Source organism: Bos indicus x Bos taurus, chromosome 19 (assembly GCF_003369695.1).
Source record: "Bos indicus x Bos taurus breed Angus x Brahman F1 hybrid chromosome 19, Bos_hybrid_MaternalHap_v2.0, whole genome shotgun sequence".
In the NCBI taxonomy this organism is placed as follows: Eukaryota; Metazoa; Chordata; class Mammalia; order Artiodactyla; family Bovidae; genus Bos; species Bos indicus x Bos taurus.
In genome coordinates this window covers 49,614,761-49,721,070 of record NC_040094.1, presented here as the reverse complement: position 1 = coordinate 49,721,070, position 106,310 = coordinate 49,614,761, and the positions used below count along the sequence as shown (strand labels likewise).

The following is a 106,310-nucleotide window of genomic DNA, read 5'->3' as shown; positions in this document are numbered from 1 at the left end:
TTCAATTTTTTGCATCATAACTTCTGAGCCCCATCTATTCACAGCACAACTTCTGAGTCCTGTTCATGTTTTCTGTTCGAATAATCAAATTGGTTTTCATTCCAGAAATAGAAATCATTTGCTTTATTTTGTACTGCCTTTTGTGCAGTGTAAAAAGACATTCTGGGCTGTTCTGATCTGAGCAGAAGATGTTCTGGACTGCAGCTCACTATTTCTGATTTGTTCCCATAGATTCTGTACTTGATTGAATGGTGTCCCCTAGACTTCATACCCGCCCAGCATCTTAGAATGTGAGCTTACCTGAAAATCAGATATTTGCAGATTTAATCGATTAAGATGGCCATGCATGTGCATATGCCAAGTCGCCTCAGTCGTATCCTACTTTTTGGGACCCCATGGACTGTAGCCAGGCTCCTCTGTCCATGGAATTCTCCAGGCAAGAATACTGGAGTGGGTTGCCATGCCCTCCTCAGGAATCTCCCCAACCCAGGGATCAAACCCGTGTCTCCTGCAGCTCCTGCATTACAGGTGGATTCTTTAGCGCTGAGACACTGGGGAAGCCAAGATGACGTTGTACCAGGGTCCTTATAAGAAGGCAGCTTTGTGATTCTTTGAAGGGGTTGGAGCTGACAGGGACTTCGATAATTTCCTCTTCTTCTCCAGTTCTCCTGTATCATGATGGCTGGGCTGCTGCTGAGAGGGTTGTCTGTTCCTGGACCCTGGAGTGATGACAAGTGATCTCCCCTCTCCCCTCTCAGAGAAAGGGGTGCTGAGGATTCTGGGAATCCGGACAGTTCACAGGGCAGTTGTCAGTCTCACCCTCCTTGTCGCTATTCTTCCTGAGACTTGCTCCACCTGCCCACAGCTGGGAATAGTCAACTTTGGTGTTCATGCAGGCCACCAGCCAGTTGTGGGGGTCACCACTCAGGAACAACACAACGTAAATGGATTCACCAGGGTCTTTTCTACTTGGGTTTGCTGTGCTCTCATCTAGAGTGGTTCAAAAGGAACCACACAGGAAGGATCTAGCCAGGAACATCTAGCCAAGGGTCAGCCCATCAGATGCGGGCCAGTTCACCCCATCCTCGTAGTAACCCTGTGAGCTGTTCTGTTTCACAGATGGAAAAACTGTTCAGGAACAGAACGAGGTCTCCAGCTGACAGAGGCAGATCTGGGATATTAACCAAAGTGCTTAGGCACACCGAGCTACGCAGGTTGTTGTTGGAGGACGAAACACATCGCCCTTCTCCCTTGCATGATTGGGCTTCCCTTGTGGCTCAGCTAGTAAAGAATCCGCCTGCAATGCAGGAGACCTGGGTTCCATTCCTGGGTTGGGAAGATCCCCTGGAGAAGGGAAAGTCTACCCTTAATCTAGTATTATGGCCTGGAGAATTCCATGGACTGTATAGTCCATGGGGTTGCGAAGAGTTGGACATGACTGAGCCACTTTCACTTCACTTGCATGATCAGTGAAGGAAACACAGATCCACCCTCAACAGAAAATTCACTTTAGTGTATGTTCTAACCTTTATATTCTTGGAAGAAATTTGAAGTGGCTTCTACAACACCAGCTAACACCAGAATTCCTGCATTCACATCCAGACCTATATGTGCAGTCCTAGAAGCTTACCTGAAGCTACAAGTGTCCAGGGGCATCCATGCAGTTTTTCTTGTAATCATGAAAAACTGCAAACACCTAAATGCCTATCAGTTGGGAACAGGTTGTTTAAATTATAGGATTTTTTTTGACATTCTGTTATTTTGTTAAACAGCTTTTTTTGTGTGTGTGATGTAATTCACATACCATAAAATTTAAAGTTGTTCAGTGGTTTTTTTTTAGTATAGTCACAAAGAGTTGCAAACATCACTACATTCTATTAGAACATTTTTATTTTAAAAAATCAATTAATTAATTAATTTTAATTGGAGGCTAATTACTTTGCAATATTGTGGTGGTTTTTGCCATACATTGACATGACTCAGCCATGGATGTGCATGTGTTCCCCATCCTGAACCTCCCTCTCACCTCCCTACCCATTACATCCCTCAGGGTCATCCCAGTGCACCAGCCCTGAGCACCCTGCCACATGCATTGAACCTGGACTGGCAATCTATTTCACACATGATAATATACATGTTTCAACACTATTTTCTCAAATCATCCCACCCTCGCCTTCTCCCACAGAGTCCAACAGATTGTTCTTTACATCTGTGTCTCTTTTGCTGTCTCACATATAGGGTTATCGTTACCATCTTTCTAAATTCCATATATATGCATTAATATATATGTGTATATATATACCTATATATATGTGTTGATGTTTTTCTTTCTGACTTTCTTTGCTCTGTATAATAGGCTCCAGTTTCATCCATCTCATTAGAACTGATACAAATGCATTCTTTTTAATAGTTGAGTAATATTCCATTGTGTTTGTGTACCACAGCTTTCTTATCCATTCGTCTGCCGATGGGCATCTAGTTTGCTTCCATGTCCTGACTATTGTAAACAGTGCTGCGATGAACATTGGGGTACAAGTGTCTCTTTCAATTCTGGCTTCCTTGGTGTGTATGCCCAGCGGTGGGATTGCTGGGTTATATGGCAGTTCTATTTCCAGTTTTTTAAGGAATCTCCACACTGTTCTCCCTAGTGGCTGTACTAGTTTGCATTCCCACCAACAGTGTAAGAGTGTTCTTTTTTCTCCATACCCTCTCCAGCATTTATCATTTATAGACTTTTTGATAGCAGCCATTCTGACCAGAGTGAGATGGTATCTCATTGTGGTTTTGATTTGCATTTCTATTAGAACGTTACCCTGAAAAGGAATCTCGTACAAGATATTTTGGAGCCATTAAAAAAAAAAACCAAGTTCTATGTATTTAAATGAAAATATATTTGTAATGGGCAAAAGGTTCAAAAAAGCACATTGCAGAAAATAAGTGCTATTCCATCTATTTATAATATCTATATCTACACATGTTTATATGGTTGTTCACTCATTCATTTATTTATGTATGCACAGTCCTCTGGAGAAAGAAATGGGAAAGTTTTATTTTCAATCACTTTTACGTACCATTTTTATGCTATGTATTTTATATAATATTTTTATATCAATGCTCTGTTTCCACTGGAAATATTATAATAACCAAAGGGCAAAATAAGCAATGGGGGTGTCCCAAGCTGATAAAGAAGTGTTAGAAGTGGTTGGTACAAATGTAAAGGTAAAAAACATGGTTTTTTGTGTGTCTAATCTGATATTCCATTGTGTGTTAGATGCTCAGTCATGTCTGACTCTTTGCGATCCCATGGACTGTAGCTCTCCAGGCTCCTCTGTCAATGGGATTCTCCAGGCAAGAATACTGGAGTGGGTTGCCATTCCCTTCTCCAGGGGATCTTCCCAACCCAGGATCAAACCCAGGTTTCCCGCATTGCAGGCAGAGTCTTTACCATCTGAGCCCCCAGGAAGCCCCTTCCATTAGATGGCGCCATTGTAAAAGTTTTACATTAGATATTCCTTTAGATAAAATTTTACGTTAGATATTGTAAAAATTTTACATTAGGTATTCCATTAGGTGGCGCCATTGTAAAATTTTCTGTAGCTTCAAATCAGTCATGGAAGGAACAGACACACTCATTAACTATTTGTCTGTGAAGACTTATTATTATTTTTCCTTGCTTTTCTTTTGTCACTTGAAAAAGAAAAAGAAAAGTTTAAAGCACTCTTCAGTAATACCCTATTATTTCAAGTCAATGGGAGTAAATGAAATGAGATACTTTTTAAAGAAATTTAGTCATTAGATGAAAACTACTGCCAAATGCATTTAAAATAGGCACATAGGGACAAGTTGCTTTCTCTCAGTCCTGAAAAAGTTCACCACTGATATCCTGATTACCAGAAATGCAAAATGCTATCTGTTACTTTGAAATTTCCAGACTTCTGAGCAGGCTGAGATTCCTATCTTTTCTCCACCACCAACTCCTCTATTATTTCTTAACTAAATCTCATTATTGGAAAGATTTTACCCATACGGTAATAGCATTTACTAAGTAGCTAAAGGTTTTTCTATTTTCTGTTTCTGTATGTATGTATTTGATCAGTTGAAGTTCTTGATAGACAAAGGGACAAGCTTGCTGGGTTGATATAATTCCAGCCAGAAGCTGGAGGAACTCGAACTGGGCGGTAAGAGCATGGACCCTGGCTGGGGCCGGCCCCGACCAGCCTGGCACTGCGGACAAGTTATGGTGGGATTGGGTCACACGCATGTAAATCACATGTCGCCCTGCAATAAACGCCAGTTACTATCATCAACATCTTATTCAGTGTGTGCGGCCGTATCTTCAGGCAGGTACTGATCATGCCGGTTGAGCCCTGTTGGTCTGAGTTCACCTGTGGGCTGATGAATAGATTTGAGGAAGGCTGGGGTATGGGTGGGGAGTTGTTTTTGTGGTTTTGTTTTCCTCCAAAAAGGTTTATTGTTTCCATTTGGTCTAGGGATTGCTATAAAGTTCCAGGGCAATTAAAAAGCTGGCTGCAGAAAGGCTTCAGCTGTTATAAGATTTAGTTTAAACTCTTTAAGTATTTTGGAGAAGGAAATGGCAGCCCACTCGGGTATTCTTGCCTGGAAAATCCAATGGACAGAGGAGTCTGGTGGGCTACAGTCCACAGGGTTGCAAGGGTTAGACACATCTTAGCGACTAAACCACTTAAGTATTTGCGTGAAGAGTTTGGTTTCATTTTTTCTGAATGTGAAACCACAGAGAGACCGGCCACCCCATATGCGGTTTGGATTGCATTGTCCCACCACACACTTCACAGTCACGGTGTGGTGAGTTCTGTGGACCCAGAAAGCCGGCCTCTGGGCTGCAGTTACATGGATTATTTCAGTCTCTCTCAGTGTTTGCAGACTGCCAGGGCAGCCCGGCTTTGGTGAAGGCCAAGAGCCGCCTGGCCTGGCCCTGAGAGGGGAGCCTTTCCCAGCCCAACCAGGGCAGGCGGGCAAGGAGGATGGGAGGGGTTCTCAGGCGATCTGAGGGGCCGATCAAGGACCCCACACGCCTCACAGGGTGAATGCTGATGCCTGGCTTCCTGGGCCCAATCTTGGAGTGACTCCACTAAGTGAGATAGTGTGTGTCAAGCTCATACACTCGCACTGTGCCTGGTGTGGACACGGCAGCTGAAAGCAGGCTTCTGTGAATTCAGAGTTCTTCTGACACATACTGCTGAACACCCCACTGAGGGCTCCATCTGAGGGTTTGCAACAGAGAAGGTCCCGCGTTAAGACAGCTGATCCTTTAGCAGCCTGTGCTTACTGAGCACGAAAATGCTGTATGCCAGCGTTTTCTAAGTGCTCTGTATGTGTTAACGTCTAATCCTCACCAGTGCTAGAAGGCAGTTACTGTAAGTCCTTGCCATACGGACCTTCAACTTGCGAACTTTCAAACACTCGAACGTGTGTTTGCACGTCCAATCACGTGACTTAGTTCGTGTGTCTGGAGTACACTGTCACGTGCGTGCATCCTCTACAAGTACTTGTGCTTTTGGGTACTTTACGGTAGCGTGTAGAGTCTAGTAGTACAGTGTCTTTATTTTAAGCCCAGGATGTCCGGAAGCAAGCATAACAGCAGTGGTGATGTAGCTGGTACTACTGTATTTTTCAAGGTACTGTACTGTAAGGTTAGAAATGTTTCCTTTATTTTTTGTGGTTTTTTATATGTATTATTTGTGTGAAAAGCATGATACACCTATGACAGTACAGTATTATACAGCCAATTGTGTTATTTAGGTACCTAGACTAACTTCATTGGATTTACGAACAATCGGACTAAAGGCATCCACTCTCAGAACAGAACTCGTTTGTACGCAGGGGACTTGCTGTGCTATCGTTCTCTGCATCCTGCCTGTGAGGAAGTGGAAGCTCAGAGAGATCAAGTCCCCTGAGGTCGCACAGCTCGTCTGGCCCTAGAAGAGCATTTTCTTACTCTACTCTGTGCTGACTCACATAGTGTTGGGGTAAATTCTGAGGGAGCCCAGAAAGCGAGGTGTCTGAACCATGGGGAAACCTTCCCAGGCATCTTGCATGAGGGGTTAGCAGACCAGAGAGTGACGGAACAGCATTCCAAGCAGAGGGAATGGCATATGCAAAGGTAAGAGGCGAGAGAATAAACAAGGCTCAAAGAAGAGTAACCAGCAAGGCTCAGGACAAACATTTCAGAGCGTTTCCAAAAAACTAGAATTTTCCTTGGGAAATATAGTCTAACTTAAGCAAGGGAAAGAGTCAGGTGAGAGCCCTGAAGACTTTCAGGAGCAACTTGCAGCAAGTGTCTTAACTTGGTGAGTTGTCTCTGGCCCATCTCCCTCCCTCACCAGGCCTGTTCTTCTGTTGCAAAAGGCCAGTACTACCCGTATGTGTGCGGCTCACATAATAGAACCCAGGATCACGCAGGGCTTAATGTAGGATAGGTGCTTGTGCTAAGTTGTATCTGACTCTTTGTGACCCCACGGACTGTAGCCCATCAGGCTTCTCTGTCCATGGGATTTCCCAGGCAAGAATACGAGAGTGGGTTGCCATTTCCTTCTCCAGGGGATCTTCCCGACCCAGGGATCAAACCTGCATCTCCTGCTTTGGCAGGCAGATCCTTTACCACTCAAGCCACCTGGGAAGCCTGTGAACTGGAATAATGTGGGTGGCATACATGGGGGAGCTTAACAGTTGGCACGTGGCCACTCAGGTGTAAAGTCCTACTGGGCCCGATGTTCACCTTTAAGAGGAGCCCAAGCCCCTTCCCTTCAGCTCTCAGCAGTGGAGGGTTTTCCATGTCGATTTCCATCTAGCTGTGACCCCTCCCTCTTCGTCTACCTGTGGTTCTGGAGTCCCAGCCTGGAGAGGCGCCAGGCTGCTACCAGACTCTGGAGCTGGGACAGTGTTTGCAGGGGAACCAGAGGAAAGGAAAAATCCTGTTGCCGACTCTCCCCCTTCGGCTTCCCAGTGATTTATCACTATGGACACTGAGCTCTTTTCCTCTTTGCTGCTGGCTGGCTGGAGGGGGGCACACATTGTTAGTGCCCTGGCTACGCAGATCAGCAGTTCCTTCCTCTTTCCTGTTGCAGAAACGCCACAGTCACCACCGTCGTCCAGGAACAGCAGCTCACACCTGAAGAGCTCGGTCTTGGGGAAAAACAATCCCATTTGATTCCCCAGGGGTTGTGGGGGGAAACAATGCTCGTGTGAGAACAATGCAGCCTCGAGGGCTGAACTGGGGCCCTGTCTTTCCCCTTCCTTCAGCTTTCCTTGCTGCACTTTAAAAATGGATTTACAGGCAGATGCAGGTAGTCCGCATTGTGTTAGGTGGCAGTAAACGCAAGGCGCCTTTGTGGGGGCTGAGCCTTCTTTGAGGGCACACGGAAGGCAGATGTGGATACAGGGTGATGCAGATGCAGGCCAGGGGGCATTCAGAGGAGACTTCATACCTGTCATCATCTATCACTTCCACTTTCCCATGAGTTTCAGGTGCCGTCAGCTGGAGGCCTAGTGAGAGCTGGCTTTGCTGGGGTCGGTCCGGGACTCAGGACATTCCTTAAAGGCTGGTGCCTGGGGGATTTCCCTGGCAGTCCAGTGGTTAAGATTCTGCTCTTCCACTGCAGGAAGCAAAGGTTTGACCCCTGCTTGGGGAAATAAGATCCCACATGCCACACAGTATGGCAGCCAAAAAAAAAAGTTGGTACCCTGAGTCTGACATCACACATACTGGGGTAGGTCCTGGTATAAGGACACAGGGCATGTGGTGAATGGGGACCCCAGAGACCATGAAGGAAGCTCCCTGGCCAGGAAGTCCTGAGACAGTGCCTGGTCCACGTGGGCTGCACGGGCCGGTTGTGGCCAGCCTCAGGGACCTTGTTTGTAAGTTCACCTAAGGGATGTCTCTCTTGGCCTCAACCTATGGGGGGAAGAGGAGTCTAAGGACACCTCACATTTATCCATTTCACTGTTCGAGAGGTCCATCAGGAATAACCATCTACATGAAACTGGTCTTGAAATTATCCAAGAAGGAAACACTTCTTTAGGAGAAGCTCGTGCATTTTAGCTAGGACGATGTTCAAAACCCCTTTACCTCCTCGAACATCCGCATCTTTCCTAGGTCTCAAAATATTCCTGTTCTCTTTCCATCTTGAAGGTTCTTTTATCGGGGAGAAGATTTCTAAGTTTCTTCCAGATTCTAAGTAGCAACCTGAACATTCATGTTTTATTTTTGTCAGGGGAGCTGCCTGAACCCCCAGACCCCAGGGGAGCCCAGCCTTTAGGGAAAAGCAGACAGTGACAGAGGTAGCCCTGCCAAATACCTTCAGAGCCATTCAGCTCACCTCTTCCTCTCGGTGTAAGAAAACAAGCGTCTGTAAGGAGGACATTCTACTTCTCTCTGATTCTCCCTGTACATTTGTGGACTGGCAGAAACGGAGGACCCTCGTGCAATGCTCAGCTACCTCCTCACTGCCCTGGACCTCAGGAGAACTGGAGGGGCCGCCCCATGCAGTAAACTCCCCAAGAGCACCTTCGTCAGAGGGCATACAACCAGCACTGGAATCCTTCCGGGACAGGAAACCAGTCCATTTTTTAAAAATAGCAATTAAAAATATATTTATTAATTAATTCATTTTTGGCTGCGCTGGGTCTTTCTTGCTGCATGTGGGCTTTCTCTAGTTGCAGCTAGCAGGGGCTGCTCTCTAGTTGCCGTGTGCGGGCTTCTCATCGCCATGGCTCCTCTTACTGTGGAGCCTGGGCTCTAGGCACGTGGGCTCAGTAGTTGCGGTGCACGGTCTTAGATGCCCCACAGCATGTGGAATCTTCTCAAATCAGCGACTGAACCCGTGTTCCCCACACTGGCAGGCAGACTTTTTTTTTTTTAATTTTTATGTTGTTCTGGGCTGTGCTGGGTCTTCGTTGCTGCACAGGTCATTCTCCAGTTGCAGCGAGCAGGGGCTACTCTTGAGTTGCAGTGCATGGGCTTCTCATCGCCGTGGCTTCTCTTGTTGCAGAGCACGGTCTCTAGAGCACTTGGGCCTCAGGAGTTGCCATGCACGGGCTCTGGAGCACATGCTCAATAGTTGTGATGCATGGGCTTATTTGCTTTGCCGCATGTGGGATCTTCCCGGACCAGGAATTGAACCTGCGTCTCCTGCACTGGCAGGCAGATTCTTTACCACTGAGCCACCAGAGAAGCCTGGCAGGCAGGTTCTTAACCACTGGGCCACCAGGGAAGTCCTTTAATAACGATTTCTATTGAGCTAATATTAGATTCTTGTCCATTTGTAATACATAATACAGACAGCCTGTAAAATATATTTTAACCAGGTTTCCGCAGTGGTAACATCTTAATGTTGCAGTATAATGTTACAGGACCCTGACATTGATACAACCCACCTATAGGATTTACTCTCCCAGTTTTACTGTTACTCATTGTGTTTCAGTGTGTGTAAAGTTCTTAACAGCTTTATCACCATGTAGGTTCAGGGATCCATCACCGCAGGCAGTACTCAGTTCCCAAGCCACAAGCGTCCTCCTGTTGCCCTTCTTTAGGCACACCCATTCCCTCCCCCATCCCCACCCCAACCTCTGGAAACTGCCCATTTGGCCTCCATTCCTAAACTTGTGTTATTTCAAAAATGTTATGCAAATAGGATCATATTTAGGGGACTGGCTCTTTTTCACTCAGCCTATTTATTGTCCTGCAGATTCATCCAAGTTGTTGCCTGTATCAATAGTTTGTTCCTTTTCTTTGCTGAGGAATATTCCATGGTGTGCATGTAACCAACATTTATTCACTGAAGGATATCTGGACGGACCCCAGTTTCTCCAGAAAGCTGAAATGACAAACAGAGCTGCTGTGAACATTCACATGAAAACTTTGTGAGTGTGTGATCCTACATTTAAATTTTCTCTGGGCAGCTTTTCCATTTTTTAAAATATATACAGCTCTAATCAAAGAAGATCCTTGAGGTCTGTGAGGGATCTGCTTGAGACCCGTGTATTCTCACATTCTCAGAGTTGGAAATGTTTATACAGGCTCCTGGCTCGGTCTTAAATCACATGAGCCTCACGTCTGTCCGGGAGCACAGTTTCCTGTGCATAGTCTCATCCTCCAGCTTGGCTGCCTTTTTTATTGGGATGTATCTGTTTTAATTCTGTTTAATCAGGTAATGAAGCTGTAAAGAAACAGGAAGCATTAAGACAGTTGTATATAAAACATGCTGAAGGATGGCATCCTAAAATAACCTGGGTGAATAAATATCTCATATTCCGTGCACTTCAGCTTTTGTAGGCTTTGACCCCTTCGGTCTTTGTTCTAAGCCAAAGATTTCCCTATGGTGGTGCATTTCAAGAAGCCCTGAAATGTTTTTCTTCCAGAGGCATCAGGTGTGGAGTTCAGGGCTTAGGTCTGGAGTCAGGCAGCCGGTGTTCCAATGGACATAAACCGCCTGTGGGATTGTGAGCAAGTGTACCAGCCTCTTCAAGACTCTTGTTTCTCTCCTGTACAGTGAGGATAATTCTGGCGTCTAATCCACAGGATTAAATGAGACAGTCCATGAGGAGTACTGAGTGCTCAGTACATTTTAGTAGAACCTCCCTCTCCCAATCTCTTGAGAACAAAGCTTCAAAAGCCTTCACTGAAGGTTGTCTGAAGGGGGCTGTGAGGGAAAATTACATCTCTCTGCCCAGAGAAAAACTTCCTGCAAGTCTCCTGTACCGAGATTCTCCCTCAGAGCCAAGCCGCCACTGCCCCCACCGAATTAGCCAATTGGCCTCCCTCTGTCACCCTCGCCCCCAGATGGGCCCCTTTCTTCCCCAGGTAGCTGTTGAGATTTCGCTGAGTTTCCTCGGCGACTCTGGTCATTCTGCCACCCCTGGCTGGCACCCCACCCCCCAAGATGAAGACTGAGTGCTTGGGCTGCACTCTGCTTTCCTTCTTGTCTTTTCTGTCTCTTCCTGTCACGTTTGCTGTTTGGTTGGTCAGACGGATCCACTTGGGTTTCCACAGCAGGGACACAGATGACTTCTCACGGCATCTGGCAGGTGATGCCTGAGCTCCGTGAACAACTTCATGGTTCTTCTCAGCATCCAACCGGAGTGGTGATCCCAGCCCCACTTACGAGCAACGGAGGCCACTTAGTGACCTTCAGGATGAGGACAACTGTCTTCTTTCCTTTGTTTTCAACCCTGGCAATCAGCAGGAACACTGCTCTGACTCTGCTCTGACACATGGCGTTGGCTTTGACAAATATTTGGCTCTGAGAAGCTTCGTCAGTAAGATGAAGAAATTCGTAGTAGCCGGTTTTCCCCTGGACAGAACAGGTCTGCCCACCTGGCTGCTGGAGTTGGATGCAGAGGAGACTCCGCAGCCCTCTGGAAATGTCTCCCCCCTTCTCAGCTAACTTTCCCTCACTCGCTGTGTCACAGAGATCTAACTAAAATAGATCTCCCTATAATTTCTACTGAAAGGTCCCATTCCTCTTTTGCATAAAACCAATGCAATTGAGAAATGCAAATCATTTGAGGTGATATCACCTCACACCTGTCAGAATGGCCATCAGCAAAAAATCCACAAACAATAAATCCTGGAGAAGGTGTGGAGAAAGGGGAACCCTCCTACACTGTTGGTGGGAATGTAAATTGGTGCAGCCACTTTGGAGAATAGTATGGAGGTGCCTTAAGAAACTAAAAAGAGTATGATCTAGCAATCCCACTCTGAAGCATATATCAAAGAAAAACATGGTTCAGAAGAATACATTCATCCCCACGTTCATTGCAGCATTGTTTACAATGGCCAAGACATGGAAGCAACCTAAATGTCCATCAACAGAGGAATGGATAAAGAAGATGTGACACACACACACACACACACACACGTATATACAATGGAGTATTACTTGGCCATTAAAAAGAATGAAATAATGCTATTTGCAGCAACTTGGATGGACTTGGAGATTATCATACTAAGTGAAGTAAGTCAGACAGAGAAGGACAAATATCATATGATGGCACTTCTATGTGAATTCTAAAAAATGATACAAATGAACTTACTTACAAAATCGAAACAGACTCATAGACTTAAGAGAATTGAGCTTATGGTTGTGGCAAGGGAAGAGTGAGGGGAAGGATAGATTAGGAGTTTGGTTTGACATGTGCACACTGGTATATTTAAAATAGATAATTAACAAGGACCTACTCTAAGAAATAAGTAAAATTTTAAAATGAATAAATAAATAATTCAATATTTAAAGATAATGATCAGATCTTCCCAAATCTTCCTTCTTGGTCTTAACATTTCCACTTTCTTCAAATGCTCCTCTTTATGATGTGGTTTTTCAAGGTCTTTTGCCTGTGGCATTTTCATCACCCCTCCATATGCTTTGGGGTGTCACCCCCTGAACTGAGCATGTGTGACAAAATATAGTGGGGCAGTTTTCTCCCCTCTCCTGAACTCTTTACTTTCGTTAATGCCGTCAACCAGGATGGCAGCCATGCTCCTTTCAAACTCATCAGTCTTTCCACTACGTATCCTGCTGTTAAGAAACATGTCTGCTGTCGTCATCCTGTATTTGCAAGGCCAGCTTTGAGGGACTTCACCTTTCTATTGTGCATCATCATTTGGCCCATTGCACCCTCCTAGTGACAACTTTTTACTACTGACCCTGTCGTTTGGCCTCTTGCGTATCTCTCTCTCAGTGCTGTGTCATTCAGGGATCCAGTCAGCATGTTCTCAAGGCCTCCTAGAGCCATGTGGCACTCCACTATGGGATGTCTTTTTTTTTTTTTTTTTATGTCATCTTGGATCAGTGATGCAGCACTTCTGTGAACCTTTACTTGCTTAGTTACTTATTTATATTTATTTTTTGGCCATGCCATGTGGCATGTGGGATCCTAGTTCCCTGACCAGGGATGGAACCCTGCACCCTCTGCATTGGAAGCACAGAGTCTTAACCACTGGACTGCCAGGGAGGTTCCTACAGATATCTTTTGAATTGACTTTGATCAAAACTCTTTGGATCTAATTGTCCCATACATGACAGATGCCACAGTCTTCTCCGTGAGGACCCCAGGACACACCTGGTCAGACATCTTGCTGAAATCCACAAGCCCTACACCTGCAGGATTTACTCATTCAACAATCTAGTAACTCTAACTACAGAAGAAACCAGGTTAATGTGTCCTGACCTACTTTTAGAAGATATTTGCTGGGGTTTGGTCATTTCCACTTCCTGCCTGGTAACTGAAACTGCTCTCTGCCAACCTGTAACAGTTCTGCTCTGATCTGTACTATCTATTGGGTGCTTGAACCCCATTTCAGTCGCTTCACTGAGCATTTCTCATCCTGTCCCCTCCTCCTTCATGACTCTGGCCTCATCTAGCCCTTAATACATGACCTAACTCCTCCTGGGTGTGACCCTCACTGGCCAAGCTGTTGGGTCTGGCCTAGACTCCCTATTCTCTACCCTTCCCTAAATTTATTCCAGCCACAGAGGTCTGGGCCCCCTCTGTATATGTATGTGTGTGTGTGTGTGTGTGTTTTCTTTGATGGAGGCTTTATTGATGTTCTGCACACAGTGAGAGCCATAACTTATTAGGAAAGATTTTAGGAAATGCTTAGATACAAAGTAAAGTTTTTATATACCTAATAAATAATCTGCTGGACTTAACTTATTTATGGCCTCACTGGGTCTTCATTGCTGCGTGCAGGCTTTTCTCTAGTTGTGGTGTGCAGGCTTCTCATTGTGATGGCTTCTCTTGTTTCTGAGCATGGGCTATAGATTTCAGGCTTCAGTAGTTGTGGTACATGGGCTCAGTTGCCCTGTGGCACGTGGCATCTTCCCGGACCCAGAATCAAATCCGTGTCCCCTGCACTGGGAGGCAGATTCTCAACCACTGGACCACCAGGGAAGTCCCTGCTGGAGTTTTGTACAGGCCCTTGTGATCTGTGGGTTTAGGATTCCTTACCTCCACCCCGCCTCCTTTATTAAAACTCAGTACATTTTCTGGGTTTTAGGCTAAATAAGAGAGGGGGACAAGTTTTCCCTCCCACACCTCCATCAGCTGGAGGTCCAGCCCAGGAATAGCAGCAACATGCTTGGCCCAAAAGGCTGGGTAGGTGAAGCCTCTTAGGCAAGAACCATTGTTTCCTTTCAAAGCAGGGGATGGAGGGGTCTGCTGAGAACCAAGATGAGAGGGCCCTCACAACTCCTGATCTCTGCTTCCTCTGCGGCTGCCCTAGCCAGATTTCCTGTTAAAATTGAGCTGACACATAGATGATTACGATAAGAAATGGAAATGCACTTCTGCTGACCCCATGAAAGCCAGTTGGGCTGGCTACCCACACACAGGCTAGACTGAGAACCACTCCAGTAGGCAATGTTTTAAGTACTTTAAAGTATTTTTCTTTCTTAAACTCCTAGAGTCGATGTGCAGAGGTGAGCAAGTCATAGAGAGACGATGGGAACAGAAGCCATCAGCCAACATTCCTGTCTCCTGCCTTCTGTGTTCTCTGCTACTTCTCCTCAATCCCTAATATTAATATTAAAATGTTAGGAGAAGGGTGGGGACTTTCCTCGTGGTCCAGTGGTTAAGAATCTGCCTTCTATTGCTGGGGATGAGGGTTCCATTCCTGGTTGGGGAACTAAGAACCCACAAGACATGGACCCATGCACCGCAACTAGAGAGCCCGTGTGATGCAAGAAAAAAGCCTGCGTACTGCAACAAAAGACCCAGCACAGCCAAAAAAATAAATAAGATAAATAAAATGTTAGAAGGATGGATTTCTAAAGCCCAGAGCTTTAAGAGAACAGGTTGGAAAAATGGTGGCCACTTTACTCTGGGCCAGGGCTTTCCTGGTCTCAGATGCCTGCCATGCAGGAGACCTGGGTTTGATCCCGGGTCAGAAAGATCCCCTGGAAAAGGGGATGGCAACCCACTCTAGTATTCTTGACTGGAGGACTGCATGAACAGAGGAGCCTGGGGGCTTCCATCCTTGAGATCACAAAGTCAGACACAACTGAACTGAAGCGACTTAGTATACACACAACGATCCAGTCTAAGGAGGTCACTCCCCGTCCACCACCCCTCTGACTTTCCTCCCTCACTGTGCCAGTTTCTGTTTCTTTATAACAATCAACAGTTTGTGGCTATGAATTCACTTTCTTGGGCACTTGGGTTTCATGCCTCTCCAATCAGACTATAAACTCCACCAAGGCAGAAACTAATGTATATCCAGGGATAGGGCAGCCTCCTTTCCAAACCCCTGGTGTGGAGGGCCAGGCCTTTGTCTTTCCTGGAGCTTGGCCTGGTGCCTGCTTGGACTGAGAGATGCCACCCTTTCTTCTAGGGCATCATCGATACTTCATCCTGATGGGGCCTGGCCTCGAGCAGAGCGTTCCTGAGACTCCCTCTGGTCTGCAGCTGGCTTAGTGCCTTATTTCCTGCTCTGTGTCCCTCTGTGCTCATGATCATTTGTGTCCGACCCTTTGAAATCCATTAGACTGTAGCCCACCAGGCTCCTCTGTCCATGGGATTTCCCAGGCAAGAATACTGCAGTGGGTTGCCATTTCCTTCTCCAAGGGATCTTTCTGGCCCAGGGATCAAACCTTTGTCTCCTGTGTCTCCTGCATTGCAGGCAGATTCCTTACCCATTGAACCATCAAGGAAGCCCTTGTTTTCCCCTGATGTCCATTCAAATACCCGAAAAAGCAAAAATTGGGAATGGATGGCGTTAGCCCCTGGAAGTTCTGGCTTTTCTACTCGTGACTCCAGGTTAGCAGAAGCATTCCTGACATGGACTGCTCCTCAGAAGGGGTCCTGAGTGAGGGCTGTCAGTTAGCATACCAGATGCCCAGTTTCATTTGAGTTTCTAATCAACAATGAATAATGACTGGGAATGTCCAATGCAACATGTGAGACATGCCAAAAAATGAGTTGTTGCTTCTGTGAAATTAAAATGTAACTGGAGGGACTTACCTGATGGCCAGTGGCTAAGACTCCTCACTCCCAATCAAGAGGTCTGGGTTCGATTCCTGGTCAGGGAACTAGATCCCACATCCTACAACTGAGAGCCAGTTCAGTTCAGTCACTCAGTTGTATCTGACTCTTGGTGACCTCATGGACTGTAGCACGCCAGACTTCCCTGTCCATCGCCAACTCCCGGAGCAAGCCCAAACTCATGTCCATCGAGTCGGTGATGCCATCCAACCATCTCATCCCCTGTCGTCCTCTTCTCCTGCCTTCAACCTTTCCCAGCATCAGGGTCTTTCCTAATGAGTCACTTCTTTGCATCCGATGGCCAAAGTATTGGAGCTTCAGCTTCAGCATGAGTCCTTCCAATGAATATTCAGGACTGATTTCCTTTAGGATTGACTGGTTTGATCTCCTTGCAGTCCAAGGGACTGTCAAGAATCTTCTCCAACGCCATGGCTAAAAGCATCTGAGACTCAGTGCAGCCAAATAAATAATTTAAAAAAAAATTTTAATTAAAAAAAATGTAACTGGATATCAGGTATTATTATTTCCTGTCTCTGGCAGCCCCACCCTGAGCTCACCAAAGAAGTGATTACCCAGGGGCCTCCTGGGAGGCCTGGCCCACTTCCAGCCCAAATCACCTGTCACCTGAGGCGAGAACATATGCGTGGGCTGAGGCTGCTGCCTCAGATCAGACCTCTTAAACCACCACACACACATTTCCTCCTTCACTTCTGTGGGCTCCCCAGTATCTTCATGGCTGTGCTGGTCTCAGCTTGCCCTCTCCTTAGGGTTGAATCTTGCCTCCTGGTTCGAGGGAATGACATTGGCCTTCTCTGCCCCTCAGGAGCCTAGCTCAGTGTGGAGGCCGGCCATCTGGGGCTAATTTGACACCATGGCCTGTGCACGGCCACCGTACGTGATGACTGTTTGCATTCAGCTGTGCTCCCAGCTCATTCACTCATTTAGCAGAAATTTATGCAGGGCCCCCTTATATCACAGGCATTGTGTTGACTGCATGGGGACTGGGATGAACAATAGACCCATGCCTGGGGAGATGCTTCTTGTGCATTGAATAGATAAATATGAGGTTACCAACAGTGATAGGTGCCAAGAAAGAGCTCCAGAGTGCATGTGCCACAACTGGAGAGCCCCTGTGCTGCAAGTACTGGAGCCCATACACCACAGCTAGAGAGTCCGTGCCTGGCAACGGTCCCCCATGACACAAGAAAGTCCCCATGTGCCACAGCTAGGACCTGACGCAGCCAAATAAATAAATTAGAAAAAGTTAAATGGTGCAGCATCTAACACGCTGTGACGCACACAAAGTGAAGTCTCTATTTGTTAAAAAAATGCCCATAGCCATGAATCAGGATACAACCCTGTCTCCTATCAGTGGAATGGAGGGGGGCCACCAGCGGGACATGCAACAGCACTGACCCCTTCACAGTGTCCCACCCTGCCTCCCTTTTGCCCAGCCACCCACCTTTGCAAGGGGCCAGACTGGGGGCTATGAGGACAACACCTGGGTGGGCACGGCATTAGGGGCTTAAGCTCACGAAGACAGCTGATTTACCAGAAGGTCAATTCAGATGGGGCAACCTGGGGCCCAAAGCAGACCCTACCACTGTTGTGATCATTACTCGTGTTTGTAATGTTACTACTTTCATATTTGTGCTCCATGGGTTAAATGGGCTTTCAAATGCTAACTTACATTTTCTCTTCATAACCAGCCTGTGAAATAGGTTGAGTGGGCATCAGTTCAGTTGAGTTTAGTCACTCAGTCGTGTTCGACTCTTTGTGACCTCATGAACTGTAGCATGCCAGGCCTCTCTGTCTGTCACCAACTCCCAGAGTTTACTCAAACTCATGTCCATTGAGTCGGTGATGCCATCCAACCATCTCATCCACTGTGGTCCCCTTCTCCTCCTGCCTTCAATCTTTCCCAGCATCAGTGAGTCAGTTCTTCGCATTAGGTGGCTAAAGTACTTGAGTTTCAGCTTCAGCATCAGTCCTTCCAATGAATATTCAGGACTGATTTCCTTTAGGATGGACTGATTTCCTTTAGGATCTAAAATTTCCTTTAGATCCTTTTGGATCTCCTTGAAGTCCAAGGGACTCTCAAGAGTCTTCTCCAGCACCACAGTTCAAAAGCATCAATTCTTTGGTGCTTAGTTTTCTTTATAGTCCAACTCTCACATCCATACATGACTACTGGAAAAACCATAGCTTTGACTAGATGGACCTTTGTTGGCAAAGTAATGTCTCTGCTTTTGAATATGCTATCTAGGTTGGTCATAACTTTTCTTCCAAGGAGCAAGCATCTTTTAATTTCATGGCTGCAGTCACCATCTGCAGTGATTTTTGGAGCCCCCCAAAATAAAGTCTGTCACTGTTTCCACTCTTTCCCCATTTATTTGCCATGAAGTGATGCGACCAGATGCCATGATTAGTTTTCTGAATGTTGAGTTTTAAGCCAACTTTTTCACTCTGCTCTTTCACTTTTATCAAGAGGCTTTTTAGTTCTTTGCTTTCTGCCATAAGGGTGGTGTCATCTGCATGCCTGAGGTTATTGATATTTCTCCTGGCACTCTTGATTCCACCTTGTGCTTCATCCAGCCCAGCGTTTCTCATGATGTACTGTGCATATAAGTTAAATAAGCAGGGTCACAATATACAGCCTTGACGTACTTCTTTCCTGATTTGGAAACAGTCTGTTGTTCCATGTCCAGTTCTAACTGTTGCTTCCTGACCTGCATACAGATTTCTCAGGAGGCAGGTCAGGTGGTCTGGTATTCCCATCTCTTGAAGAATTTTCCAGTTTGTGGTGATCCACACATCCAAAGGCTTTGGCATAGTCAATAAAGCAGAAGTAGATGTTTTTCTGGAACTTTCTTGCTTTTTTTGATGATCCAACAGATGTTGGCAATTTGATCTCTGGTTCCTCTGCCTTTTCTAAATCCAGCTTGAACATCTGGAAGTTCACGGTTCACGTACTGTTGGATCCTGTCTTGGAGAATTTTGAGCATTAAATTACTAGCATGTACTGCTGCTGCTGCAAAGTCGCTTCAGTCGTGTCTGACTCTGTGCAACCCCATAGACGGCAGCCCACCAGGCCCCGCCATCCCTGGGATTCTCCAGGCAAGAACACTGGAGTGGGTTGCCATTTCCTCCTCCAATGCATGAAAGTGAAAAGTGAAAGTGAAGTCACTCAGTCATGTCCGACTCTTAGCGACCCCATGGACTGCAGCCTACCAGGCTCCTCCGTCCATGGGATTTTCCAGGCAAGAGTACTGGAGTGGGGTGCCATTGCCTTCTCCGTACTAGCATGTGAGAAGAGTGCAATTGTGCGGTAGTTTGAACATTCTTTGGCATTGCCTTTCTTTGGGATTGGAATGAAAATTGACCTTTTCCCGTCCTGTGGCCACTGCTGAGTTTTCCAATTTGCTGGTATATTGAGTGCAGCACTTTCACAGCATCATCTTTTAGGATTTAAAATAGCTCAAGTGGAATCCCATCACCTCCACTAGCTTTGTTTGTAGTGATGTTTCCTAAGGCCCACTTGACTTTGCATTCCAGGATGTCTCGCTGTAGGTGAGTGATCACACCATCATGGTTATGTGGGTCATGAAGATCTTTTTTGTATAGTTCTGTGTATTCTTGCCACCTCTTCTTAATGTCTTCTGCTTCTGTTAGGTCTATATCATTTCTGTCCTTTATTGAGCCCATCTTTGCATAAAATGTTCCCTTGGTATCTCTAATTTTCTTGAAGAGATCTCTAGTCTTTCCCATTTTATTGTTTTCCTTTATTTCTTTGCATTGATTGCTGAGGAAGGCTTTCTTATCTCTCCTTGCTATTCTTTGGAACTCTGCATTCAAATGGGTATATCTTTCCTTTTTTCCTTTCACTTCTCTTCTTTTCATAGCTATTTGTAAGGCCTCCTCAGACAGCCATTTTGCTTTTTTGCATTTCTATTTCTTGGGGATGTTCTTGATCTCCATCTCCTGTACAATGTCATGAAACTCTGTTTCCTGTACAATGTCCGTAGTTCTTCAGGCACTCTGTCTATCAGATCTAATCCCTTGAATATATTTCTCACTTCCACTGTATAATGGTAAGGAATTTGATTTAAGTCCTACCTGAATGGTCTAGTGGTTTTTCCTACTTTCTTCAGTTGCAGTCTAAATTTGGCAATAAGGAGTTCATGATCTGAGACACAGTCAGCTTCTGGTCTTGTTTTTGCTGACTGTATAAAGCTTCTTATTTTTGGCTGTGAAGAATATAATCAATCTGATTTTGGTATTGACCATCTGGTGATGTCCATGTGAGGAGTTATCTCTTGTCTTGTTGGAAGAGGGTGTTTGCTATGATGAATGCGTTCTCTTGGCAAAACTTTATTAGCCTTTGCCCTGCTTCACTCTGTATTCCAAGGCCAAATTTGCCTGTTACTCCAGGTGTTTCTTGACTTTCCTACTTTTGCATTCCAGTCCCCTATAATGAAAAGAACATCTTTTTTGGGTGTTAGTTCTAGAAGGTCTTGTAGGTCTTCATAGAACCGTTCAACTTCAGCTTCTTCAGCATTACTGGTTGGGGCATAGACTTGGATTACTGTGATATTGAATGGTTTGCCTTGGAAACAAACAGAGATCATTCTGTCGTTGAGATTGCATCCAAGTACTGCATTTTGGACTCTTTTGTTGACTGTGTGCCTCCAGTGTGAGTGGGCATACTATTCCCATTTTATAGTAAGAGAAAGTGAACCTCAAAACACTAACCCTACTGAGCTACAGAGAAAGGACTGGAAACCCAGGCTTCTGTTCTGTGTATTAGTACATGTCTGTGAGGTAACTTTCAAATCTGGCCAACATGGGCTTAGGCCCACACGTTAACTGGCCAAGGTTAATTAATCAGACCTCCAGTCACAGGCCAGTCACAGGTCACGGCTGGGGCAAATGACTGATATCTTATTTCCTATGACTGTAGTCATGAAACAGATGGGGGCTTGGTTCTCCTGGGTGCCCGTGGCCCTCTGACATCCTTGTTACCTGTCTCTTCCTCCCACCCCCACCCCAGCTTCTCAGAAAAACCACTTCCTGAAGTGTAGCCCACCAGGCAGCTTTTTCAGGCGGCTAGTGAATTGCAGTGATTTGGATCTGTGACGTTCCTGGTGTTTGAAGGCAGCAGCACAGCGTGTAGGCAGCATCCTGTCCTCCTGAGAAGAGGGAGAAGAGAGCCGTGCTGTGGGAGCAACAGGTCCCCGGGTGAGCTCGTCCTGCTTGGTGGGCACTCCTGGGGTCTCCATCCTTGGCAATGTGGGAGTCAGTTTCTTGATTATTTACCAAGGAGTTAAAATAGTTATGTGAAATCTTTTTTTTTTTTTTTTTTTCTGATTAAGGAATCCACTAAGAACCAGAGGAAGGAACAGGAAGATATGTGGGGGCCACACACATATAGAAAGTCAGCTGATTGCCTATTTTTAAAAAGGTGAAATAGAGAAAAATTCCTTTACACCTTTTGATTAATTAATTAGACTGCATTGGGTTTCAGTTGCTGCATTCGGGATCTTCATTTTGGTGCACGGATTCTCTAGTTGTGGCGTGCAGGCTTCAGTAGCTGTGGCACTCAGGCTTAGCAGCTCTGTAGCATGTTGTATGTTATTTCCCTGACCAGGAATGGAACCCTTGTCCTCTGAATTGCAAGGCGGATTCTTGAGCACTGGACCACCAGGGAAGTCCCTCCTTGTATACATTTTTAACTTTGATTAAGACGTTCAAACTTTACAAATGAAAACTAAGGGGCATGACTATCTTTTCAAGGAATGAAATAAATGATGGAGAATATATGCTTCAGTTCTTATCTCACAGCCAAGGCACAAGAGAAAAGGAAGAGATTTCCATGAGAACTAGAAGGAGTGGTTCCCCTGGAAAGAGAGTGAGAGTGAGACAGACAAACCCATGGAGAATGGTGAGGGAGGCTCTCCCATGAGGACCCCCAAGTCCTGTGAAGAACCAGCCCCGTGTCGCCTTGACTCTGGGCCTTAGCCCAGGTCACCCTGCTGTGCTGCCTGGGTCGGGGTAGGGGATGGGTACAGGAGTTGTTTTATTTTGTTATTATTGTTTTAAAAATATTTATTTACTTGACTATACCAGGTCTTAGTTGCAGCATGTGAGATCTTAGATTTTAGTTGCAACATGCAGAATCTTTACTTGTGGGCATACAGGCTGTTAATTGCCTCATGTGGGATCTAGTTCCCTGACCAGGGAACAAACCTGGGCCCCCTGCAATGGAAGCATGAAATCTTAGCCACCGGACCGCTAGGGAAGTCCCTACAACAGCCATTTCAAATGGTTTCCAACACCCTGATACATTCACATGATTTAAAAACTAAAAGGGGCACAGTTTATAATGAAAAATATACTGAAAACTATAAAACTGCTGAGAGAAAGTAAAGAAGACAAATAAATGGAGAGATATGCCATGTTCATGGGCCAGACACTCAGTATTGTTAGGTCATCAGTTCTCCTCAAATTGATTTCCACGAATTTCAATGAAATTCCAATAAAATTTTTGGAAGGCTTCTTTTTGGGTTGAAATTGAGAAGTTGATTTTAAAACTATATGGAAGGATGAAGGGTTTAGAGTAGTCCAAATAACTTTGAAAAGGAAGAGAAATGTTTGAGGAGTAACACTACCTGACTTTAGGATGTATTTTAAAGCTACAGAAATCAAAACTGGATGGTACTGCATAAAGGTAAACCCATAGATCAGTGGAACAGACTCCAGACTCCAGAATATATGTGCTCACTATGGACAACTGCTTTTCAGCAGAAGTTCAAGGAGAATTAGCAGGACAAAAGATAGTCTTTTCAACAAACAATGCCAGAACAATTGGACATCCATATGCAAACAAAAAAAGAGAGAGAGAGAACTGATCCACGTCTTGTATCATGTACAAAAGTTAACTCAAAATAGATAATAGATTGAAATGTAAAAATATAGGGGAAAAATTTTTGAGACTTTGGTAGGCAAAGATATTTTAGACTTGACACCAAAAGGAAATCTGATCCATTTAGACGTCGTACATTAGATGTGATCCATAAAAGGAAAAATGGATAAATTTGGCTTCAGTCCTAAAAACGTAAAGCTTCTGCTTATCGAAAGATACCATTAAGAAGATAAAAGACAGGATGAGATGGTTGAATGGCATCACCGACGCAATGGACATGAGTTTGAGAAAGCTCCGGGAGTTGCTGATGGATAGGGAAGCCTGGCATGCTGCAGTCCATGGGATCAGACACAACTGAGCGACTGAACTGAAGAAGATAAAAAAAACATGCCACAAGCTAGGAGAAAATATTTGCAAATCCCATAATTGATAAAAGACTTGTATCCAGAATATATAAAGAATTCTAAAAGCACAACACTAAGAAAACAAACAACCTAACTAATAATAGAGCAAAAGATTTTAATAGACCCATTAAGTAACAAATAAGTACAAAAAAATATGTTCAATATCGTTAGTCATTAGGAAAATGCAAGTTAAAACCATAATAAGAAAGCACTATGCTCCCCATATGGCTCAGTGGTAAAGAATCCGCCTGCCAGTGCAGGAGACTTGACCCAATCCCTGGGTCAGGAAGATCCCCTGGAAGAGGAAATGTCAACCCACTCCAGTATTCTTCCCTGGAATATTCCATGGACAGAGGAGCCTGGCGGGCTATAGTCCATGGGTTCACAAAGAGTTGGACATGACTGAGAGCATGCACATACACATGCTCCCTATTAGAATGGCTAATTTGGAAAGGTTGACCTGCCACTGTTAGTGAGGATGTGAAGCAAGTAGGACTCTCACACGCTCCTGATGGGAATGTAAAATGGTGTAATCAGCGTGCGAAACAGTTTGGCAGTGTTTACCATAAAGCCTAGGCATTCCGCTTCTAGCTATTTACTCAAGTGAAATGAAAGGATGTGTCCAGATAAAGGCTTGTTTATAGCAGCTCTATCTGTGTGAGGTCAAAACTGGAAACAACCCACATGTCCATAAGTGGGTGAATAAACAAACTGGTATTTTCATGCAATGAAAGGTTACTCGGCAATAAAAAAAAAAAAAAAGTGAAGTATTGATTATGCTGATTGAAAGAAGATAACCCCCCCCCCCAAAAAAAACAATAAAAAAGTACATACTATCTGAGTCCATTTATATACATATTTGAGTTAGCTCTTTGTCTATGATGGGAGTTGCAAATATTTTTTCCAGTTTGTAGTTTTTCTCTTGGCTGAACTCTTTTGGAAGGATGGTGGGCAAAGCAGAACTTTAATTCATAGAGTATAATTTGCCAACATTTCATATTATGACTTCTGGATTTTAAATCATAATTAAACCAGCCTTTGCCCAAGGCATGAGGAATTCTTTTATGTTTTCTTCTAGAACTTGTATGTTTCATTTGTACCTTCAGATTGGTCTATTTGGAATTTATTCTGCTGCGTAGTGTACACTGTAGGATATAGTTTTTCTACTTTTTTAAAAAACAGTAACGCATTTGTTGAAATAAAGCTTTATTTTCTGTTGGTGTGTTCTAAAAGTACTAGCATTGTATATGAAACAATGACTAATTTTTGGACGTTTACTTTGGAACTTAGGGCCGTGGGGTGGGACAATTATCACTCTTGCTTGAATGTCACTTTGAGAGGCAGAAGTTGCTTACTCTACAGTAGGTAAAAGTCACCTTTGACACCAACATTTATTTTATTACTCATGACGTTTCCTTTCTTTTCCTGCCAAATTAAAGTTTGGTAGATGGGTGGGGGTGATTTCCAATAGGTTGCCAAAGAAGACAGTTTATAGCAGGGAGTGGAAAATACAAAACAACAACAACCAAGAAAAAAAAATAGAAAAAAAAAAATCCTTTCTGCATGCATTGCCCTCTGACAGCTGTTATCAAAACATCCAGATTTACATGTGACAGTATTCCAGAGTACCTTTTCAGAAAGTAGCACTGTGACCCCCCAAGGCAATGATACTCTCTTTCCGACCATACAATTAACTTGTCCTCTTTCAGCCAATCAGCCACTTTACTAGTGTTTTTTGATCATTTACTAGGCAACAGGCACTGGGCCTGCCACCATGGAGCCAGCGGTCTGCTTGGGGAGGAGAGAAACAGGGTAAAAGTGTCTGAGAAAGGAAGGCGAGGGGGCCCAGAGGAAGGGCAGCTCAGTGTGGGGAAGACAGGGGAGGATGCTGAAGGATTGATGCCTCGACTGAGTTATGATGAATGGGTAGGAATTCGTCAGAAAAGGAGAGGGGAAAGGGTACCAGAGCATTGGCAAAGTCACAGACATGTGATGTGTTCTGGGAACTATAAATTTCAGCAACCAGAGGGCAGGGCAAGGAAGGAAGAAGTGAGAGACCAGGCTGGAGAGGTAAGCAAGGGCTGGGCCGTGAAGGATGGGAAAACGGACTTTCTCTGGAGGGCAATGGGGGGAGGGCATTACAGGGACTCCCTGACAGACCTGTAATTCAAAAAAAAATTCAGTCCTCTCCACTCCATGCCCGTGTCAGGAAAGGCAGGAGGTCCAGACTTGGGCTGTGTGAGAAGAGACCCCTTGGAGGGGCCAGAGGAAAAGCAGAGAGATATGCTGAGTGTGCGGGGAGAGAAGCCCTTTGTGGGAAGGTTGGAGAAAGGGAGGGAGGAACCTCTCAGGCTGCCATGAGAAGGGGGCCCCCAGACCCAGTGGAGACACAAAGAGGGTCAGGAGTGCTGAGGCAAATGTCACTCATGCCTCCCCCCGACCCCAAACAAACTGAACAAAGCAGCTGCGCTCAGTGGCCCCTCAGGAAGGCCAGTCATTTCCTGAGGAGATATGAGGCCGCCCAGGCATTGTTCCCGGTTTCCAGCATGGCTGCCATTACCTGACCAGCGCCTCGGCCAGTGTGTCCGCAGTGCCTGGAGAGGCTCCCAATCGTGGTCTCTGCTTTTCACAGGGCAGGTCTCTCAACTGCGACTCCAGAGAAGTGTCTTCTGCCCCCCGGGGCATGGCCCCAAAGCAGAAGTAACCGCCAAAGTCTCCGTTCCTCTCAGGATGCAGCTGAGGTGGACCCAGCGGGGCATGATGTGGCTCGGAGCCCTGCTGACCCTTCTGCTCTGTGAGTTCCCACTCTTGCTCAACATCACTTAAGCTTCTTCAGAAGGGAAGCTCATGAAATCAATGTATTTCTCCTGTCTTTTCCAGGTTCAAGCCTCAAAGGTCAAGAAAACTGTAAGTCGTGAGATTCCCATCTAGCTTCATTACCTCTTTCTGTGACTCTTTCTGCTTGTTGGGATTGGTGGGTGAAGAGAGGGGTGATTAGAAAGTGAGTGATTCCACAATTGGTTTTTTGTTGTTGTTGTTCTACCATAAATTTCTTTCTTTTTTTATTTTTAAGATTTATTTGTTATTTATTTCATTTTAGTTTTTGGCTTTGGGGGGTCTTATCGATGCACTCAGGGTTTTCTAGCTATGGCAAGTGGAGATTCCTCTCTAGTTACGGTGCACGGCGGGCTTCTCATTGTGGTGGCTTCTTTTGTAGCCCACAGGCTCAGTTACTCCTCAGCACGTGGGATCTCCCAGATCAGGAATCGCACTGCTGTCCCTCGCATTGCAAGGTGGATTCTTAACCACTGGACCATTAGGGAAGCCCTCTACCATAGCATATCTATTTTTCATATCCCCAATTGTTTTTATTAAAAAATGAGATACAATCAACTTGTTAGATTCATGAAGTCAGAACAGAGTTTAAATTGTCGTTATGACTTCTCTCCTAAATGATCTAAAACAGATTAGATATCATCTCCCATCTATCCATGAGGCTATGATATCTAACATACCTGCAAATTATCTGCAAAATACCTGTAATATTTTGTTCTGGGGCACGAGAAGCGGGTTTTTGCCTGACTTTGAAATCTGGCTTTGAAATCTAGGGCTGATTTGAATCATTAAGATAAGCAGGTTTTGTTGTGCTTCATCTGGGACCGAGTGAAGTAAGGGACTGGGCGGGGTCTGGGAACTGAATAGAGGCAGAGCTCACAGAATGAGATCCCCTTGTCAGAGGTCACTTCAGTTGGCAGAAGCAGGGTGACTGGGTTGCTGCTTGCAGATGCCTTATGTGCGTGGTGCTGTTTGCTGAGCCCCGGCTTGGAGCAGTCACTCGCGTGGGGAGGGCTCAGGAGGCCGATCTGGCAGGTCTCCTGCCATAGCCCAAGTGCTTCGAAGGATGTTTGATCCCCATGGCAACCCACAGAATCAGGATGTCCATTAGCTTCATAATTAGACTAATTGACCGATGAAATCTCTGACCCTCAGAGGAACTTGTCCAAAAAGAGCCGGTTAGAACATCAGCAATAGAACCTCCCGTTCTCGAAACCTGATTGTCTGGAGTCTGGAGCCACAGGCTTGACTCAAATCTTTAAAGCTACTGTTACTCTGTCTCTTGGAGCCTTTTTTTTTTTTTTTTTTTTTTTTGAGGTACCTGTGTACTGTTATTTGTTTGTTTTAAAATTTTGTTCATTTTGGGCTGTGCTGAGTCTTTGTTGCTGTTTGGGGGCTTTGTCTAGTTGGTGAGCAGGGGTTACCCTCCAGTTGCCGTGCCTGGACTTCTCATTGCGGTGGCTTCTTTGTTGCAAGAGCACGGTCTTTAGGAAGTGTGGGTTCTAGAGTGAGCAGGCTTCAGTAGTTGTGGTCATGGGCTTAGTTGCCACAATCCTCCCAGACCAGGGATCAAACCCATGTCCCCTGCCTTGATAGGTGGACTCTCAACCACTGGACTACCAGGGACGTCCCTCTTTGAGCCTTTTTCTCAGTCTGTAAAATGAATGTGATAAGTCAGTATGAGATGAGATTAAAGACGTGACTCACCTGCCCGACATGTAGTGGTTAGTAAAGTAATGGTTTATCATGGTTCTAGCTCAGGGCTTCCCCAGTGGCTCATCAGTAAAAAATCCGTCTGCAATGCAGGAGATTTGGGTTCGACCCCTGGGTCAGAAAGATCCCCTGGAGAAGGAAATGGCAACCCACTCGAGTATTCTTGCCTGGAAAATCCCATGGACAGAGGAGCCTGGTGGACTACAGTTCTTGGGGTCTCAACGACTCAATAACAACAATGATCCTAGTTCACCGTCACCCTCATAGCTTCTCCTCTCTCTGTCCCCTGTAGCCTTGTGCCTCTGCTTTGGTCCAGACCACACCCTGCCTCTGGACTTCTTCAGCTCTCCGTTCTTCATCCCTGTGGAGCCCTATACTAAGGTCACAGGTGTAAGGTCATAGGATAAAAATCTCTGGAATGACCAAGCCCCATACCAAAATGTCATGGTCCATGTGCATTTTGGAAAAGAATTTCCAGACATGAGGCAGAATGAGATGAGAAGAAAGTTTCTTAGAGTGGGAGACGCTGTTAGAACAGCAGGCTGTCTCAAGGGAGAGACATTTCTGAAAATCATTTCTCAGGCTAGTAGCCTGTTTTTATAGCCCCAGGACAGACAATTCCTACTGGAATGGTGGCATTAGGTGATTGGTTAGGATGCTCTTTGTGTGTGTGTGTGTGTATGTGTTAGTAGCTCAGTCGTGTCTGACTCTTTGCGATCCCGTGGACTGCAGCACGCCAGGCCTCCTTGTCCATCACCAACTCCTGGAGTTCACCCAAACTCATGTCCATTGAGTCAGTGAGGCCATCCAACCATCTCATCCTCTGTGGTCCCCTTCTCCTCCTGCTTTCAATCTTTCCCAGCATCAGGGTCTTTTCAAATGAGTCAGCTCTTCACATCAGATAGGGTGGGTATTTTACCTAATACTGGGTCAGGGAACTGACCAGTTTAGATCCAGAGGCTCATGGCAACAGTTGCAGTGGGGCTTGGTCAGTCCCAGAGATGTTTATCCTATGACCTTGGTATAGGACTCTCACAGTCAGGGGGAAGTCAATGACTCCTTGCCTGGGTTTCCCAGAGAAAGGTCTTTGTAACTTTGGGGAAGACCTCAGGCTCTCCGACTGCCTCCTCAGGCCTCCATCCTATTTTACATAAGGTGCCTGTTCAGGGTCACAGCTGGCTGATGGCAGAGCCAGGTGGAGGGCCTGGGACTCAGGTCTACCATTCCTTAGACCACCCAGGACCATGTGCATGACCGGCCAGCCTGGTCCATGATTGAGGTGCTTGGTCAGCCCTGGCCCTTCCTCTCCTTTTACCTCAGGCCCCCACCCAACCCCAGCCAGCCAGTCTCAGGAGATGACCTCAGCTCCCTCTTCACCTAGAATACAAGGCTGTCTGGAGGGAACTCCCTCCACTTCCCGCCCTGCCCCGGCTTCAGGCTTATCTGCCTCCCCACCCGTCCTCCCAGCTTCCCTCCTGGCTTCAGAGGCCATGTCTACCGCGCAGCTGGGTAGGGCCAGCTGGCCCACCTGGGCTCTGAGCCCATCCCTGGCATCACCCCCTCCTCCAGAATCTCACGCTGTCTCTGACTGATCCCCCTGCCCCACTTTTAGTAGCTACCCCTGCCTTTGTGGCTCTCTCAGTCTACAAATGTGATTAGTAACACTTTATTTTAGGAAAAAGAAAAATCATAAATAACCCCCCCCTTTATCTTCTGTCCCCCTATCTATCTACTCCCTTCCTCAGTCAAACTTCTCTGAAGCCTTGTTTCTTTAATTTAATTATTTATTTCTTTATTTTGGGGCTGCTTGGTATTCGGAATCTTAGTTCCCTGACCGGGCACTGAACCCATGCCCTCTGCAGTGGAAGCGTGGAGTGTTAACCACTGGACCATCAGGGAAATCCTCTGAAGCCCGGTTTCTAACCAATTCTCTGCTTCCTCACCTCTCAGTCGACCCTACCAGGTGTAGGTCTGGCTTTGGCCCCTACACCTCCTGAATCCTCACTAAGAGGAGATGCCAAATGCCGTGAACACATCCAGACCTTCGCCTTCAGGACCCCAGTGTTTGCACAAAGCCTCTTTCTTTGGCCTTGTAAACCCTCTTCCCTGGTGTTCTCCCACCTTTCTGATGGGGAGACTTGGACTTTTTCCCCAGGGAGATTTGGACTTTCCCAGAGGCCGATCCTCGCTGAAGCTCATCTCCTCCTCCCTCCCCCAACACACACCTCCACGTGCCCACCCTTCAGTTCCACTCCAGCTCTGGCTGCTTCACTGATGGTCAGGCTTCCTCCGAGGCCATGGCTGACATTTCCTCCTAGTCATCCCTCAGGGTCCCTCAAACCAGCTGCAGCACCAGGACTGTGTCCCGCCCTTATCTCTGTCTGGCCTTGTCTCCTTTAGTCCATTGCGTCTCTATTCTCCCGCCCAGGTACCTGATCCAGGAACCTTATCTTCTACGCTTTACCTCGATCCCCATGGCCAATCAAACCGGTCAAATACACATAACAAATATTATTTTATACTTTTTTGGCTGCACTTCATAGCATGTAGGATCTTAGTTCCCTCACCAGGGATGGAACCCATGTCCTTGCAGTACACTCGTAATGTTGTACAAACATCACCACTGTCCAGCTCCAGAACATTTTCTTCACCCTCAAAAAAGCGAAGTCCTTCTGCATCCAGTAAACACTTCTCGAGCCCATCCCTGCCCCTCAGCCCACTGCGTCTGCCCGAGCTCAGGCCGCATCAGCTTTCACCTGAACCTTCATGCACGTAGTTACAGCCTCCCCTTCCAGCCCACAGTGATCTTTCTAAAGCTCTGTCATCCTGCTACCCCCCACCCCTCCCAAGACCCTGAGGACAGGGCCCAGCGGGTCAGCATGGTGGACAAGGCCCTCTGAGCTGGCGCCTCCTACCTGCCCCCACACTCTGGTTCCTATAAGCACCTGTGCCCGGAATTCATTGATTTCTCCTGCCCCTGTGCTCTGGTACACGCTGTTCTCCTGCCCCGAGTCCCCCACCCATCCCTTCTGTCCTGGCCCAAGGCTCAGTTCCGGGGTCACTTCCTTCAGACTTGCCTTGGCCTCTCCTGGACTCCCCTTCCTCCTGGCCTTACACCACTTACTCCAGCTGTCTGGGTCCCCACCAGCCTGCACAACCCAGGACAACAGGGCTGCTTTCTCATTCACCTTGTGATCCCAGCACCTGGCACCAGGGGCTCAGGAAATGTTTTCCTGAAAGAGACTCGAACTGAACTTGCAGGTACCTGAGATTCAGGGGAGCTGGGTCAGCACACTCCATGCTGAGCATCACGGGTCACCAGGGCCTCCGTGCTTTGTGGCTCCCTGTATTTTCCTGATAGTGGTGGACAGTCCCTCCTCCTCTACCATCCACCCCCAGCCACCCACTTCTTTCTGAGTCATTTCCAGGTGGAGGGCTGAGGAGCTGACTGAGTCAAGATGCCTCATCTTCCCCAGAGCATCAGTATCCGCTGACCACTGGCCTGAGGTGGCAGGAAGCAGGGCCCTTTGTTTTAGGGTGTGGGGCCTTGGCTCTCTGGTCCCCCGGAGTGGGGCTACAGTCCATGGGGTTGCCAAGAGCTGGACACGACTGAGCAACTAACACTTCACTTCTCAACCGTGTCCTTTCATCACAGTTCTGAACCTTTGGTGTCCTCTCTCCAGAAAGACACACACTTGCATATAATTGGAGGTGGTTCATGGGTCCCCTAACACCTCTCTGTGAACCTCGGGGAGGCCTGGGTTATAGCAATCACTCTGTTGTATAAATAATGAGCCCTACACACAGTAATCTAGTTTGGCTGCTCCTGGAAAGTTTATTCACAAAGAGGATATTATTTTCCATATTATCTTAATGATCGCATCCCTGGTGGCTCAGCTATAAAGAATCCGCTTGCCAATGCAGAAGATGCAGGAGATACGGGTTCCATCCCTGGGTCAGGAAGATCCCCTGGAGAGGGAAATGGCAACCCACTCCAGTATTCTTGCTTGGGAAATCCCACAGACAGGGGAGACTGGTGGGCTACCGTCCAAAGTGTTGCAAAGATTTGGACACGACTGAGAGACTGAGCACACATGTGTCTTAAGAATCAGATAGAGATTTTTGAAGGTTGTGTGGTGTATTTGTTACCTATTACTCCTTAACAAATTATCCCAAAACTCAGTGGTTTAAGATAATTTATCATCTCACGCAGTTTCTGAGGGGCAGGAGTCTGGGAATGGCTTAGCTGGGTGGTGCTGACTCAAGGTTTGTCTGGAAGTTGCAGGTAAAATATTGGTCAGGGTTATGGTTTACCTGAGGGCTTGTCTGATGCTGTGGATTCTGCCTTTAAGCCCACGCATGAGGCCATTCCTCACCATGTGGGTCTCTGCAGAGGGAGACTCATGACATGGCAGCTGGCTTTGCGCAGAATTGAGTGATCCCAGAAGAGGAGAGGGTAGTCAAGAGGAAAAATGCAATTACAAACTAATCTCAAAAGTGACCTGCTAGCACTTCTGCAATGTTGTTCCTGAGACCAACCTGGTCCGATGTGGGAGAAGCCCACTGGCGGGTGTGACAGTAGAAGGCAGGGCTCACTGGGGGCCCTCTTGAAGACTGGAAACCGGAAGGGTGTTGGTGGAGGTGGTGGTCATGGTGATATAACTGAGGCTGCTGGTCTGTTGCATCAAGTCAATGAGCTGGGATTTGTATCTTGATACATTTTATAAATGCTTCCCCTTCTTCTGTCCTGCCTTCCCTTCTTATTCCTTGTCTGCTCCCGCTGGCTGGCTGTGAAAGTGTGAGATCCCTACCAGCAAATCAGCTGAGTTAATTTATTAAGCAGATGTGTGTTAGGTTTGCTTAGAAAAACAAGGTGGTGGAAGAGCCTTATGTTAGTGAACATCCTCCTCTCGAAAAACCAACTACCCAATGCTTTAGCCAAGTTTGCTATTAAGTGGTTAGACAATGGTAGAGCACCCTAGGGCTGGAGGAGACTCTGACAGGGCTGGCACTGAGGCTGGAAGACCTGGAGTGGGAACGAGTGGTGAAGCGTAGACCGTGAGCCCCAGGTGGGCAGAAACTGTGCCAGTCCCACCCTTCTCTGAGCCCCCAGCATTGGGTGCATGCCTGGCACAGAGACGGCACCTCCAGTATCTGCTGAATGAGTGATGCTGAGGAAGTGGGAAGGAGATGTCAATCAGGGGCCAGGCACTGGGCAAAGCGGACCTGCCCTTCAGTGCTCTCAGCCACTTGGTTTGGTCATTCATTGTTTGAGATGAAAATACCAGGGAAGGCAAGTATTAGTGTTCCTTCTTTATAGGAGGAGAGGTGGTGTCCTGGAAGGGTTAGATGACTCCCAGTGACACCCAGCTAACAGCTGTGGGACCAGGGGTTGGGACCAGGTGTGTCCGACTCTGCTTTCTTCCTGGTCCCAGTTCTGTGTCCCAGTGTATCAGGCATGGGTGTGCATTTCATTCAGATGACGACAGTAAAGTAGCCCAACACCAGGGGTCTGGAGAAGTTGTTGTAATTCACCTTAGAAATTTAAAAATATATATATATTTTTAATTATTTATTTGGCTGTGCTGGGTCTTCATTGCTGCGAGGGGTTTTCTCTAGTTGTGGTGAATGGGGGCTCCTCTTTAGTTGCGGTAGCTTCTCTCGTTGAAACGCACGGACTCTAGGGCACAGAGGCTCGGGAGTTGCGGCTCCCGGGCTCTAAAGCTCAGGCTCGGTAGTTGTGGCCCATGGGTTTAGTTGCTTCATCACATGTGGGATCTTCCCGGATCCAGATCAGGTATCGAACCTATGTTTCCTGCTTTGTTAGGGGGACTCTTTACCATTGAGCCACGAGGGAAACCCTGTTTTGTTTTTCCCCTGAAAAAAATTTGCTAGAAATGACTTCAAGAAAGAGGTTTAGAGAGCACAAGACTCAACAGCTGGTTTTATTCCTGTGACTGACAGAATCTAGTTATCATTTCAAAAGCACTTTGTGCCAGGAACTGTGCTCCAAGGACTTAAGCTCAGCTTCTCATTTACACTTACTATTATTATGTCCATTGTGACTTCCCTTGGTGGCTCAGTGGTAAAGAATAGGCCTGCCAAGTAGGAAACTCAGGTTCGATCCCTGGGTCGGGAAGATCCCTTGGAGATGGAAACGGCAACCCACTCCAGTATTCTGGTCTGGTAAATCCTATGGACAGAAGAGTCTGTTGGGCTACAGTCCATGGGATCGCAAAAGAATCGGACATGACTTAGCCACTAAACAACAATGTCCATTGTATGGATAAGCAAACTGGGGCTCAGAGAAGCTCAGTAACTTACCTAAAGCCACACAGGTTGTGTTCAGAGATGGGATTTGGTCCAGGAAGTCTGATTCTGCACTCATCCCCTGCTCTCTACTATCTCCTGATAGAATCACTGTACTAAACAGCATCACTTAAAATAAAGAAGGTACTGAAGGAGTAGGGAGATGTACCTGTCCTTACCTTGGCAGGGAATGTATTAGTTGATGGGAAAATAACATGGTTAAAAGAAACTTCTGTTCTGAGCGCTCACCCAATAGGCTTCTCAGACCAGGACCTGAAAGACAAAAGAGGGAGTTCTGAAGATTAATGCTGTAAGAAATGCATCTGAACAATCACCTTGTTTCATCTCATGACTAATTAGATGCCATTTTTTGTTAAGATGCTCAGAAATAAAGGCACAAGGATGGACTGTTCTATTCAGTTAAAACCTGGGACATGTTGAAGTTAAATTCTAAGTTGTTCAAAAAAGATTTGATGTTATGAAAAGAGAGAGAAAGAATGACAATTTTGTTTTTTGCCATATCTCTGGCTAGCTACCTGGTTATACCTTTTGCTGTCTGTAAAATGATTTGGGACCACTTATAAAAATTATGTATATTACTGTTCAATAGGATAAAATAAGGAAATCAGAGTGAGAAGAAAATTAAGGCAGTACAATAAAACTATGACTGTTTAAGCACAGAAAAATGCATCCCAAAGGTTGCTACAGGTAAAATTTGGGGCTTGTACTTCTTAGCAGTCAAAGTGAAAAAGGGAAGCAAGATCCATGAGAAAATGTGGTTTCAAGTTCTCACTCATCTGGTAAGGTTTCTGATTCCATCAGCTAGAAAACATCAGCTGAGACTGTGCTAATTTGGTCAGGCTAGGGTTGGGGGATGGAGGGGTTGGGGGGTGGAGGGGTTGGGGAGGAGGGTGGCGGAGCATTTCTTGCGTGTCGCCATGTGATTTCAGAACAGTGGTAGCCATCACTTATCCCACAATTACTGTGTGCCAGGCACTGCGCTGGATGCTTTCTACTCTTCTGTCTTACAACAACCTACTATGTACGTGTTGTAAGCTCATTTTAGAGATGAGGCAGTTGAATTCAGGGAGGTTAATCACCCAAGGTCACACAGTAAGTGATGACCCAAGACTTGCAAGTTCCTTTGCTCCAATCCTAGGCTCTCTCCAGGGCCACGATGCGGCGGCTCACTGGCCGCACACATCTCGTGGACATGTTTTAGTTGTCACACTCTGAAGCCTGCCACCTTGTCATGGTGGGACTATGAGCCACTTAGTACCAAATGCCCTGTGCTTGACCCACCGCACATAGTCATCACCCGCTTGGGACCTCCGGACGCTCTGTTGTGCAGGAGGTGATGATACCCATCTGATGATGATGGTGATGTTGTTCCTGAGATAACAGATGGGTGGTTCTGCTCTCCTCCCCCTCGGCCCTTAGCCTTCACCATCAACAGCATCCACATGCAGATCCTGCCGCACAGCACGGTGCAAAACGGGGAGAACCTGACACTGCAGTGCCTCGTGGATGTCAGCACCACCTCGAGGGTCAAGCCTCTGCACCAGGTGCTGTTCTACAAGGATGATGTGCTGCTTCACAACGTCTCCTCCAGGAGGAACACAGAGAGTTATTTGATTCCCCACGTCCGGGTCTGTGACTCAGGGAGATACAAATGCACCGTGATCCTGAACAACAAGGAGAAGACGACGCCAGAGTATGAGGTGTGGGTGAAAGGTGAGAGCCTGCAAAAGAACACGGTTTGGGAGGGTGGATCACGAACACGTGCTGTGGCCAGAAGAGTGACTGAATGAGTCACGACACGCTGGACCTCCCTGCCGACCCACCACCCTTCTCACTTGCGTGCTTGACGTTTTCCCAACCTGGACATGCAAGCAGTAGACACGCTCCTGATACACCAGGCTTTTCCTTACCTCCTTGCCTTTGCACGGGCTTTCCTTGTGGCTCAGCTGGTAAAGAATCCGCCTGCAATGCAGGAGACCTGGGTTCAATCCCTGGGTTGGGGAGATCCACTGGAGAAGGGAACGGCTACCCACTCCAGTATTCTGGCCTAGAGAATTCCATGGGCTGCATAGTCCATGGGGTCACAAACAGTGAGCGACTTTCACTTCACTTCACTTACCTTTGCACATGCTATCTGCCCTCCCTAGAACTCCCTCTTCATCTCCTCTCCTCATGAACTATCTCCTTGAACACTCAACTCTTCTCTGACACTTTTCCCAAACAAAATTGATCTCCCCCAGGGTCCTGGTCCTTATAGCTCTTGTCCCTCTCTGCATTCAGTGGTATTTGTATAAAGGTCAGGACGCTGTATGTTGACACTGGATTCTTCAGTTCCTCTGCTTAGTTTTGGTCTGGACAAGTCCCTTACCTTCTCTACACTTTAAAATTCTCATCAGTGAAATGAAGATAATAATACTACCTCAGGGAGTTACTGAGAGGATTAATAGATTCTGTGTTGGTAAAGATAGGGCAGTTTCCAGCACATAATGAGTTTCCAATAAGCTACAATTACTATTTCACTCAATAATGCAACTTTCTCACACATCTGGTTGCTCTCCAGACTGTGAGATCCTGAGGAAAGAGGTGGTGTTTAGTCTTTTTTTCTTAAAATATATCTCAAAAAAATCTGGCTCATAGTAGGCACTCAATAAATGATTGTGGAATAAACCCAGTTGAAAAGAGCAAGTAGAAATAGAGATGGAGAAACAAGAAAAATGTATCATTGGGGGAAATTTGGGTCACACAGTTCCATCCATCCATTCTTTCATTGGTTTACTCTCTCAAGAAGCATGTCCCAAGGTTGCAAGTTGCAAGTCAGGAAAGAAAAAAAAAAAAAAATAGGTGCTAAACATGAAAATGCATCAGGCAAATCCTAGCTCTGGATGCAATTACAGTCCTGGAAGGAAGAGATTTATTTAACAAATCACTGCAGTCCAACAGTCATTTGATCTGACTGCCTTGGGAGCACAGCGGTGAGAAGAAACAATTCAGCCTAGAGGGGTTAGGGACGGCCTCCCAGAAAATGGACACTGGGTTCAGATACAAAAGATCACATAGGAATTATCTTGATGGCCAAATGGTGCCAAGGACAGAGAAAGGGGATATAGCGTAAGAGTGAAGTGCAGAGGCTGAGAAAGAAGTTGCTCTCCCAGCAGAGTGCCCCTGGGTCCACTTCCCTGACCTCTGTAGGCAGGTTTTCATTTTCTGTCTCTAAAGTCGAGATCACTGGGTATCTCTGCATACCCTTGAATGTTGCTTGTTTTGAGGATTAAATGGGGAGCAGAGGAAGTGACCCAGTGTTGGATGAATGAATGGCCCACCATGTACTAGGTGCTTGGCCAGACCATCCTTAGAAAGAAATAATCCTTTCAGCACACAGGAAACAGGAAGAACCAGTGGGAAAGTGTTTGGGGGCATTTTCCTCTCAGACGTGTATGACCTCTGACCACCTTCCCGTCAGGCTTTGAGGCTCACACAGGAGGACATGACTGTGTCACCCTCCAGGCCAGTTCGTCCTCTGGACATCCTGGGTGTCCCGTGGACCATCGCGGCATGACCGGCCGGACATCCCTATGTATCACCAGGGGCCACAGGGAAGCAGAGCAGCACTTCAGCGTCTCCACTGGGGACAGGGGAGGAGCCAACAGGTCCCTGTGTTCACAGGAGTGATGAGGAAAGAGTGGCAGGCCAAGACTTTGGGAAATAGATGTTGAAAAGAAATGTGCCAGAAACTTGGGATGATTTAATGGACACAGTTTGTGAATTCAGCCCTGTTCTTCCTGGACAGCTGCTGCCATAACTGTCATTTCTGCATCTTTGAGCTCACTTCTGTGATCAGAACAGTCATTCATACCATTGTTACTTCCAGTAATAAGAACTACCACTTATTCAGGCCCTCACAAGACAAGATAAACGGTTCTGAGCACGTCACATGCATTTCATTTTACTCCTGCAATGGCACTGAGAGATCAGCCTGGTTCCTCCCGTGTACAGGTGTCCATGTTGGAGCTCAGAGAGGTTGGGTGGTCTGGTGACATTAAACGCAGAGCCAGAGTCAGAACTTAGATCTATCTGACTCCACAGTTGGCCTCTCTAACTCTTTTTTATGATAGGAGGTCTTTGAGGCAGACAAAAGACAATCCATTCATTCAATAACCATTTATCAAGCGCCCATTCTGATGAAGACCCAACAATGAGTACAACATGATCCCATCCCTTGATCCCTTCTCCTGGGGATCTCGTGTGGGGCAGGGGAGCACCTTCACCAGAGGTGGAGCACATGCAGATCTCCTCCCCAAGAGGACAGCTCTCTGTCTCTCCCTTTTTTTAAAAAAAATGTATTTTTATTAATTTTTTTTAAAACACCAAAAGCATTTTGTATTTGGAATATAGCCGATTGACAAGGTTGTGATAGTTTTAGGTGAACAGTGAAGGGATTCAGACATACATATACATGTATCCATTCTCCATCTCTGACCTGGGTGGGTCAAGGAAAAAGATTCATGGGTGACAGGGGCAGGTGGCACATTCAGGAAGAGGCAGGTTTAGGATACCAGCAAGTCTCTCTGACTCCAAGATGGAATTCATGGCCTTTGGACCCCGGGGCCTGGACAGGACAGCTCATCTCAGCCAGACTCTCCCAGCTCCCTCTAATCCGACCCCGGCTCACCACCTGCTGTATTTTCCCCTCCAGCCCTTCCTCTGCTCTAGACGGCCCTCCTGAAAAGCCACTCATATCCCTTGGCACAAGCAGATCCCGAGGCCCTGAAATGCCTGTCTTTGGCCCCCATCTCACTTCATCTGTCCAAGTAACCTCCTTCCTCCAAGAATCCTCTCAGGTCCTATTCCTTTCTAGGATCTTCTCTGACTCCTCAGGCAAAGAGGGACTCCTCCTTTCCCGACTGCTCCCTCGGTCACTGTCTCTGTGAGGCACTCGAATTCCTAGTTATTTTCAGCTTTGCTTTTTAAACTGAGGCCATGCCTGCCTCCTCTCCCTGCACCACCCCCTGCCTCTGGCTGTAAAGTCACACAGACCTGGGAGTGAGTCTCAGTTGCTCTGGGGCTTGAAGGCTGTAAGCTTCTGGGTGAGCCTTGAACCTCTTGGACATAATTTTCTCTTTCCTGCCCTCCCCAGAGATTTACTATAAGAATTACAGAATGGAGTCATGGGTAGAAAGTTAATCCTAGCTTGTCGTTGGCGTTCAGTATATTGCAACAATCACCACAGTAATACTGATGAATACTGGCAGCCTTTGTTTTGTTCTTAACTATGTTGGTTGAGATGACTTGACTTCCCAGTGGAATTATAAACTTTGAAAGCATCAACCACATCTTAGACATAGTCTATATATTTTTCCAAAGTACCTGGTGTGGTGCTCAGCACATACATACTCAATACTTACCTGGTAGGTAGCACCAAGGTTCTGGGAGCAAAAGGACCATCAGATGGGTCAACCCCAGTGACTAGGCTGACGGGTGGCTTGGCCGCTGGAGCAAACACACTAATGACCTTTCTCTTCCCCCGAAGGAGTGTCTGATCCCAGGGTGACGCTGGACAAGAAGGAGGTGATAGAAGGTGGAGTCGTGGTGGTCAACTGTTCTGTCCCAGAGGAAAAGGCTCCTGTACATTTCACAATTGAAAAATTCGAACTAAATATAAGGGGCGCCAAGAAAAAAAGAGAAAAAACCTCTCAGAACCAGAATTTTGTGACGCTGGAATTCACAGTTGAGGAGCAAGACCGTACCATACGTTTCCAATGTCAAGCGAAGATCTTTTCTGGGTCCAACGTGGAGTCCTCCAGACCCATCCAGAGTGACCTGGTCACTGTGCGGGGTTAGAGTCCTACTTCCTTTCTATCATTCTTCCTGGTTTGCTGATTTGGTCTGGGGAGAAAGAGCCCAGAATTGGAAAAGGGCTCAGGCCTTTGCTGCTCAAGACTGTTCTTGGTTTATTATTATTATTTTCTATCGGAGTATAGGTGATTCACAGTGTTGTGATAGTTTCGGGGGAACAGCAAAGGGACTCAGCCATGTGTGTACATGTATCCATTCTCCCCCAAACTCCCCTCCAGTCCACAAAACACTGAGCGGAGTTCCATGTGCTATATGGTAGGTCCTTGTTGGTTATCCATTTTAAATATAGCAGTGTGTACATGTCCATCCCAAACTCCCTAACGATCCCTTCCCCTCATCCTTCCCCACCCTCCTGCAACATTCTCTAAGTCTGTGAGTCTGTTCCTGTTTTATAAGTAAGTTCATTTGTGTTTCTTTTTAGAATCCACATACAGGAGACGTCATACCATATTTCTCCTTCTCTGTCAAGACTATTCTTAATCATTTGATATTTTTCAAACTTTTTGACTCTGACACAATTTAACTATATACGCATATATATTTCCAAACAATTCTTAACCTTCATACATGGTGCATTTTGCTATTTTTCTTTCTATTCTATTTCCATTTCTTAAAGCACTGGCTGAGGCTCACTGAAACAATATCTTGTGTGAGCTGCAGCTTGGGAACTGTGACTTTAAACCATGAGAATCAGACATCAGGAAGTGGGGTCTGGAGGGGATCCAGGGGGAAGTGGGGTTGATCCTCAGCTTTTGCCTCCTGCATTTGACGAGGAATTTCCCCCTTCTACCCATCCTTCCATCACTGAGACGTTGGACAAATAGGAAACAGATGAGGTGGCCTGAGAAGTGCTCTCAGGAGAGAAAGGCTACAGCAGAGGGGAACCAGGGTCTGAGTGTCCAGGACAGAGAGCTCAGGGCTCCAGGTCAGGCACCCAACAGCTCCCAGTGGCCTGAGAGGGGAGCACGTGTGAAGCAGGAAGAAGGCAGGGGAAGGAACAGTTTACCGCAGAAAGCCTCAAGTGTATTCAGGACTGGAGCCCTACAGCTTGTTAAGTGATCGTCAGGGGACTTCCCTGGTGGTCCAGTTTTGGGAATCTGCTCGTCCAATGCGGGGGACACGGGTTCAATCCCTGGTCGGGGAACTAAGATCCTGCAAGCCGTGTGGTGTGGCCAAAAAAATAATAGAACAGCAATTAAGAAAAAAAAAATGGACTTCTGCTTTTGGCGCCCTCGCTTTTGCCCATTGTGTGCACATAATGCTATATTGTATGTGTAAATATTTCCTGTATAGTATTATGTGTGTATATGTATATATATAGTATCATGTATATACAAAAATTTTTTTATTGTAGTTCATGGTGTGGGTTAAAGTTTAAGAAAATGTGGTACTATATAAAGTGACAATTCTTCACAGTAAGTACCAGCACTTAGAGAAAAGTCCCTTGTCTGTTCTTCTAGACTTATTTTACTCATTCATCATGTGCACACACATTTTTGACTTGTTTATCTTTGTTTTTACAAAAAAAAAAGAGAGAGAGACCTGTCAAACATTCTATCTTATAACTTTTTCTTAACAAATACAGTATAGATGTACTTTTGTCCATATCAAGAAATACAGATCTTTATCATTCTAGTGACAACTCAGAACCCTGTTGTAAGGATATGCTCATTTCATTTTAGTTTTTTAAATTCATTTATTTTTTAAAAGTGAGAGGAGGTTTTATTCGGGGAGGGAACACACTCCATAGACAGAGTGTGGGCCATCTCAGAAAGTGACAGTCCCCTGCCTCATCTTATGTTGATGGACATTTAGGCATTTTTTCCCCACTCGTTTGCTCTTAAGACAATCTTGCAGCAAACATTCTTGTAACTTCTGTAGTTTCCTATTTTATTATTTTTTACGTGTCAAATTCTTTTCTATTGAATTATTTATTTCTTTATTTTTGGCTGTGCTGGGTCTTTGTTTCTCTAGTTTCAGGGTGTAGGAACTACTCTGGTTCTGATGGGCAAGCTTCTCGTGGTGGTGGCTTCTCTCGGTGAAGAGCGTGAGCCCTAGGGCACACAGGCTTCGGTAATCGTGACACAAGGGCTTAGTTGCCCTGTGGCACGTGGAATCTTCCTGGACCAGGGATCGAACCCATGTCCCCTGCTTTGGCAGGCAGATTCTTAACCACTGGACCACCAGGGAAGTCCCTGTGTCAAATTCTTGATTCAAATGTTTTGTGCATTTTCGGTATTGAAAAATATCACCAATGCGCTCCTCCAAAAGGAAAAACATTTCCATCGAAAGTGTTCATTTTCCCACATCCTCATCAACACAGTATATTACTGATGTTTTCTCTATTGATGTTTTCTCTTTTATTGACTGCCTTGTGAGCAGCTTGCAGGATCTCAGTCCTCAGTCAGGGATTGAACCTGGGCCACAGTAGTGAAAGCACCGAATGTTAACCACTAGACTGCCAGGGAGCTCCCAATATTTTTGTTATTTTTGACAGTCTATTATAATTGAGGCACAGGGGCATATCACTACTGTGATTTGTATTTTTTGGTCTTTAGTGAGGTTGAGTATGCTTTTTACATTTGTACATGTATGCTTTTACATCCCTTCATGCCTTCCTATTCACGTACACTTTGCCCATATTTGCCTACTGCTTCTGATTGATTTGTTTGAGCCCTTTATAAATTAAAGGAATGAGCTCTTTGTCAGGTGCTGTGCAAAAATTTACCCACTTTTTCACTTGTCTTTATTTTTTACTTCCATGAAAAAACTTTCAATCTTTAGTTAAAATCAAAGTTATGCATCTTTTTTCCTTATGGTATCAATTTATGCATCTTTTTTTTTAACGGTATCCAGTTTTGTGATTCATACCTAAAGTTCCTCCATGCTCCAAGATTATTAAAGCAAAAAATGCACCTCTGTTTTCTTTTACTGTTTCTGTGGTTTAATTTTTTTTTCCTCTTGTGCATTTAGATCTCTGATACATTGAGTTTGGGTGTCAGGAAAAAATCTTTAGTTATTATCAAGCTATCCCAGAGGATATTGTTGAATGTGCTAAAAGATGCCGTCTCTTTTTTTGACTCTTACGAAAACAGACTCCTTTTTTTTTAATGATAGCTTTTTATTGTGAATTTAAATGACTACAGTAAAAAAAAAAAACAAAAAACTAACTAACAAATATTAAAGTAGTAGGTCACTTTAAATTTACTGTTGGCGTTCTTTTAATGTCCTTATCTGTGTTTTACCTGGCTGTAATTGGTGTACATACTCCCTTATGCTCTGCTGGGTGTTTTGGTGGAAGCAAAGGCCTGGCTCTACTTCCCTCACGGTGTCCGATCCCTAATGTCTGACTCATATTTTATTAAAACAGTGTTTTTCAAACTGCATGAGTCATGAAATCAATTTAGTTAGTCACAACCAGCATTTTTTAAAAAGAAATAGAATAGACTAAAAAACATTTTGCAGGGGCATATGGCATTATTTAAAAATTCATTTCCATGAAGCTGAACTTTGGGAAGCAAGGGACTGTCTAGGCTGAAATGCCAGAGGTCTATGAAGTGGTATGAGAGTTACCTAGAAAATCCTTGGTGGGCAGGATAAGGGTCTGCTTCTCACTGCTGTGATTATTTCTGAAGTCATTTAAAAAATGTTCTTCAGATGAGACGTAGGTTTGATCTTTGGGAAGCTCAAAGTTAGAGAAATGAAATTAAGAAGAAGCCTGAAGATGCAAGAGTGAGCAAGAGGGAGGGAGCACCAGAGCAGCCTAGGTGAAAGTTTTTTGAGAGGAAAGGTTGAATTGTTTTTAATTAATAAGGAAAAACTGATTGGCCTCCAAAAGCACAGAAAAGGGGAGGGAAGTGGCCTTTCTCCTCACCTGGATTCTAACCTGAGTCCAACCAGCCTGTCCTCTTCTCGTAGAATCCTTCTCGAATCCCAAGTTCCACATCATCCCTGAGGGAAAGGTCATGGAAGGAGACGACCTTCAGGTCAAGTGCACCGTTCAGGTGACGCACCAGGCCCAGTCATTCCCAGAAATCATCATCCAGAAGGACAGGGAGATCGTTGCACACAACAGCCTCAGCAGTGAGGCCGTGTACTCCGTGATGGCCACGACAGAGCACAACGGCAACTACACCTGCAAAGTGGAAGCCAGCCGCATATCCAAAGTCAGCAGCGTCGTGGTCAACGTCACAGGTAGGGTTGCTGGAGGGCGTCGGCAGGTGGCGGGCTCACGAGGTGTCAGTGCTAGAATCCGGGCTGGGCAGTGAGAGCTGGTTCTTCTGCTCCCACCCGTCTGAATGGATGTGCTCAGGCAGGGCCGTGGTGCTCATGGGGAGAAATTCAGTGCAGAGCAAGTCAGCAGTCCGCTATGGTTGTTTCAGGCTGCAGGCTGGGCCCAGTCAGATCCCAGCCGGGCCACTCAGTACATCTGTGACCTTGAGTGAGTGACTGACCGTCTCCTTACCACAATTCTGCCATTGGAGTGATGATAGCACTGCAGGACTGTTATAAGGACTAAATGCCATCCATCACCTTTCCTACAGAGCTGCATACCGAGTAAGTACTCGGCCAATGTTAGCTGCTGTTTCTATTATTATGTCGCATTTTTCTTGCCTTTGTGCCCAGTACTGTGCTAGATCTCTATATCCCTGTGGAGGTCCTAAGACAGGGTCAGGAGCAAGAAAGCATTCAGTTCAGTTCAGTTCAGTTCAGTCGCTCAGTCATGTCCGACTCTTTGCAACCCCATGAATCTCAGCACACCAGGCCTCCCTGTCCATCACCATCTCCCAGAGTTCACTCAAACTCACGTTCATCGAGTCGGTGATGCCATCCAGCCATCTCATCCTCTGTCGTCCCCTTCTCCTCCTGCCCCCAATCCCTCTCAGCATCAAAGTCTTTTCCAATGAGTCAACTCTTCACATGAGGTGGCCAAAGTACTGGAGTTTCAGCTTTAGCATCATTCCTTCCAAAGAAATCCCAGGGCTGATCTCCTTCAGAATGGACTGGTTGGATCTCCTTGCAGTCCAAGGGACTCTCAAGAGTCTTCTCCAACACCACAGTTCAAAAGCATCAATTCTTTGGTGCTCAGCCTTCTTCACAGTCCAACTCTCTTATCCATATATGACCACAGGAAAAACCATAGTCTTGACTAGACTAGACTCAAAAATAATAGTCAAAGTTCCTCTTTGTTGAATACTCTTTGCCTGGTTTACATACATTTTCATTTCAAGCTCATAATTATGCCATAAGGTAGGTATTATGATGCTGGCTTTATGGATGTAGAAACTGGAGCTGAGAAGTCAGGTCACCTAATGATTACAGGATTGCTGAGTGGCAGAGCAAGAGTTACCCACCGGCCTGTTAGATTTCCAAATCCACGAACTTAGAAAGTTCCCTGGATGCCTTCCTTCTTTACCTGGCTTTACTTTTCATTTACTTATTTAGTTTAATTTGGGGGCTGTACTAAGTCTTCCTCAGAGAAGAAAATGGCAACCCACTCCGGTATTCTGGCCTGGAGAATCTCATGGACAGAGGAGCCTGATGGGCTGTAGTCCATGGGGTCACAAGGAGTTGGACACAACAGAGCACACACAAGCACACAAGTCTTCATTGCTGCGCTCTGGCTTCTCTAGTTGCAGTGCATGGGCTTAGTTGCCCTGCTGCGGGTGAGATCCCTGACCAAGGGTCAAATCCATGCCCCCTGCAGCAGAAGCTCAGGGTCTTTTTTTTTTTTTAGTTTAATTGGAGGCTAATTTCTTTACAATATTGTAGTGGTTTTTGCCATACATTGACATGAATCAGCCATGGGTGTACATGTGTTCCCCATCCTGAACCCCCCTCCCACCTCCCTCCCCATCCTTCAGGGTCATCCCAGTACCAGCCCTGAGCACCCTGTCTCATGCGTCAAACCTGGGCTGGCGATCTGTTTCACATATGATAATATACATGTTTCAATGCTATTCTCTCAGATCACCCCACCCTTGCCTTCTCCCACAGAGTCCAAAAGACTGTTCTATACATTTGTGTCTCTTTTGCTGTCTCGCATATAGGGTCATTGTTACCATCTTTCTAAATTCCACATATATGCGTTAGTATACTGTATTGGTGTTTTTCTTTCTGACTTACTTCACTCTGTATAAGAGGGTCCAGTTTCATCTACCTCATTAGAACTGATTCAAATGTATTCTTTTTAATGGCTGAGTGATATTCCATTATGTAAATGTACTACAGTTTTCTTATCCATTCATCTGCTGATGGACATCTAGGTGGCTTCCATGTCCTGGCTATCATAAACAGTGCTGTGAGAAGCACAGGGTCTTAACCGCTGGATGGCCAGGGAAGTCCCTACCTGACTTTACTTTTCAAAACAGCTTTTACCAGGAAAAAAAGTGTACTCTGCCTCTCCCTGTGTATTGTGTGTCTTTAGGCAGTAGAATGTTAAGGTGGTGAGGGTATTATCTATTTTATCTGGTGCAATATTGCTAACAGCTGAACAGTACCTGGCACGCAGTAGGCTTTCAATACATATTTGTTGGATAAACAGATGAGCATCGGTGACAGTGTTCCAGAGGCAGAGCGAGTCAGCACTTCTTGGTTCCCAAGTGAAAGTGTCCATTCATTCATCATTCATTTGCTCATTTACTGAAAGCCCCCTCTGTGTCAATAGAGACCGTACAGTCACAGCGACAATCCCCAGTATCATAGGTAGGCTGCCAACTACCCAGCTGGGTGACTGGCAGGTGTTGGATTCTGCTGGTCTATACCAGGTTGGCTCCTGCTAGCGATTTAGTTTATTATTGATAATGGCAAATATTTTGATGGCACATATTTTTTAGATAAAATATAATTGTCTTATTAGAGAACAGTACTCAGTTCAACATATATTGAGCACCTTCTGTGTGCTGGGCAACTTTGGGGACCTAGGGAACTGCCCTATGCAGCTTTGAAGAATTTCACAGACATAAATAGACGATGAGAATATGATGCAATGATCAACTCTGTTAAAGAGATGGTTGTATGGTCATGGGAGCAGCAGGGACCACGTGGCAAACATAAGGGCAATTTCAGGGCTTAGAGCAGCACTCCAACCCCTCGGACCAGGCTACTTTAGGGAAGCATGAGGCATCTTTGGACCACAGGATACTATTATTGTAGCTGATCCCACATCAGAAGTTTGAGTCACGCTGAGTATGTGAGTCAATCAGAAGGCGAGGCTCCCTGGCCCAAGAAAGCACAGTGTCAGGCTCGGCCGGCCCTTCCCATCCCCTTAGTTTGATGCTCTGTGCTCCTGTTCCGTGTAGAGCTGCCGGAGCCGTGCCAGGGCTGGCAGGCAACTCCCCCACCTTCAAGTGATGCAAGCCTTCCCACTTCTGCAGCCTATTCTCCACTCCCCTGTTGCTATCAAGCCTCACTATGAGTGGTTCTATAGAGTGATGTTGGAGGCTCACAATAATTTTGTGGACATCAAGATCATTGAATTAGTAATTTGTCTTTGGCTTGAAAGTGGGTTTCCATTACCTCTCACTGTTCACATTTTCAGACCCAGGTGCTGCCAGGACTCCCGACTCTGTCCTGTCATCTCATCTCTACAATCACACCCTCACTCTGGCCCTCACAGCAGGATGTCATAGGGCTTCCCCAAGCATCTCTGCTCCAATTCATCCTTCAACTAACCTGTAGGAGAAGCACCTATTTGACTTCATTATTCCTGGGCTTCATTATTCCTTGGTGGCTCAGTTGGTCAAAAACAACAACAACAAAAAACCCCGCCTGCCAATGCAGGAGATGAAAGAGACCTGGGTTTGATCCCTGGGTCAGGAAGAACCCCCGGAGAAGGGCATGGCAACCCACTCCAGTATTCTTGCCTAGAAAATTCCATGGACAGAGGAGCCTGGCAGACTACAGTCCATGGGCTCACAAAGAGTTGGACATGACTGAGCACACATACATGCACACACACACACACACACACACATACACACCTTCACCCTGACTCCAGCCCCTTCCAAACATCTCACCGGACTCTGCCTGGAATATTCTTTCTGCTTGGTCACTGGAAGACCTCTATTGTCCTTAAAGACCAAGTCCCAAATCTCCCTCTAGGAGCCTCCCAGGAAGAGTCCCATGGCCACACTTCAGTTCCCATCACACTCTTCTGTCTACAGGTCAACAGTCACTGAAAAGATTTAGCATCTGTCTGCATCATCCTGGGTGAGCTCTGGAAGGTCTGTGGCTCAATTCATCTGACAACACTGATACTTAGCACACAGCCTGGCACGTTATAGGAACTCAGTAAATATTTGCTCAGTGAGTGAACAAAAGACTTATCCTTATTAACCCGAGTGATGGTCTAGCATCTCATTCTTAATTCTAAACCATTGTCCACCTACCCCAGCAAGATGTTTTGTATTTTTTGCATTTTTGTTTATTTTTTAATGTGGAATCATTTCTGTGGGATTCTTCCTGAGGTTTTTTTTTTTTTTTTTTTTTACTTTTTTGGTATTTGTCCAATGAAATTGTAAGGCCCTTAAGGAGGTAAATTTCTTTCTTTCTTTTTTTTTTCCTGCTCCTAACCTAGAGCTTTGTTTTATTTCATTTTATTTCATTTGGCTGTGCCTAGTCTTAGTTATGGCATGCTGGATTTTAGTTGCCCCTCTTCGTTGTGGCATGTGGGATCTAGTTCCTTGACCAGGAATTGAACCCAGGCCCCATGTATTGGGAGCATAGAGTCTTAGCCACTGGATCACCAGAGAAGTCCCCTAACCTCGAGCTTTTGATGGTGATCTGAAAAGAGGTAAGTCGATGTTCATTATATGGAAGGAAGGAGGGGTGGAATGTGCCTCAATGAATTAATTATTAGGCGATCACCTGACTTACAGTGTTATTTTATTCCCTATCAAGGAAACTAAGAAAACACCGCGTACTGATTATAATTATGATGGAAATGACTTCCATTTCCATCCATGGAATATCAGTGATGACCACGACAGCGTTGGTTTTTACTTCCAAACCTGTATGCCAGATTAAATCCTAAATTTAGAGCCAAGGTAGAATTTAACCCCTGAGTCCTGATTGCATTCTCAAACCCCTAAGGAGGTTTTCTAAGAGAAATTTCAAGTCTCAGTCTCTTTCTTAATATGAAGATAGTCTCAAGTGCCACCGGCTCCTCCTTCCTTCTGCTTCAAGGGTCATAACCATGGAGTCAGTGCGCATTTGCTTACATGAAGGAGCCAAGTCTCCGCAAAGGTTAAGTAGCTAATTAGTAATTCCTCTGTGGCTGAAAACAAACATTTACCATTATTATAAAATACTGGTATTCTTCAGGGAATATTTGTATTAGGAGATGATGAAACTTCTTGAAAGTCAACCACAGTCTTTAGTACTCTCGACATCCAACCTACATTATGGTGCTAATGACTCCTTCCAGTAGCATAGAATGTTGGAACTTACCAAGTACTTGGGCTTGGGAGGCTTCGGGTGGCATCTTCATGCTCCTCCATGGGAAGTGCTGGAGGAATGGTGGCCAAGCTGCTGCTTCTCCCCAACTCTACAGCATCACTCTGCTTCAAGCCTAGACTACATTCCCTCCTGCTTCCAGTCTGGGCCCCTCCAACTCCATCCATTCTCCTTCCAGAGATCTCCCTACAGAACACATCTGAAGCTATCCCCGTGACCCAGACCGTCCATGGTTCCCATTGTCCCGAGGGTATATTCCACACTTTTTAAAATGTGATTCTCAAGTTCCTTGAAGATCTGCAAGCCTTCTTTTTCTTCTCCCACAGCGGTCCCAGGCTGCCTGAACTTTCAGGTGCTTGAACCTCTTGCCAGACCTTCCATATGTTATTCTCTCTTCCTGCGATACTTTCCATCTTTGCCTGCAGAACTTATCCCAGGAGTTTTCTCCTGATTCTTCAAGCCTGGGTTCCATGTCCCCTCTATAGGCTCTACTGCAGACACTATCTGAAGAATCGCCCATGAGACTTAAGCACTTTATAGAGTCAAGGACTGTTTCTTTTTCACTGCTGCCTCTCCTCTGCCAAGCACAGAGATGGCCTGAGATAAATACTTGTGGGATGAAATGAATGAGTGGATGAATAAACGAGTGAATGCCTGAGTCATTACTTGCCACATTACAAATTGCCAAAGTTTTCTAATCCATGTCTGTAAGATAAATTGGATTAATGAGGGAGGCAAAACTGCCATTGGAATCCCAGGAGAAGAATGAACCCCGGCTTGTGAATTGTGTGATCATCAGGTTCATGAGAAGCAAAGGGAAACTTTGTGCAGGAAGTGGGGAACTGGTTCTCCCAGAAGCACCTGGGCCACAGTCCTCTCCAGGGGACTGGGGAGCTGGTGCCCACAAACATCTCACCCAATTCCCACTCACTGTTTTTTTCAGAGCTATTTTCTAAGCCTAAGCTGGAGTCTTCAGCCACACATCTGGACCAGGGCGAAGATCTGAACCTGTGGTGCTCCATCCCAGGAGCACCCCCGGCCAACTTCACCATCCAGAAGGGAAGCATGACTGTGTCGCAGACTCAAAATTTCACCAAGAGAGTTTCAGAGTGGGACAGCGGGTTATACACCTGTGTCGCGGGCATCGGCAGGGTGTTCAAGAGAAGCAACACAGTCCAGATAACTGTGTGTGGTGAGTATGTCCTCACTGGCCCTGAAAGCCTCTGGACTGAATGGGAGAAAGGGAATTTATCTCCAGCCACCACCTTCTCTAGTCTGAAGATGATTCAGACTGAGGCAGGATAAAAACCCAGGGGATGGGGGAGGGGGATTTGGGGAGAGAGGAGTAAAAACAAGAGGCTGAATAGTAGCAAGTGGGTACTTCTGCTCAGGGTACAGGTCAGATGCATCAAGATCAATGTTGTTGGCAAAAGTCACATTTGTGGCTTTGTTATGGCTGCATGCTGATTAAGTGGCCTCCAAATCCACAGGATTCTGCTGCTTGAACAGGCACTCACCCGAAAGGTCAGGGAGCAAACACTGCTTAGTCAACGCTAAGCTTTAAGATTTTACGTTTTTTTTTTTTTTTTTTTTTGCTATCAGTTCAGTTCAGTTCAGTCGCTCAGTCGTGTCCGACTCTTTGCGACGCCGTGAATCGCAGCACGCCAGGCCTCCCTGTCCATCACCAACTCCCGGAGTTCTCTCAGACTCATGTCCATTGAGTCAGTGATGCCATCCAGCCATCTCATCCTCTGTCATCCCCTTCTCCTCCTGCCCCCAATCCCCCCCAGCATCAGAGTCTTTTCCAATGAGTCAACACTTTGCATGAGGTGGCCAAAGTACTGGAGTTTCAGCTTTAGCATCATTCCTTCCAAAGAAATCCCAGGGCTGATCTCCTTCAGAATGGACTGGTTGGATCTCCTTGCAGTCCAAGGGACTCTCAAGAGTCTTCTCCAACACCACAGTTCAAAAGCATCAATTCTTTGGTGCTCAGCCTTCTTCACAGTCCAACTCTCACATCCACACATGACCACAGGAAAAACCATAGCCTTGACTAGACGAACCTTTGTTGGCAAAGTAATGTCTCTGCTTTTGAATATGCTATCTAGGTTGGTCATAACTTTCCTTCCAAGGAGTAAGCGTCTTTTAATTTCATGGCTGCAGTCACCATCTGCAGTGATTTTGGAGCCCAGAAAAATAAAGTCTGACACTGTTTCCACTGTTTCCACTGTTTCCCCATCTATTTGCCATGAAGTGATGGGACCAGATGCCATGATCTTCGTTTTCTGAATGTTGAGCTTTAAGCCAACTTTTTCACTCTCCACTTTCACTTTCATCAAGAGGCTTTTGAGTTCCTCTTCACTTTCTGCCATAAGGGTGGTGTCATCTGCATATCTGAGGTTATTGATATTTCTCCCGGCAATCTTGATTCCAGCTTGTGCTTCTTCCAGTCCAGCGTTTCTCATGATGTACTCTGCATAGAAGTTAAATAAGCAGGGTGACAGTATACAGCCTTGACGTACTCCTTTTCCTATTTGGAACCAGTCTGTTGTTCCATGTCCAGTTCTAACTGTTGCTTCCTAACCTGCATACAGATTTCTCAAGAGGCAGGTCAGGTGGTCTGGTATGCCCATCTGGTATGCCAAAGTCAAAGGCTTTGGCATAGTCAATAAAGCAGAAATAGATGTTTTTCTGGTAAATGGGATCTTAGTTCCCTAACCAGGGATCGAACCTTTGCCCTCTGCAGTGGAAGCTTGGAGTCTTAACCACTGGACTGCCAGGGAAGTCCCTAAGTTCCAGTTTTTGATGCCTCTCCTGGCTTACCCAAAGGGCTGGGACCCCTACTGGGTAGAAGTAGATATCTGGACCACTTAGAGCCGGGCTTCTCAGACTTGAATGTGCACAAAACACCTGGTTACAGCGCAGTTAGTTTGGGGTCAGGCTTTGTGTCTTTCACCAGCGTCTTGGAGATGCTGGTGCTGCTGGGCCCCGGACCGCACTTTGAGGAGCGGGATGTGAAACACCAGTCAAGCTATCACTGTCGCTGTGCTTCTTCAGTAGTCATGGTCCTTCAGTTGAGCCTTCAGTGTAAATCCAGCCAAGGTTTTAGTCTCAACTGAAGCAGGATTTTAGCGGTCATCTACCGGATAAGGAAATAATATACAAGACAAATGTGAGTCATTCCATTGTAATTCTTTGTGTTGTTGTAGTTCTTGTGAGGAGGTCATTTCGTCCTATTAGCTTTATAAATAAGCTAATTTCTAAATAATGGCCTCGTATAATTCTTGTTTCTGAGGCATGAAACTTACTATCAGGAGAGGCTGAGGCACTGAGAATTTGTTTTAAAATATATTGTTGGATACTTGTTACATAATTTTTTTAACATTTTCCTTCTATCTTTCTCAATACAAAGAAAGAGATATGAATGTGTGTGTATGTGTGCATAAGATATGTGAAAATATAAGCATATATTTAGGGGGTTATAATGTTTTTCCTGAATTTGTGTCATCCTTTTTTGTTTATATTATTCTCTTTCCCTCTCCCTCCTCAAGAATCTAAAAGGAGTCCCCTAAAGATAGATATGGCCACAGGCATTTTATTTTATTATTTTTTTTAAATTAATTTTTATCAGAATATAGTCGATTTGCTACGTTGCATTAGTTTCAGCTATATAGCAAAGTGAATCAGTAATACATAATAGATATCCACTCTTTTTTATATTCTATTCCCATATAGGCCATTACAGAGTATTGAATAGAGTTCCTTGTACTATACCATAGGTCCTTGTTAGTTACCTCTTTTATATATGGTAGTGTGTATACGTCAGTCCAAGTCTCGCAATTTATCCCTCCCACTCCCCGCCCCCTTCCCCCTGTGGTAACCATAAGTTTGCTTTCTACATTGTGAATCTTTTTCTGTTTTATAAATAGGTTCACTGGTGCCATTTTTTTAAGATCCCACATATAAGCAATATTATATGATATTTGGCTTTCTCTACCTGACGTACTTCACTAAGTGTGGCGATCTCTGGGTCCAGGCAGGCATTTTAAATTAGAGCCATGATAGAGAAAGCCAAGCCCAGAGTTTGCAGAAGGAACACCTTGGGCTGGATGTCTTGTCTCAGATTGTTTTTCTCTCTCTCTCTCTGTTATTCTAGAAATGCTCTCCAAGCCCAGCATTTTTCATGACTCCAGGTCCGAGGTGATTAAAGGACAGACCATTGAAGTCAGTTGTCAGTCCGTAAACGGAACGGCGCCCATTTTTTATCAGCTTTCAAACACAAGTAAGCCTGTGGCAAATCAGAGCGTGGGCTCAAACAAGCCTGCAATATTCCGAGTTAAACCCACGAAAGATGTAGAATACTGCTGCAGTGCAGACAATTGCCATTCCCACAGCAAGATGTTCAGCGAAGTTCTGCGAGTAAAGGTGATAGGTAAGTCTCTGTGCTATGAGAAGAATCCACGGGGGACTGTGGTTTAATTCACATTTTCAAAGGTTTGGGAGTGGACAAGAGAAGTGGATGGTACTTGTGCAAAGTCCATACACATGACATGTGCCAAAGCAGGACCAAAGCCCAAGTAACCGGGGCTGGAAAATATCTGGTGGTTATCAGTGTGGCTGGCATCATCTATTTTCAGAAACTTTCAAGTGAACTGTTGAAATATAAGTCAAGTGTCCCAACTTGAGGAAGCACAAAAGTTGTGCTTTGGGGTTCCCTTAGCATTTGCTCCTTTTCATTTATTTATTTGGCTGCGCTGGGTCTTCCGTGCAGCATGAGGAATCTTTAGTTGTGGCATATGGGATCTAGTTCCCCAACCAGGGATCCCACCTGGGCTGCCTGCATTGGGAGCACAGAGTCTGGATCACCAGGGAAGTTCCATTTGCTCCTTTTTATAGTGTGATTTATTTATTTGGGGTTGTGCTGGGTCTTCATCGCTGTATGTCTCTTCTCTAGTTGTGAGTGGGAGCTACCCTTTGTGGCAGAGCGTGGGCTTCTCATCGCGGTGGCTCTTCTTGTTTCAGAGCAGGGGCTCTAGGCGCTCGGGCTGCATTAGCTGCAGCTCCCGGGCTCTAGAGCACAGGCTCAATTGTTGTGGCACACGGGCTTAGTTGCTCTGCGGCATGTGAGATCTTCCCCAACCAGGGATCGATCCTGTGTATCCTGCATTGGCAGGTGGATTCTTTACCACTGAGCCAGCAGAGAAGTCCCCATTTGTCCCTTTTTAGATGAACTGACAGTCCTCTCTGGGAAATGTAGACCAGAGCTCTTCTCTACCATGGATGCTGGACCCCTGGCAGGGCAAATTCTGTCATGTGTGGAAATCTCAGCGGTCAGAGCTGTAGGCCAACAGTCACTGGGACTCTCATACTCCAGAGAAATATACCATTGTCCTGGGGTGAATAGTTTTCCTTGAGCCTTGGTCTTGTACCTTTCAGAAGGCCTTAGGAGTACCATTACTTGCAGCTCTGAGATGTTCTGCATCTTGTTGTAAGAAGCTTAATAAGGCTTCCTCGTCCTCCTTGTTGTTTAAGGACTGCTTATCTACGTGTGCCATGTGGACATCTTGAGTTGGATAGTGATACCTCCTATAATTTTTTCTCGGGGGTGGGGGGGGCATACTAGTCGGCTTGCAGGATCTCAGTTCCCCGACCAAGGATTTAACCCATGTCCCCTGCAGTGAAAACCCAGAATCCTAATCTCTAAGCCATCAAGGGACTCCCTGATTCCTCCTACTATTAATGTATAGCCTAAGAGTAACAGTGTAGGAGGCCTAGGTTTGATCCCTGGGTTGGGAAGATCCCCTGGAGAAGGGAAAGGCTACCCACTCCAGTATTCAGGCCTAGAGAATTCCATGGACTGTATGGTCCATGGAGTCACCAAGAGTCAGACACAACTGAGTGCCTTTCACTTCACTTCATTGAGTAACTACACTTCTCAAATTAGCATTGGTAGCTAATAAGCACCTCATGCCATAGGTCATAACAACAACAAAAAAGAAGATATATTCTTTGTATCTCCTGATTAAATAGTGAAGAAACATTTTAACGTATTTGAATAATAATGCAAATAAATATTTTAAAAATGTTACCAGGCAACACATTATTAACTCTCCTGCAAACTCTCCTTACAGTGATGATAATAGGAATTGAGGGCATGAAAATATCATCTGGCTTGAGTGGGAAGAGCTGGGCCAGGAACTAGGGCTCGATGATGGGTAGGCGGAGAGGGCTCAAGATGGTCTCTAGCCTAGTCAAATAGGTGATCAAAAGGCTCCGTGGGGCAGCTCAAAAGGCTGGGGATGGATGACTGGAAAGTAAGGTTGGGAATAGAGAGTCATTGGATATAAACTTGTAGAGTAACTGAGCCTAACCATGAAGGGCATCAGTTGCCAGTCAGAGGAGCTGGGGCTTTGTCCTGTGTGCAGTGAAGAGCTAGAGGGAATGAAGGCATGCTGAGAACTGGGTCTTGGGAAGATTCACCTGCTGGTCGCATCAGTTAGAAGGGTGGGGACTTCAAACCTTACAGTGCTTTAAGAAGCTAATGTAGAGGCCCATGTGAAACTCTTGGTTTTCATCAGGTCAATACTGGACTTCGCTTGTGATCTAGTGGTTAAAAATCCACCTGCCAATCAGGTTGGATCCCTGGCCTGGGAAGATTCCACATGCCATGGGGCAACTTATGCCGTGGGCCACAGCTACTGAAGCCTACATGTTCTAGAGTCCACATTCCAAAACAAGAGAAGCCACCTCAATGAGAAGCCCTTGCACCCAACTAGAGAAAGTCTGCATGCAGCAACAAAAACCCAGTGCTACCAAAAATTAATGAATTAAAAAAATAAAGCGGGTCAATATTAGTGGCTAATGTTTATGAGCACCGATCATATGTCCAACCCTGTGTGAACTATGTTAGTAAATTAGTCCCATTCACACTTACAATAGCCATGTAAGCACCATATTCATATCATCCTTATTTTACAGTGGGCAACTAGGGCTTAAGATAAACAGCTGGTGGCCAATAATGCTGGGAATTTTGGCCAGGCAGTCTGGCTCCTAAGCCTGGCTTGTCACCATCTCCTTGTGCTTCACAAGAAGAGAGGCTGTCAGGTCAGGCTGCACCATTCAGGAGCCTTCCTTGTGATCAACTCCTGCCATCCCACACCAGGCCAGGTGCTCTCTTTTGTTGGATCAGCAGCTCCATGGTCTGGCCACCCACTGCACTCACAAGAGGGCGGTTCGTAAATCAGATCTTGGTCTGCTGATCAGTTCATTCTCCCACTAATAGTACTGTACTTGGGAAGACAGTTTAGGCTCAGAATTTTGGTGGCTAGACATGGAATAAAAGGGGCTATAGGAGGAAGGTGAGTTCTGCTCAGATCTGCTGGGAGTGAGAGGCTGGCAGGGCTTCTTGGTGGAAATGCACAGGTTAAAGTCAAGATACGGAATTCAGGAGAGTAACCTGGACTAGAACTATGTATCTAAGCTTTAGATGCTGTGTCTTTATGCATTAAATGTGCAAATAGAAACTATCATGTAGGTGAAATCACCAAAGATGAGAAAGGAGATGGCAAACTGAGGACTGGATTTTGCAGAAAGCCCTAATTTAGGGAGCAAAAATTGATGAATAAAGAGGAAATGGCAGGCGAGGAGGTAAGAGAATCAGAGTGAGGCCTCACGGGAGCCCAGGGGAAGCTGAATTCCAAAGGAAGGGCTGGGTGACAGGTAAGAGCTGTAGGAAGGCCAAGGACTAAAAGACAGGAAGAGCGTCCAACATGGATTTGACCTGCAGGAAACTCGGGGATGAGTTAGTTGGGAATCAGGTGACCTTGGAGTTTCTTCAAAACCAAAAATGCAGTGCAGTTTTGGAAGCAGAGGGACAGAATTGAGGTTCCCAAGCTCCCAAGGAAGTGGGAAATACGGACATGAAAGCAATTGGTTTCGATCATTCAGAGGAGGAGAAAGACAGGACAAGCGCTAGAGAAGGTTATTTGTGTGTCAAGGTTATTTGCTTGTAAGATCTGGAAATGCCCTGCATCTGGGTTAAGCAGAGGGAGAGAAATCGCACACACACACACACACACACACTCACATACACAAACTCACCCAGAATAGACCCCAACAGAACACATAAGCTAATTGTATAGTTAAGCTGAGTGGTCAGTAATACTGGATTGGCCAAAAGGTTTGTTGGAGTTTTTCCGTAACATCTGTGTCCAACCCAGTACTTGAGGTGGTAAATGAAGGGGGTGGTGGTGGTGTCCCTAGCCTCTTGTGTCTAATCAGCGTGTGAGGACAGGTGTCCATTGCTGCTCTTCTGGGCTCACTGGGGGAGTAAAGGGCAAAGTGTAAGTCCGAGTCATGATCATAGAAGGCTGGCCGTGACCAGCGGCCGTGTCATGCTCCTCCCCTTGCCCACTTCTCTGCTCAGCACTAATCCTTTTCCTGCCTTCCAGCCCCAGTGGATGAAGCCCAGCTCATTGTCTTGAAGGGGGAGGTGGAGCCTGGGGAGCCCATTGTGTTTTACTGCTCCGTGAACGAAGGATCCTTTCCTATCACGTACAAGTTTTACAAAGAAAAGGAGAGCAAACCCTTCTACCAAGACACCATAAATGCCACCCAGATCATGTGGCACAAGACCACAGCCAGCAAGGAATACAAGGGACAGTATTACTGCACGGCCTCCAACAGAGCCAACCTTTCCAAACACGTGATCCAAAGCAACACACTGACCGTCAGAGGTAAGAGTTCTCAACAGCAGAATGCAGTGCAAGCTGCAAGCGCAAGGCCAGAAAGCACATCTGAGAGGAGACGGCTGGGAACTTAGTGCATCTTGCTATGGGCCAAGGGACCAACATCCACTAGGCCCTTTGGTGGCAGGTAACAAATGTCCACTCAAGTTAAGTATGAAAGAGGAAGTGATTATTATAAGGAATTAGAAGGATTTCACACAGTCCTCATTACAAACTTCTTGATGCAGAGACACCAACTTGGATCAAGCGTCCATCCATGGACCGCCTATGGTCGAGGGGAGTGGGTCATGCAGAACAGACACAGTTAGAGGGGCCCACCTGTGTGGGTAGAGGATGATGTATAGAGAGGGAAGAGGGGTGAACAGACAGCTTAAAAAGCATCTTCCTCAGTCCTACGGTCCCCTCAGGTCACCACTGACTCTATAGCAGAAACAAACATTTCTGCACCTACTACAGAGTCCCTCAGAGGTAGATGCTCAGTGAAAGACACGAGTGACAAGGATATAAAAATCAGCCTTATATGTTGCTTAAGTGATGTGACGTGAAGTGAAAGTCGCTTAGTTGTGTCCGACTCTTTCCAATCCTATGGACTTCTCCATGGAATTCTCTAGGCCAGAGTACTGGAGTGGTTAGCTGTTCCCTTCTCCAGGGGATCTTCCCGACCCAGGGATCAAACCCAGGTCTACCACATTGCACGTGGATTCTTTACCATCTGAGCCACCAAGGAAGCCCATTTGTTGCATAAGGCTGTACTATTTCTTACTGGTAGAGGGATAAACATATACTTAAAAAATTTTTTTTTCTTTTTTTTTTCATTTCCAGTCTATCTTGCCCCCTGGAAGAAAGGACTCATTGCAGTGGTGGTCATCGGAGTGATCATTGTCACCTTGGTACTTGGAGCCAAATGCTATTTTCTGAAGAAAGCCAAGGGTGAGCATAGTCCTTTCATTCCATCCTGCCAGACTGCCCTGCCAGGGAACCTGCCATGGAGGTGAGGGGCCTCAGCCTCATGGGAAGCTTGTGCCCTGGTCCAGTGGGAGCCGAGGGCATGTGGCTGATGACACTTATTTTCCTCCTGGGGTGTCACCTTCCTAACCAAAGATGTTGCCTTTGGTGGGTATGAGCTTTTACTGCCCTTTGGAGTTAGCCAGGCATGAGTGAAAGCCTTTGCTTTCTGAGTTGGGCTCCCAGGAAAAGACGAATTTGGGGGGAATGTTGCATCTACATGTGATCAGAAGTAGCTCTTCGTGTGGGGCTTTGGCCACACCTAGTCCTACAGTTGGTAGAGTTGGGCATGAGTGGAGACACCCTCCACCGCACCCCCCAACACACACACACTGAATGCCTCCCGGTCAATCTGGTTGTGCTATGATTTCTACCCTGTACTTGGGGTTATCCATACATAGAAGGGAAGCCAGGATTATCCACTGACACTGAAGAATCAGTCCACTAAGCAAGACTCAAGCAAAAGGGCACAGCATCAGTAAAGTCTGCAAGAAAATAATAATAATAATTTTTTTTCAAATTTTGTTTATTTCTTCTGGCTGTGCTGGTTCTTCATTGCTGCATAGGCTTTCTCTAGTTGCAGGGAGAGGGGGCTATTCTTTGTTGCAGCACACGGGCTTCTCACTACGGTGGCTTCTCTTGTTGCGGAGCCGGGGTTCTAGAGTGAGCGGTGGTAGTAGCTGTGGCTTGTGGGCTCTAGAGCACAGGCTCAGTAGTTGTGGCGCACAGGCTTTGTTGCCCCAAGGCATGTGAAATCTTCTGGGACCAAGGATCGAACCCACGTCCCCTGCACTGGCAGGCGGATTCTTTACCACTGGACCCCCCAGGGAAGCCCTGCAACACTTTTTGTTGAGATAAGGCAGGTTCTGTCGGAGACCCCTGGGGTTGCTGCCGGGGACAGGAGGGACCAGATGAGATGAGGTGGGGTTTTTTCAAAGCAGGAAGGGGGCAGCCCCTCTGGGAAAATGGTCTTCAGGACAAACCGCTTCCTCAGGGTCAGTCTGGCCTTTGTCTCAGGCCAGTTTGGGATTCAAAGCACGGGGATTGATTTAACCTTTACTTTGGGGAAGGTCTTGGAGCAAAGAGATGGTCGCCCATTTATCTGGCTCCTCTGTTTCCTGGTGCTGTGATCTTCCTCTTTGCCACACTCCACGAAGGGAAGCTGCTCCTGGTTGAAATAGTTGAAATGTCCAATTTCATGGGAAATGATGTGAAATCTCTTGGTATAAGACCAAGACCTGCTTTGTTTATTTGTTTGTTTTCCTTTAAAAAGAATGTGACTATATTTGGCTTTCTGTTCTCTCTTTTTATGGGTGTTCAGTCTTAAAAAAAAAAAGTCCAATATGGTTGAAATGAGTGTTCCCATCTGATGTGGATGTGGGTTCTTTATTCTGACTTTGATTCTTCTCTTTGTCTTTTAAAGCCAAGCAGATGCCCGTGGAGATGTCCAGGTCAGTGTCTTTTGGAAGAGGGGAGGCTGATCTGTGGGTGTGGATAGACTCGTCTGGCAAGGATTTCTGTCATTAGGAAGTCTTCAGTGGTTCTTGGCAAACTCAAAAAATTTAGGACCTTGAGTGTGAGCTATGAAGGGATATGTGTGTGTGTGTGTGTGTGTGTGTGTGTGTGTGTGTAAGATTGCAAACTGTCCTTCAGGAGAAGTAACGGCTTTATTCTGAGATCATGTCCTTTCTACACGTTTCCTTATGAAATTATCATGGTGGTAGATGGAATTAAAAATTTTTTAACTTAATTGGCAAAGTAGAGTTTCCTTAAACAATGGTTGTACTATTCTTACTGTTCTTGAGATCTAAACTCCCCAAATATGGAAACTACCTCTCTGTTCCTGAGAGAAAATGTTAACACAGGATAAGGAATCCCCTCCCGATATGGGATTCACCCAACAAAGGATTCCTCGCGTTCATGCATCCTTTGGTCTGGACACTGATTTCAATGGCAAAAAGGTTTTTGTCCAATAATCATAGAACTGGAGAATGCATGAGTTCCCAATAAGAGATTAAAATTTTCCTCATTGCAGAAAACTCCTCCTGGTTTTTCTCATGCTCTCTTTGACTATGTTGTTAGTTTGGAGTTAGAGCCAAAAAAAATGTTATTTCTTTTTCCTTTTTTTAAATTTCAATTTAAGGCCAGCCGTACCGCTTCTGAACTCCAACAATGAGAAGACATTATCGGATGCCGGTACTGAAGCCGACAGACACTATGGTACTGTCATGGTTTTGTGCCGTTGTTAAGAATTTTTCCCAGCTTGCTCCCCGTCTCTTATCCTTCTGAGAAGCAGAATCTGTGGGCGGTAGGGTGAGGTTGAACGGGAAACTCTGGCTTCAGGCAGAGGCGCCTAATCTAATCAGTCATTGGGTGGTGGGCTAGGAAGCAAAACAAAAACGTCAGAAGAAAGGCAGAACACAGTGTTCTAATTTCCCCACCTTTTAAATATTCCAAGGAACGAAAGGTGGGGAATAATTACAATGCTGCGGACAACCACTTGAGTTCTTTTCAAACGCGGGACACTGCCCACGTGTAATCATTTTCCACTTGTAAGATAGAAACCAGCTATGAAATGAAGGCACTGGTAAAACATCTCAGATGAAATTATTTCTTGCAAGCACAAGGGAATTTCAAACTTGCCACGATGGGAAACGCATTTAAAGATTTCACGGTTAGCAGTTGCACTTAAAGAAGTGGTACAATCAAAGAGTACTTAGTCGTGAGGTTTATTGCAAGCTTGAGAGTCAGCTCAACCCGGAGCCAGTCCCAGGAGTTCTTTTCTTTCTTTCTTTCTTTTTTTAATTTGTCACCGGCTGCACTGGGTCTTCATTGCAGGCTTTCTTTGGTTCTGGAGAGTGGGGGCTGCTCTCTAGTTCTCATGTGCAGGCTTTTCATTGTGGCGGGGTCTCGTTGCGGAGCGTGGACCATAGGGCAGGCGGGCTTCAGTAGTTGCTCAACATGGGCTCAGTAGTTGTGGTGCGTGGGCTTAGCTGCCCCACAGCATGTGGGAGCTTCCCCGACCAGAGATGGAACCGGTGTCCCCTGCATTGCAAGGTGGATTCTTAACCACCTGACCACCAGGGAAGCCCCAGGGAGTTCTTAATCCCATTAGATCTTGGAGAAAATTATTCAAGCCCTTAGCAGGGGTGCTGGCTCTTTCCCAGGGAGGGGCATGATTACATCACACGAAGAGTTCTGTCCCAGATAGGTTTGGGAGTTGAACACTGATGTTCTTTTTAAATTTTGTAACAGTGTCCCACAAAGTAAGAAATTTTTAGAATACCCTCTTTACAGGGAAGTCTTGAGAAATATTTTGAGAAGAGCAATTCCTATTGTACAGAATCAAAGACTTTTTAAAAAGTAAAATAAAATATTTGTCATAGTAAAAGTAATGTGCCAATAAAGAGAAGAGAGCAAATATGTCATTTGAGAAACTCCATTCAGAAAAATTTGGTGGATATTTAGCAAAAAGTAATCCAATACTATAGAGAAAATACCTCTTTCTGGTATAAAGTGGGTTCTGTTGGTAATATGTATTATGTATACATAAGTATGGGCTTCCCTGGTGGCTCAGACGGTAAAGAATCTGCCTGCAGTGCAGGTTCTGTCCCTGGGTTGGAAACATCCTCTGGAGAAGGGAATGGCTACTTACTCCAGCATTCTTGCCTGGAGAATTCCATGGACAGAGGAGCCTGGTGGGCTACAGTCTGTGGGGTAGCAAAGAGGTGGACACGACTGAGTGATTAACATATATAAGTAATATATGATACTTTAAATACTGATACTTATATTAAAATAGAATTTCCTCTCAATTTTCCAAAATGCAGAAAATACTACAGTTCTTATTATATTTTTATCTGCACAGATTATTTTAGCTTATAAGTATATGTTAGTAATCACAACATGCGTACGTGCTCAGTCGCTCAGTTGTCTCCTACTCTTTGCAACCCTATGGGATTTAGCCCCCCAGGTTCCTCTGTCCATGGAAATTTCCAGGTAGGAGTACTGGAGTAGGTTGCCATGTCCAACTCCAGGGGATCTTCCTGACCAGGGGATCGAACCCACATCTCTTGCGTCTCCTGCATTGGCAGGCGGATTCTTCACCACTGCATCACCTGGGAAACCCAGTAATCATGATAGTAATTAGTAAATGCATAATGACATGGAATGGAAAACCATGTGCTCTTCAGGGATAGTATTCATAGCATTCATAAGAATTCTTTCTAATAAAGAACAACTTGGTTAAAAAAAAAAAAAATCAAAGAATTTTCCCCATGCCCAGGTGGCAGCCTGAGGTACTGCAGTATCTTTAAACCGTGTTCTCATGGACCCAGTTCTCTAGATAGAAAGGATTAGTTCACCAGTGTCTTTCATGCTTCTTGGCACTGGCTCATCCCTTCTAGAATTAAGCTTAATTTCTTTTGAAACTGCTTCTAGTGAACAATTCTGAATTTTGAACCATTCATAAATAGACGTGGACATCTCATCAGTTTTAGAAAGACACCGCACTGCGGGTTGGATGGGGCCCAGGGGCACTGGGAAGGTATTCAGAACCCAAATACACTGTGGTTGCCAACTGCGCTAAAGAATTTGGCCTGGACTTCTCTCATTAGTGGCACTGAGTCGTTTACAATTTATGTAGAAAACTAGGAACTCCGTGGTCTCTCACAATGATTGCTGTTTTTCAACTAGGTTACAATGAAGATGTTGGAAACCATGCAATGAAGCCATTAAATGAAAATAAAGGTAATTATCTAATTTTAAAAAAATTAGAAATCTTTGTTTTTATGTCAAAGATGCCTAGGAAAAGAACTAAAACTGTGAAGACCCCATGGCTGTTTCCTCACCTCCTTTAAATAGAGATGGCTCTTGGTTTTCCCAAAGACAGTATCTAGTGTCTGTTGTTACTTGTCTTAAACGTAAGCAGCAGTGCTGTTTTATTTTTTATTTGTATTTTTCATTTTTATTAGACATTTAGTAGATACAAAATAATGTTTATAACATGTATAAAATTTAAACAATAGCAATTCAATAAATACCTACCCATTATCCTTAAAGAAAAAAAAGAGCATTTCTACTATGTGTATTTCTCCCCACCCCAGCATCTTTAACATTTTTTTTTTACCAGCTTTACTGAGATATACTTGTCATATAACATTGTATAAATTAAAGTGTACCATGTGATGATTTGCAGTAACTCTATATTGGAAAAAACACCCTATGCCTCTGCTATTCAAGAGAGAGAGCTTCCTGACTTGTTTAGTAGCCCATTCTGAAATCAGAAAGTTCCATTTTGGGTGTAACTGGATTTCCTATGCTTATGCCTCACACTCTTCAAGCACTTTGAGGCTGGGGGTCCCGTTCCTCATTTCCTGAGATCCTCACCATCTTGGAGAAAGCCTTCTGTGCCTGTGGTCAAGGAGAGGGCTTCTAGAGGTAACTGCTGTGACCCATGCTGGCTGGATTCTGTATCTACTTTGCAAGTCCGCCCACGGTGGTGACAACGGGACCTGACCCGGAGGGTCCTTCCACATCCTGGGAGCGCAGGCTTCCTCACCACCTCACTCAGCCTGAGTTTTCTCACCCACTTCAGTTCAGTTCAGTTCAGTTCAGTCGCTCAGTCGTGTCCAACTCTTTGCGACCCCATGAATCACAGCACGCCAGGCCTCCCTGTCCATCACCAACTCCCAGAGTTCACTCAGACTCCCATCCATTGAGTCAGTGATGCCATCCAGCCATCTCATCCACTGTCGTCCCCTTCTCCTCCTGCCCGCAATCCCTCCCAGCATCAGGGTCTTTTCCAATGAGTCAGCTCTTCACATGAGGTGGCCAAAGTACTGGAGTTTCAGCTTTAGCATCAGTCCTTCCAAAGAACACCTAGGACTGATCTCCTTTAGGATGGACTGGTTGGATCTCCTTGCAGTCCAAGGGACTCTCAAGAGTCTTCTCACCCACTTAGAGTGGCATTAACCCTGTGTCTGGTTTCCCCTTTAAAAAATACCGATTAATTTGATCATAAGAGTAGAAACCTCTCATGTGGCCTGAGTCCCCGCCCCAGCACCCTGGACCCAAGGAGACCCTGTCTGACCACAGGCTGCTGTTTTCTTTCGAGCAGAGCCTCTGACCTTGGACGTGGAGTACACAGAAGTGGAAGTGACCTCCCCTGAGCCTCACCAAGGTAACGCCAGCCTGTGAGGGACCCCCACATCATGCTCTCTGGGTGTAGATGCCGGACTGGACTGTGCTGCAGCCCCGGGACAAGAATCCAGTCACCTTCGTCACTCAGGAGGGAGGTGGCCAGCAGACAGGCGGGCTGAACATGCCCGAGGCAGGAGCAGTGATCCCTGTCCAGACTTGGAGATGTACAATTGCATTATCATTTCAGTTCACTTCAGTTCAGTCGCTCAGTCATGTCCGACTCTTTGCGACCCCATGAATCGCAGCAGGCCAGGCCTCCCTGTCTATCACCAACTCCCGGAGTTCACCCAAACTCATGTCCATCGAGTTGGTGATGCCATCCAGCCATCTCATCCTCTGTCGTCCCCTTCTCCTCCTGCCCCCAACCCCTCCCAGCATCAGAGTCTTTTCTAATGAGTCAACTCTTTGCATGAGGTGGCCAAAGTACTGGAGTTTCAGCTTTAGTATTATTATTTACCATGCTACTAAAGATGGGTGTGTTTTATTGAGCAGTTACTAGGTGCTAAGACATGGGTGTGTTGAGAGACTGTTTGTAGGCTGCTTCACCCCTGGGTGTTTGGGTGTCCTTCCAGAGGGAGCCCCCTTGCCCCAGGTCCAGCACCTTCCTTAAAAAAAAAATTGCTTACAGACTGAGCTTGTGTAAATGAAATGCGACTTTGAAGGAGTAAGCAAGGGCTTGGCTATTTAAGGGACAAAGGCTTTTGAAAGCAGAGACTCTCTCCATGGAGACAGTGGCACCAGCATTGTGTGTGTGTGTGCCTGCTCAGTCGTGTCCAACTCTTTGCAACGTTATGGACTGTAGCCTGCCAGGCTGCTTTGTCTACAGGGTTCTCACAGGCAAGAACACTAGAGTGGGTTGCCATCTCCTCCTCCAGTGGATCTTCCCAACTGAAGGATTGAACCCGCATGTCCTGTGTCTCCTGCATTGGCAGGTGGATTCTTTTACCACTGAACCACCTGGACTTCGGGTTTTGTTTTTCTGTATGTGGTTCTCCTGGGCAGGCTGGTTTGGGGGACCAGCTCCTGGCTCTGGTCCTGCACTGGAGAGACTGACTCAGGGTGAGTTAAGTCCACAGCAAGTGCTAGAACATCAATCTCAGTTGCTTCTGGCACCACAAAAAGACATGCATATCTACCTAAGCCTCCTCAGCTCCCCCAGAGGCTGCCACACCAAGGAAGCAGCCATCCAGCCTTCCTGCCCTGCTGGGAAGCTCATTAGGACTGTTGCCAAGCACCCCACTTCCTGCTGAGGCTGAGGCCAAACCGTGTTCACTCAGCCCGGCACACCCGGGGCTGCCTTGCAGACCACGCTTCTGTTGCCTCAGCCAGAGCCACACGGTGAGGGCATTCTCCAGCTCCATCATCTGGAAGGAGCTTGGGGGTCCTTCCTTCCTCCTCTGCTTAGCTCAGTTCCAAGTACCATGTCTGCAGATGTGGGTGTGGAACCTTCCAGGCAGGGCCATCCCCTGGGGCTGGGTGCTGCCCAACAGAGCCACGGTGCCCGTAAGTCTCGGTCAGCCTGGCCCCTGGAGTTGATACTGCCCATCTGCTGGCCTACACAGGGCATCCCAGTTTTATATCTAGGCTGGATGGGGGCAGAGGTGGGGGCCACAGCCGGCCTGAAGTTCTCTCCCTCTTATTGTTTCATGGTAAAGTGATTTGCTTGTTGGGTTAACAAATTAAGGGTCTGTGATGGAGCAGCCCCAGCACAAGCAGTGAGGATGACATATGTGGTCCTCTCTTATGGAGGTGTAGCCTCTGAGGGAGTCAGGGAAACAAGGAACTGATGAGCAGACGGTGGTATTGGGTTAGAGTCAGAGCTTGCGGGAAGAGTGGGGAGTGAGGAGAAGGCCTGTAAGGTGGTTCCTCTTCTGGGTGGTCCCAGAAGGCCTGTTAGAGGGGTGGCCTTTGAGCTGGGCCTGAAGGGCACAGGGAAGGTGGCCCCGCCAAGAGGAAGGTGGGCTAGGAGGACTAGGAGATGTGCAGGGCAGTGGGAGGTGGCCTTGAGTTCGGCTCATTTAAAGATCTGAAGGAAGACCTTAAAGGATCCTTAAACGACACTTTTGGATCCTTAAATGTCTGCAGAGCGAGTGAGAGGGAGCCAAGGCAGATGCAGCTGGAAGGACCGGGTGGGGCCACCAAAGTTCTCTTTCTATTCTAGTCCACCGAGACTGGACTGGGGGCCTTTGGAAGCCTTTAAGCAGCCAACTTCCTCCTTTAAAAATGATAATGTGATCCTTAGGGATGGTATGGAGGGCGGATTAAAGGGAACAAAAACTGAAGCCAGGCGAGAAAAGATGGGGATGGAGCCAAAGTGCTGGCAACGGATAGATTCTGGATATATGTTAGAGTCAGACCATAGCCCTGGACAAGACATACATGGCCAGGATGAGGGAGACAGAATTTCTACATGTTTCTTGACTGAACAACCACGTGGATGTTCATGATGCCTGCGATTGGGAGCACAGGCTCAGGGGGAACCTGGTTCAATCGGGTTGAAAGTGAGAGTCTGAGAGGGTGTGGCGCAGGGCTCTGCGGCTCAGAACTGAGACTGGGTGGGTTGTGGCCGGTGGGACTTTAGGGAGGCTCCTCGCCAGCCTTCCCATGTCTGGCCTGAGGTCCCCCATCCCTGTGCCTCGTGGGCTCCATCGCATGAGTAACAGCTCACTTCCTCCTAAGGGGGCTTCAGGCTTAGAAGGAAAAGGGAAGCACAAGAGGTCAGGGCTGCATGCGCGTGGGAAAAAGCCTCCTGTCCTCCACGCCCCACCAGGCGCTCAAGCAGACAGTGGTTGCCCTGGGCTCTGGCCTTGAAGATCACTCTCTCTTTTTTTAAAATATTTATTTATTTATCTGGCTGTGCCGGGTCTTAGTTGCTGCCTGCAGGAGCACGCAGAATCTTTAGTTGTGGCATGTGAACTTTTAGTTGCGGCATGTGGGATCTAGTTCCCCGACCAGGGATTGAACCTGGGCCCCCTGCACCGGGAGCGTGGAGTCTTAGCCGCTGGACCACCAGGGAAGTCCCTGGCCCCTCGAGGTTCTCATCCTGGTCCCAGAGGGCCAGGCCCCACCCTTACCCTGTGCTGGCTGGGCCAGAGCGGGGTGGAGTGGTGAGGCCTACACACGAGGCCTGGAAGGCTCTGGGTTGAAGGAAACTGAAGCAGGAAGAAGGAAACAGGGCTTTGTCCTCAGAAAAGCATCCATTTTCCATTCCTTGGGGAAGCTTTCCACGTTGGCAGCATCTGGTTTTCTTGCTTGCAGGGAGGGAGGTAGGGGTTGAAGGGACAAGAGGATCCCCGGGAACGGATGAAGCAGGGGTGCTTTCGTGCCCAGCCATGCAGCTGCGGGGTCGGAACCCCCGGGGGAACTTTCCCCAGTTTGCACAAAGGTGCTGAGTGGGCTGCAGGGGCCTCGGCAGACTGGGGTAAAATGGGAAATCTCTAAAAGACTCCAGTTGTTTTCTGGGCCCAGCCTCCTTGACAGCTAAGGGACAGTTGGGGAGTCTGGCCCAGGATGGTGTCTGCCTGCTGTCTCCTGCAGGTGGGGAATGGGGCGTTACTAGGCAGGGAGAAGACTGTGGGTTCAAGGCCACTGGTAGACTTGACCTGGTCTTGGCCAACCCAGTTCCCTATTGTCCAGGCCTCCCTCCTCTACAGACGGGATGGAGGAAGGAAAGGGGACCAGTCCAGCTCCGACCATGGCTGGCGGCTGCCCAAGTGGTCACTCGCAAGTGGAGGAGGGGTGGGAAGGAACTCGTTAAATCCCGGTTTGCTGCCTGTTTGCTCTGAGACCAATTGCTGGGAAAACCCCGTGACGTTGAAGCCATCTCTTTCTCTGTTGAACAGAGAAAAACAGAAGCCCAAACAAAGCCCCTCCGGAAACATCCCTGACAGCAGAGACAAACAGCCTGTTGGCCTGGTTTAGTCATTAGCGGGCAGCTGCTGCCACGGAGCAGCCCGAGGAGGCGGGGAGCCCTCAGTGAGCTGCAAACTTCGTCCACATGCCCAGGGGAGCCAGGAGGGTGGGGTTGGGGAGGTTCCACTGGGGCAGCTGCAACTCTGACAGCTCAACCAAGAAGTGAAACCTCTCTGTGCCCTGGCTGATGCACAGAGCGATGGGATGAAAGGGAGCCAAGTGCAGCTCCTTGGATCCAGAGGGTGTCAGAGCATCCCCAAGGTGACCAGAGGTCCCTTGGGAGCCCTTTATGTGCCTGGGCATGGTGGGGTCCCCCAGAGTGTGCAGGCCCCCAGGCTTGGCTGCGCAGCCCCTTCCCTCCCTCTGCTGACCCTGTTGTGGAGGAGTGCACTGGTGCAGCGTGCAGTGTTCCAGAGCCTCCATCACAGCACTGTTTGCACGCCGCCGGCCCCGGAACCTGGAGTTCCGAAAGCTGGAGCCAGGTCCCCACTCCGTTTTCTTCTTCCACCGTGCCTGGCACACAGTAGATGTTAGGACGGTGTTGAATGAGTGACGTGTCCAGGCCTGACATTGAATGGAGAGTCCCTCAGGGATGGGGTAGACACCATCCCCCTCCCCCTGCCCTGGCAGACATGGGGATCACTGCAGCTCCCCTCTACACCCCCAGGTCTCGTGCCATAAAGAGAGAGTGGAGAGTGTGTGGGTATCTCTGCTATCCTCTTGGAGAAAGATGGGTGTCCCGGTGTGGGGCGGGGTGCCTTGTAGCTCAGCCACTCTGCTGTTGGTGCCCTGGGGGAGTCACTATGATGCCTTCTGCAAGGTCCTGACACCCCACGTGCCCCAAGTTCAGCAGCTGAACTGAACTGCCTTCCAAGCTTTCTCCTAGCATTCAGGTCATGACCTAGGAACCGCCACATTTGTGCGTGTAAAGACCTAAAACTTCAGTGATCAGGCTGATCATGTCAAACCTTCCAGAAGGTCTGAGACAGAGACCCCTGCAGGGAGACTGACTGTTGTCTTCACTATCCCATCAAACCTTATAGATGCCTCCAGGTAGATGCGCAGGGTCTGGAATCTGGAGGCGCACAAGACCCAAGACGCTGCCCTAGAGGAGTGGGGGGTCCACCAGGGGAGACAGCTGTGGAGACAAGTAGGGTCAGTGTCATGGGCAAGTGTCCCCGAAGTGCTGTGGGAGCCCATGAAACTGCCCAGGGCCCAGGAAAGAGGGGCGTATGTAAGGGAGGATGTAGGTGTGTGAGGGTGTGTGCACCCAAGTGTAGGAGCAAAGCCTGTCCTGGGGCTCGGAGGACGAGGAGGAATGGGTCAAAACAAAAGGTCCTTGCAGTCAGTGGAGGAGTGCAGGCAGGGTCAGGGCATGGGAGAGGGGAGTCTGCTGAGTTGAGGGTGTCTTGGTGTAGTTAGAATCAATGTATGTGCCCTGGCCATCTGCCACTGAGGAAGGCGACGTCCAGGTGGCACTGCCCATGGTGGTAGGAAGCGTCACCCAGTCTGGGGGTCCGTTTCCTGATCTGTAGAGGGGGAATCCTGGCCACAGAGCACCAGGCGTCTTTCTACAATAAGGCCTCCTGGTCTCTGGTGCAAATGAGAGGGAAGTGGCAGGTTCCATCCTGAGGGTGTGAGTGTGTGTGCAATGCATGTAGATACACTGTGAGTGTGTGCACAGGAGTATATACACAACCTGTGCATGGACGTCAATTTAAACAGATGGCCGTAGTGGGCGTTCTTTGTCTCCCAAACCCTTGAGTCTCCTCTGGGTGTGACCTACACCTTAAGTTGGTTATCTTGTCTGCTGTTCAGGAAGAGTCCAGACCAGAGGATCTCAACACTGTCTGCATCTTAGAACCCCCTAGGAAGCTCTTCCCTGGAGGAGGGCATGGCAACCCACTCCAGTATTCTTGTCTGGAGAATCCAGTGGACAGAGGAGCCGGGTAGGCTACAGTCCATGGGGTGCAGAGTCAGACACGACTGAAGTAACTGAGCACGCACAGGAAGCTCTTAAAAGACCAGTGCCAGGGCCCACCCTGGACCGTCTCAATCAGAATCTGCATTGAGGCCAAGATTTTCGGCATTTGAAATCAACCAGCACAGCTGTCTAGTGTTGTGAGCGGGTCTCCGCAGATCCTTAGAGTCTCAGTGATGCCCAGGCTCTAACCCAGACTTTCCCAAGGGTGACTGGAAGACCCTGTCCCAGCCTCTTGGGACAGGGCTGGCAGAGCAACTGGACACAGGGTCACAGTGGCTGAGAAGGAGGTAGGGGGCCGCAGAGCTGAAGACTCCAGGTCTGCATGGGGGGGCGCTTCTGCCCACACCCCCAGGGTCCAGGGTCCCACAGTGGCCTGTTGGTCTCATACTTCCAGGGTGAGAGACCTAGATCTTCCAGGAAGTGGCCCGGGCTCAGTGGTGACAAGGACGCCAGGGGCTGCTGCAGACAGCACTCCTGGGGCGGGCCATGGGGTGGACCGTGGGGCACCACCTTGCTTGGGGCACCCCAACATTCTCCTGCTTCAGCAGTGGCTGATCTGGCTGCTGACCTGTGCCTGGCCCCTTTCCAGGTCTGGGAACAAAGGGCACGGAGACGGTATACAGTGAAATCCGGAAAGCTGATCCTGGTGAGTGAGAGTCCCCCACACCCCCAGCCTGGGTCGGGGGGAGGGCACTTCCTATAATTTCATCCATGGGATCTCGGGTGTGGACCGGGGAAAGAAGGTACAAAGGCGACTAAAGAGAGTGCAGCGTTGGACTGGAGTTGTCGACAGTCTCTCCCCTCCACCCTGAGAAAGTGGCCATGTGTATTGTTTACGTAGTCGCTGCACACTTACTGAGGGCGGGCTGCCTGCCAGGCAGACAGAGCCTCACTCGTTCACGCCCAGCTAAGGGCCGGGTGGACTGGAGCGTGTCCTGGAGCCACTGTGTGCTCACGAGGTGCCCAGCAGCCGTCCGGGCACTCCTGACCCAGACAGAGGCAGCGCAGTCCTACCTGCCTCTTCTCAGGGGCCTCGCCCGCTCCTCACACAGGCCCTGGTGCGCCAGGCTCCTGAAGGCCTCAGGCAAAGTCAGACCTCTGCTTGGAGGATATTAGCTACATCCTTTCGATGAGCACGCTGAGTCTGGGCGAGGGAGACGGGTAGGGATTCACTTCCTCTTCCTGTGATTTCTGCCCAGACCCCGCCTCACTCCTTGCCTTCACTGCTTCCTCTCAGAGAGCTTTCCCCAGGGCTGGGCAGACAAGGAACTTCGGCTGTGCCTAACAATCTCATTTTTATGTAATGATTCTAGTTCATTCTCATGAAATAAAATCCACAAAGAACCACTTTTATTTATTTAATTAAAAAAAATTTTTATTGGAGTAGAGTTGGTATACAATGTTGCGTTAGCTTCAGGCATACAGCAAAGCGAATCAGTGATACACATACATACATCTACTCGTTTCAGATGCTTTTCCTATACAGGCTATTACAGAGTCTAGAATAGAGTTCCCTGTGCTGTACAGCAGGTTCTTATTGTTCCTCAGTTGCTCAGTTTTGTCCATCGCTTTGCAACCCCGTGGACTGTGGCACACCAGGCTTCCCTGTCCTTCACTATCTCCCAGAGTTTGCTCAAACTCACGTCCATTGAGTTGGTGATGCCATCCAACCGTCTCATCCTCTGTCACCCCCTTCTCCTTCTCTTTCTTATTAGTTATCTATTTTTTTAAAATTTTTATTCAAGTATGGTTGATTTATAATGTGTTGGTTTCAGGTGTAGAGCAAACTAGAATCACTCCCAACAATCTCGTTTTTTGGTGTAATTTTTCTATTTCATTATCATGAAATGAAATCTACCAAGAACCCCTTTTATTTATTTTTATTTCTTCATTGCAATCTAGCTGATGGACAGTATTATGTTACATTCAGATTTACTATATAAAGGTTTGGCATTTTATTATTAAATGATCACCACCTAGTAACCATCTGCTCCCAAACAGAGTTATTACAGTATTACTGGCCACCTTCCTTATGTGATATATTACACTGAAAATAAGTCACAACCCAAAAAGCACAAACGTTCCGAGGGAAAACAGTCACTATGCAGATATCTTTCTCTGTACAATAGGCCTCTATTTAAGTGGATTCTTGGAAAAGGAATTATTCAAATAGGCTAGGAAACTTCAGTAAAGCCTGGCTACACCAAGGGTGGTCCACGACAGGTAAACGGTGGTCTCAGGCCCAACCCAGACCCACAGAATCAGAATCTGTACTCCCAACAAGGTCCCACGTATTTCTGACGCTGCCAGTATTTGGAAAGCACTGTCTTACCTCAAGAGCCTGCTTGTTATCTCAACTAGGAATCGCCCCTTAATCAATCTTTTAAAAGGTGGTATTTTCATGATTAGATCAGAAACTCAGCCCCGTGGGGAACCTGACACTGACCGAATAATTTTTGAAAACCATTTCCTGGAGGATTTTTAGCTTCAGTATCTCATTTTGCATTCTTAGTATTATTCAGAGCTAGCAAAACACAAATTCAGAAACAGCCTCCCTCCGTTCTTCCAGTGTAACAGAAAGCTGAAATTCAGAGAGGGCTCAAGGTTGGTCCTGTCGGGTACTTGTATAAAAATGCCCTTTGCTTTCCTCATGGTCCCTGAGAAGGTTTGCTTTCAGTTGCTTTGGTTATGCAAAAACTCAACATTTATTAAGCACTTACTGTTGGTGCTAAGTGGTCTATATGACATTACCTCTTTCAATCCTCCACAATAAATCCCATTTTTCAGATGAGGATACGAGACTTAGCTTAAAACAGTTTCCCGAGGTTAGTGCTAGTTCCCCGATAGCTCAGTTGGTAAAGAATCTGCCTGCAATGCAGGAGACCCCGATTCCATTCCTGGGTCGGGAAGATCCACTGGAGAAGGGATAGGCTACCCACTCCAGTATTCTTGGGCTTCCCTTGTGGCTCAGCTGGTAAAGAATCCACCTGCAATGTGGGAGACCTGGGTTCAATCCCTGGGTTTGGAAGATCCCCTGGAGAAGGGGAAGGCTACTCACTCCAGTATTCTGGCCTGGAGAATTCCATGTATAGTCCATGGAGTCACAAAGAGCTGGACACGGCTGAGCGACTTTCACTTTCACTGAAAACTGGCCCACCCCAGAGCTGGATTCCACACTCCTGATCACCAAATGAGTTCCTTTGGTTTTGAGGAAGGGCAGCTGGTGAAGGGTGGAGACTGCAGGAACCCCAGGCTACAGGAGGCCTGGGCTCTCGGGTCACCTGAGGCCACCCAGGGAGGCCCCAGGCTGCTGGTGAAGGTCACACCCTGTGTGGATTCCCAAGAGCTAGTGTCTAGGGACCCTGCAGATTAGCCTGACAAAAGACAGATAATTAACAAGAAAAAGAATGAGGGAAGGTCCTGGAAAGCTTGCCTCCGTTGATTCTTATTTGCCTCCAGCTCAAAATGACCCTTATGCCAAAGTGGCTTATTTTAGGGTGACACACTCTGATTTTCTACTCTGCTTTAGGGCAACTGTTCTAGTGCGTTTTTTCAGGGTCCCCAGGGTGGTTCTAGATGCCTGAGTTTTCAGTCCCCAGCTGTTGGAACCCGCCTGCTCCCCTCTAGCCGAAACAGACCATAAGCTAGGCCATAGAACCCAACCCAGTAGAGATTTGAGGTGGCGCAGGGCCCTGTTTTGCTGGCAGACATTTGAGCCCCTGCCCTGGTACTGCCGCATCACCAGCTGTGCAACTCTGACCAAGATGCCTCACCTCTCTCAGACTCAGTTTCTTCAACTATTAAACTGAGAAGAGACTAAATAAGAGAAGGGGATGAGACAGCAGTCCAACTCTTTGCGACCCCATGGCCTGTAGCCCGCCAGGCTCCTCTGTCCATGGAATTCTCCAGGCAAGAATACTGGAGTGGGTAGTTATTCCCTTCTCCAGGGGATCTTCCCACTCCAGGGATCGAACCCGGGTCTCCCACATTAAAGATATACTCTTTACCGTCTGAGCCACCAAGGGAAGCCCATTCTTACCAGGGTGAGCAGTCAATCCATTTTAGCTAAAAAATGCATAAGGAAAACTTGAGCCATAGAGTTCAGTGCCTGGCCCAGCGCAAGACGAGAGCCAGCTCCGGACTCCCAGGCCGGGGCACTCCTGCGGCACCCTCTGGGCCATCAGGGGTCAACTGGGGCTTGGGTCTCTCTACAGTCTGGTCTCTAACCTGGCAGCCAGCTCCTGTCAGATGGGTAGAGGAAGCCCTGGGCCTTGTAGCCAAAACCACATCGTTGCTGCAAAAGCCAGCGTCTTGGAAGCCAAGGGAGTTCCTCTTTTTGAACATTTCCCACTTGTCTGCTGCCCAAAGGAGGAGGCTGGGAGCCTTGGTTGATTCCTCTTCCCTTTTCTTTCTTTCTTTTCCTTTATCAGCCGCTCAAACCCATCACAGGGTTGATGGGGGCTCCGTTATTATTCCTGCCCTACAGATGGGGAGATGGGCCCAGAGGTGACATAGCTTACTCTGGCCCGTGGCAGAGCAGGGATGGGGTGCAGGGAGCCTGGCTGCAGCGCGATGCCCTTCATAATCTTCATGTTCCTTCTCTGTGTTGCCAAACCAACTGGTTTCCACTGTCATCAGCCTGATTAGAGCATTCAACTCTGTTGCTCTTTACAAAGTAAGAGTAATAGCATGGTGTGGTCTGGGTGACCCCAGGTGAGTCAGGGAGCCTCTCGGGACCTCGGTCACCTTCTCTGTGGAATGAGGGGCATGGGCTCGAATCTTGATGAGGGCTTCTGCAGGCGGGTTAAAATACAGGTAGTTTGGCACCACCCTTAATTCAGTAGGTTGGGAGTGGGCTGAGAACTTGCATTTCTAACAAATTCCCATGTGCGGCTGCTGTCAGGCCGGGGATATGCTTTTAGAACCATTTTCTAGATGTTCTGAGTTCTGCTCTGGTTCTCATTCAAAGGGGTAGAGTCTTTCTTACTCCCCAGCAATCCTGGAGTGATTGTTCTGGACTGGCTAGTAGAGATAACCCAGAAACGTGTGTGTGTGTGTGTGTGTGTACTTTAAGGGGAGGGTGTGACCCACAATAAAAATAAAAGGCCCCAGTGGAAGTAGGTCTCAGTGAGTAAGCCGAGTACAGGGCGGGGTCTTGTCTGACCTTTCCTTCTTAGTGTTTCATTCTTCCCCACCTTAGCTTCTCAGTTTCCCATCCTCTTCCAACACGCATCACTTCAGGGCTGGCTATTTTGGGAAATGGCTCACAGGACGTAGTTCTGGCACTTAGACTCCCTTTTCCCCCTGAGTGATACAAAGGAAAACTGCTTGTCTAGATAAGCCAAAGGGCATCGGGCAGGCCTGGCCCCAAGGAGCAGCTCTAGGGTGGGGCTCTGGGTAGGACCAGGGCCCTGGAGAGGGTGTTGGAGGCTGCAGGCTGAGGAGTGTCTGGGGAGCTGATGGGCTGTGGGAGGCACCAGGTCTTTGAGATCTTGGCTTTAGGCTCGAAGCTCAGTTTTTTGTTTTTTGTTTTTTAACTGTAAAAATACATAGCACTTGCCATTGTAACCATTTTTAAGTGTGCGTTTCAGTAACACTGAGTACAATCACATTGTTATACAACCATCACCACAATCCATCTCTAGGACTTTTTCATCTTTCCTAACTGATACTCCTTACCCACTAAACGATAACTTCCCAGACCCTGCCCCCAACCCCTGGCAATGACCATTCTGCTTTCTGTCTCTGTGAATTTGACCATGTTCAATTGTTTTAATCTGTCAAATCAGGGGATTGAATGAATGATCTTAAGTGGCCTTACGATCATAACATTCAGAGCCTCAGTGTCCTGTGTTTGGAAGTGATGGTCATTTGTCTATGCCTTGGTCACTCCCGACCCACGCCCTGGAACTTGTTGATGAGGGGTGGGGACTCAGTCACTTCTAAGAGTCACCCCGGGGTCCCTTGGAGTCCACCCTAATCCTTTACCCATCCTTGACTCCAAGTTTGCCCTTCAAATCTGAATTAAGTCCTGGGTCTCAGGACCCATTGCACTGTGTTGCTGCTGCTTTTGTGTTGGTCCGAGGCCAGCCTGGATGCTTCTCTGTACTGCAGCCCAATGGAAAACATGTTCAGTAGGAGCCCTGGGGTTTGATCTCAGCTCCACCTTCATCAGGTTGTAGGACTTTGCCCCATCCCCAATTCTTGTCACCAATTAGTTTCCTTGTTGTTGAGTTGCTAAGTCCTGTTCAACTCTTTGCAGCCCCATGGACTGTCCATGGGATTTCCTAGGCAAGAATACTGGAGTGGGTTGCCATTTCCTTTTCCAGGGGATCTTCCCAACCCAGGGATCGAACCTGAGTCTCCTGCGTTGGCAGGCGGATTCTTTACCACTGAGCCACCGGGGAAGCCCAGTTTCCTCATTAATTCTCAATAAAATGCCCTTGGCCTCAGCGGAGTTGCTGCAAGGTGAACACCTCGGTGTGTCTCAGGAATGTACATGGCCGTTGAGTGGATAAGGGCTGTGGTGGGCAGGTGAGTTCTATAAAACAAGGAGGAAGGAGGCAACTCTTCCAACTCATTACCTCCCACTGAGTCTTGACCACAGTCTTACACATCTGCTATTCTGTTGTTTTTCTGATAGTTGAAAATGTATTGAAAAATTCAAATTAATTATTAATATGTTGTTAACAGTGGCTCAAGCACAAATGGCGCTGTGTTTCTTCTTACTCTTAACTCTTCCAACACCTGAAATAATCATTTTTAGGAGATAGTGAAGGACAGGGAAGCCTGGCATGCTGCAGTCCATGAGGGTGCAAAGAGTCAGACACCAACCACTTGGCAAACTGAACCACAGAGTACTAATTATAGTAGCGTAACTAGAAAAATTTGTATTAAAGCTTATTTTCCCATTGGAGTTACTTTGGTTTTTATTTTTTTTACACATATACATGTATCTATTCTTTTGCAAATTCGTTTCCCACTTAGGTTGTTACATAATATTGAGCAGAGTTCCCTGTGCTCCTCTATTGGGTTGGCCAAAAAGTTTGTCTGGGTTTGCCACACCAGCGGCTAGACTAACCCGAAAGAACTTTTTGGCCAACTTGCTGACACACACGTCTTCCTGTCCCAGCAATTAACTCTTCGTCCTAGGCAAGGAAATCTCTCCACCTTTGAGCTGCTTCACTTTCAGCCATTAGACCATTCTTTGCTACATGTTCCCTGCCTATTAGGGAGGGAAGGAGAGGGTTTCTCAGAACTAAGAAGACTTTATCAGAAAGAGACCAAGCTGAAGTCAGCCTCAGGAGAAAAAGAGAACTAGCCCCGAAGACACAGCCGGAATTAATGGGTGGAGAAGGAGATCTTGCCTCTCAGGAAACTTCAGCTTTCTCAGGAGTGGAGAAAATGCTGACAATTGCCTCATAATTTAGATCTGCAAGCTTAGCACTTTAGGTCTTTCAAGTTATTTCCTTTCCACTTATTTTGCCCGAGATTAGGATTTGTCAGCAATGCATGCTAAGTCCCTCCAGTTGTGTGACCCCATGGCCCGTAGCCCACCAGGCTCCTCTGTCCATGGGATTCTCCAGACAAGAATATTGGAGTGCATTGCCATGGCTTAGTCATCAGCTGCACTCAGCCTGGTTGAGCCTTGTGTGAACTGGAATTCCTGGCTAGCCCAGGAAGTTTGTACCTTCAGTCTGATTCAGCACTTGATGGTTTCAAAGGGGTCCAGCGTATCCTGAAAGTACTTTATAAAATGGTTTGCAGTTCATCCAAAACATAACTTATTAACATATATTTACTCCAGTTTTAAAGATCAGAGCATAAGTGGTTTCTCATAATTAATTAACAACACAGTCAGTTCTTCCCTCTGAGAGCACTCAGGTCTAGGATAAGATTTGCAGTTTAGGGCAGTGGTTCTCAACGCAATAGACCTTTGGCAGTGTCTGGAGACATTTTTGGTTATCATAATTTGGCAAGGGGTGGGGAAAGGGGTTGCTCCTGCATCTAATGGGCGGCGGCCAGGGATACTGGTAAACATCTTATAACACACAGGACAAGCCTCTTGACAAAGAATTATCCAGCCCAGGATATCAGTAGTGCCAGCATTAAGAAATTCTGGTTTAAAGGAATTAATTTCCTGTGACTCCCCCAAGACAGGAGCTGGTTTTCCTCCCTAGAAGTCGTGTGTCCCTCCTTGGAGGTGTCCTGGGCACCTCCCACCTGATGACTTGTGGTTCTAGGGAGAGATGCCAAGTCCTGCTCCAGACACTAACCTCTGTCTTCTGGGCCTTGCAGGGCCCACCTCCTTCACTCAGCCTCCCTCTTCTACTTTCTCTTTGCCTGGAATTCAGACTTCCAGGCTTCTTCTTAAGGGAGAACTCCAGTAGACGAGGGAGGGGCTGATCATGGAGAGTCATGATCAGAGGAGGGCCCTGTGCCATGCCCTCTCTGGGAGGGAGGAAAGAGCACTTGAGGGCCTGTGCCCCCTCTCCACACCCATCTTGAGAGGCCCAGAGCAAACTAGGCCCATGGGCACTGCTAGCCTGCCCCCAGGGTGGCCTCTGCTACTTCAAGGAGATAAAACTTACTCCATTAAAAAAAAAAAAGGGACACTACCCACAAGATTCTAGTACCAACAACAAGTGTGTGTAGCTTGGTGCTCCATCAGTATTATCAGTATAATCAGTGTTATTATAAGTAAGTAAGTAAGTGAAGTTGCTCAGTTGTGTCCGACTCTTTGTGACCCCATGGACTGTAGCCCACCAGGCTTCTCTGTCCATGGGATTCTCCAGGCAAGAATCCTGGAGTGGGTTGCCATTTCCTTCTCCAGGGGATCTTCCCAACCCGGGGATCGAACCTGGGTCTCCAGTATTGCAGGCAGACACTTTAACCTCTGAGCCACCAGGGGGGAAGATATTAGAATAATACATTATGAATGTGTTATTATAATACATTATCAAATGTATTACATTCAAATGTTGGTATTCCGAGTCTATATTGCATTAGGAAATGAGGCTCTCGCTCTCGTGGGTCTGATTCCAGAAGCCCTGGGGCTCTGAAGGAGCGGGAAGCATGGGGTCCTTTGGGTCCTCCAGGTCAGGTTTGGCTGGGGGGCGGGTGCTGCCCACGGCCTCACTCAATGTGTGGAAGTTCACACAATGGCTTGACTTGTTGGTCGGGCTGACTCATCCATTTGGCCCTTGATGCCTGCCTCTGGCCTAGCCAGGACAGAAGGGGGCCCCTTAGGAACTCCTGGCCCTTTTCCCTCTAGAAGAGACGCACAATGGAGCTGTGATAAGACAGGGTTTGAGGGGGAAGTGGACTGGTGGAAACAGGATATTTTTAAATTCAAGAAAGAAACAGAAGGTTGTGACTCCTGTTGTGACAGTCGGGCCCCGGGACAGCCAAGATTCAGAAGGGGCTTGAACTTGGGGGGTGGCGGAGGGGACCGGGTAGAAACCAAGGTCCCTAGGATTGCCTCTCAAGGAAGAACGAGGATTTGGGGGTAAGGAGGAGGGTATGGCCCTCCACCACCTTCAAGAATAGCAACCACCCCCAAAACTCTCATTTCCCTTGGGCCTTCCCCAGGATTCCATGTCTTCAGAGCTAGGGCCATAGTGGGCTATTTGGGATATCAGCCATAGCAGGTAGGCCACCCCCCCATTCAGAAACTCTGCTGTTCGTGGAGTCTGGTCCTGTTCAAGGGCTAATCACAGCCCTCTCTCACCTCTTGTAGTAAAAACCACCTCTAAGTAATGCAGGTGGTCACTCACCTTTGATGGAAGGTTTCCTGTTCCCCTGGGCCTTTCTCACCCTCCTTCTCACCTTCTGGACAAGTCTCGGCATGCCCCCCAGTAAGAAGACTGTGTGATCTCCACACAGTTGGTCTGATGCTCCCTTCCAGGGCCAGGGGATGTGGCGCCCTGCCCTTCAGACAGCAGTTGAACTCTATATGCCATGGGCGTTGGCCTTGTTTATGCTTTCTGCTCCATGGATTCCACTCCTGGGAATAGTCAAACTAGTATGAACCATGCAAATAGCTTTATTCCCAGAGAGGATACTGGCGGCATCATATAAAATAGCAAAAACTGGGAAAGAACCTAAATTTTTAAAAGTAAGGAACTGGTTTAATAAACAACTGCATACTCGTGGAATAAGGACTAAATAGCTGCTAACAATTATGTTTCTAAAATCACACCATGTGTAAAAGAGAGGCTCTAAAATGGCATAGACTAGATAATTATAACTTCCCCCACCCCACCCTCCACCACCCCAAAAAAACACAAAAAACTCTACTCTTATTGGAAAATGACTGGAAGACATTTCAGTCAACCTTGGAACCAGAGAGAATTTTTACCTGCTTCCTACTTTTCCATAATTTTCAGGTTTCTTTTTTCCCCTCTAAAATAGTATGTGCTATTAAGTTTAAAAAAAACAAAAAACAACTGTTTAAAATGTCAAATGGGCTGCCAGGAACTTTATATGCTTGTCACATGGAGCCACAGGGTCCTGGGGAAGCTACCTGTGGGCAGAGGAGCCATAAACCTGGGCACCCAGGAGGCATGAGGGCTGGGGTCTCCTGCACGGCCAGCTCGCACCTCCCCGCTGGCTCTTTCCTTGGCCTGCCCAGCCTCTGAGACGTTGGCATGGGGAGCCTAACTCTCCTTGTGCTCTTCATCCTGCTCACCTTTGCCTTATCCTTTGTTTTGCAGATTTCGTGGAAAACAGATATTCTGTAAGTACATGTTTCATATGCATTATTTTTTTAAAAAAATAGTCCATTCAACAGTGAAATATTTCCAGGCTTACTCCATTTTCTGCAGCCCCAGCAAGGACACCCCTGGACTAGCCTTGTCTGTTTTACCCCAGAACCCTGGGCTCTTCTGACCAGCCTGGTGCTCAGGCTGTCGGATTTTCTAGGCCTGCTGTGGTTTTGAAATTCTCTCCCACCGTTTCCGTCATTCCTTCGCAGCCCACTTAGGACACGAAAGCCCGGAAAGGGCCTGCAGGGTTGGAAATCTAGGATGCTCAGTTCTAGATGAGCAGAGTCCATATTCCCTCTGAGTCCAGGTCCTTGGGGGATGACGGGGGTGGGATGGGCAGTGCAGATTCGGGGGGTGTAGTTACCCTCACATACCAGACCCTCTGCTGTGGGGGACATGGAAGGTCTTTGACCCAGTGAGGAAATCAGGGAGATTATCTCAGGTGAGAAATTTGCTGCTCCAGAGACCACAGAAACAGAAGCGAGGCGCTTCATGCTGCCTGGTTAGCAGCTTCTTCCCCAAGGAAAGGGTCATGCGGATAGGCCATGAGGAACGAGCCCATTACAGCCACGTCCAGGTAGAAAGATCTTCAGGGGCTGAGGTCTGAGGGCTGGGGAGATGGCGGAAGCTCTGGCAGCAGGATGGGAGCAGACGAGGGTGCCCGTGAGGAGTGATGGGGGGAAAGGTGAGGTAGCGCTTGCTTAGAAAAGACTCAAGTACCTCATCATGAGGTTTCATTCTGTAGCTAGTGGAAAATTTAGGAAGCTGCCACTTGGCAGATAGGAATGCTTAAAAGAAGTGCAGAAGGGGACTTCCCTAGTGGTCCAGTGGTTGGGAATCCACACTCCCAATGCTGCAGGGGCATGGGTTCAATCTTTGGTTGGAAACCTAAGATTCTGCATGGTGTAGTTTAAAAAAAAAATGGCTCAGAGGTCCAAGTTCAAGATTTGCAAAGACCCATCTCCCCTTATCTTCTACTCTCCACCTCTTTATGAGCTGCCCAGGAGCATAGAAGTTAACTGGGCAGCTAGCATCTTAAGGAATAAGGTGTTTGCCTCTCAGATTGCTTCTTTAAGGTCTGGGAAGAACTTTCAGCAAGATTGCTGGTAGCCCCTTCCAATGGGCCCCCAGCTTCCTTTGTTTTGCCCAAGTCTGAATTCTTGTAAAACAGAGAACTTATTATGTCTTTGACAGACAGGAAGCTGCTGACATTCTTGTGATGGAGGAAGGCTATCAATTTAAGGAAAAGAGGAATGAAATGAATGTCTTTTTCTAGCCTAAGCCCCCTCAGATATCTGAAATCAGAGATGATCGCATTTGAAGGACACTGGGGGTGTGGGGGGAGGTCAATTTAGAGCAGAATAGCTTGCCCAGGATGACCCAGCTTGTTAACTGCAGAGCCAGGGCTGGAAAACCTATATCTCCAAGCTCCGCAGCCAGTCCACACCGCAAGACTCCCTCCAAGAGTGATGTCACTGTCCCGACCATCACAGCTTTGAGAGTGTGGAAAGTGAGAACTTTGCTCCATGGACCTTGTGGGACCCAAATAAAGAGATATTCTGCTGATGCACTAATCATGGTGTGTCCACCCAAGGCAGGTCTGCTGGACCTCAAGACCGACTTATTTACTTTGTCTTCAGTCCAAACGATCTCTCTGGACAGAGGCTCCGAGCTCTAGGACAGACAGAACTTTCCGTTTGCCCAGAAGCAGGCCCAGGAGTCTGCTCCTGAGAGCTCACCCGTGGCTGGTCCTGCCCCCCAAAATAATTAAGTCTTCTGGCAGGAGCACAGGGATTCCCAGCCGTTGGGAAAGGCGTTTGGAATCTTGACGCGAAAGCATCTTGTTTATAAACGACACAGGTATAGTTTCCCTAATAATCAGCTGGCAAGGGTCAGGAGAAAATTAATTGAAATGCCCAGAAGGAAATGGGAGGGGATTTCCTTCCTGAAATCAAACCTGGCGATCATTCCCAGTTGTTTAATAGCCATTGCTTCTGAAAACATATTGGAGGAAATATCTTAACAATGAGATAGCCGCTTAGCCAAATACTAATTTAGTATTGTTTGACTTGCTTCAATGGCACATTCTGACTTCATTTTTCCTCTGCCATTTTTGCCTTGTTTATAAATCGTGTTTGTGGCCCAGGCAGACAGATAACATGAAAGAGAACAGCCTGTACTTAAAGGGATGAATCTGAACCTGCGTGGCTCTCAGAATCTTGTAAATAACTTGCCTTCTTACTGAAAAAAAAAAAAAAAAAGGCAATTCCTAGTTACAGCTCACCTCCTTTCTTCCCAGGAGCCAGCAGACAGCTGGAGTATGATGGGAAAGGCCCAGGATTGGGGATCAAAAGGCTGGGGTCTGGGTTCCAGCTCTCTAGTCAAGCCTAAGCTTCCCCGTCTATAAAATGGAGATGGTGATGACAATAGCAAAAACAGTAACATCTATCTATTAAGGAGTTTCTTAGGGCTTCCCCCATGGCTCAATGGTAAAGAATCTGCCTGCCAGTGCAGGAGACAGGGGTTTGATCCCCAGGCTGGGTAGATCCCCTGGAGAAGGAAATGGCAACCCACTCCAGTATTCTTGCTGGGGAAATCCCATGGACAGAGGAGCCTAGCAGACTATACAGTCCATGGAGTTGCAAAAGAATCAGACATGGCTTAGTGACTGAAACAACAACAGCAGCAAGAAGCTTCTTAAGAATGAGAAACATTTCTTAGATGAGAACTACTTGTGCAAAGTACCTGCAGATTGAAAACTATCATGGAAAACCTAGATATCTATTTTAAAGTTCTTTTCCTCAGACACTCTGGCAGCATAGGGTATGGATGGGGAATTTACTTTGCTTGGCCCTAAAAGGCCCCTGTCACATGAGGAGAATATAGCAGTTGCTTACCCAAGACCCAGGATTCAACTCAAGCCAACCTTTGACTTAGGAAGCAGAGCCCCACATTAAAACTTGACCCTTCCCTGATAGCTCCTTATTAGACATGTCACTTTGGGCAGATTTCCTAACCTCTTGGGACCTTAGTTGCCTCATCTATAAACTGGAGGAAATAGAATCCTCTCATTTGGTTGTTGCAAGGATTAAGCAGACACCCAGCACAGATCTGCTTCATTGGAAGTGCACAGAAGAGGCACATTCAAGAAGCAGGAAGTAGAAATCCCAGGAGTGTTAGAAGCAAAATGACCCTTGAGACTGTCCACACCATGTTCTGGCCAAAAGTGGGCTGATTTCTTGGCGGTTCTCATGTGCCTGACAGCTGGGCTCTGATTTAAAAGCAGGCAAGCACAGCCTTGGATGGGAGTGTGTCAGCCTTTAGTTCAAAACCCCCAAAGTCTGGACAACTGTGGCCCTGCCCTTCCCATCCCTGGAGCTGTTCCTGCAGCAGCTCCCTGAGCTCACTTCCCCTGGAAAGGGCAGCGGAGGTGTCTGGTGGAGGACTTGGTCCCGGGCCTGCAGAAAGGCTGGACACCAGGGTCACTCCTCCGGGCCAAGCGGAGGAAGTGGAGGAAGGGCAGCTGCCAGGGCTGGCGGGCCTCCAGCCCCCGGGGGCCAGCACAGCTCTCTTGGCCTGCTTTGCGCGGGTCTCTCTTGGCAAAGGAGGAGACAGAGCCTTGGCCTTCCAGCTGGAGCCCCACAGACCTGCATCCTTCCGAGAGGTTCCTCAGACCTGGCAGGACCAGAACGAAACAGGGACTCCATCTCAGCCAACCCTCAGGGAGACAGACAGAACCCCATCATGGTGTTCCCAAGACCCAGGCCAGTCCCCACAACTTCTCCTGCCTCCCTGGCTTCCACCTACTGCAGGGTACCCTCAGTGCTCACAGAGGGCCCAGTGTCATGCACTCAGGTGCTGCCTGCTCTTCCAGACTCACTGTTGCCCGGGGGCCCTCTACTGGGGAATTTCAGAGGCTGCTGCCCTGTTGCCCCTTTGCTCGATCCATTCATCAAAATCCACCCCTCTCTAGCCTTTCAACTCCTTCTGCAGGTCGTTAGGACCTCTTCCACTTTCTATTTCATGGCAGTGTTGTTTGTCAGTAATTGATAGTATAGAAAACTCTTGGGGGCAGTTTCTTGCATTCTCAGCAGGAAAACCAGTGCCTGGGTCAGACGGAGGTCCCCTCATGGAGCGGCATGTAGGTAACACAAATACCACATGGAACAGTCAGAGAACACTGTAAGCTGGCACATGGAATTAAAAATAATTTTTTTTTCACTTTTATTGTGGCGAAATACACACCACATGAAGTTTACCATCTTTCAGCGTACCATTCATTCAGTGGCATTAAATCCAATCTCATTGTTGCGTGACCACTGCCAAATCCACAGAAGTTTTCATCATCCCAGACCCAAAGTCTGCACCTGTTGAGCCCTAATTTCCTGTTCCTCCTGCCTCCCAGAATGGCAGCCACCGTCCTGCTTCATGTCTCTAGGAACTGGGCTCTTCTGAATACCCCCATTTAAGTGGAATCATACAATATTTGTTCCTTTCGTGTCTATCTTATTTCACTTAGCATATTGTTTTCAGGGTTTATCCATGTTGAAATGAATCAGAATTTCATTCTTTTTAAAGGCAGAATCATATAATTTAGAACTCTTTTAAAAATTTAATCATTTGAGTTTGGTCTTTCATTTTTTTAAATTTAAAAACAGACCTCTGGGCTTCTCTGGCAGTCCAGTGGTTAAGACTCAGGGCTTTCACTGCAGGGGGTCACAGGTTCAATCCCTGGTCAGGGAACTAAGATCCTGCAAGCCAAGAGGCATGACCAAAAACAAACAAACAGGCAAACAACAACAACAACAAAAAAAACAAAACAGACCCAGAGAACGTTAACTTAGAGATAGAGTTGGAGTAAGACACCGGGTGTTTCTTAGTCTTCCTGTGTGGGTGCTTGATGAAATTGGTTGAGAGTCTGCTGTGCGGCGTGTATGTGGGGAACAGAGGCTGCAGACCCCACAGAACAGACATGGAGAGAAAGATGAATGAATCTGGGCAGGAGCTGCCCCCACAGGGTGGGGGGTGCCCACGGATGACGGTTCTGCTGTGCAGTCTTGGAGAAGTGCTGGGTGCAGTTTTGTGTATCTTTCCACCAAGCCAGTCTTCAGTCTTGAAGGGTGTGACCATAGCGTGTCCTGTCTCTTGTCACTGCAGAGAACGGAAGGCTCCCTGGACGGGTCTTAGGACTCCGTGAGCACACGCGCCTGCCTGGGAGGATGCCCACATTCCGAGAAGAACAGATGATTCCCGTATCGCAAGAGTTTTCTGCACTTATTTATGGGCCTGCCCTGCTCCCACCGAACGTAGCAATTCATCAGGCCAAGCCACCAGTTTTTAAATCCATCTTAACTACTTTTATGTTGGGTATAAAGAGCTAACAGACGGGCTGGTTAGTTTCCCACACAGCCTGCCTCCCAGCAAGTTGGAGCATCCTCGGGAGTGGAGAGTGGCAGCCAGAGGTTCAGGGTAAACTGGCCATTGGGATATTTTGAAACTTGAATATTTTGTCTTGTGTAGAAATCGAGAACTTGTCCAAGTACCCTCATGTACAGAAGCCGGTTTCTGTTTTGCAGTCAGTTCCCCCTAGAGAGTGGCCTAGCTTAGGGGCTAGTTTTTCTCTTTGCCTTTGATCCTTTGAGGGTCTGTGGTTCTAGGCAGTCCTTGTTCCTTGGAAGTGCTCAGCACGGACTGGACAGCTGCACCCTGTCCTCTCCATGACCTCTCCTGCCACAACTGGGAGAACAAAGCTGCTTGGGAGCGACTCTTTTGAGATGCCAACTTGAAGACAAGGTTCATTTCTGGGCAATGCACCAAATAGAAAATGAAGTTGGACAAAGCACAGATGTTCTTAGGCTGGTTTTCTATCCCCTTTCTTTCTTTTCCTCTACCACGCTGAAGGCCAAAGGACAGGAAGATGGCTGCCTCCAGCAAATTTTTTTTTTAATAGAAAAATGAAATGCATATTTTTCTTACTAATTTTTTGTTATTTATTCCTTGCTAAAAGGAATGGTCTCCCGAGGTCCTCAGGTGTTTCTGATGGTGTCCTGAGTGTGGACGAGGGGCTGTGGCCCTTCCGTGGTGGGGTTGCACTAGTGAGCATGCCCCGCTGCAGCCACCTTCCTCGTCCTCCTCGGCTACGCAGTGCAGGGGCCCTGCGGGGTGTTGTATTAAATAAATCTGATCTTCACTCTTCACAGACCCGTGAGATGTCATCTTCTGAGAGGCCGTACACATACAGAATATCTGTCATGCCCGAGGACTCCTCCGTCAAAGCCTAGGAGGCCACAGAGAGAACCACGCAGGTTCTGTCAGCAGGCCAGGGCCTCCATGGGCTCCACTGAGGCCAGAGGTAGTCTGAGTCAGGCACACTGAGTCATTAATATCCATCAGGGGCTACTTCACTGTTGGCTTCGCAACTGAAGCTTGCTTGCTAGGCTGTTACCAGATTGAGCAAAAACAGTAACAACCCCCACCCCACCCCCACCCCCACACCCTGCTGCCACCCAAAACCAGGATGCCCGGTTGCATTTGAATTCCAGATAAACATCAAATAATTTTTGAGTATAAGTATGTCCCATGTAGGGCTTCCCTTGTAGCTCAGTTGGTAAAGACTCTGCCTGCAGTGCAGGAGACCAGCGTTTGATTCCAGGGTTGGTAAGATCCCCTGGAGAAGGAAATGGCAACTCACTCCAGTCTTCTTGCCTGGAGAATCCCGTAGACAGAGGAATCTGGCGGGCTACAGTCCATGGGGTTGCAAGAGTTGGACACGACTTAGCGACTAAACCACCAACCGCTACATGTCCCATGTAACGTTTGAAACATAATGACACTATTAAAAACATTCATTTATCTGAAATTCAAATTTAACTAGGCATCTTACATATCTGGTAACCCTGCTGGCAAAGCGCCCTCCCACCCCTCAAAACCTCCAGACCCACCCTCCCCTGTGGCCTCAGACCAGACCTCCCCACCCACAGGCCAGGGCCCCATCACAGCTGCACCACCACCGCACCCACCCCCACTCCCCTACCCCCCACCCCCTCCTCTGGGCCTGAAGGTGTCCTGACTCTGTCAGCCTGCAGCTGCAAAAACTTGAAGGAGCCTCTTAGATTCTTCATCTTTAAGATAAGATGGTTAGACTAACATTTGGAGGGTAGAGGTTCTTTTCAAAATATGATGGAAGCTATGGATGCACGCATACACATACAATGTTGTATCACAGAGATGCTGTACAGTTTCCCAGTGTTCAGGGCCATGGACTCGGGGCAGGGACTGAGGATCAGACCAGGGGTCCCCAGCCTCTGGGCCGTGGACCGTTACCTCCTGTCCGATCAGCGGCGGCGCTGGATCAGAAGGAAAGTGCACAATGAATATAATGCATTTATCATCCGGAAACCAACCCCCACCCCCGGTCTGTGGAAGAATTGTATTCCATGAAATTGGTCCCTGGTACCAAGAAGATTGGGGACGACTGGATTAGATGGTCTCTAACAGCCTTCAAGCCTGATAGTCAATGTGTCGGTGATTTGGGAAGCGCCCTGAGCCCCCTTGCCAACCCCTCGATCTCTTGTTGCCACCAGAGCATGGCCATTGCTATGGAAACGGGAAACCTTGTTCACACTGCTTATGATTTATTTACGGAGCATAATTGGGTCTTTATTTTTCCCCTCAGTCTACATGTCTGAGGAAGAGAACATACACACACACTCAGGGATCTTTCTTTCAGGATATTTAATGGCTAAAGTCTCTCTAAACCCAGCTTCCTGGTTCCAGTGTCCTAACCTGCTACCAAGCATCTAAGCCTGAGCTGTCACTTAAAGGGAGGGCCCAGTCACCATTTCCAGGAAAGAAAGGACATTTTTCTCGGCTCGCGAAGTCATTAGTTAGAGCTCCCTCTTGTGTCCTCATGTTGTCATAGATCATTAGAGAAGAAACCACTTAGAAAAGACTGAGGAGAATTTTTTCCCTCTTCTGAGAACCCACAGGAGGTCAGCTACCCATTTCATAAGCACATACTGAGCTCTCCCCCAGCAGGAACTGACTGACCAAACTCTCGCACCCCAGCGTAGACTCAAGATGGGTGAAGTGACCCCAAGGTCAGCATACATTCATTCACGCATGCAGTGGTTTTCTACGAGGCTGATTTTATCTCCCGGGGTCGATGGGCAGTCTCTGGACACAGTTTTAGCTGTCACAGTCGGGTGGGGGTGCGACTGGCATGTTGGCGGGTAGAAGCCAAGGATACCATTAAGTATCCTGCAATGCACAGGACAGCCCCTGTGATAGAGGAAGATCAAGCCCAGAATGCCCAAAGTGCCAGGGCTGAGCAGCCCTGCAGCAAGTACTGTATTCACTCAGCAAGCTTGTATCCATCCATCTGTTTTCCTGACACTGCTGGGAATAGGAAGATTATAAGAATCACATGTCACCTGATCTCCTGTACAGTCTAGTAGAGAGGGAGGTGAATAGAGAGCCAGTTACAACAGTGGGACAAAGGTGGTGATGGAGAAATTCAAAGGAAACGGGGACACGGGGCAGGGAGCTCCTAACAAAGATTTTGGGGGATCAGAGAAAGTGTCCAAGATGAAGTGTCTAACTGAGGGTAGGCAGAGGGTAGCAGGTGGAAAAGGTGGAGTGAGGAGCAAGGAGCAGGACCGAAAACAGGGGGACACTGCTCAGGCCTCAAGACAAGGGAGAGGATGGTGTTCCCAAGGAATACCCGGGAAACGGCCTGTCAGCCCTGTGACCCAATCAGTCCTCTTCAAAAACACACCATGTCCCCTGAGAATTTCTGCCAGGCATCCCATCGGCCTGACGCAATCTTTGAGAGTCTTAAGGAGAAGGTCCCCAAAAGCTGCTCAGCTAGAACTCAGTTTCCAAGCACAGTTGTTTTTCAGAGGCGTCATCAGTGGCTCAGACGGTAAAGAACCTGCCTGCAATGCAGAAGACATCAGTTTGATCCCTGGGTCGGGAAGATCCTCTGGAGAAGGGAATGACAACTCACTCCAGTATTCTTGCCTGGTGAATTCCATGGACAGAGGAGCCTGGTGGGCTACAGTCCATGGGGTTGCAAAGAGTCAGATACAATTGAGCAAGTAACACACACACACACACACACCAGGGTCGTTAGCATGTTGGAGAGAAAACCTCTACCACAGGTCAGATTTGACCCTTGCTCACTTGCCACCATGAGCCTCAAGTTGAGAAGGTGAACTGGAGGGAGGTGGCTGCCCAACAGGACAGTCTCCAAAGCTGGGGTCCACAGGGCAATGGGGGTAGGGCATGTTGTCTGTGAGCCCCCAGGAGTGGCTGAAAAGAGTTGTAAGAATATATAGTACTCTGGCACAGAGAGTACATAGCTTTGATCAGTTTCTCAGAGACATAATCCAAAAAAGGGTTAACTATGAAACAATTAAAAAACTCATCTCCATACGATTTAATCTCAGTTGAAAAACCCAGAGAGTGGGACTTCCTCTGGCTGTCCAGTGGTTAAGGCTTCGACTTCCAATGCAGGGGGTCCAGGTTCCTTCCCTGTTCTGGGAGTTAAGATCCCATGTGCCTTGGGGCCAAAAAACCAAAACATGAAACAGAGGTAATGTTTAACAAATTCAATGAAGAATATTTAAAAATGGTTCACATCAAAAATCAGGGCTTCCCTGATAGCTCAGTTGGTAAAGAATCTGCCTGCCATACAGGAGATCTCAGTTCGATTCCTGGGTTGGGAAGATCCCCTGGAGTATGAAAAGGCTACCCACTCCAGTATTCTGGCCTGGAGAATTCCATGGACTGTATAGTCCATGGGTTCGCAAAGAGTCAGACACGACTGAGTGACTTTCATTTCACATCAAAAAATATTTTGAAAAGAAAACCCAGAAAGAGGTCAATCCATTTCTTATCAAAGGGTCTGCTTCATGGACAGTTTTAAGTCCAATATCCTAAAAGGGTTTTGGCTTGCCTTGAAAACACAGCTCAGAATAAAGAAATAAATAGTGATTTCAATGTTCAAAAGAGACAGCCTCATCTCTCAAAAGTAATAACCTATTAGACTGCACTGGAATACCAAAGGAATAGGCAGTAAATAATCTGAAAAGCTTCTGAGTCCAAGGTGTTTCTAAAGCCTGAATTATCCCTTCATAGATGTCCTAATTGATGGGAAAAGAATATTTCAATGTGAACTTTAACAATGAAGAGAGAAATTATTCCCATGTTCAGAGAGGCTGAACGATGCTGGAAATAAATAAAATTCTTCAAGAAAAGTAAAAGGCAAGTTGGAGTGGGAGATTGGCTACCAGTTGACTCCACAACCATGGTGATGTCACACATCCTGCAGTTCTCCTCCCAAAGAAGGCGTATTAGGGACTTCCCTGGTGGTCCAGCAGCTAAGACTGCATGCTCCTAAGGCAGGGGGCCCAGGTTTGATCCCTGATCAGGGAACGAGATCCCACGTGCTGCACCTGAGCGGTCACATGCCTCAATTAAATATCCTTCATACTGCAATAAAGATCCCACGCCACCAAGACCTGAGTGGAAAGAAGAGAGGAGAAGAAAGGGCGGGAGAAGAGAAAAGAGAAGAGGGCGTGCCCATCTAGCCCTCGGAACCTGGTCCCACAGAAATCTCCTGCCCTATCTGAGTCTCTGCCACTCCCTGTCCAGCACCTATACCTTCTGGGTGGGAGCACCACCAGTGCAGCCAAAAGGAAAAGGAAGAAAGAAAACGGTGTATTGGACTTTCCTGGTGGCTCAGTGGTAAAGAATCCGCCTGCCAGTGCAGGAAACGTGAGTTCAATCCCTGGTCCAGGAAGATCCCAAATGCCTCAGAGTGACTAAGCCCATGTACTACAGCTACTGAGCCCCTGTGCCCTAGAATTTGTGCTCTGCACCAGAAGTCCCTGCAATGAAAAGCCCACTTGCTGCAACAGAGAGTAACCGTGAGTCACTGCAGCTGGAGAAAGCCTTCGTGCAGCAGCAAAGACCCAGTGCAGTCAAAAATAAACAAATGAATGAATACATTAAAAAAAATTTTTTTAAAGAAGAAAAGGGTGTATTAGTTTCTTAGGGCTGTCATAGCAGATCCCCACAAACTGCGACTCAAAACAACAGAAATTTACCCTCCCAAGATTCTGGAGGCGAGAAGTCCGAAATCAAGTGTCAGCCATTCTAGGAGCCCCCAGAGTCTCCGGGGAAGCCTGCTTCCTGGCTTCCTCTAGCTTCTGGTGGTCGCTGGCGATCCTTGGGGCCCCGTGGCTGCTGCTCCACCCTAAACCCCACCTCTGTCATCCCGTGGCCTCCTTCCATATGCCTGAGTGTCTGTGTCTTCATGTGACACAGACACATTGTGCTGCTGCTGCTGCTGCTGCTGCTAAGTCACTTCAGTCCTGTCCAACTCTGTGCGACCCCATAGACGGCAGCCCACCAGGCTCCGCCATCCCTGGGATTCTCCAGGCAAGCGTTGCGCTAATTTCTTCTAAACAGCAACCTGACTCAGCTCTGAGTGTACACACACCCCCTCCCTCTTGAGCCTCCCTCTCCCGCACATCCCATCCCTCTAGGTCATCACAGAGCCCCGAGCTGAGCTCCCTGTGCTATACAGCAGCTTGATGGGACCATTTTTATTGAATTTGCAACAATACTTCTGTTTTTTGTGATTTTGGCGGGGGGGGGGGGGGGGGGCTTTTTTTTTTTTCCTGGCCACTAGGCATGTGGGATCTTGGCTCCCTGACCAGGGATGGAGCCCACACTCTCTACATTGGAAGGTTGAAGTCTTAACCACTGGACCACCAGAATAGTCCCCCAAATAACATTGTTTTAAATTAAGGTAAACATTGGTGTATAACATGTTTCGTGTGTACAACATTATATTTTGACTTCTGTATACATTGCAGCATGCTCACCACCAAAAATTCAGTTCCATCCATCACCATCCAGTTGACTTCCTTTACCCATTTCACTCTGCCCCACACCCCTTCCCCTTTGGTAACTCCACTCTGTTCTTTGTAACATAATCTTCGGAGCCTTCTCCGCTGGTGTTCTTTCACCACGCCCTGTTCTCTTGTGTTTCATGTCTCTGCCTCTGAAAATATTATTTAGTTTCTTTCTCTAATCTTCCTCCAAGTTCTCCCTCTCACCTCTTATCCTTTCTCTGATTCCAGAACTAAAGTTTATATATTTCTTACATGAATAGATGAGTTTCATATTCCTAGTTATTTATTTTGAGCCAATGCATGGAATTTTTTCTCTCCCTTTAGGGAAAAAAAAGTGCCTCCCAAAGCCTGCAACGTTGTTTTCTATCTATATCTGACCTTTGGTGGATTATTTTTCCGAGGGATTTATTGGATTCATTAGGAAAAACTCCCCAGTCGCTGCCTTGCTTCCTCCCAGTCCTGGGATGTGCTGGTTTTCCTGGAACCTCTTGGCACAAGAGGGTCTGGTTTCATGCCAGAAACTATTCCACTAGTTTTCTGGTACAACCAACACTCCCCTCCCGGAGCGAGGAAACCTCCCGCTGTTGGGACTTTGAAGGAGCCCGGGACAGGGTCCTAGAAACAGGAAACAGAATGGATTTTGGTGCCTCCAAAGTGAAGGCGAACCCCAAGCCAGGATCTGACACCATCTGGAGAAGCTCTGTCACACCACCAGCCACTCAGTGAAAGATGCGTCCCCGAGCTAGGACGGGTTCAAATTCCAGGTTACTTCTCTGGCAAGTCAGTTTCAGAAAAACAAGAAGGCAGAAGAGGCTCTTTGGGGGTTGAATTATTTAGAAACAGCCTGGGGCTTCCCTGGTGGTCCAGTGGTTGAGAATCCGCCTGCCAGTGCAGGGGACGTGGGTTTGATCCCTGATCCGGGAAGATCCCACATACTGAGGAGCAACTGAACTCTTGTGCCACAACTACTGAGCCTGGGCTCCAGAGCCCAGGAGCCGCAAATACTGAGCCCATGTGCTTCAACCATTGGAGCCCGAGTGCCCTACAGCCTGTGCTTTGCAACAAGAGAAGTCACTGCCGTGAGAAGCCCACACACCGCAACGAAGAGTAGCTCCTGCTCGCTGCAACTAGAGACCCCTCATGTAGCAAAGAAGACCCAGCACAGCCAAAAATTAATTAATGAAAAAAGAAAGGAAGAAATAGCCCAGAAAGGTTAAACACGAGGCAGGCATGTGGTCCTTCTGATGCGCCCCTGTGGCAGGGCCAGTCACCAAGGCTCAACTTGTCTTTAGTTTCCTCTGGGATCCTTCGGCCCCTGCCACCAGGCACAGCTCTAGGAGGTCCAGCTGAGGCCCTGTGTGTGCCCCTCACTTCAAGGAAGGTGGTAGTTGGGAGGAACAGAGGGGGAGCAGCAGGCAAAGGAGAGTCCCCCAAACTGGGGAGGGTGCTCTGTCCCTGTGAAGGAGTCTGGTCCCTCAGGGAAGTGTCTGATGGCACAGGGTGTCCAGGGAGGCTGGACACTAGGCCTGGGGCTTGCAGCCTCGGCCAAAATCCCCTTACACCTCGCGTAACAGGGAGCCTGGGGAGTCACCAGTCTTCTCAGGACCCTGGGAGCCCAAACCACAAGGAGCTTGAGCAGGGACCACGGGCAGAATCCCTTCCCTTCCCATTTTCCAGGAACCACATGATACTTCCAGATTCTTATGTAACTCCAGGCAGAGAAGGGATTTGCCGACTGAGGCCAATGTTAAATTTCACAATAGGCTGGCAGAATGGAGGCCCAGGAACAGACTTTATTTCATTTCATGATAATAAAGTAATGTGATGTTTGTTGCAGAGCCAAGTTTGAGGATGGTAAGTCAGGCCTTCTACACAGAACTTTTAAAAAACATATTTATTTATATATTTGGCTACACTAGGTCTTAGTTTTGGCATTCCGGATCTTCAAGTTTTGTCATGGCTTGTGGGCTCTAGTTCCCTGACTAGGGATCGAACCCAGGCCCCCTGCATTGGGAACATGGACTGTTAGCCACTGGACCACCAGGGAAGTCCCTTACGTAGAACTTGGAATCATGCTCTTTGAGGCTAGTGTGCAGGACCATAGAGCATAGCTGGTGAGTGAGCCTAACCAGCCATTCCATCCTCACCTTTCTGGATGTTTTAGCAAGAAGCATTTTCTCAGTATCTGTTAAGGTGCAGATCCTGTGTGAGATTAGAGGATGCATCAAAGAACCGATATACGTGGCCTCTGGGGCTTGTAGTACTTTGCTCACGCTTTTGGTCATGTTTGTTTAGGGGGAAAGTTGCTAGAATGTTAGGGGTTCACAGGAGGTATTCCTTTCTGGTGTTAAAGGTCTATTTGGGAAGTGCACCCCCAGATCTGGAGAGACTGGGAATCATTGCAAAAGGTTTTCAAATGCATAGGGACATTTTTTTTAAATCAATTTGCAAATGCAGAAAAGACAAGTTCATATGAAAGTCTGCAATGTTTTTATGTTAGTTAAAGAAGGATCCTCAAACTTGAACAGGTTGGGACCTGTTGATCTAACTGTATTCAACTCTGAATTTGTCAGAGTTCCACTTGCTGTCTTTCAGGGACACAGCTGTCCAGCCCTTGGTCCATGAGCAAACATAAGTAGACAGGGACATCCCTGGTAGTCCAGTGGCTAAGACTCTACACTCCCAATGCAGGGGGCCCAGGTTTGATACCTGGTCAGGTAACTAGATCCCACATGCCACAACTGAAAGATCCCGCATGCGGCAACTAAGACTCCGTGCAGACAAATGAAAAAAAACCACATAAGTAGACATGTGTGAACACCCACAGGGGCCTGGGATGACACATATGCACACATACACATGCACAGAGCAATAGAGAACAAAGACGGCCCCTCTCTGCCCTTGAACAGATCTCGTGCCAAGACCAGCACAGGTGCTTCTCTCTGTTTCGTGGGAGGTGTTGGCATATGGGCATGTGATGTTGAAAGCAAAAAGTGAAAATCTAGGCAAGTGACTCCAAACAGGCCAATATATCACCTTTGCTCATCAGGGCTTATTCAACAAGCAATGAGCGCCTGGTTTGTGCAAGGCTTTGCACATTCCACAGCTGTGCAGAAGATGCCAAGGTAAGCAGACACCTTGAAGAAGCAGGAGCCCACAAATAACCAACACCGACAAGCCAGTTACAAGCCGACCCAGCCCTCAAAGAGGGCGCCTTCCCCCTACCCTCCCACCCCACCCACCCCTCCCCCCTCCCCCCCCCCCCCCCACCGCCCTCCTGCCTTTTGCACACAGCTGGCTGTTTGCCAAACCCAAGCTGGTCTCTTCTTTCAAGACGGATGCAGCTAATCCGTGTAGTGGAAGCAGAGGATTCCAGGCCATTCAGGCAAAAGCCCAGAATTGGTTTGGAGTAGAATCCAGCCCCAGGTGGGCCCACCACTTGATATATTGCAGCTCAGGGTTGTGTGGCAGAACCAATGCCAGGTGGAGAAAGAACATTCCGTGTGTGTGTGACACAGCTGTGATGGGCAGAAGCAGAGATGGTAGGGCTCAGCTGAAGATGATTTCTTTTTTTTTTTTTTTAAATTGAATTATTTTATTTTTGGCTGCACTGAGTCTTTGTTGTTGCTCGGACTTTCTCTAATTGCAGAGAGTGGGGGCTACTCTCTTCTTGCAGAGCATGGACTCTAGGGGCTGTGGCACACCGGCTTTGTTGCCGCATGGTATATGGAAGCTTCCTGGACCAGGAATCAAACCTGTTTCCTCTGCATTGGCAGGCGGACTCTTAACCACTGGACCATGGGAAGTCCCATGATTTCTATTTAAAAGTTTACCAGAGACTTCCCTCGTGATCCAGTGGCTAAGACTCTGCACTCCCAATGCAGGGGGCCTGGGTTTGATCCCTGATCAGGGAACTAGATCCCACATGCCGCAACTAAGGGTTTGCATGCTGCCACTAGACATCCCATGTGCTGCAACTGAGACCTAGCACAGCTCTTTATTTGATAACTAGATAAATATTTTTTTAAAAATAAAATGACTGAGCCCAGGGGAACAATCCACAATATAATGATGTACAACTGTAAAAAGAGGAAGTACATTGTTGTTAAAGGAAATGGTCCGGCCACTCTTCCCCATGTACTGATGAGTATGGCACTCATCACATTTCTTGTACTTATTTGTTTAGATGTGCTTATTCCTGTCATTAGACAGTGAATTATTTTAAAGGGGTTATCTTTAAATAATTTTTTGAGACAAGGAATCTATAAGAAAAAAACATATTATCATTTATTAAAATACAGGATATTCAGCAGCTTTGTAAAAGAACTGGGTTTTGGAAAAGCATCGACAGAACACAGAGCAATTGTCCTTACTTGATGGTGGAGGACAGCTTCCTGGTGGCCCAAGAGGTGAATTTGCTGGATACTTCTTTTGGATACAAAATACACCCTAGCAAATACTTTCTGCAACTTAAATAAACAGAAGTGACTTTCCCTCTTGTCCTCTCTGTCCTTGAGCTAGCTGGGTCCAGGGTGGGTACCCTCTGGGAAAAAAAGAAAGAGGATTCTATTTATCGTGCTTGGTGTATTCTCCTGCTTCTGTCTCAGTTGCTCAGTTCTGTCCAAGACTTTGTGACCCCATGGACTGTGGCCTGCCAGACTCCTCTGTCCATGGAATTTTCCAGGCAAGAATACTGGAGTGGGTTGCCATTTCCCACTCCAGGGGATCCTCCCAACCCAGGGATCAAACCTCATCTCCTGCATTGATTCTTTAACACTGTGCCATCCAGTAGAAAATAAATATCCCCCTGCCACTGAACATATGAAAATTCAGTCCATGAATTGCCTCTGGTTCACTGTTTGTCAAAGATCTGAGACAGCAAATATTTGTAAAAGATATTCCTAGACATGTTTACTGGGGCTTCCCAGGTGGCTCAGCAGTGAAGAATCCACCAGCGATGCAGGAGCCATGGGAGGAATGAGTTTGATCCCTGGTTGGGGAAGATCCCCAACCAGGCATGGAAACCCACTCCAGTGTCCTTGCCTGGAGAATCCCACGGACAGAGGAACCTGGCGGGCTACAGTCCATACAGTTGAAAAGTGTCAGACACGACTGAAGTCACTGAGCACACAGACATGTTTATCCCTGTTTTCTTCTAGATTCTTTGGTTTTCATCTTTATTTTCAGGTAGAGCATCAGAAAAGAACTCACAGGAACCATAAACGTTATCATCGTGTGGTTTAACGTCACACTCTTAGTATTCCCGGATAAAAGGATCACATTCTTCAATGAGGATTTTGGGGGTTTTCGTAAACAGGAGCCCACTTGGGGCCACTGGATGTCACACAGAGTTCTCTGGGCTTGTGCTGAATTCCTCCTGGAAGCGCGTCCCTGCTGAGCGTTCAGACATTCTTAGCACAGACAAGGAATACTCTGCAGCCCCACGTGCTTCCCGTTTGACTCGGCTGCCAAAGAATTCAGAGCCAAATTCTGTACCCCATTAGGGCAATTAACTACCATCAAGGGCTTGTTAAAGTCAACTCCCTCTTCCTTTAGATGCTATCGCTTCCAACTTGATTCCTAACTGTTCTGTTTTATATGACATTTCATCTCTTTGGCGGCTTCAGATCCTTTTGGGAAAAGGCCGAACACAAATAATAACAATTATGATGGCAGCTTAAAATTTAACTGATAGAAAAAAAACAACAAATGGAAAAAGAAAAAAGGAAAAATTGACTGATACAAACAAGTCCTGCTTTTAAATTATATTCATTTAGACAAACTGGACAATCTCCTTATAGTCCCTGAGACCCTTGCGCATGTCTTTATCGTGCTCAAAGATCTGGAGCTCATTTCTTCATCAACTGAATGAGGGGACTGGGAGCTGCCGCCTTGAAGCTCTCGTTAAGGAGCACAAATATTTTCTTGTGAACCTACCACGTGCCAGACACTGTTCTAGGTACCGGGGGTATATCAGTGAAGAAAATAGAGATCTCTGCCCTCGTGGAACTTAGATTCTAGTACAGAGAGAGAAATAAGCAATTAATACAATAAGCATATTACATGATACATGAAAAGATGGTAAGGGCTATAGGAAAATAGCTGAGCAGATTGAAGGAGAGAGGAAATCCCTGGGGGCAGGGGGCGGCGTTCAATAGGGTAGTCTGGGCAAACCTCGATAAGAAGTGAGATTTGGCTAAAATATGGCATGACTGAACCTACCTGTGAAAGAGAAACAGACTCGGAGACATAAAAAATGGCCTTGTGGTTGCCAAGGGGGAGAGGGGAGGGGAAGGGAAGGACTGGCAGTGTGAGATTAGCAGATGTCAGCTATTATATATGGAATGAAGGAACAACAAGGCCCTACTGTATAGCTCAGAGAGCTATATTCAATGTCCTGTGATAAACCGTAATGGAAAATAACAGGAAAAAAAGAATGTCTATATGTGTATAATGTAATCATTTTGCCGTACAGCAGAGATTGGCACAGCATTGTAAATCAACTATGTGTGTGTGTTAGTCACTCAGGCGTGTCTGACTCTTTGTGACCCCGTAGACTGTAGCCCGCAAGGCTCCTCTGTCCATGGAATTCTCAAGGCAAAATTGCAGAGTGGGTTGCCATTCCCTTCTCCAGGGGATCTTCCTGACCCAGGGATAAAACCCAGGTCTCTTGAATTGCAGACAGATTTTTTTTTTTTTTTTTACCATCTGAGCCACTAAGGAAGACTTCAGTAAAACAAACAAACAAACAAACAAAAATATATATATATATAAAACAAAGAAGAAGAAGTGAGATCTGGAGAAAGACTCGAGGAAGCTGATGGAGTTGGCCAGACAGAAGCATGAGTGTACAGGCAGACAGGACAGCTAGAACAAAGGCGCTGTGGCCAAGAAGCACCAAGGCCAAAGGGCCAGGGAGGAGGTGGGGAAGGAGGGAGAGGGAAGGAGAGAAAAAGCAGGAGATAAGACCAGCTTCATTGCTGGCTCTGACAGAAAAATAAAAGTTGCCTCATTGATGGCTCAGATGGTAAAGAATCCGCCTATAATACAGAAGATGCAAGAGACACAGGTTTAATTCCTGGGTTGGGAAGATCCACTGGAGAAGGGCGCAGCTACCCACTCCAGTATTCTTGTCTGGAGAATCCCAAGGACAGAGGAGCCTGGCAGGCCCCAGTCCACGGGTCACAGAGTCACGGACATGACTGAGTGACTAACACTTTTGCTTTCACATTTCAAGTGTAAATAGATATGATTCTTCATATGTTTGTCCTAACCCTGCTCCTCCAGGTATGTTCTCCAAAGCAGCAGCATCACAGTCACCCTGAAATTTGTTATAAAGGCATAATCTTAGGACCTACACCAGCCCCACTGAATCAGCATCCTGATGAACAATATCCGGGTGTTGCTGGGAGAACATTCTTGAAAGGATGTTGTTGTTGTTCAGTCGCTAAATCATATCCAACTCTTTGCGACCCCATGGACTGTGGCAGGGCAGGCTTCCCTGTCCTCCACCGTTTCCTGGAGTTTGCTTAGGTTCATGTCCATTGAATCGGTGATGCCACCAACCATCTCATCCTCTGTCGCTCCCTCCTCCTGCCTTCAATCTTTTCCAGTGAGTTGGCTCTTTGAATCTCGTGGCCAAAGTATGGGAGCTTCAGCTTCAGCATCAGTCCTTCCAGTGAATAGTCAGGGGTGAATTCCTTTAGGATTGACTGGTTTGATCTCCTTGCAGTCCAAGGGACAAGAATCTTCTCCAGCACCACAACCCAAAAGCATCAAGGTATCTTGAAAGGATACCACATTTATAAATATACAGGCATTTTATTTCCTTTTAATTTTTATTAAAATACAGTTGATTGGGACTTCCCTGGTAGTCAAGTGATTAAGACTTCGCCTTCCAATGCAGAGGGTGTGGGTTTGATCCCTGGCTGAGCACCTAAGATCCCACATGCCTTGTGGCCCCAAAACGAAAACATTAAACAGAAGTAATACTGTAAAAAGTTCAATAAAGACTTTAAAAAATGGTCCACATTTAAAAAAAATCTTAAAAAAAAAAAAAAGAAATACAGTTGAGGTACAATGTGTGTTTCAGGTATATGGCAAAATGAGTCAGTTTTATATGTGTGCTTTTTGTTTTGTTTTCAGATTCTTTTCCATTATGGGTTATTGCAAGATATTGAGTATACTTCCCTGTGCTATATAGTAGGTCTTTGTTGGTTATCTATTACATATACAGTAGTGGGAGAAGGCGATGGCACCCCACTCCAGTACTCTTGCCTGGAAAATCTCATGGACAGAGGAGCCTGGTGGGCTGCAGTCCATGGGGTCGCTGAGAGTCGGACACCACTGAAGCAACTTAGCAGCAGCAGCAGCAGCAGCAGTGTGTATCTTTTAACTCCAAACTCCTAAATTATCCCTCCTCCCAATCTACAGGCATCATAAACATGCTTTACCTAGTAAGCGCTTTGTTTGGTTGAGACAATCAATCTTTAAAACAAGGATCCTTTCATAAGGGCTGTTGAAGGGCAAGAGCTGCCGAGAGCGTCACCTAGCGGTGGCATAGGAAAATTCACATCTCTTGTAGAATTCAGTATTGTGTTTAAAGTAGTCGTAGTTTTAACACGATTGGCTTGGACTTCTAAGTACCTCCATATCAGAAAAGACCAAAATGGGCTGAGGAACTTCTCGAGATTAAAGGGTACTTAAAAAAGACTGGACAACTAAATGCAACCCGTGATCTTGGATTGGATCTCAAATCTTTTTTTTTTTTTTAAGGAGTTGCTCAGGGACAATATAGGGCCAATTGGGAATATGCAAGATATGTATGCAAGATAATAGCAAAGTGTTAATGTTCAATTTCCCAAGTGCGATAATACACCATGGTTATGCAAGATATTTTCTTAGTATTAGGAATAAAAAGCCATGAAGTCTATACCTAAATTTCAAACAATTCAGCAAAGATTACAATTAATACATAAAAAGAGAGTGAAATAAAGCAAACATGCAAAATGTTAACAACTAGTCAATCCAGGTGAAGAATATACAAGTGTTCATGGTATTACTTCTTGTGACTTTTCTGAAGGCTAGAAAGTTTCTGAAATTAAAAATAAAAGGAATCACTATAATACATGGACACATTTAAGTCACAAGGAACTCCTCCAGGAGACCTGGGATCAGTGGACCAAGTGGTAACGGCTGGGGTAAACTTGAACCCTATCCCACAATGGTTATCTTTGTTTCCCTGGCTGATTTCTCTGGAGAGATTGAAGACCAAACCTTTGGGTGGATGGAGAGCAAAGTGATGGAGCCCCAAGGAGCAGAGGTGAGAAGTTAGCTCAGGCCTGGGTCCCCCAGCCTGGCTGTATCATGGGCTCTGTTTCCCCGCTATTTCATGTCTTTGTTCTGTATTATTTTAAATTACAAACATGGTGCATATTTATTGTGGAAAAAATCCAAACAATATAGAAGGATAGAGAGTAAAATATGAAAACTCTTGTTAAAACCGTTTCCCTGCTCCTGTGCACTCTGCCTCGAAATAACCAGGGTGAACATGTCCTTCCAGGCTCCTTTCTGTTTAGTGATAAACCCCGGTTATGCACATCCATGTAGGCAAGTTTTGTGTGGATTTACCTATTTATCCACAGCGTCTGGCATATGAGTGAGTGAGTGTTAGTCGCTCAGTCATGTCTGAGCCTTTGCGACCCCATGGACTGTAGCCAGCCAGGCTCCTCTGTCCATAGCGTTTTCCAGGCAAGAACACTGGAGTGGGTTGCCATTCCCTTCTCCAGGGCATCTTCCCGACCCAGGGATTGAACCCTGGTCTCCTGCATTGCAGGCAGATTCTTTACCCTCTGAGCCACAATAGGTCCTTATTAAATGCTGTTTGAATAAATGATTTCCTTTCACAGAAATGAGATCATTCCGAGCATGTTTTTTTTCTCCTGCTGTTTTCATTTAACAGTCGATATCCTCCCACCATCTATATAGGTTTAGTCTTTTTTGCTTCATTTTTTTTAAGATCTCTTCATTTCTTTTACTTTTTGACTGTGGTGTGTCTTACCTGCTGCACTCGGGCTTTCTCTAGTCACAGCGAGCGGGGGCTACTCTTCATTGCGGTGCTCAGGCTTCTCGTTGCAATGGTTTCTCTGGTTGCAGAGCATGGGATCTAGGGTGCACAGGCCTCGGTAGTTGCGGACTGAGGGCTCTAGAGTGCTGGCTCAGTAGTTGTGGCCCACGGGCTTAGTTGCTTTGGGGCATGTGAGATCTTCCTGGACCTGGGATCGAACTCATGTCCCCTGCATTGTCCGGCGGATTCTTAAACACTGCACCACCAGGGAAGTCTAAGAGTCAAGGGCGTTAAGCACCATTCTAGGTGGTGGGCAGTCAGCAGCCCCCTACCCACCAGGTGGGTGCGAGCATCTAGGGTAAGGGAAGCTGCCCGTTACCTGAGACTCCGGAAAAGAAGAAACTAAACTCAATGTCTATATACCTCAGCAGAAAAGAGAGACAGAGACACAAAGACAGAGAGAGAGAGTGCGCGAGAGACTGAAGCTGTTCTAGCAAAACACGCAAGCAGCATAAGCCCTGGAAAACAGATGAAGTGATGGGTGCTCACAGCGTTCGTTGGCAAAATTACTAAGCACGCACAAAAAGGAAATAATGACTGTGCGTTCCCCGGCTTGATTAAACAGTAATTATACTTCAAAAGCTTGCTAAATGTCCCTCTTTAAAAACCACCCAGCTAGGCAATTTTTCTTTCACATTTAATAGCAACTATTCCTGTATTCTTTCTTGTCCAAAATGGCCATAATAATGGGGGCGTGGTGGGACAAGCATCTTCACAAGCTGCCGGCGGGAGAGGGGAGCAGCACCATCTTCCCAGAGAATAACTCCTCCAAGAGCCTGAGAACCCTTCCTGCTTTGGCGCCATCATTCCATTTCCAGGAATCTCTCCTAAGGCAATCAGTCGACCCACAGACGAAGATTTACATACAAAATTGTTCATCGCTGTCTTGTTCCTAGTTCAAAAACATGGGGAATCACCTAAGCAGTGATGCTTGATGACTGGTTCATTTTTTCTTTTTTTGACTGCACCATGTGGCTTTTGAGACCTACCAGGGATTGAACCCTGGCCCTGGCCATGAGAAGTCCAGAATCCTAATCAGTGGATTTCCAGGGAATTCCCAGTGCATTTTATTTATTTTTTAATTTGGCTTCACCACACGATGGGGGCTTCCCTGGTGGCTCAGACAGTAAAGAATCTGCCTGCAATGCAGGAGACCCTGGTTCAATCCCTGGGGTCAGGAAGATCCCTTGGAGAAGGGACTGGCAACCCATTCCAGTATTCTTGCCTGGAAAATCCCATGGACAGAGGAGCAGTCCATGGGGTCGTAGAGTCGGACACCCATGCACATGCCATGTGGGATCTTAGTTCCCTGACAATGGATAGACCTCTCAGCCCCTCCACTGGAAGTGTGGCGTCTTAACCACTGGATCACCAGGGAATTCCCAAGGGATGTCTTTTAGAATCAACTGGAAGTTTATTAAATACACGTGTGTGCACATAAACACACACTGGGACAGAAGCTGGGTGGTCCAGCTGCAGTTTGAGCATCTCTATTTTTAACAAACTCATATAGGTCCTTCTTATGCTGTTTTGATGTAAGTTTGAGAACCATTCACCCTGATCCCTCTAGGATTATGGGTTAGTTCAATCAGTTCAGTTTCTCAGTTGTGTCTGACTCTTTGCAACCCCATGGACTGCAGCATGCCAGGCATCCCTGTCCATCACCAACTCCCGGAGTTTACTCAGACTCATGTCCATTGAGTCGGTGATGCCATCTAACCATCTCATTCTGTCATCCCCTTCTCCCACCCTCAATCTTTCCCAGCATCAGGGGTTTTCCAATAAGTCAGTTTTTCACATCAGGTGGCCAAAGTATTAGAGTTTCAGCTTCAACATCAGTCCTTCTAATGAACATTCAGGGCTGATTTCCTTTAGGATGGGCTGGTTGGATCTTCTTGCAGTCCAAGGTACTCTTAAGTCTTCTCCAACACCACAGTTCATAAGCATCAATTCCTCGGCGCTTAGGTTTCTATATAGTCCAACTCTCACATCCATACATGACTACTGGAAAAACCATAGCTTTGACTAGATGGACCTTTGTTGGCAAAATAATGTTTCTGCTTTTGAATATGCTGTCTAGGTTGGTCATAACTTTTCCTCCAAGGAGCAAGCGTC

General features: G+C 46.9%; 1 protein-coding gene across 7 annotated transcripts; it reads left to right on the top strand.

Moving 5' to 3' along the window:
- Positions 1-25,840: 25,840 nt before the first annotated feature.
- Positions 25,841-88,346, top strand: PECAM1 (platelet and endothelial cell adhesion molecule 1). 7 transcript variants are annotated; one of them, XM_027517680.1, is made up of 16 exons: positions 25,841-26,137; positions 26,224-26,250; positions 35,641-35,934; positions 39,749-40,054; positions 43,993-44,268; positions 50,474-50,722; positions 53,687-53,962; positions 57,981-58,265; positions 59,100-59,207; positions 60,706-60,733; positions 61,426-61,502; positions 63,978-64,031; positions 65,401-65,463; positions 71,969-72,025; positions 82,095-82,117; positions 87,303-88,346. In XM_027517680.1, the coding sequence occupies exons 1-16, from the start codon at positions 25,855-25,857 to the stop codon at positions 87,330-87,332; spliced, it is 2,436 nt and encodes an 811-aa protein (XP_027373481.1). In that variant the 5' UTR covers positions 25,841-25,854; the 3' UTR covers positions 87,333-88,346. The 7 variants fall into 7 exon arrangements, with proteins under 7 accessions (XP_027373481.1, XP_027373480.1, XP_027373482.1 ...); XM_027517679.1 differs by lacking the exon at positions 87,303-88,346 and adding an exon at positions 83,544-83,719; XM_027517681.1 differs by lacking the exon at positions 87,303-88,346 and adding an exon at positions 83,340-83,719.
- Positions 88,347-106,310: the final 17,964 nt, after the last annotated feature.

Bases quoted from the DNA above. Each gene is read 5' to 3' on its own strand.
- PECAM1 (XM_027517678.1), top strand. From the start codon at position 25,855: ATGAGGCCGCCCAGGCATTGTTCCCGGTTTCCAGCATGGCTGCCATTA. The intron at 53,963-57,980 runs GTAAGTCTCTGT...CCTGCCTTCCAG, and splicing joins TCTGCGAGTAAAGGTGATAG to CCCCAGTGGATGAAGCCCAG. The intron at 58,266-59,099 runs GTAAGAGTTCTC...TTTCATTTCCAG, and splicing joins CAACACACTGACCGTCAGAG to TCTATCTTGCCCCCTGGAAG.